The sequence below is a fragment of the Camelus bactrianus genome, chromosome 10 (genome assembly GCF_048773025.1).
Source record: "Camelus bactrianus isolate YW-2024 breed Bactrian camel chromosome 10, ASM4877302v1, whole genome shotgun sequence".
NCBI classification, from domain to species: Eukaryota; Metazoa; Chordata; class Mammalia; order Artiodactyla; family Camelidae; genus Camelus; species Camelus bactrianus.
The window spans coordinates 9,750,037-9,877,497 of NC_133548.1; the positions used below are offsets into that span (position 1 = coordinate 9,750,037).

The 127,461-nt window shown below is 49.5% G+C and overlaps 3 protein-coding genes and 1 long non-coding RNA gene across 10 annotated transcripts in view; 2 read left to right on the plus strand and 2 right to left on the minus strand.

Annotated features, from left to right (window-relative positions):
* The window catches only part of LOC105070097 (pregnancy-associated glycoprotein-like), an 8,140-nt gene extending 8,008 nt beyond the window's left edge, over nt 1-132 (minus strand). The window contains exon 1 of the mRNA XM_010956381.3: nt 48-132. Within this exon, the coding sequence (XP_010954683.3) occupies nt 48-100 (53 nt within the window). The 5' untranslated portion in view covers nt 101-132. The remainder of the gene's footprint in view (nt 1-47) is intronic.
* Nucleotides 133-9,005: 8,873 nt separating this feature from the next.
* VPS37C (VPS37C subunit of ESCRT-I) lies at nt 9,006-43,947 on the plus strand. 7 transcript variants are annotated; one of them, XM_074371949.1, is made up of 6 exons: nt 17,928-18,232; nt 19,535-19,629; nt 37,400-37,498; nt 40,878-41,049; nt 41,812-41,894; nt 42,612-43,947. In XM_074371949.1, the coding sequence occupies exons 3-6, from the start codon at nt 37,406-37,408 to the stop codon at nt 43,353-43,355; spliced, it is 1,092 nt and encodes a 363-aa protein (XP_074228050.1). In that variant the 5' UTR covers nt 17,928-18,232; nt 19,535-19,629; nt 37,400-37,405; the 3' UTR covers nt 43,356-43,947. The 7 variants fall into 7 exon arrangements, with proteins under 7 accessions (XP_074228053.1, XP_074228050.1, XP_074228052.1 ...); XM_074371952.1 differs by lacking the exons at nt 17,928-18,232; nt 19,535-19,629 and adding an exon at nt 9,006-9,107; XM_074371951.1 differs by lacking the exon at nt 19,535-19,629 and having other exon boundaries at nt 17,928-18,236.
* Nucleotides 43,948-49,443: 5,496 nt separating this feature from the next.
* Nucleotides 49,444-68,927, minus strand: CD5 (CD5 molecule). The gene is made up of 11 exons (XM_010956380.3): nt 68,717-68,927; nt 57,989-58,036; nt 56,217-56,531; nt 55,706-55,768; nt 55,121-55,453; nt 53,912-54,208; nt 53,006-53,131; nt 52,230-52,283; nt 51,184-51,303; nt 50,531-50,622; nt 49,444-49,924 (listed from the first exon to the last, which is right to left on the minus strand). The coding sequence occupies exons 1-10, from the start codon at nt 68,766-68,768 to the stop codon at nt 50,534-50,536; spliced, it is 1,497 nt and encodes a 498-aa protein (XP_010954682.1). The 5' UTR covers nt 68,769-68,927; the 3' UTR covers nt 49,444-49,924; nt 50,531-50,533.
* A 1,790-nt stretch (nt 68,928-70,717) lies between these two features.
* Nucleotides 70,718-114,426, plus strand: LOC141578829 (uncharacterized). Its single transcript, XR_012509574.1, has 3 exons — nt 70,718-71,035; nt 71,730-71,764; nt 111,825-114,426. It is a non-coding gene; the product is annotated as an uncharacterized LOC141578829 (long non-coding RNA).
* Nucleotides 114,427-127,461: the final 13,035 nt, after the last annotated feature.

The following is a 127,461-nucleotide window of genomic DNA, read 5'->3' on the forward strand; positions in this document are numbered from 1 at the left end:
AAAAATCCAGAAAGAGAGGTGATGCCATTTCCAGTCCCTGTACTTACACGATCATGCACTCTGAGAGAGCCACCAGCCCAAGGATACCAAGCCACTTCATGCTTCCTTCCTGGGTTCAAGTACTTAGAAAAGAGTGGGTTCTGAGCATGCAATGGTGGCCAAGAGTTCTTGGTTATATATGCTCTAATCTACCCTAAAGGGCCACTAGTGGACCTGATAAGAAATACAAGCCTTTTGATAAGATCTTTTCCTCCATCAGTATCCGTGGGGAGTGCACCTAGAAAATTCTCAGAATGCAGACATTTCTACTATAATTTCTTCCTTGGGGCTTGGCTGAAAAACCAAACCAAGCCGCACGGACTAACAATAGGGAGAATCTTACTACCTTGAAGATGAAACACTGCCCAAAATGTGATAAAGAGAAGTGCTAGGGGCCATGCTTGACATCCGTGATCTCATGCAGTCTTCCTAGCAACACCATGATGTGTGCATCACTGTCCTCAGCTGGGGAGGAGATTGCTAGGAGGAAGAGTGGTCAACTGGCAAAGTGAAGACTTTGGAGGCAGCCCACTGATGCAAGAGTGGCTTTAGGTGGTGGGACAGATGGCACAGATCAGGGGCACCTAGGAGGCTGATCTGCCTCAAAGATCTAGGCTAGAGTAACATTACAATTGTACAGTTTTAACATCGGAAGGAAGGTGATGCATGTATCCAAAAGCTATTTTATTCATCCAACAGCCATTTCCGGAGGAAATGTTGGGGTCTGGGTTAGATGCTGGAACGTTAAAGTCAAGTGAGAGACAGACAGTCCTTGTCCTTGGGGAGCTTGCAGTCCAAGGCAGTTCTCACAAACTCATGGCCCAGGAGGCAAGAGAAATGAATGGAGGGGTTAGATGGGTGTCATGGGCATGGGGCAGCCCATGCCCCACCACGGGGGGCTGCCTCTGCTCAACTCCAACCGGCGACTGCCATGCTGGAAAGCAGGCTGGTTGGCCAAGTTTTCAAGAGAAATCAGAAGTCTGGATATTTATGTAAAATCCTCTGATTTTAAATATTAGCAACTAATTTTTTTTTTCGAAAAACATATTGTGAGCCTAACCTCAAGCAACTGTGTGTTGGATTCAGCCTGCAGGCTGTGCAGGTTATTTATTTACTATTATTATTATTATTATTATTATTATTATTACTACTACTACTACTACTACTACTACTACTACTACTACTACTACTACTACTTTTTTTATTGAGTTATAGTCATTTTACAATATTGTGTCAAATTCCTTTGCAGGGTTTTATTTCTGGTCTAGAGGTGGGAGTAGAAAGAAGACAGAGTTGGGGGGAGGTGTTCAATTTGTGTTGGTTAAATGAATAAGAGACTGAATGCATCTTAATTGTGTTAATTTTCCTTCCATGTGTAAAGAAAGACCACCGGGGTCAGATAAACCAATGAACTTAATAATTTCCACTTGCTGAGCATCTGCTATAATTCCCTAATAGGATCCATGCCTTGAAACGTTTTGTCTGCCAAACCAAACATAAAAAGAAATAAATAATTTTTAAGTGTCTTGTTAACCAAGACCAAAAAATAAAACACCATTCAGAGCTTCTGTTCAACCTGAGATGATCAGGCCACCTGTTATACTGTTAATCCAGCCAAAGCAAAGATGATGGAATTTTCCAGAACTCCCGGGACCTGAGTGTTCCTGTGTGAGATCTGTCCAGGCCTGTCCCTTGGGTGGAACAATGGGAAGCTGACCTGGTCACCAGCTTGGGTGATAGATGGAGTAGGGGGGCACTGCGTCTTACTCCTCATTTTTGTATGTTGTCAAAATTCAGTTTTGGTGGTTCAATCCTTATGGAGGGGATTTGACAGCATCTAGCAGATGACACACACATGTGGCCTTTAACTCAGCAATTCGACTTTTAGGAATTTATCCCAAAGATGCAGTGACAGAAATACAAAAAGGAATATGCACAAGCTATTCACTGCAATGTTATTTGTAAAAGCAAAAGATTAGGAACGTACCTGAAGTGACCATCCAGTGGGGGAGTGCTGAATAAGTTATAAGGCATCTGCATAACTGGGTATAATGCGCATGGAGAATGGCGTGGAATGGGTGAGGTCTCCAGGGTACATTGTTTAAAAAAAAAAAAAGAGGGACTAGAATAGTGCTTATAGTCTGTTGCTTTTACATACACATCTATGGATATTTTCAATAAGAAACAGTGGCAGCACAAACCTAAAACGAATAAAAATTGTAATTTATGAAGGAGGGACAGGGATAGAAGTGAGCTTTTTCTTGTTTGATAGTTTGACTTTGCAATCATGTAAAATGTGTTACAGAATCAAAAAATAGATAAACGTATCTGTCAACATTGAGAACAGACTAAGACAAATGAGCCTAATTGTATCAAGTTGGTAAGAACAAAACATGACTTAAGTGGCTTTAAAATACTGAATTCTGACTCTACATTCATAGTGGGATATTTTCTAGGGACAAAAACAATCCCTCCTCCCCCACTAAAAAGAGCCAAAACCAAAAATAAAGGAATAAACAAAGAAATCTGAAACTATGTGCAACCACCTTACTGTTGGTATTACTGTGATTTTGAAAGTATCGTATGTCTGTTATAGATTAAGGCAAGTAAGTAATTATACTAATGTTGTTACGAAGCAAGTCTTTCAGTGGATGGGAGAAAAGCAGTTTAAGAGTAAAATAAAAAAGCTAAAGTAAAACCCCACAATCTTAAAACTTGAATTAGAATTTTGTACTAATTCGTTATTTTCATTTTTCTAAGAAAATCTGTACTTTCTAATTCTGGCCACTGAAAAGCTTAAGAGCGATGGCAACTTGATAAAGAGTGCCTATCCTGAGGCCTGGCTTGTTGCCTCTAAATACCATTTCCCACTAGAGGATCCAGAGATTCTTGAATAGATGGCTGATTTCAGGGCAGTGTCAAGAAATGCACAACATAAGCCTGGGAACCTTGAAGGACCAGAACATTGAGGGCCTTCGAAGACCACTGCTGGCTGGACAAAAAGCTCAGGAATCCATATGAAAGGCTTCTACTGGTCAAAAGTGGGACAATTTGAGCGTCACATCAAATTGACTGAAACAGATTAAATATATAGAAAGCCTTGTGATATTATACAACATCTAATTTGCCGCCATGACAGATTGTTAGGGTACTAACTTATTATTCTCATCACTGAGAGAGAGAAGGAAAAAATCATCAGTATTTATGCAATTTTTTTCTGTATGAAGTATATTTCATGCAGCTACAAATCATCAGTGAAGGGATGTACTTTTTTAATTGAAGAATTCCAGCAGGTAAATTCAGAAGAAATGGTAGAATTAGGAAACCTCTGTTTTGCAACATCCTAATGAAACAATGGATCGGGACAAAGATCATCAACGGATGCTAAAACCGTAAGATGAAAAGTCGAAGGGAAAGTTTATTATGGATGGATGAAGTTGGCTACATCAGGACCCACTGATTGATCTTAGCATCTGTCAAAGGGGAGCAACTAGAAATTCTGTGCCTCTTGTAGTGATGTAATAAAAAATATATGGAACTACATATGAAGTATCCAATAAAATTTTTTTAACTCAAGACTAGCTCTAACTACCAGTTTTCAGGAAATACATAGATAAAATAACAGGGTAGCAATCATCTAAACCCAACACTTGGAACATTCTATAGGAAAAATGATCCCACCCCTCCCACTTTTTGAACAAATAGATGGCATAAAAAGGGAGAGAGACTTATTTATTAAAAGGCTCAAGAGACAGCAACTAAACACAGCATATGTGTACAGTCTGTGGATCCTGATTTGAATAAATAAACTGTTAAAAGGCATTTTTGGAGAAAACTGGGGAAATTTGAACATGGCCTGGATAGTAGATGTTAATTTTGTTTGGAACAAAATGGCATTGTGGTTATATATTTTGTGAAATGATCATCTCTGCCTTAAAATACCCCAGCAAAAATGAATAAATAGTGACAAATCTTAAAATGAGGGTTTAGATTAAAAAAAAATTGTGTAGTTGTTATGGGTTGAATTGTACCCACCCCCAAGTTCATAGGTTGAGTCCCTAACCCCTAATATGATGGTGTTAGGAAGTGGGGCCTTTGGGAGGTAGTTAGGTTGAGGTGGAGTCTTGAGGGTGGGGCTCTCATGATGGGATTGTGATTAGCGCCTTTATTAGAAGAGCCACCAGGGTTCTCTCTGTCTCCTTCCCCATCCCCTCCCCATCACATGTGAGGACAAAGTAAGAAGAGAGCTGTCTGCAAGCTGAGAAGAGGGTCCCTACCAGGAACCCAATTGGCTGGCATCTTGATCTTGGCCTTCTAGCCTCCAGTGTATGACAGCCTGGGCCAACTAAGACAGTAGTGTTGTCATTTTTGATGTGGAGTGATGAAATACAGGGTTCATGATACTATTCTCTTTTACTTTAGTTATGCTTGAAACGTTTTCTCAATAAGAAGTTTTAAAAAAGTCCACTTTGAACTTTCTGTCTTGGGCCCGGAAGGGCCAAGAAAAGCAGACTTGGGCAGGTCCCCACTAGCTGGGTGGTTGAAGTCCCACTTGTTCATTACTCCAGACCTTCTCCTGTGACCAGGCCACCCTTCCTCCCTCCCCAGGGCTGCTCAGTGATCCAGCTGGAGACTTTGATGAGCCACACTAGGGCCTGGAGGTAGAAGGGATGAGGATATTTTCAGAAAAAATAAACTGGGCATCCCCTTCCCTGGTTTTCTCTTCTTTAAGGCAGCTAAGGGATAGGGCCTGGGTAGGGAGGGAGCCAAGGAGTGAGGCTGTGGGGATATTTTGGAGGGAAGGGAGGAGGAATTCACAATTGAGTAACCAAGAGGAGGGCGGCTTGCATGGGACCAGGAGGGACTCCTTCCCAGGAAGGGAGAAGCCCTGGGAAAGGAATGGTACCTTCCAGGGCTCCAGCTCTGGTGAACTGTGCTGGAGGTCACATTCTTCTTGCTGGAATTCCTGCTCCGGACAGGGAGGCAGTGGAGAGACCCGCTGCTAGTGAGCCTCAGGAAAGAGGGCAGCCGTGTTCCGGGGCCCTTTGAGTACACTTTAGCCTTTGGCATCACACCAAGCTGGACAGCAAAAGGTCAGGTCATTCAAAGCATGTTAAACATCATATGGTTTATCTAACCTTCCTGGCCTGTCTCATACCTAGAGTTCCTTTAGGAGAGTTGATACATCAGCGTCCGGATAAACCTGCTGGAGAATCCACACCCTCCTCAGCTGGTAACTTTTGCCCCGTAACTAGCTGATCTCATCTTTCACAGAACCTGAGCGGCAGAATGTGCCAGTGGACAGGGCCCCTGAGGTCCTCCAGCTCACAGACAGCCATTGTGTGGCACCTGGCTTGCCACTCCCCATTCTGAGTCCAGCACCCTGACCACAGCCGCTCGTCCACTAATTCGCATTGGTACTCAGTCTGGAGCAACTGCTGATCTTGAGCAAGTCCAGTCTCCCCACCCCAGAGATGAGGACACCGAGGCCTGGGGGGGGGGGTATGACTTACTAAAAGGCTGCAAGTAAGTTAATGAAGCACTGGGACCCAGGGCCTCTGGTTATCAGGCTGGGAGGAGCTCTGGGAAGGAAAAGGCTAGAGAAAGCTCATTGTGTCCCCTGCTGCTGGCTTCCGGGGGCAGTTCTCAGAGGTCTGCAGGTGCCAGAGAGGAAGCCCTTTCCTCTTCCCCTTCCTCTGGCCCTGCATCTGTTGTCAGACCTGCCTTCTTGCAGGAAAATGATGTTGGGCTTAGCTCTCCTGGGTGCCAGGCGCAGCAGGGGCGGCCCAGCTGGAGTGGGACAGGAGGCAGAAGTGCAGCCAGCCCCTGACGCGTGCCCAGCTCGGCATCCCTGCGGCTCCCTATTCTCGTTCCTATAGGATCCTCGTGAGACTGGGTGGCATCGGCCCGCGTTCACTGCAAGGAACGTTTTCTGTTCAGCCCTTGGCAACTTAGGTACAATGTCTTCCTCTTTCTTCAGGGAACACCTGGCTGAGCAAGGAGGCTTGGAATAGCCTGGACTCAAGGGACTTGTCGCCTCTTAGATGCTCAAGAAAGACCTTGGAGCTTCGAAGGCCGTGATGGGGATGAAACCACGCCAGCTCTATGGGCACTTTGCTATATAAATCTGGTTGGAGAAAAAGGGCAGACCAGGCAGCCCCACAGGGAAAGGCTGGGCATTTCTTGGGTCCCAACTGATTGTGAGTGGAGTTCCAGCCACCAGGCCTCAGAGTCAGGTGTTGACACTGGCCTCCATGGCCACGCTTCCAGAAGGAATGGAGGAAAGGGACTTTGCCCAGAGAGCAGTGTGGGCCGGGGGCTCCCGAATCGCACAGGGGAAGGAGACAAGAGTGTTTGCTTTCCTCCTGACCCTGTCAGTGCCCTGAGGGGTTCCACCCAGGAGGACAGGCGCACTGAGAGGGTCAGAGTCCCTGGTGGTGTCCCTGGGACTTAATGTCCCCGGTGATAACCAGCTTATCCCCACAGCCCCGGGTCCAAGTGGACTCAGCTCTGGGACAGCCCTGATCTCCATTCCTCAGGTTGCAGGCAGCCCCGGGGTTGCCATTCTGGGGAGGAGGGTAACGGCTTTCATGGTGTATGACTTGTGGCCTGGATGTCCCCACACACAGTAGTGTGTCCAGCTGTGGAAAGAAGATTGGAAGTGGGAAAGTAGCCATTTACTGAGCTTAGTTACCTTGGGCCTCTATAATGGCTGTTTCCTCCGTCTGGAATGTTCTTCTCCCAGCTCTTGGCATGGCTGGCTTCTTCTCAAGATTCAGTGTCATCTCAAATGTCTCCCCTTCAAGGAGGGCTTGAGCTGGGCCACTCTGGTCTCCCAGGCACAGAGTCTGACCCATTTGAGGAGCCCATAGACACTGAATGCATTTCCGTGTGTGTGTGTGTGTGTTTTTAAATTGAAGTATAGTTGATTTATAATGTGTTAGTTTCTGGGGTGCAGCATAGTGATTCAGTTTTATGTATCTATATTCTTTTTCATTATAGGTTATTATAAGATATTGAATGTAGTTCCCTGTGCTATACAGTAAGACCTTGTTATTTATCTATTTTATATGCAGTAGTAGCTGCCAATCTCTTAATTTATCCCTTTCCCCGCTTCCCCTTTGACAACCACAAGTTTGTTTTCTGTGTCTGTGAATCTGTCAGAACTTGAGAGTTTCCCAAATTTACAGATGAGGAAACTGAGGTTGAGAGGGGTTAAGTATCTCCCTTGAGGATGCATGTCCTGGGAGTGATAGAGCCAAGGTTTGAATCCAGATCTGATTGCAAATTCCAGCTGCGCCTTAGTCCTGGGCTTGGGGGACCAGGAAACGATGCAGAGTTGATGAGGGGGTGGGGGATGGGGGGGACTGAGAAAGGATCTCATCTACCAGGAAATATTCATTCTTTCAGTGAACATTTCTTCAAGGTGCTCTAAGCCGAGTCCGAAAAATGCCTGTTGCACAGATGGACCCTGGAGGGCAGGGACAGTGTGTGGACTGTGTCCAGAATGCAGGTGCCAGGCTGAGGAGGAAGGTGCTCTGAAGTCTAGTCCATGATCTGTTGCCACAAGCCAGTCGCCTTGGGAGCCAGCTTTTTCTGAATAGGCTAGTAGGGGACTTGTAGTCCAGGAAACAAAAAGTCAGAGAGAAAAATGAGACCAAACTGTAACAGAGACCTGCCCCCGGCATCCTGGGAAGGGGACGCCTAATGCTGCCTTGGGTGGAAAGTTAGGAAGGCTTCCTGGTGGAGGTAGCAACTGAACTGCGTCTCCATGGATAAAAGGACTTTGCTGAGTGGGTGTAGGGGAGGAGGGGATGTCTGTCAAAGAGGGCACCACTGGCATCGTAATGGACTACAGGGATTGTATGTCATCTGGCAAGCTTAGGCGTAAAGGACACATCACATTAGTATGGGCAGTTAACAAGCAACGCCCATTTAAAAAGTAATAACCTTCCTCTCTTGTTCTCTCTGTCCATTACAAGTTGTCTGGGGCTCCGATTGGAGACATCTTCACCCAGGGATGCAGACTGATGGAAGTGTCACCATCTGCAATGTCACTGGTTGCCACAGCAGGGGGAAAGGCACGTGCCCATTCATGCACTAGTTATCAAAGCATTTTCTGGGAGTGACAGGTGTCACTACTTCTTGCATTTCATTGGTCCAAACCAGCCATCTGGCCACACTGAATGCTAAGAGAGTAGGAAGTGTGTTCCAGTCTGAGTGTAGGATGAAGACTTGAAACTCTGGACGACAGCACTAATGATACACAGGAGAACAAAGGCCAGGTCACGGGGCGGGGTGGAGGGGGAGGCTGAATACCACGTTCAAGAGCGTGGAATTTATCACGTGGGCGATGGGGAGCTTTGAGTAGGTGAGTCAGATGTTAGACTGTAGAGAATGGAGGAGAAAAAAGGAAAGTGAGGCTAAAATGTGAGAAGGATGCAAAAGATAAAAGAAGTTAGAGAAAGGAAATACATTTTTTAAAAAATAGGAAAACCCCCCAAAACCTAAAAGCTGAAGAACGAGATTGGGGGAGCGTTTGGACCCTGAGTGCAGGTCACAAGCCCTAGCTTCTAACCCTCCATTTCACCGGGAAGAGGGAGTCGGGACGGATGCTTTGGAGTGTGTTTACTCTGGAGAATCAAGACTTTTGTGGGGTACAAAGACCAACGTCAAATCTCTGGAAGTTTTCCACAAGAACAGAGGACTGGACTTACTCTCTGGTGACTTTTCAGAGCAGAACAGAGACAAAGGTTAAATGGTGGCAAGGCAGATTTAACTTTAATTTGGTAACAACTTTCGTGATTAATTTCCCATTGTTATTCGAACTGTTTGCCTAGCACTTTGCACAGACAGGGGTGTGTGTGTGTGTGTGTGTGTGTGTGTGTGTGTTATGCAGAAATGTTAATTTCCTTCCTGTTCTCACAGCCGTAGGAAATGAAAGGGTAGTATTCTAGGCTAGGAGGCGGGTGGTAGCTAATAGCTCAGCAGTGTTCTAGAACTACTCTGAAGAAAGCTCCCTCCGAAGCGGCGTTTGAAAGGCGAAGTTAACAGGAGGAGGTAGAGGAGTAAGTGCTGGTAAGGGAAGGGAGGGTTGCTCTCTCTGGGCATCCATGCATGACCGAGGCTGGTTCTCTTCTCGTCACATCTGCGGTAAGGGACAGAAGTTCTGGTTGGAGGTGGATGGGTGCTGAGGTCTGATCGCCTAGCACGTGGCCTCGAGAGGAGCTGGTACCATCCCCAAGGACTGATGCTAGCTCCAGCCTGGGCCTTGGGAGGGGCACGTCTGTGACCTGCCCAGAGACAGAGGGCACTAGCATGTCACCAGGTGGGTGGAAGAGCTATGGATATGATGGTGACACCACAGTGGGCATCCCCTCCATTTTTCTTTTGACACCACAATAGTCTAGAAATCTCACAGGATTCCATGGAGGAGGGGGAAGAGCAGGAGATAAATTCTCTCTGGCCTGGAAGGGAAAGAAGACGGAACTATTGAAAAAAAAAAAAGGGTATGTGACATGGCTTAGAAAATGAGAGCAGTGCTGGAGCCGGAGGGCCTGGGTTGAAATCTTAGGTAGGCCACTTGCTAGCTGTGTGACCTGGACAAGTTACTTACCCTCTCTGTGCCTCACACCCCCCATCTTTAAATAAAGGATAGTAACAGAACTGAATGAGTTAATACACGTAGGGTGCTTAAAATCATGGTAAGTGCTATATGAGTTCTTTTTTTGTGTGTGTTCAATCAGCTTTTTATTTTTATTTATTTGTTTTTAATTTAAATTTTTAAATTTGTTATTGAAGTGTAGTTTGCTATATGAGTTTTGTATAAAGTTGTTGACTCAAAAAAAAAAAAAAGCACAATGCGAGAGTTATGAGTTAAATTTTATTTGGGGTAAGATACGGACTATAGCCTGGGAGGCAGCCTCCCAGATAGCTCGGAAGTATTCTGAAGAGGTCAAAGGGGATGCAGAATATCTATGATTTTAGTGAAGGTGATACGTGCAGCCACGCACACATTTTGGCAGAGGCTTGCTGCTAGTCACGAAGAGCAGACGTCTCCATGAATGATTTTAGTGCTTTTTTAGATATAAGAAGATGCAAGAATTTGGGCTCATAAAATCTCCTCCTGAAAATATTCAGCTCTCTGAAGGACTGTTCCACCAGTTTTCCCATCAGTTTCCCCAGAGCACGGAGTGCCTCATTCCTGATCTCAGCCCTGAACTCCTTTCAAGGTGAGCTGAAGTTCAGCGACTACAGTGGCTCGTGACTTCATTCTTTAGTGTCAGACGGCAAGGGACAATTTTTTGTTGGCAAAGTTAATCGTGTATTTTGGACTCAAATTCATACCTGTGACACTTGGTGTATGTGGGAAGCTTGTCTGGGACACAGGGGTTAAGAAGGAGCTGTCTCAGTGTCCTGTAATGCCTTGGGGGACCCTCTAGTTCCATTGCTGGCTTTACAGATGAGGAATTGAGGCTCAGAGGACAGCAGGGACTTGGCCAAGGTTGCTGTAGACCAAGGGAATTTGGTGGCAAAGCAGGGACTGGAGATCAGGAGGAGGGGAGCCGCAAGCTGGAATCCTGAGTCAGCCTCTCGCCAGCTGTGCGATCGCTGTGTAGGGCTGTCCAGCTGTGGGATGAAAGGGCTGCTTTGTGGGCCTCCAGGCCTGAGCGGGAACAAGCAGCGGCTGTCTGACCTCCAGCTGGTCTGGGGACTGCTTCAGGACTGCTGCCTGGAGGAGAGGCCATCCTTTCCTTCCCACTTCCAGCTGGCTGAGGGCTTGGGGAGGTTTGTCTGACTTCTGGAGACTTATCGCAGCCCGTGCCAAGGTCATTGGAAATGAGAGTGTAGGGGAGCTTCAGTGTGACACCGAAGGGGGCCCAAACTAGAGACGGAGCCTGTCCTGTCTTGGCTGAGCACTTTACCAACAATCACACTGGTCCCTGCATCTTGCTTTTAAAAACATTGCCTGCGCATGTATGTGCACATGCACGTGCGCATGGATGTGTATGTATTGCAGGGGCCTGGAGATTTAAATGCAAGGGTGAAATGCTCTCTGCTGGGGTGAAATGCACTGTGTTCCAGCTTCTAGCTCTTCCTGGTTCATCAGAAATGGTTTCCTCTAGAAATGAGGAGGCCTCTTTCCCCTAGTGGGATTCCTGCTATGATGCTGGAGAGAGCAGAGTGGGTCCAGAACACCCTAGTGTCTGAGGTTGCATTTTCCCTGCTTTGGTTGTGGTTTTGCTTCTAGTGGCACCTGTGGCTTGTCTTTGGAGGATCTACTCCAAGAGCCCAGAGACACTGGGTGGCTCTTAGCCGAAGGCTCAGGGGTCAGTGCTTGTGGGAGTGTGAAAGCCCGGGGTTGGGGCACTTTTGAGGCACAACTTATATCCCAGAGTTCCTTGTGGGAGCAGGCAGGAGCCTCCCCCTCCAAGACTTGCATGAAATCACACCCAGGCTCAGCTTCATCCCCTTCCCTGTCCTGCTTCCCTTGCTTCCTCACTGGTTTCTCTGGGAGCAACTTTGAAATAAATCACATATATGAAACCTCTCATCCTGGGCAACTTCTGGGGAGGCTGACCTAAGATGGTCCCTTTCTTCAGGCAACCCACCAAAACCACTGATCTGGGTTTCCCCTGCGAATGTTTGTAGAGCACCTTGAAACTTTCCTTGCCATGCACCTTTGCCCTTGTTTGATTTTCTGAAACTCAGCCTAGACCACATATTCCGGAGGGCAGGGAGCTCACTTAACACAATCATAAGTCCATGTATGTAGATCATGTCTCTGTCCACTATATTCTAATGCTCAAAACAAGGCGAACATCCAGGTTAATTATGTTGCAGGTTCAACAGCTGTAACCAAAGCCTAAATAACAGAGGCTTAAATATAATACAACTTCATTTCTCTTTCATGTAATAATAGTCCAGGTTGCTCCACAGTGATGGGGACCCACATTCTTTCTAGTTGCTTTGCCATCTTCCATGTGTGATAGTCATCTCTCGGTCTAATATGGCTGCTCCAGCTCCTGTCATTACATCTGCTTTCCAGCTAGCAGGACATAGAGAAGGGGAAGCAGGACATGCCCTTTCCTTAAAGGGCATAACCAGAAATTATACAATTACTTCCAGTCACATCTCATTGGCTATAATGAAGTCATAGGTGGCATTTTTAGGTGAAAGAGAGGCTACACTTTAGCTGGGTGGCTTTAGACTAGGGGTTTAATTACCAAAGGAAGAAGGAGACAATGAGCAGTCCCTGTTATATCCTCTTGTTTCAGTGAAGATAAGCTGAGTCATACTGTGGAGACATAAAACCCCCAAATCTCAATGGTTCAACACAACTAAGGTTTATTTCTCATTCACATCTGACATCGGTGGGCAGGGAGACCATCACTGTCACTTGGAGAGGAAAGCTGATGGAGGCCCCTTCCGGATGCAGGGGAAGGGTGTGTGTGGCAAATTGGACTCTGCTTTTTAAAGGCTTCCATTTGGAAGGGATACATCACCTTTACTCGCTTTCCACTGGCCAAAGTAAATTCCATGGTGATGGAACACCTGGGGGTGGTGGGTACATAGAAGGGCAGGGAAAGTGTGATCCTGTTACAGAATATTTATGACAAGTTACAGTGGCCACCAACCTCATTTGTGTGCCTATACTTTGTCCTTTTTTGGTTTGCCCCACCCTGCCCCTCAGCCTCTTTTGGCTTGTAGATACGGATTTGGATGAGATTATATGAGAGGACATATCCTAAGATGTTGATAAGTCGGGAAACAAAGCAAAACAAACAAACAAACAAAAAAAGAAAAAGAAAAGAAAGAAAAGAAAAAAAATCCACAAACTATAAGAAAGCATGTTTACAATCACAATTTTGCATTTATACGAGACTGTATATGTGTGGTTTTACATAACTTTAATAAAGTAATAAAGGAAAGAAAAATTTAAAATATAAATTCATTTACCAAAACCACCAAAATAACAATAATAAAGCTGTACCATACTAACCATAGTAGTACCAGATTTAAGTTTGGAAGCATTTTACACTTACACAAAACCTAAAAGAACCATAACTTTAACAAGATAAAACTTGATTTTTTTTCCTCCAACTTAAAGAAATCTGGAGTTAGGCCATCCAGAGCTTGACTGGTTTCCATCTCCAAGGTCGCCTCAGGGTCCAATACAGCTACAGGAGTTCCAGCCATCACATCAGACATCTAGACAACAGTTGAGAAGAAGGTGGGGAGGGTGAAGAGACTCATCTCCCAACTGAATCAGCTCCTTTAAAGTAGCCTTCCAAGAAATCCCTCTCAATACGTCTGCTTATCTCACAAAGTCACCAAGTCACAACTAACAGTAAAAGAAGTTGGGATATGCAGTCTTTTAGCTACTGAGCACATTGCTATATAACAAAATATATTCCATGTTGAAGGAAAAACGGAATGGATGATTTTATAGGCAGCCACCAGCCCCTTCCTCAGAGACACAAAACCTTTCTGAATCCCTCTATTTTTTGGGTGGAGGGAGGTAATTACATTTATTTATTTACTTATTTTTTAATGAGGTACTGGGAATTGAAGCCAGGACCTCATGCATACTAAGCATGTGCTCTACCACTGAACCATATCCTCCCCCAAAATAAAACCGTTTTTAATGGAGCAGGCTGAACTGCTGGGCACAGTGTGGAAGCGATGAAGAAGGAACAGGAGCGAGAAACCATCCAGACATATCAGACTTGCAGTTCCAGAAAACAAACAAACAAACAAACAAACAAAACACCAAAATCTTCACTGAAGGTCTCCTGGAGACTGAATTGGGGATTATACATACCATATGGCCAAACTTCCTTTAAAAACTGCTTTTCCAACTCAGTTCCTAAATCTCTCTCAATATCTCAGCTTCTTAAATATCTTGCCTTTGTTACCTTACATTCTGACCTACCTGTCCATCCTTCCTTACCTCTGTTAGCATCACTTGTCCATCCAGGCCAGCAGCATCACAAGATCCAGGAGCTAAGGAGCTAAACGAGCAAACACTTTTTAGAAGCGGGTAGAAACATGACTATTTCTACTTTAATGTTTCTTGCTCCTGATCAAGATCACCTAAAGGGCTGAGATGTCTTGGAATTCTAACATCCCAACCAAGGATGTGATTTCCTTGAGGCTGGAGATGATGTGTTCAATTTGTATCCATAGGTCTTAGCAGTACGGGTATTCGGTGAACATATGGGCAATGAATGAACAAGAGAAAAGAGTAAGGAGCTGCCTTTTCTTTCTCTTTCTCTTTTTTTGCATGTATCAGGGACACTCTGAATATGAATGACATTGGGTATAATCAAGGCATGGTATATGGGGACATAGGTGCAAGTGATGGGGGTCCAGGGCCAAAGAGGGCTGGGGCAAGAGCCAGGGGAAGCCGAAAAGAGCCAGAAGTGGAAAACAGAAAGAAACGAGGTAGGAAGAGCACCCTGTTCTAATGCCACCAGCCTCAGATGACTTGAATTTCCTGCCACTTTTTCTCCCTCCCTCCTTTGCCCTGATTCTGTGTCTTTAGTTATTCAGGAGGGCCAGCGCTCACCCCCGCCCTACCATAAGATGATTTGGCAATGACCCAGTTAATTCGGAGAGTATGCAGCAGTTTGTCATTTCCTCTCAACACCCTCAGTGGAATAACCATATCTGTCACATTCACAAGTCATTATTGTCATTGTGTTAGGAGTTTCTAGCATCTGTGTAAAATGGTGTATAATATAGTCTTTGCCTGTCCTTACAGAAATTGCTATCTAGGGGGAGGGAATGGTCTATTACAGAAAAACGTTGTAAATACCAAGAAAGGAAAAAGTGTGGGGTGTTTGACAAATATAAAGGGGGTACTTAACCAGCCTTGGGGATACAAGAGGGACTTTCCAGAATTGGAGTCTAAGACCTAAAGGATGAGTGATAGAAAACCCTAAATAACAGTGGTTTACAAAGGTGGTTTTTTTCCCTCTCCTGTAAAAAATCTGGAGGTGGGCATCCAGCAGGGTCACAGGGCTCCATTGTGTCAGGGATCAAGCTCCTAATTGTGTGGTCAGTATGGCCTCCAGTCTCATGGTTGCCTCATGGTTCAAGATGACTAATCTAGCTCCAGCCATCACACCTACATTCCACATTCCAACACAGTACCAGTAAGTAAAAGGATTGCTGAAGATAAACTCGAGTTAATCTATCAGTGTTTTCTAATTTTTTTTTACCCCCAAAGTAATACATGTACGGTATTAAAAATTACATAGCACAAAAGGGTTTAAGGTCATTTGCCCTGGCCCTCCTCACCCCTTACAAGCAGTTTCAACCCAGCTTTCTGGCAGCTGCTGTCAATGGGAGCCACTTTAACATTATGTTCAAAGGATGTGTTTGCAAAACCAGCCATGGCATCTCTCAAATGAGTTACAGGTGTCTCAAAAGGGTCAGTAGCAGAGACTGACTTCCTCACTGATCCCTTCTGTGCTCTAATGGGTGACTATTCATTGGAGAAAGGTGATCACCTGACCCAATGGAGGCAAAGAAGAGTAAACTCTGCTGGATAGGGGTAACAATGATTATCTTAGCCAATCAGATACATTCTTTCCAAAATTTGAATTAGAAAATTTGAGACTATCTACTGAAAGGAAAGGGTCTTTTTTTGGATATTTTATTTTTTAAGCAATTTTATAGAGTTACAGTCATTTTACAATGTTGTGTCAAATTCCACTGTAGAGCACAATTTTTTAGTTACACATGAACATACATATATTCATTGTCACTTTTTTTTTTCTCTGTGAGCTACCACAAGATCTTGTATGTATTTCCCTGTGCTATACAGTATCATCTTGTCTATCTATTCTACATTTTGAAATCCCAGTCTGTCCCTTCCCGCCCCCCGCCCCCTTGGCAACCACAAGTTGGTATTTTATGTCTATGAGTCTGTTTCTGTTTTGTATTTATGTTTTGTTTTTTTTTTTTTAGATTCCACATATGAGCGATCTCATATGATATTTTTCTTTCTCTTTCTGGCTTACTTCACTTAGAATGACATTCTCCAGGAGCATCCATGTTGCTGCAAATGGCATTATGTTGTCGGTTTTTATGGCTGAGTAGTATCCCATTGTATAAATATACCAAATCTTCTTTATCCGGTCATCTGTTGATGGACATTTAGGCTGTTTCCATGTCTTGGCTATTGTAAATAGTGGTGCTGTGAACATTGGGGCGCAGGTGTCTTTTTTGAAGTAGGATTCCTTCTGGATATATGCCCAGGAGCAGGATTCCTGGGTCATATGGTAAGTCTATTCCTAGTCTTTTGAGGAATCTCCATACTGTTTTCCACAGAGGCTGCACCAAACTGCATTCCCACCAGCAGTGTAGGAGGGTTCCCTTTTCTCCACAGCCTCTCCAGTATTTGTCATTTGTGGACTTTTGAATGATGGCCATTCTGACTGGTGTGAGGTGATACCTGATTGTAGTTTTGATTTGCATTTCTCTGATAATTAGTGATATTGAGCATTTTTTCATGTGCCTATTGATCATTTGTATTTCTTCCTTGGAGAATTGCTTGTTTAGGTCTTCTGCCCATTTTTGGATTTTTTTTTTTTTTTTCTTATTGAGTCGTATGAGCTGCTTATATATTCTGGAGATCAAGCCTTTGTCGGTTTCATTTGCAAAAGTTTTCTCCCATTCCATAGCTTGTCTTTTTGTTTTACTTACGGTTTCCTTTGCTGTGCAGAAGCTTGTAAGTTTAATTAGGTCCCATTTGTTTATTCTTGCTTTTATGTCTATTGCTTGGGTAGACTGCCCTAGGAGAACATTTTTGAGATATACGTGAGATAATGTTTTGCCTATATTTTCTTCTAGGAGGTTTATTGTATCTTGTCTTATGTTTAAGTCTTTGATCCACTTTGAGTTTATTTTTGTGTATAGTGTAAGGGAGTGTTCTAGCTTCATTTGATTTACATGCTTGCTGTCCAGTTTTCCCAACACCATTTGCTGAAGAGACTTTATTCCATTGTATAGAAAGGAACGGGTCTTAACACCAAAGAAAAAGAACAGAATCAAATAGGGAGAACGAGGCCTTGAATATTGCTGTTCCTGGCACTATCAGCACCCCAAGATTTTGCTGTTATGCGGTCCAATAATTTCCATTTTGCAAAAGCTGTTTTGAGTTGGGTTTCTGTAACCAGCAACCAAGGTCTTAACATCTAATAAGGTTTTGAATTTGTGTGGCACGGTTTCCTTGGTCTAAGAAACTCTCCTCCTGGGGTCCTATTTTTACAAAGGTGCAATTATAGACGGTGCTGAGAAATAACACAGGGAATGGGCACCTCCAGGCCTGTTGTTCAGAATGAGCGCCTAAAGAAGAGAGGGCCAGCGAGCATCAAGGTCTTGCTTCACATGGCATCAGCCTCGTGATTCTGGGCAAGTGAGGATATATAAAGCCGTCTGTTATTTTTTAAAACACTACCCACTCAGAATGGACTAAATGTAACCTAGGGCCTGGGAAAACAGGTTACTTTTAGGGGAAGCTACTCAGAGTTGTTTTGAGGAGCCCGCCAATTAGTTCCAGACGGACAGGCACTGCTGTTTGCCACGGTACAATTAAGACTGTGATCACTCCAGTTCTGGCGTCGGGATTCCGCAGTCAGAGCTCAGACCATCTAGGGGGTCCCCTCGGTGCTGGGATTCCATTCATTTCTTTTCGGGTCTCTTTTGGACCGCTTTGAGCAGCCCCCACAAAGCCGAGGCCAAGTTCTGTTAGAATCTCTCGCAGACCAGAGAAACTCCAGATGCCTGCGCAGGCGCACTCGCCCACGGCGGCCTGGGCTCCGCCCAATGGGCGGGGTCCCTCCCGGGGGGCGGGGTCCCTCCCGGGGGGCGGGGTCCCTCCGGGGGCGGGGCCTGGCTGCACCGCACGCGGGAGGGGTCTCGTGGGCCTTCCTATGGGTGAGGTCCCGAGGGACCGCGAATGTGAGTGTTGTGGGGGCGGCGGGGCGGCGTCGTGGTGACTAAGAAGCCCGCGGCGCGCCCAACGTGTGGAGGAACGAGTAGCGTGAGCCCAGCTCCCAGCACCCGGACGTTGGAGGGGGTCACATCCGGCAGGAGGGGGCGGGCCACGCGGGCCCCGGAAGTGTGGGCGCGGCCTGCGATTTAACCCGCGGCGGCGGTGGCAGCGGCGGCGGCAGCCGGGGTAGGTGAGCTGGGCCCAGGGAGGGGCGAGGACGGGGATGGGGGTGGCGCTGCAATCGCTCGCGGCGCGCCCCCTCCTGCCGGCCCCAGATTGGCAGAGGCTGGTGATTGGGCGCGAGAGCCGCGTGACTCCCGCCGAGGGCCGGCGCCCCTGCCCCTCTCAGTGGGAGGGCGGGAGAAGAGAGGGGAAGCGGTAAGCACTGCCTGAACTCCCTGCGCTGGTCGCGCCTCCAGCCCCGCCCCCCCATCCCGCACCGGCCGTCCTCCACCCCGTATTGGACATCATGCTGGTCACACTTCTGGTGACGTTAGAGCCAGTTTGCCCATTGTACAGGTGGGGAAACAGGCCCAAGAGTGGGGTCTGAAGGACACTCTTGTCTTTAACTACCTGAGCTATGCTTTTTTTCCAGGGCAGTGAGGATGGGACTTTCAGCCTTGGGTCTGTTCTTATACTTTATTCTGGACCCGGACTTGGACTGCCCAGCATCACTGACCAGCCCCTAGTCCTGGACCTGCTGTGTACAAAGAGCATTGGGGTGTGTTTGTGTGTGTGAGAGAGAGAGGGAGAGAATTAGTTACTGGCAGAATTGACTCTACACCTCAGGGTTTCAGGCCTTGAGATGAGTCGATGCTTTCTCAGCTACACAATGTCTGGGCTCACTCACCCTGGGAACGTCCACCCTTAGCTCTGGAAACTTAACAAACTCACTTCCCTCCACTTCAGCAGTAGCCCAGTAATACTATTGCTGACTCAGGCTTTTCCACCCTCTTCATTGGCTCCCTGTCTCTTACCCAAGAGTCCCATTTCCTACTGGTGCATCCAAGATGTTACCACCGTCGGCGACTGGCAGACCTACAGCTGAAGGTGGTGGTAACAGTGATTTGGGAAGAAAACGGTTTCTTTGGCTGTTGTCCAAAGCTGCAACCCTGCACAGACCTGAACTCTGGTTCTGGATGGGAGGGCTTGGGGCGAAATACTGGACACTGAAGTGAGAGGTTTTTTTTAATTTTAATTTTATTAGGTTTTTTTGGGGGCGGGGGAGGGAGGTAATTAGGTTTATTTATTTCAATCCCTAGGACCTCATACATGCTAAGCATGCACTCTACCACTTTGAGCTAGACCCTCCCCACTGAAGTGAGTGTCTTTTGTTCTTGTCTATCCCAGTGCTCAGAAAAGCTTTTTCCTAGATTATCTCAGAAATCTGGCTTGGTGCCTTGTCATTTCCATTAAGTAGAAACTTTTCTTTGCAGACTTCATCTGGGCAGCTGCCGGTAGCTTTTTTTTTTTTTTTTTCAATTTTAGGTAGCAGTAGCTCTGATTTCTTTCTTGGCTGCCATGTGCCGTTGGCTCTGTTCTAGGGGCTTTATGAACATGCTGGATTCTGAGAACACTTCAAGGTGAGCCCATTTTACAGGTGAAGTGAGTCATAGAGATGTTAAGTAATTAGGGTAGGGTCCTATAGCCAGTAAGTGGCCGAGTAGGGATTTTTAACCTGTTGTTAGTCGCATTTCAAAGCTAGTATATTTGCTGGATGTTAAGAATCATTTGTGATACTTCTTGAAAATACAGTTCACTTCTAGGAAGTCTTGCTTAGACTCTGGAGAGGGACCCAGGAATTTGTATTTTTAACATTTGCCCTAAGTTGGGAAGCACTGCCTTAACAAGTCTGTAGATTTGCTGAGCTTGGCAGTGAAATTGTTTCTAAGGATTCTTGTTATCGTTTTGCTTGTTGCTGTGAAATTTGCTTATCTGCCGTAAATCTGCTGCTACAGCACATTTGGGTAACTGGCCATATGAATCATCTCTGGACACTGTTGGCCAGCCCTAGTAGGGTTTTTCCAGACTGACCTAATAGCTTAGCAAAGACCTGTTTTAATCTGATTGGCTCTCTGTTCAGAAATTATTTCAGTTTCTCCTTGGGGTCTGGAATTTTTAGAAGGTTCCAGTTCATTCCAGGATAATTGGCCAATGACAGAGACATCTCTGTGAAGGCCCAGTCTCTGAGGTTTAGGGAGCTTTAAATGCATGTGTTCCTCCACTGCACATCTCCCCTTTCTGTGGTTTATGTGAAATACTTGCGCAAATACCAGACAGGTTTGTCGTGATTTAACTGGGGCTGACAAGTGGTGTCTTAAGCTTAGGATGGGCCAGAGAAGAGAGGAGAGGAGAGAATGAGCCGTGAATGTCAGATACCCCAGGTCAGGTATGCCTAGGACTGAAGACATGTATGTATTTTAAGTCATGCTGCTGATTTATCTGCTCCCTCCTGCGTAGAATTACAAGTTGTATAAGAGGGAAAGTCAGCATTATGCTATTACTTTATTCTTCTGTCCAGTAAACATTGGTTTCTAATTTAATTTCTTTATAAACAGAGGATGTGCTTTGTATGTTTTGGATTGTTTTAATTTACTGAGACTTGTGTTATAGCCTAGCATATGGTCTGCCTTGGTAAATGCCCTGTGAGCACTTGAGAAGAATATGTTTACTGCTGCTGTTGAGTGGAGTGGTCCATAAATGTCAGTTAAGTTGGTTGGTGGATCTGTTCCAGTCTTCTGTGTCCTTACTGCTCTCCTGTCTACTTGTTCTATCAGTCATTGAAAGAGGGGCATTGAAACTTCTGGCTGTAATTGTGAATTTGTCCATTTCTCCTTATAGTTTTGTTAGTTTCTGCTTCATGTGTTTTGAAGCTCTGTCCTGTACATGAACATTTTGGGATGTTATGTTCGTTTGATGAATTGACCTCTCTTATCATGAAATGACTCTTTTAATCCCTGGTTATATTCTCTGCTCTGAAACCTACTTTGTCTCATATTAATATAGCCAGTCCAACTTAAAAACAAATTAGTGCTAGTGGATTGATATCCAGAATAAAGAACTCCTACATCCCAACAATGAAAAAACAAAACAGCCTGATTAAAATGGGCAAAGGACTTTAGAAGACATTTGTCTAAAGAAGATATACAGATGGCTAATAAGCACATGGCAGTACTCAACATCACTAGTCAGTAGGGAAATCTGAGTCAAAATGACAATGAGATACCACTTTATGCTCATGAGAATAACTATTAAAAAAATAAGTATTGGCAAAGATGTGGAGAAATTGGAACCTTATTTATGCTGCTGGTGGGAATGTAAAATGTGCAGCTGCTGTGGAATACAGTTTGGTAATTCCTTAAAAAATTAAAGATAACATTACTATACGATCTAGCAATTCCATTTCTGGGTATATACCCTGAAGAAGTATAAGCAGAGACTCAAACAGACATCTGTACACCAGTGTTTATGGCAGCATTACTCACAATAACCAAAAGGTAGAAGGAACCCAAGTGTCCAATAACAGATGAATGGATAAATAACATGTGGTACATGCATACAATAGAATATTATCCAGCTTTAAAAAAGAAGGAAAATTTGACACATGCTACAACATGGATAAAACTTGAAGAAATAATGCTAAGTGAAACAAGTCAGTCACAAGAGGACAAATGTTGCATGATTCCTCTTATGTATTGGAGTTTACAAAATGCAAAATCCATCAATATGCTGCCTACAAGAAACCTGCTTTAAATATAAAGACAAATTGTTCAAAAGTAAAAGGATATAAAGAGATACACCATCTCCTCTAGGTTCCTAGAGTAGTTAAATTCATAGAGACAGAAAGAAGAATGGTACAAGGGCTGGGGGAAGGGGAGAATGGGACGTTAATGTTTAATGGATACGAGTTTCAGTTTGGGATAATGAAAAGTTCTGGAGGGAGGTGGTGGTGATGGTTGTACAACAGTGTGAGTGTATGGAATGTCACAAAATTGTATACTTAAAAATGGTTAATTTTATGAATATTTTAGCACAATTTAAAAATGGATAGGGATTAAAAAAATTAGTATGAGTGTGATATATCTTTTTATACTCTTTTACTTTTGAATTATTTGTACCTTTATATTTAAAGTGGGTTTCTTATAGGCAGCATATAATTTTGCTTTTTGTTAAATCCAGTCTTAGAATTTCTGCTTTTAATTGGGATGTTTAGACCGTTTACATCGAATGTGATTATTCGTGTAGTTGGGTTAACTCTGTCATCTTGCTATTTCTTTTCAGTCTGTTCCATGTTCTTTCCTCCGATTTCCCTTTTTTTCCTAATCTCTTTAGGACTGGAGTAATTTTTATGATTCCTTTTTCTTTCCTTTTAGCTATAACTCTTGTAGCTATTAGCTATAGTCTACTAGCTATAACTTTAAAAATTTATTTTTATAACTCTTTTTAAAAAGTGGTTACTTTAAGGTTATAGTGTGCATCTTTAACTTGTCACAGCCCATCATCAAGTGATACTATACTACTTTACATGTAGTTTAAGAACCTTACGATAGTATACTCTCATTTCCTCCCTCCTGGCCTTTGTGCTCTTGTCACACTGTTCACTTCTATATATGTTATAAGTCCCACACAACACTGTCATTATTATATTTACAATTGCTATATCTTCTTCTTGGATCAACCCCTTGAGAATTTTGTAGTGTCCTTCTTTGTCTCTTGTAACAGTCTTTATTTTAAAATCTATTTTGTCTAATGTAAATATTGCTACTCCAGCTTTCTTTCGATTTCTATTTGCATGGACTATCTTCTTTCATCCCCTCACTTCCAGCCTGCATGTTTCTCTAACTCTGAAGTGGGTCTCGTGTAGACAGCATATGTATGGGTCTTGTTTTTGTATCCATTCAGCCAGTCTATGTCTTTTGGTTGGAGCATTTAATTCATTTACATGTAAGGTAATTACCAATACATATGTTCTTATTGCCATTGTTAATTGTTTTGGATTTATTTTTGTAGTTCTCTTTTTTTTCTCTTCTTCTTATTCTCTTCTCTTGTGGTTTGATGACTCTAGAGTTACATTTGGATTCTTCTTTCTTTTTTGCATGTATATCTATTATAGATTTTTAGTTTGCGGTTACCATGGAGTTTTGGTGTAGAAATCTGTATATACACATGATTGTTTTAAGTTGCTGATCACTTAATTTCAAATGCATTTTAGGTACCCTGTATTCATACCCTCCTCCCCTCATGATTACTTTTCTTGTTTCTAATTGTGGCCTTTTCTTTTTTACCTAGAGAAGTTCCTTTAACATTTGTTGTAGAGCTGGTTTGGTGGTGCTGAATTCTTTTTGCCTTTGCGTATCTGTGAAGCTTTCGATTTCTCCATCACATCTGAATGAGAGCCTTGCTGAGTAAAGTATTCTTGGGTGTAGGCTTTTCCCCTTCATCACTTTTAACATATCGTGCCACTCCCTTCTGGCCTGAAGAGTTTCTGCTGCAAAACCAGCTGATAACATTATGCAAGTTCCCTTGCATTTTATTTGTTGCTTTTCTCTTGCTGATTTTAATATTTTCTCCTTATCCTTAATTTTTGTCAATTTGAATACTGTGTGCCTTGGTGTGTTCCTCTTTGGGTTAATCCTGTGTGGGATTCTCCGTACTTCCTGGACTTGAGCGACTGTTTCCTTTCCCAAGTTAGGGAAGTTTTCGGCTATTATCTCTTCAAATATTTTCTCAGATCCTTTCTCTCTCTTTCTGGGATCCCTATAATATGAATATTAGTGTACTTCATGTTGTCACAGAGTTCTCTTAAACTATGCTCATTTCTTTCCATTCTTTTTTCTTTTTTTTTCTTTTCTGCAGTAGTGATTTCCACTAATCTGTCTTCTAGCTCACCAATCTGTTCTTCTGGTTCATTTAGTCTATTCTTGGTGCCTTCTAGTGTATTATTCATTTCAGTAATTGTATTCAACTGTTTGGGTATTCTTTATATTTTCTAACTCTTTGCTCAACACTTTGCTCTGTGTATCTATTTGCCTCCCAAGTTCTCTGATCATCTTCACAATCATTACTCTAAACTCTTTCTTGGGTAGATTGCCTATCTCCTCATGACTTATTTCTTCTTCTGGGATTTTATCTTGTGCCTTTGCCTGGAATGTATTCCTCTGCTGCCTCATTTTGTCTAAATTTCTGTTTGTATTATTATGTAGGTTAGTTACATTTCCTGGCGTTGGAGAGGTGGCCCTCTGTATGAGATGTCCTCTGTGTCCCAGCAATGCACTCCCCCTTGTTACCCAAAGCTAGGGTCCAGCTGGTTCCAGGGTGGAGTCTGGCTTTTGTTTGGAGACTCATTCTGCAGGCTGTGGGACTGTTGTTTTCTTACTTCTGGTGTCTGCCCCCTGATGGGTGCAGCTGGACTAGAGGCTTGTGTGGGTTTCCTGACAGGAAGGGTCGGTGCCTGCCCACTGCTGGGTGGAGCTAGGTCCTAGTCCTCTGGTGAGTAAGGCCATGTCTAGGGGCTTGTCTAGAGGCAGCTGTGGGCTCAGGAAGTCTGCTGGTGGGTAGGGCTGCATTTGCATCCAGTAGATTGTTTGGCCTCTGGCTTCCCAGCACTTAAGCCTACAGGCTGTTGGGTGCGGCTAGGTCTTGGTGACCCAAGCAAGATGTCAGCCTCCAGGAAAGCTCTTGTAGATGAACACTCCCTGAATGTCTGCCACCAGCTTTTATGTCTCCAGGGTGAGCCACGGCCACTCCCCACCTCCCCAGGAGAACTTTCAAAACCAGCATTCCGGTCTGGCCCAGGTTCCTATGAAATCACTGCTTCTGCTCTTGGTCCCGGCTCACACAAGATTCTGTGTGCACTTCTCAAGAGAGTGACGTCTCTGTTTCCCCCAGTCCTGTGAAACTCCTGCAATTAAGCCACCTGGCCTTCAGAACCAGATGTTCTGGGGTCTCCTCCTAATGCCAGAACCCCAGGCTGGGAAGCCTGACGTCGGGCTTAGAACTCTCACTCCTGTGAGATAGTCTCTGCAATTTAATTATTCTCTGTCTTGGAGGTTGCCCATCTTAGGGGTATGAGGCCTGATTGTATTGTGAGCATACCTTCCCTCTACTGTCCTGCTTTGGTTCCCTTTTTATGTTTCCAGTTGAAGATCTTTTTTGCTAGGTTCTGGTCTTTTTTTTTTCAATGGTTCTTTAGCAGCCATTTGTGGTTTTGTTGTAGTGAGAGGAGGCAAGCTGGTGGTCCTACTACTCCACCATCTTGACCGAAAATCTCTTATCTCTGTTTTTGAAAGGTATTTTCCCTGGGTATAGAATTTTATGGCAATTGTTTTTCTTTCAGCTTTTGACGATGTGATTCCAGTGTTCTCTGGCTTGGGTGATTTCATATAAATAATCTGCTGTCATTCATATTTTTGTTCTGTTCTTATGTGTCTTTTTTTCTTCTGGCTACTTTTCTTTTATTACTGTTTTTAAACAATTTAATTATGATGTTCCTTGGTGTAGTTTTCATGTTTCTTGTGCTTGGGTCAGTTGAGGTTTTGGATCTGTGGGTTTAAAGCTTTCATCAAATTTGGAATTTTCTTCAGCTACTAATTCTTTAGATATTTTCTGTACTCTCTCTCTTTTCTTTGAGGAAACCAGTTACATGTATATTAGGATATTTCAGGTTGTTCCTCAGCTCTCCGATGCTCAGTTCGTTTTCTCCACAGTCTTTTTTGTTGTTATTGTTGTTTGTTTTGCATAGTTTTATTGCCATTTCTTCAAGTTAACTGGTCTTTTCTTCTGTAGTATCTAACCTTCTGTTATTTTCATCTAATACACCTTTTATCTCAGACATTTGTAGTTTCCATCTCTGGCAGTTTAATTTAGGCCTTTTTTGTATTTTCCATGACTCTACTTAACATGCTCAGTCTTTCCTTTAGCTTTTTGAATATATGGCGTACGGTTGTAGCAACCATTTTAGTGTCCTTGTCTGCTAATTCTGTTATCTATATTTTTGAGCCTGTTTCTGTTGATTGATTTTTCCCTCATCATGGATCATATTTGCTTGTTTCTTCATATGTCTGGTAATTTTTGACTGGATGTCACATGTTAAAAATTTACCCTATTAGGTATTGGATTTTGTTGTTGTTGATATTTTTGCATGTCTATAAATATTCTTGGCATTGTTTGGGGGCACTATTAAGTTACTTGGAAATAGTTTGATCCTTCAAAGTCTTGCTGTTAAACTTTGTTAGCTGGGACTGGAACAACCTCTAGACCAGGATTAACCTTCCCCAGTACCAAGGCAATACCTTCCTTAGTACCCTGCTGATGTCCTGTGAGTTAGGAGGCATTTCCACTCTGGCAAGTGGAGACACAAATTAGTCTTGGCTCATTCTGACGTCTAAGGATTGTTCCCTGACCATCAGCACTCAGCTGAAAACTAGAGTGGGGCCCACTGGAGATTTCCAGAGTTCTCTCTGTGTAGCTCTCTCCTCTCTGGTATTTGACCCTGTGAACTCCGGCTACCTTGATCTCCCTAGAGCCCCAGCCCTCTCTTCCCAACTTGGGGAGACTGTTGGGCCCGTGCCATGGCCTGGAAGCTCTCTCTAGACAGTAGATTGGGGCAGTTATAGGGCTCACCTTGTTTGCTCCCCATTCTTGGGAGTTCGTCCTTCACTGCCTGATGTCCCACGTCTGAAGACTGTTGTTTCATTAATTTTGTCTGTAGTTGTTTGAGGCAGGAGAGTAAATCTGGTCCCTTCCTTGTAAGCTTGCTGACAAGTGGCGGTCCGTGTGCAGTCAGCGCTCACTGAGTGCCTCGCGTGTGCGAGGCACTGACCTAGGTGCTGGGACACGGAGATGAGTGAGTCGGGTGCTGTGCCCTTGGGGAGCTCGCAGTCTTGCTGCAGAAACATACTGATTCCTACATGGAAGTGCTACGTGGTACTTACGGAGCACCGTGGGAGCACAGGACAAAGTTTTTCGGAGAAGGAACAAGCCACGCTTCCTGGACAGCTAACAGGGAAGGATTGGCAGGCATTTTGAAGCTGGAGAGGGTGTAGGGAAGAATTCCCAGGCAGAGGGAACAGCAAGAGCAAAGGTGGAGCATCAGATCTGGGAACTCCCAGAGGGCACGATCCCTGTTGTATTGATCTCTATGGATGCAGAGTATTTATCAGGTGATCGGAAGCATGTTCTTTGTTCTGGGAATAGTAGGTAGAACCGAGTGTTGATGGAGTACACGGTCCGTGGAGTGGAGGGAGAGCTACCTGGAAGGGGAGGCTTGGGGTCAGCTGGTGCACGGCCTTGTATGCCAAGACAAGGAGCACAAGATTTTGAATGTGGGACCAAACACTGAGTTTTTTAAAAAAATATTTTAAGCAGAGTGTGAGAGCTCTGATTGACTGTGTTCTTTGGAGATTACTGAGGGATGTGGAAGGGGGCTGCAGAGGCCTGAGTCTGTTAAAACCCGGCAGGTGGCTGCTGGAGAAGCCAGCTGGGGGTTGACATTCTGCACAAGGATGGAGATGAGTCCTGAGCTCAGTGTGGCTGCTGGTATGGCATTGCCACCTCTCTCCTGTTTGATGATGATCTTTGTAGATCTCTGCCTGACTCAAGAGTAGCTTTGAGGAGGCTCTGGCCTGCTTTCTCTTTTTCTGTGGCTACACAGTTGCCACACCTTCCTGCCTCTACTGGACCCAGAATTTCGCAGGGTCAGACAGCACTGGCAAGGGTAGGGTGTGTAGCCTGGGGCAGCCCCAAATAGCGACAAGAACGAACCTCATCATGTTGGCCTTTGAACAGACACACTTGAGTGACCCCATACAGACTCCTGGTTATTTATCCTGAGTAGGCCTTTGGCATGACCTTAATCTTGTCTTTCAAATTAAGGAATGGTTGAACCTGTTTGCTCAGCTTGATCTGTGGGTGAGAAGGTGCAGGATTGGGTGGAGGACTAACAACTACAGAGCGAACTCCTTTCTGAGTCACCTCAACAGCTGGGAGAGAGGGGAAACACAAGGAAGTTTGTGTGAAGTTGCTTAGAATGGTTTTCTTTTCCATTTCAGAGCTGGGACCCAGAGAAGAAAGGGGCTTCTCTAAGTGGCTGGGTTGTGTTTTACTGTCAGGAAGCTTCAGGAACAGGCTCCTTATTAAATGACCTATGTTTTGGCCAGCACGTTGATGGAAGCCGAATGCAATTGTCCTGAGTTCCATCCAGCATGAGAGTTCTGTCGCTGTGTTGACTGACGTGGTTTCTGGAGGAGTCCATGTGGGAAGGGCTTGAGGTGCAGGGGTAGGAGTGGGCCAAGCGTGCGTGCTCAGCCGTGGTGCTGAGAATCGTGGCCCTTTTTTGAGCCGGGCCTGAGAGCTGGGCGTTAGGCCTCCCAGGCACTAACTCATTTCATCCTTATGAACGTCCTGTGTTACAGGAGAGACTGAGGTATGGAGAGATTAAGTGAGCTGCCTCTGCCTTTCCTTGCTCCCTTTCCCAAAGACTTGTCCTGTCTTCCCACGTGCTCTGTGAGTACCACATAGCGTTACTACGCAGAGCCCTCCCTCCCTCCTTCTGTGCCCTGCTGCTGAGGCATCACAGCTGGAGGGCGGGAGCTCGGCAGAGGGCGGGGCAGGGAGGGTTGCCATCAACAGAGGTGAGGGCTTCGGGCAATGGTTTTCCAGCTGCCTTCTGGGAAGATGCCTCAGGCGTCCCCCTGGAGGTCAAGGGGGAGACTGAGTTGGGAGAGTAGGGTTCTCCCTTACCCCTTCACCCAGAGAAGGGCCTCTGTGATCTGTTCTGTGACGACCATTTCCTTCAGAAAGCCTGGGGGGGTTCTGGTAATGTTTTGTTTGGAAAAAATACAAAGCCCCAAAATGTTCTTTTAAAAAAGAAGTTGAAAAAGTTTAGGAAGACAAAAAGAGTGGGCACACCAGCCAAGTGGGAAAAGAGGATGGAGGTGGCGTGTCCTGACAGCGTATCAGGCTGTGCTTAGACTGCTCCCGGCCGGGGAGCGGGTGGGGGCTGTGGAGTGGTGGTGGATGGCGAAAAGCCGGGGGAGGAGGGAAGAGGTAGCCAGATTCAGGGAATGTTGGGGGCTGGAAGCAGTGTTTTTAAAAAAAAATTAATCCAGAGGTGCCTGGCAGGATGGTTGTGAGGAAGAGGCACTAAAGATGGAAGATGGGGATGGATGCACCTAAAAGACACTGGAACCCTGACTATATAAAATCTGGTGATGGACATAGAGGTGAGGGAGATGGCCTGGAGGCTTCGAAGTGAGGGTGAGACTGATGGAGGTGGAGGCTGTGACGGGAATCTAGTTTGGTAGAGGTAAAAAAGGTGATGAGAGTGCCCCCAGCCCTTGACACAGTCAATAGCTCATCAGTCCTGCATCTTCTCACTTGGGGGCCTACCGCTGGGAAGCGAAGGGTCAGATGGAGTTATTCAGTGGACCTGAGGAGCATTCCATCGTTAAGTAAATATTTATGTAAAGATGACCATTTTCTTCAGAAAGCCTTGTCTTGAGAGAGTGTCCATCCCCCCATGGGTGTCTGGGCCCCCTTATATTTGTGGACCTTTGTTCACATTGATTTGTTGCCTGGTTCGAAGCCACACCTTTTGCTTCCCTCTGGGACCTGTTCTTTCAGAGTCCTCCCCCAAGCGCCTTGGCTGGGTGTCTGGCAAGGTTGTCAGGCAGTATTTTACAACAGCAGTTTAGAAAAGGTGTGAGAGTGGATGTGTTAATGGTGCCTGGCACTTGCTGGGCGAGACCTTCCTAGCACCTCCAGACGTTTTCTTGTTTATTTCTCTGTGAATCCTTACAGCCACCCCATGATAGTGGTAGAGTTAGTCACATTTTTCCAATGAGAAACAGAATAAGAAAGCGGAATAATTTGCGCAAAGTCATGTAGCTAGTAAAAGGTCGAGCTGGGGTTTAAATCCAGAATGTTGGGCTCCCAAGCCCTGAATTCTTTCCACTATCTTTCACGCTGTGTTAACTATTTAGCATTGAGGGTGGGGAGGGCTCTCCAGCCTCGATCCAACCCCAGAAATTCCTTAGACTGAAAGCTGAAAAAGTCTCCCTTCTGAGGCTTACATGCCAAGTTTTCACATTGTTGGAGCAGGTCAGTTGGATGGCGTTCGGGGCCAGGTGAGAAATTGGTTTGCTTTTATGACCTCCTTTGGGAAGTTAGGTGACTGGACAGTCTGGCTGCTTGGTTGCACGGCTGGAATCACTCTGGGAAAAGAAAACTAGATCAGGTCAACGTGTATTTCCTCATTAAGCAGCAAGCTTAGGAAGGTTTCTAAGGCAACCACAGGTGTTTTTGACGTGAGGAGCGGGATGGGGCCAATTCCGTGTCGCACGCGCAGATTGGTGCAGGTTGCCGTGGTAACGGCTTCTTGTGCTGCCATAGGTAGGCGTGGGAAATTTACAAGAAACCAAAGGCCTTTACGACTCTCCTTGCAGTGTGATTTCAGGCTTGAAGTAGCTGGCAAGAAAATGTTGGCTGGGAACGGTGAGGAGGGGAGTGATTGCAGCCAGTCCTTTAGCTCCACCAGGAAAACAGAAGTGCCTGGCTCAGTCAGTTCCGTGTTATGGCTGACTAGTAGCAGTCATTTAGTTTGACTCAATATTGAGCCCCAGAGGGGTCAGGAATTACCTCTAATCATCAGATTCCACCCCCCTCCCCAAGGAGGCAGAACAAGTAATATTTGTTCGGTGCTTAGGAGCTTGCAAAGCCCTGTCAGGGCTGTTTGCTCATCCGAGGTGCACACACAGTCCCCAAGGTGGGGTTATCATCATGGAGCCCGTTTTCCAGGTAAGGACACTGAGGCTGTGGGACTTACTCAAGCTCACACAGGTAAAGAGCTGTGGAGCCAAAGCGCAAACCCAGGGCATCTGTCTCCCAGTTCTATGCATTTCTCCTCTGCACCTGGTGTGGGGAGAGCACTGACTGTTTAGGCAGAAGCGAGGGGTGCGGGGCGCCTTTAGGATTGGCACACGTTACTCTGATATAAGCTCTTTCACGCTTAGAAAGTGCCACGGTTTGCTTTCGGTCTTTACTGTATCCCCCCTACCCAGTTTATCCTTGCAAAGGATCTGGTATCAGTTGAAACTATATGTTGTTGACTTGAACAGTCCTGGGAAAAAGATCCTCATCGATCAAGAGACATCAATACCTTGCCTTTTTGCCCCTGTTGAGGCCTGATCTGGAAGGCTGCCCTGAGGTGAGCTCCCCCAGAAGTCCCTCTGACTGAGGTTCTCAGCCTCCCCCTCCGGGTGTGGTGAGAAAAAGCACTGCCCTGGCCCTGGTCCACCAGGTGAAGTGTAGTTGCCTCTGGGCCACACTATCTTCTGCTAGATCGTGTTCCTTGTGTCCGAGGTATGTGAGATCGATTTCGTTGAGATAGAAAGTAATGGAAAGAAGTTGAGGCCAAGAGGTGCAAGGAGTGGGGGCCAGCGGCCAGAGAGGTTGTGTCCCCTCACCATGGCCTGTGGATTAGCACAGCCCAGCAGCCGTTCTGGAAACTGCTTCCTTGTTCCTGGTTGGCGCTGCTCCAGCTTTGTCGGCCCCCCACACTCAGTGCTTTTTGATAGAAGGTGGGCTCCAGGACACCCTGAGAAATGTCTGTCACTTCGCCCCTCCACGCACACCCCGCCCCATGGAATCTGTCCTCCGCGCATGCGTCTCTCATGGAGGGTCTGGTGTTGATTTCAATTGACAGACCATAGCCCGCCCCAGGTTTGTTACAACTTTGGCTCCTGCAATTGAAAAATGGGGAGATGCCACAGGACCTGGATTTCCAGCCTCCTTGGAGACCTGACAGGTCTGGCAGCGCCAGGCCCGCCCTCCTACCTGCAGGAGGCACCCGAGCCAGGCTGGGCCCCGTGCTTTCAGGGGACACAGCCTCTGACATGCCTTCCTGGCTTGTTTTAGCATCTGGGTTTGTGACCTCTGGTGGAGGTGGAAACTGCAGAGGAGGTGAAAAAAAGAAGGAAAGAATAGAAAAGAAAACTTCTCTTTCTCAGAGGCTGTGAGGAAGTGGTGAGACATTGTCTCTTCTCAGTGGAGGGAACGCAGGCTGGCGCCTGCTCATTTCCCAGCTCTGTCTCAGTCTCATCTCCTGAGAGCTGATGGTGTTGCCCTCGAAGAGGTGTTGTCTCTCTGTACCTGTGACTGCTGTGTAGCTGCCTCCCCACCTTCCCAGCCTCCCCCAGTCCATCTCCCAGCCATGCAGATCTACGGTGGTTCCCACGATGGCCCCGCTGTCACCTGCCCCTGACCCTCTGACTCCGGTCCCGGCGAGCAGCACCTGCAGCAAGGCCTTGCGGGCTCCTCACACCCCCCCCCCAACTCCTTACTCCACTGCTCCCTCCATCTCAGCTGTACTCACCAGGATGTGCTGTGAAGTGTTTCAGTTTTTTCAAACCAAACTGAGTTCCTAGAGAGTTTTTACATATGTTAAGGCTGTGTCTGGTGCACAGTAAGAAGTCAGTAAATGTTTATTTCCATCCCTCTGCCCCCATTTGTCCTTCCTCCTTTTGGGGCCTTGCACAGTTCTTGGCATGTAGTAACGGCTCATTAAAGGTCTATTCAGTGAAGCATGGAGAAATGAATGCAGGCTGAAAAAGTAGAAGCAGCCCTGTCCTCATATCCCCAAGTCCTGCGTGCCTTGCCCTCCAGCTGATGGCCTCTTTCCCTCCCTTCCTCCTTCTGTTTTTCTGCAAGCATCACCCTGAGCTGTCCATGTGCCAGCCTCTGCCGGGTCCTGGGAGTGCAGAGGTGAACAGGAAATCTTGCCTTCATGGGTCTTGTCTCCTCACCTCAACTCTCCTCTGCTGTCCCTTCCCCGGGGCAGACTCCGGGCACTGCTCAGGAAGCGGCCAGCATTCTCCTGCGCGCTTGGTAAGCGGCAGGGGGTCCAGGTCGGGGCCCAGGTGGCGAGGTCATTGGACACGTCAGATCCTCCAGAAGCGAAAGCCTCTGGACTCTGCGTCCCCAAATAGCTTCTCACCCCCAACCCCTCACCCCCAGTTCTCCACTTTGTGGAGGTTGGTCGGTGGTTTTGGCCATTTTGAGGAGCACTGGTTTGGATTTTTCTGCCACATTGGATGATCCGGAGGCAGAACGCTGGCGGTGGCAGGTGCCCAGACTTCAGGGGCACCTGTGTTGTGGGCCTCGGGTAGAATGTTGTCCTGCTGTTTTTTCAAATTGTGGACCCAGGGAAATGCATGCTATTTTCAACCTCACTGGGTGACTCAGGATCAGGTGATTTCCGTGAACTTCAGAAGGAAAGGCACCAGTGACTTCCAGGGGTAGGTGATGCCACAATAAATCTCGTAAAATGGAACTTGCCTGCCTGCTCCTCTGGCCTGAGATGTTGTCAGCGGCGCAGATGTGAGCCACCTCTAGCTGGGAGGCAGGGACCGTGGTGGGGAGGCAGATAAGCTGTGGCTTGCATGGGCCTGTAATCTCTGCATTTTGGATGATCTTATAACTAAACTCTGGCCTCATCACTACCCGGTATCGTTTGTTAAAATACCAGAGTTGGGAAGAAGCTCTGGCCTCTGGTCGTTTGACCCCAGCAGTTTATAGTACCTCGGGCAATTCCCTTATGATTTCTCTCTGGCCTTCATTTCATCTCTGAAATAGGGGTATTAAACCCTGTGTTCCCTTTCCTCACTAGAGTGATTATATACATTAAAGGGAGAGTTTGCAAAGGGTTTGGATCTCAGAAGAAAGGAGCTGTGGGACCATCAAGTATGGAAAATTGAGTGTGGCACATGTGGGCATGGGATCTTGAGCGCACCTGTTCCAGAAGGAGCAGGAACGTGTGGCGCTCACACGTGCCAGCAGCGCCTAGTGAGGCCGTGTGAGAGGAGGGCGGGGGGCAAAGCCTGGTGGAAGGAACAGCAGGCTGTGTCAGGGTTCCCAGGTCTGGTGTCCCCACTCTTGTCACCACAGGCAAGTTACATGCCACTCTACCCCTTGTGAAACAGGCATGGTAGAATTGAGGGGGATGTTGAGTTAGAAACCAGAGAAGGTGGAATGAGAAGAAAGGCACCACAGCCCGCATTCCGCGGTAGCTGGTTACATTTCAACTGAAAACTTGCTGTCTGGAAAGGGGTCTGTTTCCAGTAGTATCGAGGTCATCGGGTATGCAGGCTGACCTTGAGAGTCCATTCTAATTTGTGTTGACCTGTGTGAAAGGGACGTATTTCGTACTTGAACTTCTTGAGGTAGCTCAGATACGGAAGTCTTCGATGAAAGGGAATTGACACAGGGGAGAGGTGATTTATGGCCCCTGGGCTGATCTGGCCTTTTTTCTGCATTTCTGGGGTCATCTTTCCCCATCAGGGAGCGGTAGAGATGGTCATCACAGACAGGTGATGAAAGTCCGGGTTCGGGCCTCTGGTTCATACCAGCACCTGAGATCACATTCCGTACGCAGAGTGGACTCCTGGAGAGCTGTATGTTTCATTCCTTGCCCACTTTGGGGTGACTTCTTGATGTCTAAAGACACGGGACTATCCAGATCACCAGGCAGATTGATGTTACAGGGATTTTTGCCACAAGGAGTTTAAAGCCATCAGACAGAGCTAGGTGTGGGGCTTCAGATGGCAGAGCAAGGTTATTATTTGGGATGGCGGTTAGAGGGGAAGGTATCTCGGGGGGGCCAGGTGTCGTGGTACCATGGGGTGCACACTTCAGAGCATTCTAGAATCACCCAGGGTGCTCCCTTCCTTCTTCATTCCTTGATTGGCCACTGTTCTTTACTGAACACAGAGAAGTCTCCTTTCTTGCTAAATATCTTTGGTGACTTGTTACCAAACCTTTATGACAGGTTACATCTTTGCTGCCGCCCCGTCCCTTGTGGAAGCAGCAGCATCACGCAGCTCTTAGCAGCATCAGGTCCCCTTTGTGTGACCTGGGACTTTCAAGCCCAGTGGGAGGGCTTGGCAACTTTGCTTTCACAGCCTCCTCCACAGGGGCCCGCGGAAGGATGGACGTGCACTCGAGCCGCCGGGCATCAGCCCTGCCTTTTGCCAGCCCCCTAGGAAGACAATTCAGAATGTTGTAAAATATTTGAAGGTTCTAGAAAGATTTTGTTTTGGTAACTTGTCTAATCAAAATATTTCCCCTTTTTTAGGGGAAAAAGTAGCTGGGAAAGGCAAGCTGGTCAGGGAAGCCAGGCCCCTGGGGCGGCTGCAGGGTGGGTCCTACGTCAGCACCTCCTGCTCAGTTGGATGAGCTCCTCCGGGGCCCAGTGCAGGCCCCCTCGGCCTCTCCTGGCTCGGCCTGCACGCGGTGTGGGTCTCCTGACCTGCTGGAAGCCTGACGTGGCGGGCATGCTCATTGCAGGGCTCTCCCCCTGCATTTGGCCAGAGTGTGGGCTCACCTCTCCAGGGCTGTCGACCCCACATTCCGCTGGTTGACCTTGACACTGTGGTGGCCACTGCCAACACTGCCTCACTCGATGGTGCTTGATGTCACAGGGCCGCATATCTGGAGTTCAAATCCTGGAGTGGAAGACCTGGGTCCCACCATACCTACGCAAGCCAGGCCATTGATACCTAGAGGGAAGTGCATTTGGGGTCCTGGTGGAGACGCCATAGAAACAACATGGGGTGAACCCTGATTCTCATCCTGCTTGTGCAGGGACTCGTGGACAAAGCCCTTCCTCTCTCGGGGTCTTTGCTTTTCTCCTGTCCCATGAGGCTAGTCCCCCTGAGTCCCCTCAGAGCTGGAGGGAGTGGAAAGACGGGAGATGCCAAGCTAGCTTGATCCAGGTAGCTTAGGCAAAACCTTAAACATCATTACAAATTTAATTAGTTAAGTTAAATTATTATGCTAAGTGAAATAAGCCGGACAGAGAAAGACAAAGGTCGTGTGATTTCACTTATCTGTGGAATCTAAAAAAACAAAACAAACGAACAAACATAACGAAACAGAAACAGAGTCATAGATACCAGAACTAACAGGTGGTTATCAGAGGCGGGGGTCGGGTCAGGGGAGGAGGGAAATAGGTGAGGGGGCTCAGAGGTACAGACTTCCAGCCACAAAATAAATGAGTCACGGGTATAAAACGCAGTTTGGGGAATATAATCGATAACTAGTATCTTTGCATGGTGACTTATCATAACCCGACTTAACCCTGGTGGTCATTTTGAAATGCATGGAAAAAAGTCACTATGTGTGTAATGGGAACGAACAGTCTTATAGGTCAGTGGTACCTCAGAAACAAACACACAAATGTAGTTTCTCCTTAGTCTTCTGCTGGTGCTGGGAGGAGCCCACCCTTCCTGGTACAGATGAGGAAGCAGACCTGGAGGTGGCCTCTGGCCGCACAACAGTGACCCTGGGCCTGCTGCCCCGCTGCCGCCTGGGCCCAGGCGTCAGGGCTGGCTCACTCGCGCCGGGCGCTGGTGTGGGGGTTGGGGGCTCTGGGTTTCTGCAGTGCTGGGATCTTTGGAAAACTTCCATAGCCTTTGTAGTGAGAAAAACCCACTTCAGGGCTATAAAATGCATGTCTAGAAAAGATTGAGAACAGATGAAAATAGAGGATCCTGTCAGCAGAAGGGGAATCCTGGGTACATTTGTGCTTCCTCTTCTCTGTCCCTGGGGTTCCGTTCTGGGGTCTGACTGTGACCCCTGTGTCACAGACACTGGTCGATGTCCCTCTGGGCAGAGTGATGGAGGGAGAGGACCGCTGAAACCGGCTGTCCGGTCAAAGCAGACGTCCTATTCAGGTCGGTCGATTTCCTTTTCTTTTGGTTGCCGGAGGGGCCAATTTGGTGGCTATTTTTTGTTCTTCTCTGATGAGGACACGCATGTGACAGTCCATTTTTGTGGCACATGGAGAGGGCTGCCGCCGCAGAGAATCCTCGAGGGAAACCCAAGGCACTGAATAGAACAGGCAGGGGGCAGCTGAGCCTGTGACAACGAGGCCGGGAAAGTCTCAGTGTGTGGAGGGTGCGTGTATTTCGGGCCCAGACAGAAATAGACACCTCCCAGAGGGCGTGCAGGTGGCCCGGGGCCAAGTTAGTCTCTGTCTCTGGCTGTCTCTCTCCCTCCTCCCGCCTGTTCCTTGGGGAGCTTCATCTGGCACTGCCAAGAATCATGGTTTAGCCTCTGGCTTCCTAGTGCATCCACGTATCCTGCTGTTGATGGTGTGGGTGGAGGAGCAGTCCTTGGTCTCCCTGGGTACAGGGGATGGGCAGGGTGGCTGAAGTGTGCCCCTCCTTGAGCCTGCATATGGACTCAAAGCGTCATTGGAAAACTGCAATTTGTCTTTGACAGGTAATATATAGGCTTGGGGGTCCCTTCTACCTGAGCTGTCCCCTCCCTCACTTCAGCATCATTCTGTGTTCACAGGGAAAGATGGAGACACTGAAAGACAAGACCCTGGAGCAGCTGGAGGAGATGCAGAATGACCCGGAGGCCATTGACCGGCTGGCCCAGGAGTCCCCTGAGGTAGAGGAAGGCTGTCATGGGGCCAAAGACAGCAGATGGGAATGGGGCCCTTCTTAAGGGCACTGGCTGGTTGGGAGGTTGGGTCAAGTTCATCTCCTCTTTCTATGGCCTTGCCCTTGATGTGGACCCAGCCAGAGGAGCCCCTGAGGTCTCAATCCAGTTCCTGGGCCCTCTGGGAGTTCCAGGACGGGCAGTGCTAGAGGGTCCAGGGCCCCCGCACAAAGCCGGGCTCCTGGTGCCTTCAAGGACCTGTGTGCCCTAGGAGCCCCCACCCTGTTGTTCCAGCCTGAATTTGGAGGCAGCTTCTAGAAGCACTGGTGCTGTTTTGTAGCTGTCTTTCCCCAGCTGCCTTGTCTGGCCCTGCAGCTCCCAGAGGAGGAAGAGCTGGAGGAGCCGTGCTGGGGCTGGGATTAGGCTCACCTCCTAATCCTGTTAACCCTTTCCTTCTCAGAACAAGCACCTAACTGTTGACTCAGCTCCTAATCACGGTCCCGATGGGAATGAAACATCCCTTCTGAACGTACAGAGCTTTGCCCTTTATAAAAGGCTTTCCCGGCCTCCCCGTCTCCTTGTCCCTGTGACTCCCCTGTGAGGTCGGAGAGGTCAGGTGGCTGGATGTGGCTGTGGCCGCAGGGCTGGACATGCCCATAGTCACACCTGGAGGTGGCAACACTGCAAGCTGCTGCCTCCTGCCCCTAGCGTGCGGGAGACACGGACACAAATAGTGCCAGGCTCATTGATTCGCATTTGGAGTGTGTTTTTAATCTTTACTGGTGAACAGAAGTGGTATGTCTCTTGTGTGAATTCACAATATCTGACCCCAGAAAAGGAAGCCTCGCCATCCAGCTTCTCTCCTTCTGCCTCTGCAGCCCACTTCCCTCTCCGTAACAGGATGCGCAGCCGGACGTGCTCTCCCATTCTCCCGTGCTGTGTGCTTGCTGCCCCGCTGTCCCTCTACCCACAGGAGCAATCTCTGCAGGGGCCGGAGGGCACGGAGGACGGGGCAGGGTGTGAGCAGAGCCACGGGGGCTGGATGTGGTGTGTCCTGCCACCCTGAGCTGAACCTGAGCCAGCAAGAGCTCGTTCAGCAGGGACGTTAGCAAAAGTTGTCCTGGTCCAGCTGTGAGGCTGGCTCCAGGGGCTGGTGAGGCCCAGAGCCCTGCCGGGTCCAGTCCGAGCCAGCTCGGTGCCAGCCTTCACGCCTTCGCCTTCCCCATGTTAAGCACCAAGTGCTTCTTGAATCTGGCACGAGCACTGTGCTTTGGGGATCCCAAGGCCTGCTCTAAAGCACACAGAACCGTGTAGAAACAAGCCTGATTACATCATTATGATTAGTTGACTTCCAAGCTGGGCAGGCTGGTGGAAATGGCGGCGGCGAAGCGCGGAATCACGGAAAACAGGCAGAAACACCAGCTTGGGCAAAAGGCATGTTGAATTTTGTGGTGCGCAGCTGTGTCTTGATGGATGGATTTGAATTCTCTGATGGGAGAGACACTCGGGATCAAGGGGAGATGAAGGCGGGAGAGCTCCATAGACTGTCCAGACCCCTTGGGCTAGCTTTCTACCATGGGCTGGAAAATGACACCTGAGTTGCAGTGGGCTGTGAGGAGAGACGGGAGCTCATTTAGTTTGGGGCGGGGACATTGCTTGGAGAAAAGAGCAGGACCTCTCCACGTGGACGAGTGTGAACGGCGGGGTCGAGGCAGGGTGGGCGAGCTCTTCTGGGTGGGGTGCTAGACTATCTTACTGACCTGTTCTAATGTCTGGCGGAGGGCTTTGTAGCGAACCCCAGATGGGGAAAAATTGGGGGAGTTTCCGAGGAGTGGGGCAGAAATGGGGAGGGCGGGTGTAGGGGAGAGTGATACTTTGCTGGTTGTAGACTTACTGGTTGAGGTCCAGGGAAAAGGCGGTGAAGGTATACAGAGGATGCGCTGAGGATCTGGGGCCCCCTGTTGGGCAGCTGAGCAGGGGGCTTCAGGCCTCCCACTCCGTGTCAGTCACTCAAGGGAAAAAAGCTCTCACGGCTGGTGACAGTGAGTCTGGAACTACGTGGTGCAGGTGTCCCTGAGTCAGTGTGCTTGCTGAGTGGCTCCAGAGGGTGTTTGTGGCAGCAAATCAGACAGCCCAGATATGGGTGCAGACCTGAGAGACCATGGCTGGGCCCCACGATCTCTGGTGGCCGTGGCATCCTTCTTTCCAGTCTGGAGCTCCAGGCCTGCTCCAGAGTGCATGGCTCCAGGCCCCGTGGTCAGGGATCAGCAGGGGGCCGGCCCTTCTGAAACCCCCTCCTCCAGGATGCCCCCAGCCTTCCTGCATCTGGTTGGGGACGAGCCAGTCAGGCTTGGTGGCCTGGTCACCAAGGGCCGACCACAGTGGAAAAGCTGCCCGACGGCTCCTGCATGGAAGCTGGTCTCGCCGAGCTGCACCCTGAGCCCGGCTTTGGGTGCCGTGTCCTTTCTTCTGTGTCATGTGGTGCTGCTGGTGTGTTGTCCCCGCTCCCGCAGGGGTGTGGGTGTGACCTCCGCCCTCCTTTCAGTGAAGAGGACTCCCTGGCAAATGGATGGGGCTTCAGGTATGAGCAGATCTGGGAAGGGTTCCTGGGGCTGCCACCTCAGCAGCTGGTGACAACAGAGGACCTGGCTGATGGGCCAAAGTTCTGCTCAGCCTGGGGACGTGCTTTCAGTGGGGCACATATGGGCAGTCCAGGCACTAAGGTTGGCAGCAGGGCCTCAGGTGCCACAGGTCACCTGTGTGGGTAGGAGTCCTCTGCTGGCCTGGGGACTCCCTTCCAGTTCTTGGAGACCCCTCTGTTAGCTCATCTGCATGGCTTCTCTGCAGGATATGCCTGTGAAGGAGGCAGGGACAGGTCTCCCCGGCATCGGTGTCATGGTCTGGCCCTGGCTTCCTCCCTCCTCAGACTAACCTTCTTTGGGGGCCTCATTCTGTGTCTGGCCTGTCATCTGGCCAGGCCACCTTCATGCATATCAGAGTAGGGCTCTTATCTCCGAATCCTGGTGATACGTGGTTGGGACTTTTGGTCCCTTCCCTCCTAGAAAGCCTCTGACTTTCTCCACCCGCTCCCCGGAGCTCTGCGTAGCCCGTGGTGGGTCTCCTCCTGCTCATCTCATGACCCTTCAGTGCCAGTTTCCCGCGTGTATCCACCACATAGGCTGCTGGGTTAAGGATGCAGTGAGGTATCTGGGTCGGACTACTTTGCTCAGAGTTTGTACCTGGGTCTGTCTGACTCTCCTTGAGGGCTGAGTGTTGCCTGGCTCCCCCACGGTCAGTGATGAGTCCCAGAAGCCCTGGGTGCCGCCCACCGCGAGCCGCGTGCTGGTGGTGGCAGTGGGTCTTACGGTCAAGCGCCCTGCTCTTTCAGGTCCAGGACCTGCAGCTGGAACGGGAGATGGCACTGGCCACCAACCGGAGCCTGGCCGAGCAGAACCTGGAGCTCCAGGGTCCCCTGGAGCTCGGCCGCTCGAACCTCTCGGACAAGTACCAGGAGCTCCAGAAGCTGGTGGAGCGGTGCCAGGAGCAGAAGGCGAAGCTGGGTAGGCGGCTGGCCCCGCGACGGTGCACTTGGGCGCCTCTGGTAACAGGAGGGCCCTGTTCCTGGCTGGGTTGGGAGCTGCTGCAGTCACGTGGAAGGACAGATTCCATCTCCCTCCCCAGGACAGGAAGGGGCCAGCGGTTACTGAGGGTCACCACGTCCCCAGCCCTGTGCTGTGCTTTAACAGCCATCTCAGGGTAGGCACTGCTGTCCCCCTCATGTCCTAGATGAGAGGAGTGAGGCGCAGAGAGAGTCAGGAACGTGGCTGGGGCTCTGCGGCTCCACAGAGGTGGGACTGGAACCCAGAGAGCCTGCAGCCTGCACCGGCCACTCAGCCAGCCCTGCTCTGGCGCTTTGCAGAGCTGGTTGGGCTCTCTGTGTCCCAGCCTGCCGTCTGTGAAGGTGAGGGGCTGTCCTGGTTTTGAAGGTAGAGGACTGGACACCCAGGCAGGTGAAGAAACTCCCTGGGAGACAGAACAGGATTGGGGTTGGTGGGTGTGCCCCGAAGCCCAGGGCTTCTTGCTTCCCAGGCTGGCATGGGGAGGCAGGGGAGTAGGGTCTGGGCTGGGCTTGGGCGAGCTCCTCTCTGCTCAGGAAGGTGACCTGAGGGAACCGAACCGAAAGGTGTTCTGCAGCAGGGCCCAGGGCGGCGGCTGGGCCCCAGCATGCAGGGAACCCTCAGAGAGCCTTGTGGAAACCGTGGCCTCCGATACTGAATCAGGAGGCACTTCTGAAATGTCAACCTTTCTGCCCTCCCTTTCAGAGAAATTCTCTGCAGCCCTGCAGCTAGGGACCTTGTTGGACCTTCTGCAGATAGAGAGCATGAAGATTGAAGAGGAGTCCGAGGTGAGATGGCCAGTGACACCCCTGCTCCCTTGAAGAGTCGGCCCCTGGAGCGGGAGGCCTTGTCCCGAGCCCCGAGGTCTGCGGGCCTGTGGGGGGCCGTGGGACCGGGGCGTTAGTAGATGGTCAAGGTGGATGACATTTCCTCCTGTCTCTCTGTGGGGCCCCTTTTGGATGCAGAGAACAGGAGCCCAGCCTCACTGGCTGAAGCGGAAATCCGGAAATCCGGCCACAGGGCAGCTGGCAGTCCTGGGGGATGGGCAGTGCAGCAGGACCTGAAGCCGGGCCCCCAGCCACTCCCCTTTCCTGGGGCTGCCTGGCCTCTCTTCTCCCTCCCTCTGGGCCTCTCTTTGGTCTCCACGTCTCCACGCTCTGGGTGGAGGACGCTGCGGGGTCCCACAGCCCCTGGGCTGGCTGGGCTGGCGATGGGGAGATCTCATCGTCCTGTCAGTCAACAATACATGCAGCAGCTGCTGTGAGCCTGGCACAATACGGGGGTGGGGACAGCAGTGGCCATGGCACGTTTCTGGCGAGGAAGATGGACTAATAGCCATGTGCTTGTATGACATATCCGCAGTGATAAGGGCCATAGAGAGAACTTCTCAAATGTAGGCCAGAGGAGGCAGGCAGCTCCCGGGCCCAGCTGACCCCGACCTGGGGGTATTTGGGTGGCCTCCATCCCGACAGACCCCTGTTGCCACTGGAGTTTATGTCTTCCAGGCCATGGCTGAGAAGTTCCTGGAGGGCGAGGTGCCCTTGGAAACGTTTCTGGAGAACTTTTCCTCCATGAGGATGCTGTCCCATCTGCGCCGGGTTCGGGTGGAGAAGCTCCAGGATGTGATGAGGAAGCCCAGAGCCTCCCTGGAGCCGGCTGGTGATGCTCCACCTCCCCGCCCACCTCCCCCACCTCGCCCCACCCCCCAGGTGCCGCCCCCTGTGGCTGAGGATCTGCAGTCACAGCCACCGCCAACGCTACCGCCACCATCAGCGGCCCCTCCCTTTCCTCTGCCCTACAGCCCCTCTCCAGGCCTTCCCGCGGGCCCCATTGCCCAAGGTGCGCTCCAGCCGGCCCCCTTCCCTGTGGTGTCCCAGCCCTCCTTTTCCTACAGTGGGCCTTTGGGGCCCCCGTACTCATCAGCCCAGTCGGGGCCTAGGGCTGCTGCAGGCTACTCCTGGTCCCCACAGAGAAGCATGCCACCCCGGCCAGGCTATCCTGTGGCCCCCACTGGTGCCTCTGGCCCTGGGTACCCCGTGATGGGGGGCCAGGGCCCCAGTCCTGGTTATCCTCAACAGCCCCCCTACCCCTCAACAGGAGGAAAACCTCCCTACCCGACGCAGCCCCAGCTCCCGAGCTTCCCAGGCCAGCTACAGCCCCCAGGCCCCCTTCAGCCTCCCTATCCCCCCGGGCCCGCCCCTCCCTATGGGTTTCCACCGCCTCAGGGGCCTGCCTGGCCGGGCTATTAGACATGGTCCTGGCCCTTGGCCTTCCCTACTTCTACCTGGCGCACAACCTTTGGCCCACCCACTGCTGAGATTCGAGGTTAAACTGGAAGTGGAGTTGACTCCCCCATGGTGTTGTGTCCCACACGGGGGGCCTGGGGGCACCGGGCTGGGAGTGCACAGGCCTGGAAAGGCGCCAGCCGGTCCCAGCACTGGCTGCCCTCCCGGGGGAAGGGGGCGCCTCGTTTCTGTGACTGGCTTTAGCTTTTCTGGTGCTCACCAGGCTGGGAGCTCAGTCCTCACCGAGGGTGCCCGGGAGGGAGCAGATGCTCGCGTTTGTGGACCTCTGCTTGTGCCTGCACTCGCTCCTGGACGTCTGAACCCCATGCGGAGTTCTCTCGATGACAGGGTGGCCGGGTCTCTGTCTCCTGCTCACCCCCTCCCTCTCCTCTGGGATTTGGCATGTTCAGCTGAGGGCTACAGCTCTTTGTGTCTCTCAGGTCCATTCAAGAATGGCCTGCCCTGCACGCCATGTCAGGGTTGGATCAGGGGAGAGAACAGAGTTATTAGGAAAAATACTTCATGGTTTTTAAGTCACACAAAGCCATAATTGAACTCTCATAGACTGGTGTCAGATAATCTTGTTCTGTATGCTAGTTTGAATGATGGCAGTGGAGCCAACGCAGTGAGGAGGCTGGGGATTGTGAGGTGGACCCCAGACCTCGCTTGCCCTGGTTAGAGGATCCAGGGGGCTACCTTGGACCCTTTGGCTGGAGGAGAGGGAGCAGCTCTGGCCCAGGAGATCATGATCACATAGGGGGCTCATTTAGGAGCGGAGGGCCGGGTCACCTCCCCAGCCCCCCCTCTTTTCCGGTGCCCTCCACTTCTGGCTGACCTCTGAGGCCCACCCCGTCCATCCACTCCTTCAGTGCCTTGAGTCTCACTTGCAGCAGCCCCCTCCCTTCATCCCCTTCCTTTGGCTCCTGGATGTAACTCACTTCCCCCACTCCCAAAATCCCTCCTAAGACAGACATCAGAAGATACCCTGACAGTTACTTCCCAAATGGTGCTTTGTAAAACACCATCACTACATCAGAATCCGTTTCTTTACATCTCTCATCTTCAGAATGTAAGGGGCAGGGATTGTGACTCCATGCCACATGCAGCCCCCACCCAGCACACTGGGGGTTTTCAGCACGGTTAGTAAGAGACATGACAACAGACCAAAGGGAGGGTGTGATGAGCAAAGCATTAATGTGGTTGTTAATGTGGTTGTTCCCGACGTGAACCAGGTCTCAAGGGCAGACTCTGGAGCTGCTATCAGTTAGGAAGTCATATGTGCCTTGAAATGTCCACTACTCGAGTACCCAGCATCTGGTGGGCCTGGGTGGCTGGGGGCCAACGGGGAAACTCGACCTCTGGAGCCTGCCCCGCTCCCGGCCTGCGTGCCATTGGTGGGTGCATGCGATCGGATGCTTGACTGGCGATGTCGGTCTCTTACCAGTTGTGCTTGCTTCTCAGAAGTTATTTATACAGAGAAATCACTAATGGACTCTTCCAGTTCGAGCGCTTATGGACTGGGTGAATAGTTGCTGGGATGTTTGTGTAATTAATTGCCATAATAAACTTTGATGAGTTACAGGTAGGTTTGTGGCTCCGGTGAATTTAAGAACGGAAGATGTGGCTGCCTGTGAGGCATTGATTTTGTCGACTGAAAGGAAGATGGGAAACATGAGAGTTGGGGATTTCAGTTTTATTCAGAGGCCTTACTAAGAATTATATCTCGGTGGCTCTGAGAAACTGCTCCACAGAGGTAGGGGGAGAAGCCAGTATGCGTATGATTTTGGCCAGGGTGTACGTGCAGTCAGGCACCTCTAGGTGTCACCCTAGAATCGTTTCAGCTCCTCTGTGTGTCTCAGTTTCTCCTGACAGGCTAAACCCTCCCTGGGCGCTCAAAGCACTGGATGGCCCGTCTCTACGTGTGGCTCCCTGGATGAGCTAGTTTTTCAGATTAATGAGCGGGTTTCCCTGTGGGACTGCTGCATGTTAGGAGGATTCGCCTCCTCCATTCCCGGAAATTTCTCAGTAAATTTCTCAGTTGTCCGAGAAAACCGTACCTGGCCAGGTGGAGCTGGGGCCCTTTGGAGCTGAAAGGTCTCATATGGTATCTTCACTTTCGTACTGGCAAACCCTGTAAAATGGCCAGTTTGAGGAAGGATGTCAGGCCAGCCTCCTACCTAATCTCCCAGTCCGAACCTTCCAAGTATCTTTCAACTGAACAATTTTCTCAGTATCTTTCAACTGAGAAGTCAGGTACTTTTAAAACTAACACTGAATGGACTGTCAACCAAGATGGAAGATATGAGACTCAGGAGAGACTCACCCAATCGTCTGGGCTCACCGAGGAGGCAGATGGGCACAAGGGGCCCTTGCTGGTACCAAGGCTCCAGATCCTTGGAGAATTCAGGCGTGGAGGGAAGCTGCTCTGGGTCCCTTTGTGGTCACCAAAACTGTCAACTGAAAGAAAAACACGACGTAAGAGCTATTGGTTTCAGTTTTATTCGGGGACCTTGCTATAGGACAGTTGCCCAGGAAACAGCCTCTCAGTAGCTCTGAGAAGCCAGTGTATATATGATTTTGTCTGAGGAATGTGTGCGGTCAAGCACCCATCTTGGTAAAAATTACTGTTAGTAGTGAGGATGTCACAAACCAGCTATCTCCTTTAATGATCTGTTCTCTGTATGGGAAGGTGCAAGAACCTGGGTTCATTAACATTTTTTTCCCTAAGGTATCTATTTAAGGAGCCTGTTTTTCCAAAGCACGGAGTGCCTTATCCCGTTTTTCACCCCACAGCCTTCCAGGGTGCACTGTCGGTCAGCGACTGCAGTGGCTAATGATTTGATTCCCCGTAGAACTGGATGATGGGCAGCATTCTTTGCTTTGCGTTTTCTCCCGCAGCCTTCAGGATCCTGCCCTGCTGAAAGGCCTCTTTGATTCCTCTTCACAAAGCCCCATCTTTCTAGATATTGTCTCTTGAGCTGCTGCCCTCCCCTGCTCCTGCACCCCCCGGGCCTGGTTCTTAAAGCATTTCCCTTTCCGTTCCTACGCCGGCCGTCTCCTCATCTGAGGCATTTTCACGCTGGCGCGGGCACGTTTCCCTGGTCCTGGGGGAGAGCTTGGGCGGTGCCAGGCCACAGAGCCCCACTAGGGGGCGTGCCGGCCTCAGCGGAGCACAGGCCGCCGCAGTGCTGCCACCTGCTGGGCTGGCCAGGCCCCGCAGCTGGGGTCAGAGTCTCATCCCATTTCTAAACTGGGATAGAGGGGCAGCAGGCCGCTGAACTGGCTGTGGAACCACGCAGTCTTCTGCCTCCCTCTCTAGCTCGCCCTGAGCTCAGATGGTCATCGTGAGACCTGAAAGAGTGCCTTCTGCTTTCAGGAGGAAGTGCAGCTTCAGGGAGTCAGGAGGCCAGGTTTCTAGGCCAAGTTTCTAACGGACCCTCAACTCAGCCCTCTGCTTTTCCTTCCCTGCAAGGTGACAAGGGCAGGCGGCCTGAGGATAAGGCCTGGAGGTGCCGAGAATCTCCAGTATTGAATACTCAGTGGGCTGCACCGTGTATTAACCTTCTATGGGCATTTTCTTGTGGGGTCCTCATAGTGGCCCTTTGACTCCCAAGTTTAAACAACAGGAGGAGACTGCAGGGTGGGTGGTTCAGTGACCGGGCCACACAGCCTGGGGGGATGGTGTGGAGACCAGATTTGCAGACTTGATCTGGCTTCAGGGGCTCCTCTGAGATGCCTTTGTGGCCCCAGAAGTTGTCAGGCTTCGAGAGGCCACCATCTGGAGAAAAGCCTGGGGAATCTAAGCCCACAGGTGAATCTGTCTGAGGTTGGGTCAGAGGGTTACTGCCCTTTGCTGCCTCCTGAACTCCTGCCTTGCAAGTGTGTCCGGGGCTGAGGATGCAGGACAGCAGGGAGAGCTAGGAGGCTTTGTAGGAAGAAGCTGAAAAGCTCACAGGGTTGGGGAGGGGGGCATCAAGTCACCTGCTCCGAGTTGGTCCCAGGGTGGTGGCAGGGTGTACCCAGGTTCGAATGAATAGAGGAAACGCCACTTTCTAAGCCACTCGGTGGAGAGCTGCTTCCTCTGGTCACTCAGTGCATGTCACCCGAGCTGCTCTCTGCTGTCCCTTCTCCCCAGGCCCTCCCCACCTTCACTTTGGCCTACGAGTCCTCCCCACGCCCTCCCTCTCTGCATTCGCTGCATGAAATCACTGGGCATCCTCTGCCAGACCGCAGTGGGCCTCTCGCTGCAGTGTGGGCTGCTCGGGGACAAGCTCTAAGTGCCAAGTTCAGAGCCTCACAGAGATTCCTAGCTCGGTGAGAAGGACACTTTGCTGTGTTCGCTTGGTGAGGCCATTTGAAGTGCCCTTTCAGCCATCAGATTGTTCCACTCAGTCCTCCCAGACCCAAGAGGCCTGACATGTTTGAAGTTAGACCCGGTACTTGGTGATCCGAGCGAGCTTTCCTTCTGGAGTCCCCAGTTTCCTTGACTTAACGTGAGGAGAATGTGCTAGACTCAGGTTGCCCGTGAGGGTCAGGTGGGCAGCATGATGTAGGGGAGGGGGCTAGGCTGTGGGGCTATACTGGTGAGCCGCCCCCTCTGGTGGAGGCGGAGGGTGTACCTGCTCTGCTCTGGCTGGCGGGCTGCAGGCTGGAATGTGGACCCAGGTGGGCCCAGGTCCCAGCTGGGCACCTTCTCCAGCCGAGGGAGACGTCGTGAGTTGCTCACCAGAGGAGCAGCGCTGACCAGCGGCCCGCGGGCTGTGTCTCCCCACCAAGACTGGTCCGTGACAAAGGGGCCTCCATGGCTGAGATGATTCTAATTCAGCTGCTTAACCAAACAGATCTTTCTGGAAATACATTGCCCAAGCCAGCCACTACTAGGAAAACAGTCTTGTAAAGAGATCTTCTGCTCAATGCATCTCTTTTGGGGGGTGGTTTGTTTTCCAATTAGGCCATGGTGGCCAAGCTAGAGATTAAAGAGCTTTTTTCCAGAAAGGTGCAGTAAGAGGTCCTTAGAGCCCCTTCCTGACAGCAGCCTCCCAGTTCCCTTTGGAGGAGCCCCTCCAGTATAGGAGCCCCTGCCACATACAGGAAGGTGACTGGGTGGCCCCATTTCCGGATTCCCGGCAGGGTCAGGGCAGAGCCACGCCCCGGGCTCTCACGGGAACGGGGGTGGGCGGGAGGGCTGGTAGGAGGATGTTGGTGGAGCAGAGTGCTGGCCAGGCTCTTCAGGCGTGCAGGTGTCCCTCCAGCTCCCCGATTCTATGAGCACACCCCCACCCTCGCCATACCCTTCTAGTAACTTCTTTTTGCTCTTCCAGAGTTAGCTTCTGTGGTTCGGACCATCGGTATCTGTTGCTCCCAGCAGATACAGGGCCAAATCACGTGGGGAAAGGCCCCAGCCCCAAGACCTCTTCTCGGGGAACTGTCAGCTGCCCCGGGCTCGGTGAGGCCAGGCACACTCTCCCTTTACTGGGCCCTTAAGTTCCTAGTCAGAGGTCCTCGTCCCACTGTAGTTAAGGAAACCTGGCCACTGCAGGGTTAGGTATGTGTCTGTTTCTCCAGGGAGTAAGGAGATTATTTTAGTTAAGGGAGTGATTTAACCCACAGGAATGTTCAGCCCGGTTCTCTGACCCTCAGGTTAGAAGGTTCATTGACCCAAACCCCCAGTCGGCTAGGATTTACTAGGTACCATTTTTGTGCAGGGCCCTGAGGTGGGGGTGCTGGTTTGGGCTTGACAGCCAGCGGTCCCTGCTCTCGGTCGAGTGAGGGGCTGCGAGGTGGGTAGGGGGCAGGGAACAGATGACAGGCTGTTGGTGGGCTGGTGACCAGGCTCCAAGTCAGGCAGCCACACACAGCCCGGGCACGCACGCACGTGCTGGCTGGCAGCGGCCGCGATGTGCTCGGCAGTCCTGTGTCAGGTCCGCAGCCCTCTGACCATGAGGCTGCAGAGCCCTCTGCCTGCCCGGTACATCCCCTTCCCACTGGCAGCCCCAGAGGGATCCACAGGGTGGACCCTGGACTGAGGAGGGCAGGCAAGCAAGTTCTCAGGAAGCAGAAAAAACATTATTTACAAAGAACATATTAAAAATACATGAGAGAAATCAGCCCGCCCCCATCCCCCAGGTGTGACTTCCTTGTGGGCCCCATGGGGTCAAAGTCTGAGAAGAGAACCGATCCTGCACAGCATCCCGTGGACGAGGGTGGGGGGCTGCCCAGGTCCGGACCCCGAGTGTCTCTGCTGGGGAGGGTTGCTTGTTTCAGGGCTCCGCCCTTTCACAGCTTCCACACTTGGAGGGGCCAGCTGAGCTGTGTTGGGGGTCTTCACCTGGGTGGGGCTCAGTGGGGAGATGTCAGAGCTGGCCTGCCTCTGCAGGGCAGTAGGACGTGTTGGAGAGTCATGTCCATGTCCCTGCTGGGCAGGAACCGGGCAGGAACCGGGCAGGAACCGGGACATCGTTTCCAAGCAGTGACTGCAGAGAGTTCTCAGGACAAAAGTCCTGGCTCTCGACGTTTGTTCCAGATTCCTGGTTCTGTGGGGTGACGAAATGTGTCTGAGGAGATGGTGCAGGGAGGTGGGGGACGGGCCCCCAAAGCTCCCGTTCAGTATCAGGGACAGTGGTTTCGCCTTCTTGCTGGTGCAAGTCCATTTGGACACTCTTAGGGGTGCTTTTTAAAAAATTGAGGGGTCATTGATTTACAACATTGTATTAGTTTCAGGTGCACAGCATGGTGATTCAAAATGTTTATAGATTACACTCCATTTGTAGTTATAGAATATTGGCCATATTCCCTGTGCTGTACAATATATCCTTGTAGCTTATTTATTTTATACATAGTGGTTTGTATCTCTTAATCTTTCCCCTATTTTTAGGAGCTCTTTTGTGTGGTCTTCTGAGATGGAGTTTAAGGTGGTGTTTAAGGTCCACGATCCCTCTGCTCAAATTGCCAAATCAGCTGCCTTCTCCTGAACTGCTGATGCTTGTTCTTTCCAAGAGCCAAGATGCTCAGCCAGCCCCTCCCCGCCCCCACCTCCCCCGGGTCATGGATGGGCAGGGTGAGCAGGAGGTGAGGAACGGGGTGGCTGGTGCTTGTCTCCAGGGCTGTGCAGGGGTCCCGGGGCCGAGGGCCGGGCTCACCTTTTACAGCCTCTGAGCCCCATGCAGATCATAGTCACTGTCGGAGGAGTTATCAGGCTGGGTGGAGATCCGATGCAGGGCCCCTTCCAGAGCTGCGGAAAGAAAGGAGGCTACTTGCAGCCGGGTTATCCCTCCAGGCTACACAGAGAGAGTCCTTAGAGCCAAGAGCCCCGCAGGGGTCGGAAGATCACAGAGGCTTTCTGAGCTGGTGGCTCAACAGCCCTGGATCTGTTGTGATGGAATCAGCTAGTGTCCACTAATGATGCTGAACTCCGGGCTGCCTGGGGCTTAATTGTCAGCGCCAATCAGAGGGTATTCGATACAGGGCTCTGCGGGCCACTGATGGATGGTTCTGTTCTGCCTCAAAGGAATTCAAGGGGCCTCATTTATTGCGAAACAGGCCCTTTCAGTCACAGCAGTGCTGAGGTTAATGGCATCCCGGCACGTCCTTCTCTCTAGCTGAGCGGCCTGTTAAGCTGTATCCCTTCCGTAACCTGCCGTGACTGGCTGTCAAAGGGGCAGTTTGATCCCCTCCACACCCCCACTGTTCCCAACACCACCATCCCTCTGCAGCCTCCCTTCTCTCTCCGAGCAATCATGTGGCCCTCTGCTCTGCCCTGCCTTCATTCCTAGGAGTGCCAGCCAGTGCTTACCTGGATAGGCTGAGATTTGGGAGTTCCTCGGAGGCTGACTATATTCATTCTCCACGTGGGAGGCCGAGGGGTTCTCCACCTGGGACCGGACGGTCACCGTGTGGTTGCGATGGAAAGACACTGAGCAGGAGACGGGAGTGTCATTAGACTTGCTGCTCTGTCCTCCTCTTCCTCCTCCCCAACAGGGGCCCAGGACTCAAAATTCCTCTTCCCACCATGTAATGGGGGTGGGGTGGGAAACAAGGGCCCTGGAGATCTTTCAATGCATTTCTTTTTCCATTTCTTCCTGGGGAGTCTCATTCTAGCAGGGCTCAGAGTTTTAGAGCAGCTTTGGATTGGCTGGCAAGCTGATTGGCTGGTGGGCCTTCAGTCAGTTGGTCAGTCAGTCAGTCATCAAACATTTATCAAGCAAGGGATTGGAACACAAGTGATAGGACAGATATGGTCCCTGCCCTCCTGGAGCTGAGGGTCTTTATATTGTAAGAAAGACTTCACAACATACAGCCTTCCTGAAGGATCTGGCCCTTGACATGTGAAGCAGGGGAGAATGTGGACTGGAGGCAGGGGGAGGGCTGTGGCCAGAAGGAGAGGGGGGTGGAGAACATGGGTGGGGGTTGGGCTGGCTGCATCAAAAGGTTTTAAAACTGACTTCTTAAAGTTGCTCCATGATAAAGATGTTCCATGATAAATCTAGCTCGAACAACCTGTTAAGAAACGTATGCCCACTCCAGAGATGAACAGTGCAAAAATGCCAATGAAGGTTCTGATAAGTCCTGAAGTAAAGAACCATGTCTGGCTTGCTGAACTCATTGATTCCCACACCCTTTGGATCATGGAGTCCCCTTTTCCCAGTGCCACCTGTTCACACCTGTGGCCAGAAGCACAACATTAGACAAGCATGGTGGAGATCAGAGGCTTCAAGCAGCCACTGCACTGGCTCCATCTGTGGTCAGCGGTGACTCATGACCCTGCTCCACGGCCTCCTTCCTCAGCCTGGGGGACACTGGCTGGGGCCAAGGAAGGACCCTGCCTCTGGGGATACTTACTGTTCTGATTCATTCCCGTTGGGCCAATCCACTGACGCTGCTTCTTCTGGCGGACTGGGCGACAGACAGTAAAGACACATCAGGATGGGGGTTAGGGAGAGGGGTCGAGTGAGGGAGGGGTGGGGCGGGGTGGGGGGAGTCAGAGAAGGAGGGAGGAGGCAGCAGGTGCATGCTGAGGGGCTGGTTCTCCTGGAGAGAATTCTAGAACCAGAATTAAGACCTGAGAGGGCGCCAGGGACCCCCGCCAACCCTGCCCACCTCTGGGCTTTCTCCTTCCAGCCTCTCCCGCCTCACTTTCTTGTCTCTGAATGATTTTCTCCTGAGTTCTGCCAGGCCAGGGGAATACCCTCTACATTCACAAGGTCCCCCATCGCCCAGTTGTTGCTGGAGGAAATCAGCTCAGAGAGGAAGTGGTTCAATCTGCTGGTAGGTGGTGGGGCCTGGCCTGGGACTTGTGTCTTCTGAGATCAGAGTGGGGGCTGATGACCCCCTGGACCCACCCAGGTCTAAAGGATGGCCACGCCCTCCCTTCAGCCTGGAGTGGGTCCCAGCCGGGCTCCAGATGTGGGCTCATCAGGGATTTTCCTGACTTTCTGTTTGTTCCTCTGAGCAGAGAAGGGCCTGGGAGGGAGCGGGGACAGGAGAGGGGCAGGACTGGCTGGTGAGCAGGGGTGCTGGCAGCTGGCTCTTGGAGGTGGGACCCCTCCGAGTGCAGCCCGCCCAGTCTCCCCACGCGGGGCCTTGAGAGGAATGTGATCTGGGGCACGGACACCTACATTTCTTCACCAGCTTCTTGTAGGCGAGAGGGCCACACACGACCAGCAGCACTGCCAGCAGCACAAGGGCCAGGATGATGCTCATCACGGTGCCGGCGCCCAGGCCTGCTGGGCTCGAGCTCTGGCCTGGGGGAGGCGGAGGGGTTAGGTCATTCCGGCCTGGGAGCTCTGGAAACTGTCCATCAGCAGGAAGCTGCGGGCTGGCCGGCTTCCCCAGTAATTCACCAGCGAGTGCGGTATCTGGTTCTCTCTCCACCCATCTCTGGAATTCTCTGCCGCACAGTCATTTATCCATGATTTACTATCTAACAATTGATCATCCGGATGGCTATCGTTTGCCACTCCTGTTTTCAACTCTGTAACTTTCTACCATTAGCCAGTTGCTTATAAGTGATCACCTTGCCATCACATACCAGTATAAGACTGTATACCAGTAGCCAGCCAGCCATTTCTCTCTCTCTCTCTCTTTTTTTAATGGAGGTACTGGTGATTGAACCCAGGGCCTCATACATGTTAGGCATGTGCTCTACCACTGAGCTGTTACCCCCGCCCCTCGTTTCTCTCTCTCCTGTGCTATTCAGGTACCACTAGTGCAGCGAATGAGCAGCACCGCTCCCTTGCTTTTCTGTCTCCCATCTGGAGGATAGAGAACGGAATGAGAGTTGTGTCATTCATTAGCTGCCTAACAGTTACGGCCAGTCTCCCCTTTATGGTTCATGCTCATTGCTGTCTCAGCACTCCTGTCCCCTCCCCACCCCTATTTGTCATTTCCCCACACTTTCCTAGGTCTCCGGGGCTCTCTGTTTAGTGCCCCGGGCCTGCTCTTCAGAAAAGGGCTCATTGACTGAGTCCTAGAAGGAAAATCCAGAACCGCCCTCCAACCACCATGGCCTGTAGCCAACTCACATGTGACAAACACCCTCTTGCAGTGGGATTTTCTCTCTAGAAGCTGGTAGCACTGGGACAGCTTCCCTGGGGGACAGAAGAGCCCCTGGGAGGTCTTCTCGGTGGCATCCAGCACCTGGTAGGAGCTGACGTTGCCGCACTGCTGCTCCTGGCACACCTCCTCCCACCGCGCTGCCGAGCCCTTGGCCGAGGAGCTGTCGCACAGGGGATCCCACTGCTTGCCGTGGCGCACCTCCACAGTGCCTTCACATGAGCTGCTGCCCCCAACCAGGCGACTCTGCACCTTGGGCTGGAAATCTGGGGGGATAGCAAGGGGAGGTGAGGTAGCGGGCTGGGCGGGAGTTCCCTGGGCCCTGTGGCACTGGCAAAGTGGGGGCCCTGGCAGGGCCCAGCTCTCGGGGGTGGGGGCGGCAGGGCACCTTGTGAGACCACCTTCCTTTCTGCCTTTTCCTTCTTCTGACATCCTTTCCTGCATTTCCCCCATCAAGCTCTGTCCCTGGACCCCCTGCACAGCTGCAACAGCTCTGGCACTTTCCGTGAAGGGGCCGGCAGGTGGCAGTGCCCTTCGGCAGCCACCAGCAGGGAGTCAGCCTCTGCCCAGGGGCAGGAAAAGATGAGCTGTGAGGAATCGGCTCCACCTGGATCCACTTTTCTCCTGGGAACATCCTCTCATTCTCTTGCTCCCACCTCAGGAGGAGGAAGGGCTTTTCAGAAAGGGGAAACGGAGGCCTGGGGTGGGAAGTACCTCCTGCTCTGAGTCCTGGTGACTCACGGATGGGACAGAACCCAGGGATCCAACTGCCCAGGCCTCGAGCCTTGAAGGACAGGCTTTCATAAAAGGGCCTGGCCCAATGGAGACTGAATTCATTTCTGCTTGACAGGGTTGGTCCTGGAGGCCCACACGTGCTCAGGTTAGAGTGAGTTGTGATCTCACCAGCTTTGGCCAATTTCTATAGCAACATGCATCTTCAAAGCCCTAGTAAATCTCCTATTTAGGAAAAAAAAAAAAATCAAAGGCAAGACCTCTGGGTTTGGTTTTGCAGGTTAGAGCCTGCAGAGGCCTCCTAGCAGAAGGGTGGGTGGGCCTGAGAGCCAGCCAGGTTTTCCTCTCCTCAGGCCAAGAGACCCTCAGGGGCTGCTTCTGCCTGGAGACCGTGTGGTGACTGACTATCTGGGGATACCCATGGGTCTTGGCCGGGCCCCACTCACCAGTACAGATGAGGCCAAGAGCTTGGCCGCCTGCCTGGGGCTGGACTTTTCGGAGGCACTGTTCTAGGGAGGCACAGCTTGTGTTCTGGATTTTCCATCGGATTGGCAAGGGTCTTCTCTCTCCAGCCTCTAGTGCCCTGGTGGCCTCGGTCTCCGGCAGATGCTTCAGGAAAGAGCCACACTGGAGGGCTGCACAGATGTGGTTCCCCAGGTCCTGGGTCCCATCCTGGGACTCGATGCTGATGGTGCCACCCAGGCTGCCTCTGTAGAACTCCACCACACCGGCACAGCGCAGGCCCCCGGGACCTGCCACCAGCTGCAGCCTGGGAGGAGCTGGGGGAAGAGAGGCATGGGGCAGAGTGGAGCTGAGCACTGATGACCAGCCCTGGGGCCGTCCTTGCTCAGTGGCTCTAACACATGGACTAGCCGACAGCCCAGGGGTATGGTAAGGTCCCAAATATTGTGTAGAACATACTTACACTAAAACTTTTCATTCTTATCTGAAATTCCAATGTAACTGCACATCCTGTGTTTTTACTTGCTAAATCCAACCCCCGACCCCCAAGGCCCTCAGAATCTTTTTACCTGTTGGCTCTGGCGTGGTTGTGGGCGGGGGGCTCGTGGGAGGAGGCGTCGTCTTCCGTGGCTCTACAAATAGACACTCTGGTTAGAGAGGAGCTGGGGACCCTGGGAGGGACGAGGGAAGAGATGGGGGTGTGCGGAGAGCTGGGGGCAACCGGCAGTGTTGAGAAAGACCCAGAACTCAGGATGCAAGTCCCCTCGGCCCGCACGCTGTCTCTAAGCCTCCTGTGAGGCGGGGAGTACCAGCTCGTTTTACAGTTGGGAAAATAGAGGTTGAGAGAAGTTAGCAGTTGGCAGAACCAGGTCCTCAACTTTTTCCATCTTACCAGACAGGTGCCGGCACCCCCTCAGCGCGCCCCCTCCAGTTCCCCACCAGTGTATGTTTCTGAGGGGGTGGTTGTAAATCTGGGACCCTTTCCACCTGCCTGCTCAGGCTCCAGGTCACAGGCCCTGGGCTGTCTCCTTGAGGCTGGCACCAAGCCCAGGGAACCCCCGTGGCCAGCTAGTTACTCACCTAAGCAGATCAGGGCCAGAGGTTCTGCCCGGTTTGTCCTGCTGGAGCTCAAGCTACAATTGGAGAAGGACCCCACTTGTCCATGGCAAGTGATCTGTTTCAGGAATAGCTTCCCTGTGAGGGGATGGGAGTGGGCGAGGAACAAGGGCTCCCCGCATTGCAGCTGCCGGCAGAGCTTCGAGGCCCCGGCGGAGTCCTGGCGGAACGGACTCAGGCCCCAGCTCTGGCTGTGCACTATGTACCACGTGTCCTTGGCGTTGACCTCCAGCCGGCCCTGGCACCACGAGCCGGAACCACTGAGTCTCACACTGAACCCTAGGGGGTCAAAGAGGTGAGGGTGGGGGTCAGGTGGGAAAGGGCCTTCCACGAGGTCCCCTCGCTGCACCCTCCCCGCCTGGCGCCCACACCCAGGGAGGCTCCCTCTGCCCACGCGCTGCCTGCTTGGCTTCTCCTGTGAGCTTCCCCTGGGGCCCTGCAGGGACTTCCCAGAGACTCGGGCTGGTGCTGCTCCTGCCCCAGGTGGTCTCTTGAAACCAGGCCTAGGAGGATGGGGCTGGAGACCCCAGAGCCCAGGGGAACTTGGAGCAGTGAGCGAGGGGTTCTCGGCACCCACTGTCCAGCAGAATCGCCCCACTCCTGGAAATTCTGTTTCAATAGATCCCGGATAGGGCCCGGTTCCTAATTGGGTTTTTACCCTTTAACTTGTAAATTCAATGTTATTGAGTACTATTTACATGCAGGGAAAGGCACTCATCTTAAGGGCACTTGTTCAGTGGAAGATGACAAACATATACATGCCTGTGGCCACTGCCACCCTCTAGACAGAGAACGTCCCCATCGCCCAGAAAGTTCCCTCACACCCTTTCGTAGTCAATTTCCCTGAATCCGGCCTCAGGAACCACTGATCTGCTTTCTGTCACTTGAGATGAGTTTTGCCCGTTCTCACATGTTACAGAAGTGGGCTCGTACAGCAGGTGCAGTCTTGCTAGAGCTGGGAGCTAGGTTGCCATCACAGGGTTCCAGGTCCTGGCTCAGGGCCCATCAAGGCCCCTTTGCACCGTGGCTTCATGGGACCCTCCCGCCGCATTAATCCTCAAATACATTCAGCATGATGTTATCTCAGGAAATGTAAAAAAGAGAGGTCTGTGGTCAAATGAGTCTGGGAACCGCTGAATTTGAAAATGCTTAACAGAGTTCCTCGCTGGAGGACTTCTCAGCTGCTTCTACCTGGCCTGTGCACCCCAACAGTCTGCAGGGGGTGAGGTAGTGTTGCCTAACGTGGGTCCAACGAGTTCCGTGGAACCCTGTCTGGGAAACACTAGCCTCTAGGCTGAGTCCACCCTCAAAGGCAAGACATTTAACACACTTTACAGTCTGGTGCAGCCTCTCTCTGCAGCCTCAGCTGCAAATGTCTTTGACCAGGGAGCATCTGGCAGGACTGGGTAGGAAGCAAGACTTTGCAAGGTGCATTTACGGGCCAGTCTGTTTTCTGTGCCTGGTGAGTGGGTGGTAATAATAATTATCAGGAGAGCTAGCATTTGTGTGGTGCTTTATGGCCATCGAGGGCATCGACCTGAAATGGGCCTCTTAAGTGGGCGTGCATGCGTGTGCATGTGCACGTGTGTGTGTATGTGTGTCGGAGCCCTCTCTCTCTCTCTCTCCCCAACTCCTCAGGGTGGATTCACTCTGACAGAGGGATGGCAGGTCCCCCTACAGCCTGGTGGCATCACAGCCCTGCTCCACGCCCCCCTCTCTGTGTGGCTCTTCCTTACCTGACTCCTCCAAGTTGAGCCCTCGGAGGCCTCCGAGGCAGGAAGTGACTGCGGAAAGGAGAGAGGACGTCAGGAAATGAAGTCTGTCCCCCACTCCCTTCTCCACCCGCCCCCCCCCCCCCCCCCCCCGCCTCTCCACTACCCACAGCCTGATCAATGGCCTTTTCCGCCTCCGGCCGCCATCACCCACCACAGGGTTCAGGGGCAGGGATTTTCATCCTACAAGTTGGAACACCTAGGGGGTCAGGAAATCAATTTAATGCAAGGCAACCATCACTTCTCTTTCTTGTTTTAAAACTTTACTTTTTAAACAAACATGCAGTAAAATTGATTTTCCCTTAATGCACAATTCTATGAATATTAACACACATATAGATCTGTGTAATCACCATAACAAACGAGGCGTACGACAGCCCATCACCCCCCAGATTTCCTCATGCTGTCCCTCTGCAGGAACATGCAGCATTGCAACCATCAATTTTTAAAAATTATATGATAATGCAACCATCCATTTTTTAAAAAATGAAATGGGGTAGAATAGAGAATGTCAGAATGCATCATGTCTTGTGAGGGTAAGGCTCACTTTTTGTGCATTGGTGGTGGTATAAAAATCTCCTGAGTGTTGTTTTCAGTCAAAAAAAGCTTGGATGTCATGATTCTAGAGAGCTGAGAAATGAGCCAGAATGGGAATCCAGGACAGCATTGGTGCTTTCTAGAATTCCCAAGGCTGGATAAGAATGATAGCAATTTCCCTTTAACAGCTCCCAGTTCTAGACGAGGAAATCGGAGCTCAAAGAGGCAAAGGGACTTGCCCACGATAACGTGGCCAGTTGGTGAAGGAGCCCAGTGAACGTGGGTCTGGGGGGTAACTGGCCTCCCCTCTGGCCTGGCTCCTGCCTGTGCCTCTTTGATAGGAATGGGGGCCATGTAGGACGCTCCGCCTCCTCCCAGCCCCTCTGTGCAGCGGGGGCCCAGTGGCTCCTTGCCGGGCTCTTGGCCGAGCAGCCTGTGGCCAGCTCATGTGTGGCAAAGGCAGAAGTTTGATTTGGATGGGGATGCGGTGGGGTGGCAGGCTTGCATGGCCTCAGAGCCCACCCCCCTCCCCAAATTTGCTGCCTGGCTTTCTCGGTCATGGAGCGGGTGTTTTGGTTTCCATCTGCCCCCTGGGCTGGCTTCTCACCCTGGGATCAGGGTGACCACTTTATACAGTAAACGGCTGTGTTTAAGTTGCTTTTGAGAAATTGTTGCTGGGTGTAAAAAAGCCCATTTTTCCCTGTGTGTTCTGAAGCTGATGGTAGAATTTTAAGGGGAGAGCTGAACCAGCCAAACTGCCGTCTCCCCACAACCAAGGCGCCTTATAATGAAGCTGTGGCCTGTGGTAAGTTTTGTCCATCTTGGCAAGAGCCCACTGTGGTGGCCCGGGGAGTCCTGGGCCTCGGAAGGAGAAGGCTTTTCCTACGCAGAGGGAGTGTGGGACTTAGAGCAGAGGCAGAGCTCTGGCCTGGGTTGGGAGGGGGCTGGCCAACTGTCAATCATCTGCTCTATTGCAGCCTTGGAGGACATGGTGGAGATGCCCGGCTAGCTTGGTGAGAGAGAAGGCAGGAGGCTTTGTCTCTCCCTCAACTCTCACCCCTGACTTCTCATTCCCACTTCCCTCTGGTCCCACATCCCCATTGTGAATGGTACTGTCTGTCTACCTTTAGTGATTCATTTATTTGGCTAAGCCCTGAGGGCTGAGGCAGCTTGAAGTGGCCAAAGATCCACCCTTTGGCGCTGTGTGACGCAGGGCAGCTTTTCGGACACTGATGCCTTTCGCTGGATCTGAGTACCAGCTCTGCCACTTCCTACCTGAGGGCCCTGGGGTACAGTCTCTTAGCCCCCCTGAGCCTCAGTTTCCTCATCTGCAGCATGGGAGCAAGAAAGGGACCAACTTGACAGCAATGTCATGAGGATGAGATGAAATAATCTATGTAGAGGACTTAGCCCTGTGCCTTCCTGGCCCGTGTTCAGTGCTCAGAGCTGGTGTTACTGGCTGGGCCCCGGGGCAGGGGTGGTGGGGCTGCAGGCCTGCTCAGGAGTTTCCCCAGCAGGAGCGATCCCTGTCTGTACCATTGCAGAGCCAGGTCACAGGGCTCACCACTTCCCTTTCCCACTAGGACCTGCATATTCCCAAAGTCACCACAGTCAACATTCATTAACGGCAGCTACCAATTATTGACCACCTACTGTGTACTCAGCCTCCTGGGGGAGGGGTCATTACAAATATCATTGTTCATCTTCCACACGGCCCCCCAACACGAGCTGAATATGTTCACGGTGTAGATGTTGGTAGAGGGCGAGTGCCCTGTCCAGGGTGACAATGCCAGCCACTGGCAAGGCCTGGAGTTGAACCACGATTCTGCCTTCCAAACCCATGCTCTCTGCTCTCTGCCACCCAGTGGGGCCTCCAAAGTCCCAAGTTTGGGAATGCAGAAATGAAAATGACCTAGACCCTGACCCTGTGGTTCTGGAACTCCCAGACCCTGACGCCCTCAGGGCACGGACTGGGCCTGACCAGCCTAGCAGATCTCACCCAGAACAGCCAGGCTCTGCTCAGAGAATGTTCTCAGGAAAAGACTGCACAGCCCGGGAACTGAGAAAAATTCTGGAGAAGAAAATGCTCTGTGGAGAAAAGGCATCTATGCATTCCAGGGCTTTGCCTCCCTCTGGGAGCTTGACTGGTCTCAGGTCGGCAGCACCAACACCGTCACTGTCACCGTCACCATCACCAACATTGTCACCGTCACCAGCGCCATCTCCATCACCATCACCATCATTAACACTTATAGTTTGCACTCTTCCCCTGGCATTTTTGCACATTAACTCTCTTAGACTTCACTACTTAGACTTCACACTGTTATTGTGATCACCGTTTTATAGAAAAGGAAACAGAGTAAGTAACTTGCTAAGCAACTGGTGAGTGCTGGGGCCAGGACTCTGAGCCAGGCCATGTGGCCCAGAGTCTGTGCTTTTGACTGATGGGCCCAGCTGCCGCCCTTTCTTTCAGAGGGACGGCTGCGACCGCCTGCCCTGTGTGCCACCAGTTCCTGCGTGCTCCTGGCGTGCACGCCTGCTGAAAGGGGGTGAACTTGGGATTCCGTTCAGTCAGTGAAACATGCTGTGGGAAGACGTTTCCAGGAATCTGCTGTGAGATCTTGGCAAGCCACTCAACCTGTCTGGGTTTGGTCTCTTTGTCTATAAAGTTAGATTCCACCATCCCTCACCTTCCTTTCAACTCAAACTTCCAGGGTCTATAGTCTTAGTTCCTGATGCATCTCAGCAGCTGGCAGGCGTGGGCAGGTGAGATGTGTAACTGACTGGGAGGCTTCCTGGGTGCTGCGTCTTCCTGTCTGTCCAGGGATCCGTTCAGGTTTTGATTGCCCACGACTTATTTCCATTCTTTCAGCTGCTTCTTATGGGGCTCAGACCAACATCCTCCTTCCCCTGAGCCCTGCAGCCTGTGCTTGGGGTCCCTCTGACCACCCCCTCCCTGGCTACAACTTAGCCCAGCCCCTGCATGGAGTCCAAGGCCCAGGGATCTGCTGCTGCAGAATCTGCAAACGGAAGCCTGGGGACCCTCGAGACCATGAGGGACACGAGGCACGGAAGCATCGTGCCATTTCCCAATCCATCATCAGCAACTATACCTGGAGCAGTAGGGGGCCGGCCCCCATCCCTGCCCTGCCAAACTCTCCTGGGAGGCCCCGCTACTTAGGGCTTAGACCAACCAAGCCAGCGAAAGCTCAGGGCCAAAAACGCCAGAGAGTTAGAAAGCTTTTTAATTCTCCGTGAGACCCTCTCCACATCTCTACCTTTGCAGAGATTTAAATGTTGACCCTGCCTGCCCTGATGAAGTCTCAGCGAGGAGTAAATGAATTCCTGAAAGCAGCTCTGAGACATTTGCATACACATTCCCTCCCTCCCCTCTCCTCTTGCGCCCCCCCCACATTCCAGATGGTTCTAACTTTGGATCTCTGGACAGCGACCCTGCTGGCCCCATCAGGCCACGGATGAGTTTTATTTGCTCTGCACAGTGTTTACATCTTTTTTTGAGTCCATTGTTTTTAAAGCTTTCTTTTGGTTCTGTTTTGCTTTAAAAAAAACCCAAAGATCCAGATGTTTTTGAAAAACACTATGCTTTGGCCACATGGGGCTGCACTGCCGTGAGCTCCAAGGTTTCGGCCTGTTTTGTCCTGGCTTGCCAGCACCCTCGGGACCCCATCCCCCCATCACCCTGTGTCTGGAGAGCCTCATCTTCAAACACATGATGGTTTCTGCAGTGGAACGTGAGGAATTTTCACACGGAGTGGGATGCGCCAAGATTATAAATAGTCTCCTACTCATTCAGGTCGGAATTTTGCACTGTATGCAGTTTGCCCGAAATTTGCAAACGGGTTTTGGGTTTCGGAATTGCAGATGAATGTTGGTGGACTTGTATTATGGATCCCATTTTACAGCAGAGCCAGAATTTGGCCCAGGCTGCAGGCTTCAGAGCCTGTATCCTTGATGCTCGACTCTGACTCACTCCGGGGTCTGCCTGGACCAGTGAGGATCTGAGCCCGCAGCTCCCACACACTGGGAAGTGGAGGCAAGAGCGTGGCCTGCTGAGGGCCCAGCGGGCATCGAGATCCCACTGTCACAGGGCTGGGACATTCATTGAGTCTTACTCTGTGCAGACCCCCTGGGCGAGGCTATTTTACGGGAGACCCCACTTCTTCCTGACAGGCTCAATCAGAGAGGCTGTCATCATTCTGTTTTCCAGATAAGGAAACTGACAGACTGATTTAATGCGGTTTGGAAGTCAGACGAATCATTGTTTCCATTAACAGTGATTCCCTCTAATGGTCCATAAGATTCTCATCGATTTACCACAAACACGATATGCTGACTGTCTTTTGGGGGCATTCTGGACTGCCCTTCCCTCATCCTCTGATGAGATGCTGACTCGAAAGTCCAGGAACCCTGCTTCTCCGAAACGACACTCATCAGTGGAGCCGTGTTAACCCGATTCTGTATCAGGGCCTCAGGGAAACGAAGATCATAAAGGGCCAAAATTCTGTTTCTTGGGTCGAGTACCAGATGCAGCGGTTGCTTTTTGATCAGGGGCCTTTTTATGTGCAAAACATGCAAAGAATCAAGCTGAGCTCATGCCAAGAGAAGCCTGGGGGCTGGAGTTGGCAGAAAGAACAGCAGATTCGGGTCTCTAATCTCACCGACCCAGGCCCTGTGCCAACGAGTGATAGCAAGACTATGGGCAGAATGGCCTTCACTATCTAAATTGCGATGCCACGCTCTCCTTGGTGGCCTGGTGCGTCTGATTGAATCTGCATGAGTTTCATGGTGCAGTGTGTGCCTCCACTGTCACAGGGACAAACCCTTCCTTCTGTTCAGAGTGGCACAGATCCCAAAGCCTTTTCACACCCAGGGAACTGTCCTTTCCACCCACAGCCCTGTGATGAAGGGACCATGTTTACCTCCATTTTCAGATCAAGAAACTGAGGTTCAGAGAGGCTGAGTGACTTGCCCAAGGTCACACAGCTCACTGGTGGTAGAGTCAGGGCAGAAACCCCATCACCACTGAAAGAATAGAAAACTAACAAGATGGCTACCGTGCTGTTCAGGCCTGAACTCGTGACTAAACTGATCTTTTGACTAACACGCTCCCCTCCCTGTGCGTTCTTTTCTTAGAATAACTTACCCTTTTACCCTAGAGGTCTTGAAAGGTCATGGACTGAACCTTGAGAAAATGGGCAGACCCTCAATTCCTCCATAACAGCAGTAAGTTCTTGCCAAGATGAAAGGAATGTAGACTCTGCTCACACCTGATTGTTACCACCCTCCCTGCTCCCATTTTTCTATAAAACCCCAGGACCCTTACCCCAAGATGGACTCTCAGTCTTAAAGGCATTAGCCTGCTGACTCCGTTTACCAGGCAAAGCAATAAAGCTGTTCTTTCCTCTCCTCTCAAAACTGCCTCCGACTCTCAGTTCGGCTATCGGGGTTCAGAGGCTGGTTTCTTGGCAACACCATCACTTAACAGGGTGCCCTGGGGGTTTACCAGTGGGAGACCCCAGAGCCTGCTTGCCTCTTGGTACAGACAGGGGAAACTGAGGCCAGGGAGAGGGAGAGGCTCACTCCAAGGGGGCATCTGTGGCAGCGCATGGGATCCAAGTCACTTCTGCCAACTGCCACCAATTTCGTACCCTGTTCCCACTACATCTCTCCCAGCCGCGCCCCCAGGGAGAAGGGAGTATCAGGGTCCTTAGTGGAAACCTGAGAGTCGAGCACCCTAAGGATACATGATAATGACAGAGGTAATCGTGGTGACAGTAGTGGCTTTAGAGGAAGTGATACAGGGTCCCATCTGCCACTGTAATTCCAAGTCCAAAACCAAAAGGCTTTTCTGATGCATTTGGTGGGAAGATATTTGTGCCTTTAGTGTGTGAATTCAGTTTCACTGCAGAACTGGGGATGTGTTTGATTACGAGGTATTGCCCGGACCTTGTTGGCGTGTCATGAGCACATAGCACATAAACAATATTACCTGCAACCTGAAAAATTCCGGGTTCCCAAACGCACCTGGTCTGAGGCTCAAGATGGGACTTGTGCACCTGGAGAGGTGAGAGTTACCCTTTCTCTCCAGGATACTCAGCACCCTGTTTCCTCTGCTGGGCACGTGGGCAGCTTGAGTTCATTGGAGAAAATGTCCTGTCCTCACGGAGGCCTCCATGGCTGCCTCTGCCTCGCCACCAGCCTGTGTGTGACAGCCCCTCTGCCTGGAGCGGTCCTCCCCAGGCCCACAGGGCACGGTGCACCCACTATCTCCTGTGCATAGTTGCTCAAATATTATCTTCTTGTGAGAACACTGCACCCTCCCAGGTCCAGCACGGCCCCCTGGAGCACCCAGTCCCCAACCCTACATCATTCATAACCTCCTAACATCCATATAGTCATTGACTTAGCTCATCTCTTGCCTGCCTCCCCATCGCACCCCAACTACAAAGTCAGGTCCACCTGGGCAGGAATTTGGATAGTTCCTCATGTGTCCTCAGCGGTTAGGACAGTACTGGGCACACAGTAGGTGCTCGCTAAACGCGTGCTGTCTGACTGACTGAATGAACCAGATCTCAAGATTGCCATGACCCTCTGAAGTTACCCCCAGCTTACAGCTGAGAAGGCTGAGTCTCAGAGGGTGTTCTTACCATCTGTGAGTGGCCAAGCAGAAATCCAACCCAGACTGATTGCTCCCAAGCCCCACAGGCCTTCACGCTTGTGTGTACACACATACACACACACATAGCAGGCGGGCACACAGCATACACACACTTGCTATCCAGGCACCTGTATGCATGCCCATAGGACAGGTGTTCAATCGATGTTGTTGGGTGGAGTTGGAGTCCTTCCCTGGTTCCCTGGTTGCTGTGGAAAAACCCCTCTGAATGGTTGGAGCTGGCCAGAGTGACCGGAGGGGTCAGTGCCAGCCCTCGAGACCCCAGGTCCCGCTGCTCCCCGCTGGGGGTGGGGCGCTCGGGGCTGCAGCTCTGCAGCCTGGGACAGCTTGCAGTTGGCTCCCCCCTCTCCCCTCCTCTACTGTGGACACCCAGTCCCTGTCTGCCTGTCCTGCCCTTGCCTTCGCCCTCGATGTCTCATCTGCCTGGGACACTCCTGCCTCTTTCCTCTGCCTGACTGGCTCCTTCCATCATCTGGGTCTCGCCGCTTCCTCACAGGGGAACCCCTTGGACCGGGAGCCCCTTTGAAAGTGAACTCGGCCACTGCATCTCAGCCCTGCTGTTTCCTTCATTGCCCCGATCACGATATTTAGAAATTTGTGAATATTTCGGCTGCTCCCTCCATGAGGGGAGGGACTCCTGTCTCCTTCACTGATGTAGCCCCAGTGCTTTACACAGAGCTGGACACGTAGCGGATGCTCCGTAAATATTTGTAGGTGGATAAATGAATGGATGCCGAGCCTGTGCGGGAGGATTGGGGAAGAGAGAGGCTGATGGCCTGGCTCTCATCTGGCAAGACTTTCCTCCCCACCAGGTCCTACTTCACCTTGTCTCTTGCTGAGGCTGATAGTAATAATAATAATTTTATATAATAAGTAATAAATTGATATGCCGAATTGTATAATAAATAACAATTAATAAATTCATACAATAATTTTATGTATTAATAAATTTATTTCTATGATAAATTAATTTACGATGGTGGTTAATGCTAACTGAGCACTTACTATGCTCCGTGCTGATGTTCCTACTACGGCTCCACATTCTTTGATTCCTTTAATCCTCATCAATCTCTATGAAGCAGGTCCTATTATTATACCCATTTTGCAGAGGAGGAAACTGAAGCTCATAGAATGGGTCCATGGTCACCCAGCTGATAAGCGACAGAAGAGAATTCAAACTGCAGAGTCCATGACTTTCCCACGCCCGAGTGCTGGCTTCTGGAGTCCCGGTGGCTGGGCCTGACCAGCTGGGTGGTGATCAGGGTGGCCTCTATGCCCCACCCCCGGCAGGTGAGCCCCAGGCAGGCTGGGGCTAAGGGCAGCTGCGGAGGGAAGCAGGCCACGGGCATCTTCATGTATCAAAGGTCGCCAAGCCATGGCACAACCTTGATGGCCAGCCAGGAGGCCGCAGTATCCCCAAGGCTCTGGCGATGCCTCTACTTGGAATGGCTCGAAGGGTGCCTGTGTTGTTTGCCCCCAGCCCCAGCCCTAGGCATCCTTAGCCCTTGGTGGCTGCATGGCGGTTGTGTCCCATGGCCATTTTCCTACTCGGAGGAGTGGCTTTGGTGCATTTTGCTGTTAGCTCGGGGTGCAGAGGGGCCTCTGTGAGAGCAGGAGCACCAGGCTGGGGTGGGCTCTGTAGCTCACTAGATGCTCCCCAGGGACCTCAGTTTCCCCTACTGTAAAATGGGGGCAATGGGATCACCTCCTTCCTGTTTTGAAGCTTACAGAAAAAAATGGTTTTAAAAGTATTTCTTAAGCTGTGACCTACTGAACAATGGGAATGTTTGTTACCCACCAGTTCACACACACAGATGCACACACACACCAGGAACCATGTGCTCCTGGGCTTCCAGATGGTTCCTATACTCCAGTGAAGACACTGCCTCCAACGCTTCCTGACTCTGGGCTCTGTTGGGCCTGGTCTTGCCGTGAGCCTCGGCCCTGATGGAATTTGGGAGGAGGCCCATAGATCAAGACTCCCTCCCCTGCTCCTGGCTGGGAGCTTGGCCAGCCTCTCTGCCCTGGTGGGGTCAGAGGCCACAGGGGAGGGGTAGGTAGCGGGGCTTAGGGGCCTGGTCCTTGGAATCTCCAGGGCTAAGGAGGACTCAGAAGCTCCTCGGAGGGTCCCAGAGGGCAGCAGGGGTCTACCTCTCAGCCTCCGCCCTGGGGACGGGAGGCCCTTTGTACCTTCTGCAGTTCCATGTAAGAACAGCCATGAGAACATGTGTGTGCACGTCCACTGTCACACACACGGCGGGAAGGCAAGCCTACACTTGGAGGCCATGTTTTGCCCATGAACACACACACACACACACACACACACACAAACACACCTGCCTGCCCCCTTCTCTGGGAAGGACTGAGGCTTCCTGCTCAGGTAGGCAATGTCCCCTGAGTCCTTTCCCTCCAAACTGGGAAGCCGCAAGCTCCCGCTTGTTCCTGTCCTGAGTCAATCACCTCTCACCCTGCCACACCTTCCAGACCCTTGAGAAGCAGACAGATCTCATCCAGATCACCCCCTGGCATTTTATAAATGGGGAAGTGGAGGCCCAGAGAGGCTCAGGGACATATCTGAGGTCATACACAGCTAGGCTTAGATGCTAGGGCTTAGGCCACAAAGTACACTGCCCTTCCCCACCCCACGTTTGCTCCAGATCCTCCCCACTACCAGTGTCGTGAGTGCCCTAGCAGCAGGACTCCGGTCCCCAGCTAGTGTCCCAAGGTCTCAAGGGATGGAGGACTGCCAGGTCCACCATCTCCCCTCCAGCAAATAGGATGCCTCAGACCTCACCCAGCCCTAACCTTATCCCCAGCCAGCTTCTCCAGAGACCCCAGGTCATTTCCACCATGGCCCTGGGGAAGAGTTCTGGAAGCCCGTCCTCCAGGCCTGGAGTGAGAACAGACCCAGAGAGTGCTTACGCTTGGCTGGCAGGCCTGGGTAAGGCCCCTCTGGGATGAACTTCGGTGTGTCTTTGACCTTTGTCCCACTGTAATCCAGAGGTGGTCCCTACCCTGCTTAGGTCTGCTCTGTCCAGAGCATCGTCAGAACTGCCCAGGAGATGCTGAGTTTCCTGTCCCCGGAGGCATCCAAGTAACGGCCTGGACACTCATGGGGTGGAGAGTAGCTGCACAGGGAAGCTTGCATGGAATGGGGACCGCACAACTTGATCTCTAGGCTGAGTCTTATCTTGGCATGAATTCCGCTTGGAAGGGCACAGTAAGGTCCCCAACAGTGCAAGAGAGAAGCAGAGGTGGGACCCTGGGGGTGAGACAAGCAGGGTTGAGAGCTGAGCTGGGGCTGGAGGAGAAGACAGGAGTCCTGGTGGCCCCAACCCTCCATGATGCTCCAGAGAGGTGACATGCAAGCCTGAGTCAGACCGAGGAAAGAACTGACATCTTCACCCTGGCACCTTGAGACCAGGTACCTTGACAGACGCCCCAGAGCGGGTACTCACCCAGCAGCCCCAGCAGGTACCGGGCGGCGAGCGGCGAATGCTGAGACCCCATGGGCGCGGCCTCGTCCTGCCTCAGTCTCGGTGAGCTCGGCACCCGTGGGTGAGTGCGTCTGGCCCTGTGTGTCCCTCTCTGGGAGGAGGGGGCAGGGCGGGCAGGCTCAGGCAGGGGTGGGACAGGGAAGCAGACAGTGTGGGGCCTGCGTCACCCGTGTTTGAAGTTGAAACTGTCAACTTCCTCCTTGGTAAAACCATCTGCCCCAATTCGAATGGCGGGCCTGGTCTCTGCCAGCTTCCTGCCCGAGGTGCCTAGGGCTGGGGCAGGGAAAGGGCTGCGGCCTGCGGGGGCCCTAAGCCTGGCTGAGGGGATTGAGGGGGACAGGGGCCACATCCCACCAAGCAGGCTCTGAGCGGTGCTGGGGTGAGGAGTGAGTGGGAAGTGGGGACCCCGCCCCAGTCCTTGCTCAGAGATGAAAAGCCAAATGAAACCCTCCATCTCCCCTGCTGGGATGAGGGGTGAGTTGGAGGTGACTCCCCACCGGAGGCATTTTACTAGCAAACACTGGATGGAGAGGGCTCCGCTGTGGGCGCCGGGTCTGCGTCGCTGTGTGTATGTGTGACATCTTTGTGTTGATGCATGTTGTTCCCAGAGGGGCTGAAAGAAATCCCTGGCTATTGAGGGTGAGGGGAGGTGGCCGGCATTCTGTGAAGCAGGTGGGGGAGGCATGTGGCTGGGAAAAGGTTCAGGTCCCTCATTCCAGGAAGGGCAGATGGAGGCAGACCTCGGTTCCTTGGGGCTTCTCGAAATCCTGGCCACACCAGGCAGGGGCGAAGTGGTTCCGACATGACAGTAATGTGAAATGTTGGAGGCTAAGAGGCTGAGTGGGCCTCCCAGCTGCACCCGATCCCCATCCCCGCCCTCTCTGCAGCTGGCGGTCCTCCAGCGCTGGGGCGGGGCTCTCCCTCCCAGGGCCTGATGAGGTTGTCTCAGCGGCTGCCAGATAGCATCCGCTTAGCTCCCGCATCCAACACTCCCCAGTCTCCTCTCAGTGAGGCTGGGAGGATTTGGGGATACTGGAATTGGTTCCCCAGAGGGCAGGGTCGAGGCCCAGGATCAGGGGCTGAGGACTCCCATCACACGTGCAATTGGGGGGCACACCCACCACCTCACACAGGATTCGGAGCTGTCTCCTCCCCTCCCCAGAGGTGACACCCAAGGTCTCAGCCAGCCCTTCCTGGCACCACCACCCCCCCGCCCCAAAACATCCATCCTTCCCCTGTGACTCTAGAAATTCCAGACTTTTCAATCCTTCCACCGTTTGTTTGATCATACAACAAATCTCTGCCCCACACTAAGCACCAGGGGTGCAGACACACGGTCCCCACCCTGCTTACACTCCAAGGACCTTCTGGATAACTTTTTTCTTAAAGACTCGGTGTTTAGGAAGCTTTTACTTGTCACACTAGGGGTGTTTATGAAGTGGCCCTTCATGGCCCTTGTCACCACGCTCGGTTTACGTAACCGCAGCGGGAGCCGGGGAAGGGGGTTTTTAGTGGGCACCTACCCAAGCCAGGGGGCGTGGCCTCCTTTAATCTTCCTAACCACCATAGGAAGTGGGTGCAGTTTTCCATTTCTCAGTCGAGGAAACTGAGGCTCAGAAAGAAACGTCTTTGGCCTCGGGAGGTTAAAACTAAGATTTGAACCCACATATCTCTCACTTTACAACCCTTGCCACCACCCTCCACCCCACCCTCCCCACCCCCGCTCGCCAAAAGCAAAGAAAACAAGCAAAAATACTGGCTTTTTATTTGATCTCGGGGGGGGTCTTCATTACAGACAAGGGTATAGTTTCTACTCTTTTCTGTTAATTTTTGGAAAATTGAAAGCAGTCCAGGACCTCAGGCGGCTGCCTGCCCCCATCCCAGTGGGAGGGATCCTGACCCTCCCTCCAACCCCCAAGCGTCCACCCCCTCCCCAGCCGCTGTCCTATAGGCGCCCACCCTCCTCTGTCTCCCCAAGCCCCTCCTCCCTGCCGCCCACCCTCCGCGAGTTAGCCTTCCTTCTACCCCTCCCAGGCCTCCAGCCCACTGTCCCCGCTCAGACCCCAGATCCCTGGCGGGAGTTTCCTGTGCCCAGCACCCGCACTTTCCATGACACAAGAGGAAGTCGGCTGAGCCGGGGTTGGGTTTTCCAGGCCGCCCGGCCGGGGTGGAGGCCGAAGGTGGGGGTGGGGAGGGGGTTAGCACCCCCCAGGGCCGTGTCAGTACCTCCTCGGCCTCCGCGGGAGAGGCGCCTGCCTGCGCTGCCCGGGCCCACACCAGGTAACCACGGGGGCTGCGTGTGTCTGTCACTCGGTCATCCAGCGATGTCTCAGCCCCTCCGGGCTCCCTGACTCCCCGGAGCCCCCGGGATTTGCCCTCTTCGCCCGGGGTCAAGGGGCCACAGGGAACGCATGGGCAGGGGAGGAGCTGAGGGCTGGGACCGAGGGAGGGGCCGCGGGAGGAGAGGAAAGAGGCTGAGAAATGTGACTGGTGCGTAGTAGGACCTCAGCATTTGTTAAATGAGTGGATGTATCTCTGGGATGGTTCCAAAAGACCGCGGGATGGCCCGGTGGCCAGAGGCGGTACCTCTGCTCTGAGATGAGTGTGAAGAGCCCTGCCCCTATTTGTTTGTTGAATGACTCAGTGACCGGAATCCTTGAAAACTTGTACTTGGCAGAGGGGAGGGGGGGTTGCCCTAAGAAGAGCAGGATTGGCAGCATCCTTCCCCTGCTCCACACCTCAGGAAGTGCACCCCCTCCCCCACTTTTGCTCCAGCTGGATCAGATTATTAGTGAGAGGTGGGGAGAGGGGAGAAGGAGGGACATAACATTTGGCTCTGGATCTGGGTGGACAGCTGAGATGTGCAGATGTGGTGGAGGGGTCCCACCTCTGCCCCAGGTGGCCACTCAGGGCTTCAGCTGACTTATCTGCAAACTGGGATTGTATGATCCTGAGACTGGTTTTCTTGTTCTAGGACCCACGTCCCAGGCTGCACCATCAGAGTTGGAGGTAGGGGATTTGTATGCTCTGGAACCTGGAGGGTTTGATTCTTTCTGTTGGGTGAGAGGGTGTCAAATGCCAGGGCTTTGGGCGAAGGACAGAGTGTGAATTGGAGGTTGTCCTGGATAGGGGCATGCTGGCTCTGTACGGTGGCTCAGTGTGTACACTTTCCTGGAATCTTAGGTGGGAGTGGGGCTGCCCTCGAGGGCTTTGCAGTCTGGAGGGACAGGTCGAAGTCCCCTACCCCCAGCTGTCCCATCCCTTCTGGGAGTCAGGTTTTGCTATCTGATGACTCTGGCTTCACATCCTTGTGGTGAAATCTTGAGTCAAGGACCCAAGCAAATTATCTAAAAATCCTCATCTGTCCGATGTGATAGTTCGAAGATGAAGTAGAATAACCCACATAAAGAGTGAAGCACACTGGTAATGAGAGCTATTATGATGATAATTTCAGGGCTGGGGGGTGTGTATAGGGCCTACGGGCCTGGAAACTAGCTTTACTCTGACTAGATGGGTGACCTTGGGCTAGTCATTTCCCCTTTCTGAAACTGATCATCTTCCTCTATAAGATGTGGGTAGGGAAGGAGCCCTGCGTTGCAGGGCTTCTGGAAGGTTCTATTATAATGACATGAAGGGTTTGTAAACCCTAGTGCACTCCCCTGAGTGAGTGTGAAGACTGGTCAGCTCAGGCCTCTTCCACCCCCACCCCCTCCAGGGCCTATTCACATTTCTTCCCGGGCTGTTTGCCTGGAGGCCCAGCAGATGCCCTGGTGTGTACTGACCTGCCCTTTTCACTCCCACCCCCACCGGGGCTGCTTCAGGCCTCCCCATGGTGGGTATGCAAGGAACACATCCCACAGCCCATGGCCTGTGTGTGCATCTGAGGACTTAGTGTGTACGGTTTCTCTTCTGTTGCTCCTGTGAGTAGGATTGGACTTGTTCGACCACAGGGCATGAGTTTTGATAGAGAAAATGAGGCCCCTAGTAGATAGAGTAGGACAAGTGTTAACCAAGCCCGTTGTTCAGATGAAGTAACAGCATCAGAGAGGTTAGGTGAATTTCCCAAGACGCACAGCTAACAGTGAGGTTTGGACTGAACTCCCAAGTCTTCTGGTCTGTGGGCGACCCTTTCTCAGCACAGCCTCTCTCTTATCTCAGGCTGATGCTTCTCTGCCCTTTGACGGGTTTGAACCTGGACATATGAAACAGACTGATAAGCACTGCCCTCCTCCCCACCAACCCTGAGTCTAGTGGGGACACCACCCAACAGGCAACTGGGACAGTCCATGGCTAAGCCTTCAGGAAGAGGTGTGTCCAATTCAACCTCTGGGGAAGTCAAAGAAGGCTTCCTGGAAGGGGTGACATCCAAGCTGAGACCCGGAGTGAGCAGGAGTTTGCCACTTTGGTAGGCTGGTTTTCCAGGCTGAGGGCAAAGGCTGTTGAGTCCTGTTAGTGCAATAACCATGTTGCTACAGGTGAGAAGGGTCTAGAAGTTGGAGGAGCTGGGTATCAGTCCTGACTCAGCCCTTTTTCGCCTCTGTACCTTGGGTTGAATATCTCCCCTCACCCAGCCCGAGATGGTCCCTGAGATTCCTCAATCTGGGAGTTGAGGCTTGGGATCTTATTTAAGGAATACATTCACAGGAATCTGAAAACTCCATACAACCTTTTTTTGAAGGCAAAATGGCAAAAGTTACATTTTTTTAAAAAAGCGCCTACACAGTGTTACTTTTAGAGATCGCTCTTATATTTCCCAGGGTGCAAGTCAGTATACTTAAGGGTGTTTAGGAAGCCACCAAGGGATAATAAAAAATGGAAAGACAAGGCAAAGGGCAAATCAGTTTCATCCTAACCCCACTCTGGAATACGATACAGTGAAGAGAGAGGACATAGATCACAAGGTACTGACTCGAAGGGATAGCTGTTCTGAAAAAAACTACATTTCAGAACAGTTTGTATATTGCAATTTTATTTTCATAAAATAAAAATATGAGTGAACTGAATAGTTAGATAAAATGTTTCTACAATCACAGAGAAAGGTTTTGCAGAATATTCATCAAAATAATGATAACATGAGTTATGGGCGATAGGGTTTGGTAGCGATGGAAGAGCGAGGTTGGGTTGAGCTTTTCTTTTTATTTTATGCACCTCTTTATTGTTGAGCTTTTCTTTCAAAGACTGTATATTATGATTTTATGATACATTTAAAAATAACATAAAAGGGATCTGCAGGAAAATTTTTAAAGATGAAAGTCCCAGGTATTTATGGTATCATTATATATGACATATAACATTTTTATTATATGATTTTCCTTAATAATAAAAATAATGCATGCTTATTAAAAAAAATCAAGTACAGAAAAAATAAAACTACCCAGAATTTTATCATCTAGTATGACCCCTGTTAACATATCAGGGCATGTATTTTTATTCATTTTCAATTTTCATTTATAATTATAAAGATTTTACTTCCTTTCAAAATTAGCATCATATATGATATATATGTCTTTATATACATAAAAGATATATATATGTGTTTATATATAAGATATATGCTTACATTTGTAACCTGCTTTTTCTCTTACAATATATGTTGAGTGTCTTCCCACATCATAGACTTACATAACATGGCTTTTAAATGGTTGTACAATGGTTTAAAAGATGTCCTGCTGATACATAAAAGTCCTGATGTTTGTTTAACTACTTCCTATTACTGGACATTTGTATTGTTTACTCTCTCTCTTTTTTGTTATTAAAAATAACTCTGTGATAAGTATTTTTACACAAACATCTTTTTTCATATCTTTATTTCCTTTAAGTAGAATTATTTGAATCAATGGTTATGGTCATTTGAAACACCAAAAGCCCTTTTAGAAAGTGCAGTTCGTTCTAGTAACTCTGAATGCTGAGTGGCTGAGTTTACATAAAAAGGAGCACAACCCAAGTGGGTTTTTTTTTTTAATTCTGTGAGCATTTCAGGCCCTCTTTCCCCCGACAGTCAGTGTGGGAAGGGTTCAGGCACATCTCGGAGGGCAAATCTGAGATAACGTGAAGACACAATTTTGATGATTTACTGAGTGTTGAGGGCTCTCCTATGATGACTTCTGTTTGTCTAGTGATCTGGACCCAGTGTGGGGTTCTGAAGAGCCGAGGCTGCTGGCCCTGTTTCAGAGACGAGGAGACTGAAGTTCTGAGAGATGTAGGGCTAGGCCTGGGTGTGGTCAGCCTTGGCCTGGAGGAAGAGGCAGGTTGACAGAGGCATCCAGAGAGAGATCAGCTCTGGTCCGGTGTGGAGGGCGGGAGGGGCAACCCAGAGCCGCCACCCAGTCCAGCCCGCAGGGAGCCCTCACCTAGCTGTGCACCCCAGCAAGCCCTGAAACTTCAGGATGGGTTCCATGTCCTTAATTCTGCTGAGGGCAGGGCCATGTTGGGCTGATCCTGTGAGATGGTCTGGAAGCATGTATTTATTGGCTCTGTATCTGGTGGCAATGGTAATGATGATGGTGATGAGGATGGTGAAGATGATGGTGGTGATGATGTCAGTAATAATGACAAAGATGCTGATGAGGATGTGAATGTTTACCACTTACTAAGGGCCTGCCCGGTGCTAGGGGCTCTGAGTTTGTCTTAATTTAGTATACCAGACAATAAATTACTAGCACACCAAAGCCATGACTTATGAGAGTGATATAAAATGTTATTTTTAGATTATTTAGCTAAAACTGCTGAGCTGATCTAAGGGGAAAACCTGAATGACTACTTGGCACTTGGGTAAGGTAAATATCATGAAGGTGGAATTTAAATACTTGGCATTTGGGACCATTAGGGACAGATACCATTATTACCCCGACTTTGCAGAGGAGCGAGTGGAGGCTGAGAGTTTCATTAGCCTGAGATCATCCAATATGCATGGGGCAGAGTTGGGACTGGAACTCAGATGCCTAATTTACAAAACGTTCTCTTGAAATATAAAGTACACCCAGAAAAGTGCGTATATCACACATGCATAGCTACAGTGACTTCACAAACTGAACTCACCCATGTAACCAGCACCCAGATCAAGAAACAGCCTGATCAGCCCCCGGAGGCCCTCCCTCGTCCTGTGCTCCCTCCCCACCCAGGTATCCGCTATCCTGACTTCTATCAGCATAGATTGGTTTTGCTGGTTCTTGAGCTTTATCTACATGGTATCACACAGTTTATACTTTTTTCACTCAGCGGCATGCTCACGAGAGCCATCCACGTTACTGTGTGCGGCAGGAGTTTGTTCTTTGTTGGGTATAGGATTCCACTGTGTGATGATACCACACTCTATTCATCCATTCTACTGTGATGGGCATCTAGGTCGTACAGAGTCCACTTTTTTTTTTTTTTAACTTTGAAGCTCTGCTGCCACCCACAGATGCCTGCACAGAAAAGAGTAGTCAGGACTTTCTCTAAAGAGCTAGAGACCAAGGAGGGGTGTGAAATACACAAACCCACAATTACAGAGGCAGGTGCTTTTCTAATCGCAGAGCGGCCTTGAGGTGGCCTGGGTGGTAAGTGGTTTGGACAATCTTACTGCTTCCCTTGTGGCATTGCATTTAAAGCTCTTTCCCCCCCACTCCCCGGCCCGCAGCATCTCACAGCCCCAGGGGGCATGGCTGGGGTAGGGGTGTCTTGTCCCCACGCTATCGACGAGGAAACTGAGGCTAAGGGAAGTGACTTCAACACTGCCGGGCGAAAAGGCAGCAGAACCAGGATCTGAACTCGGGACTGCTGATATGAAGTCCTTGGCTGTTTCTGTTTGTACCTTCTTCCAGCTGCCTGGTAAATCCAGGGGGCCGGCCAGCCTGTGGAGACCCTCATAGCCTGGGGAATCCAGCCGCCTTCTGAGAAAGAGTTAAAACCAAAACAAGTCGCGGGCTTTTTGGAGTGGGAAGCTGTCTCTTTTCTTTCTTTCTTTCTTTTTTTTTTTAATGGGGAAGGTAATTAGGTTTATTTATTTATTTTAATGGCAGGACTGGGGATTGAACCCAGGACCTCGTGCGTGCCTAAGCATAACACTCTACCGCTGAGTTATACCCTCCTACTCCTCCAAGCCACTTTAAATTTCATTTGCAAAAGGGCCTTGCCACCCTCCAGGGGAGGACTGTGATCACCTTGATCAGTAAAAGCCTCTGACTGTCAGTTCTCACTGAGCCCTGAACTTTCATGTTCACGTTGTAGCCGAGATCTCATAACCACCCCGGGAGGAAGGCAGCACGGATAACAAATATTTGCCCCATGTTTCAGAGACGGGAAGTGACTCACCCACAGTCCCTTGGCGGGTTAAGGAACCAATCGGGACAGGGGCTCCTGATTCTCAACCCAAGAGGATACCCGCCTCCTTGCTACACTGGGCCGTGTCCACTAGGGGAGGCCTGCTTGTAAGGCACAGCCCACAATGGGGCCTTGGGGCCTGAACACAGGAACATGGAGGCCCAAAGATGCTAGGGGGCTTCCAACAAGAGAGGTCAGGCCGGGTGGGACCCACGGCTCCTGCACCCACTGTCTGCAGGATGGGCCTCGGTGGGGAGCCTGGGGGATGAGGGTCACAGAGAACCTCAAGATAGACTGGTTCTAGGGCAGCCTCTCTGGTGGGGACACAGTGGGGACAGGAACCTCTTTTTAACATCTGGAAAGCTCTGCCACTCACCAGCTGAGCAACCTCTGTCAAATGGGAATGATAATAGCTCCTACTTCATTGGAGTGAGGATTAAATTAGGCAAAGCAGGTAAATCTGGGAGGAGACACCCCCCCCAGCCCCCAAACTCTGCTAGTGGGGGTGGTGTGGTGCAGGTCGGGCGTGCGGTGGCCCCGGGGAAAGGTGAACCGAGATACTCCCCCACCCCAGTATTCCAGAGAGGAAGGTGCTGTGACTGTGAGAAACATGATCCAACTCACAAGCAGATGGAACCAGCACTTAAACTGGGATCATCAGGGTTGTTCCCTTGATTTTGTGAAAAGGCCGCTCTGCTAGGTTTTCACAGGCCAGAAGGTAAAATGTGTCCCCATGGCCTGTAAGCCACACCTGCTGGTGGGCTTGCATGGGGGTTGGGGCGCACTGGGAAGCCCCTGGCCTGGGTTGTGTGTGTGTCTAGGGGCCAGGGCCTGCCTTGAGGGGGGTCGCTCTCAGGGCCTGTCCTTGGCACCCCTGTGAGGCTGGTCTGCTCAACATGCAGGGTGGGCCTGGCCCTGATGACACAAACACTGGGGAGGAAGGCGCTGGCTTGATGTTGGGGCAACGTGCCCAGGGTGAGGGCTGGGTGGGGCATGGGAAGGACTGTGGGGGGGGCGGAAGGAAGCTGGAGCTGGTGCTGCCCCCGCTCTCACCCTCAGTCAGGCCCTGGCCCAAGGCTTCCTCCCCCAGGAAGCCCTCCTTGGTTTCCACCCTGCAGTGAGGTATGGGCTGCCCCATCTCCCTCCATCTTTTCTCCTCTATGCTCCCTTCTGACTTCCCTTCTCTGACATGGGGGTTGAACAGAAAAGCTGAAGTCGAAAATTCAGTAATCCTGAGAGCTCATGCCTCTGCAGGCTCTGCTAAAGGTATAGCCATTGTGGCCACAGGTTGTACTGAGAGGTTCCAGGTCAAATCCGGGTAATAGATCTATGGAGAGAATAGGAGATTTAAAACACGAATGAGGATTTCTCATGAGGCGTCCTCTGCTAGACTAGGTGTCCTGGATCTCTGAAGAGGGAGGCTGGGGCTGGGGACTGATGCTGGGTTGGGGGTGTCAGGGAGCAGAGGGGCTTTCCCTGCCTTTTTGAGGTCCAGGTAAGGACGCAGAGCCATTGCCTCTGCTGGTGGGGTCTTTCAGCCTGTAGACACTGCAGAGCACTTAAGAGAGCTGCTTTTGGGGGGTCCTATTACCCACTGGCCCCAAGTTGGGAGTGAATCTAAAAGGAGGGGCCTTTGGGGCCCAGCTGAGGACCTCCCTTTGTTCTGCCCAGGGTTTGGGGGGCCCTGGGAGAGGAGATGAGGCATCTCAGGGGCAGCCAAAATGACACCAATAAGGTTGGGTGGTCCAGCCACAGAGCTTGGGATGGAACTCCAGGCCCAGCAAATCTCGGAGGCTGCTGGGCCTCCAGCCTGGTTTCTGCTAACTTGGGCTGCCCATGACCAGGCCGATTCTAGGTGTACCCTGAGCCCAGGGTGGGGCCTGTCCTGACCTCGGGGTCCAGTTTGCTCTTCAGGGTTCCATGAGCTGCCTGCTGTCATGCGTGTGCATTTGTGCATTTTTCTGGGGAGAAGGCACATACTTTCAGTCCAGGTCTCCGTGCCCCTGGTGCAGGGCGAGGCCGAGCAGCGTGGAAGCATGGTTTCGTGTTTTGTTGGTCTGCTGGGCTTTGCTGCAGAGAATGCACCTTCTCTTCACGGCGGAAACTGCTGCCTGGGGACCCGGACTTTGTGCTTTTGGTCTGGGCTCTGCGTGCAATTGATTATTCTGCCAGAGATTACAGCTTGCCTGCATTTCCGTGGCTCCCAACTCCTGTGATGAAGAGCCTCTGGCATGGTGCTGGCTGCCAGGGCTGGAGGTGACAGGGACCCCATTGTACAGAGAAGGGGACTGGGGACCGGCACAGGTCACAAGGCCAATGTGGAACCATGTCTGGGACTCTGGGTTCTGGGTCCCAGACCCTTTCATGCCATTATCCCCGAAGCTCGTAGGCTTTCCCTGTTGCCATGACAACAGCAGAACAGGCGCTGGATGAGTTAATATTTACTAGTCCTTTCCCTGCGTCAAATCCGTCAGCTGTTTCATCAACTGCTTGCCACAACCCTGCAAGCCTGGGCTCTCGTCCCCATGCTGTGGCCGCTGCCCAATGTGGACGGATGACCAGGTCAAGGTCCTGTTGTCGGATCCCAAAGCCCCTGCATTTTCACGGCCTCTTTCTGCATCACCTCCGGCTTCTCACACGCCAGTCAACAACCCACTCATTTCAAGCAAAACTAAATCCAGCGCCTCAGAAGTGTGCCGGGCTAAGCAGATCTGACACCGGGTCTCAGCGGTCCTCTCCCTTTGGTTGACAAAGAGCCCTCTCAGGCTTTGTCTGAGGCCCTGGGGGATTTGGGGAGCTTGGAGATCAGGAGAGGGACTGAGACATAACAGGGCTGAGAAATGGCCCAACCTCACGCTGGAAGAGGGTGTTACGTCCTGGCCCTTTTCGATGGTAAATGTTTCTTTTTTGTTCCCCAGGTGTGTGGCCTGGACCTGTGGGTTTGAGAGCACTTGGAATGATGAGGCCATGCTTTGGGGGAACTTATGCAAGCAGGGTGGGGACAGCCACTGCCAGGTTCTCAGAGGAAAAAATAAATCTCTAAGTGACAGAAATGTGATAGATCTGTTATCAGCTATGTGAACTGTGAAACGCAAGTTCCTCTCCTGTTTGCTCTGACAATGAAAAAACTCACAGACATTTTATAGGAAATTTAGAAAACCAAAAGGGACCGCTTCCCCTGCCAGGTAACCTGTCGCCATTACCCTGGTGTATTTGCAGCTGTGCTGGGCCTGAGTTCCCCGGTGGGCAAGGGGAAAGGGAGCCTTTTCCATCCCATCCAGCCCGTACCCGCAAGCCCAGCAGGGCAGGCCCCTCTCGGGGCAGCCATGGTCCCCATGCTGCCCTCTTCCTAACCCTCCATCCCCAAGGTCAGGGAGCCTAGTTTTCTTTTCTTAACTACGTTTTTTTTTCTGATTAGAAAAAAAATAATTCTCATTCCCTACTCATTGTACAAAAATTGGAAGATACATAAAATATATAGAAAAAATTGAAATCACCCCCAGAAGCCCATCACTCAAAGACCAGCACCCTGCTAATGCCTTCACTTATGTGTCCCTGAGTGCCCGGATTTAACCTGACTGACCTCTTTAGCACAGCCAATCAAACATGCTTATTTATTTCAGCTGTGCTTTTTTGTTTTTCAAGCATTTTTATGATTATAAAGGTTGCAGGCTCCCTGGAGAAAATTTGGAAAGCACAGAAAGGTATTTTCTTGCTTCTTTAAACAAAGAAAGAAAACTCATGTATCCCGCCTCCCCAAGGTGACCACTGTTAGTTTGGAAAAGCACCTTCCTGTCTTTTGGGACTTTTAAAAAAGCTCATGTTTAAAGCGTATATTTCCCCAGTCAAGAGTACTTTCAGTAGAAGATGCTGGGTCTTGGTCTCACCTGCAATAGTATGAATAAACATTTCCCATGTTAATAAAAGCCGTGACTCTAGTGTACGGTCTGTCTGTGCTCAGACTGCCCACCTCTGTGCAGGCAACGTCTCGCTTAATTTTCTCACCACCTTAGGAGGCAGGGCTGGTGTTAATTTCACAGGTGAGGACACTGAGGTGACCTTGACTGAGGTGGGAGAGCTGGCTCGCTTTGGCTCTGAGGTCCCGTGCTCTAATCACAAGGTTATGTCTCTTTCTCCGAGTTTTTAATAACCTTTCTAATTCTTTGTAAAAGCAGCAAATGACCACTGTTAACAATTCAGAAATTGCTGAACAGCATAAAAGAATATTAAGAATCCCATCACCCTGTGATATTTATTTCTGACATTTGACAGCATTTTGTGCATATGTTGCTCCCATATTTTTATAGTTGATGTCATTCTCACTGGTCAGTTTTGAATGATTTTAAAAAAAGTCTAATCTTACATCATAGGTATTTTTCAAGTAGACTCTCTTGGAAAAACATAAGTTTTATTGACAGTTTATCAGAGTGAGTGAGTGTAACCACTTCCCAGAGGCTGGGCTCTCTTTCTGAAGGTATCAATCACTCGGGGATAGAGGAACTTTCTACATAAAACTGTTTCTGTATTTCTGATCATTTCTTTAGGTTCTGTTCCCAGAAACTGGATTACGGGGCTGAGGGTTTTTACAGCTCTTAATTCCTACTGCCGGATTATGTTACAGAGGGTCGGTCACTCACTCCGTATTCTTACATTAGTAGCATCCCCTTCACTTCGAACTAGATGAATATGAAATACTACTTTGGTTTAATTTGCATTCCTTTTATCCCTAGTGAAGCTGAATTTTTTTTTTAACATTTTTTATTGAGTCATAGTCATTTTACAATGTTGTGTCAAATTCCAGTGTAGAGCAGAATTTTTCAGTTATACATGAACATACATATACTCATCGTTACATTTTTTCTCGCTGTGAGCTACCACAAGATCTTGTATGTATTTCCCGAAGTTGAATTTTTAAAAAAAGTGTTTCTTAGTCACTTGTACGTCTTCTTTTGGAAATGATCTAAGCGCTTTCCAGTCAAACTTTCTTTGATGATAGAAATGGTCTGTATCTGCACTATTTAATAGCATAGGATAGGATGTTAAATAAAAGTGTGGCCAAGGAGCCCTGGAAATGTGATTAGTTTGATGGAGAAACAGAATTTTTAGCTTTAAATTTAATTAATTTATTTAGGACTTCAAATCTAAATTAATTCAGATCTAAATTTAAATAGCCACATGTGGCTGGTGGCTAGCATGTTGGAGAGCCCAGAGCCTTTCCTCAATTATGTGTTGGCGTCTCAGTGGGTGTTTTGTATTGATTTGTATAAGCTCTTTATATATTACGGCTATAATCTTTTGTCATATTGGTTGCAGCTATTTTCCCCAGGTTGCAACTTGACCTTTACTTTTTTGGTTTTCATTGTTTATAGAGTATCAAAATGTTAGCTAGCCAGATCTCGTGATCTTTTCTTTTGTGGTTTCTCCCATAGCTTTAGGCTTAGAAAGTCCTCCCCCTCACAGAGGTTTGATAAATACTCTCATCAACTTTATTCGAGTATTTCTGTGATTTTTTTTTCTTTAGCCCTTTAATCCACCCAGAATTAATTCTGCTGTGTGGTATGAGGTGCGGCATATCTTAGTCATCTCTGTGCCTGGCGTAGAATATGCACTGAGTATATTTTATCTCAGATGGGACACTTCGGTGCCTGCAGATTAGGTGGGTGGGTGGGGGGAGTGGATAAGCAAGGTGAAATTAGATAGAGGATAAAATACTGCTGCTTCAAACATTAACGTGTTTTTAAATTGTGATGTTTATAAAGATTTTAATGACATTAGAAAATGACTCTGATACAGCGTTATTTTTTAAGGAAAAATACAAAATCATTCCTTGAGTGTAATATCGACTACATTTTAAAATGCAGTGAAAAAATACAGTGAAAATATTGGAAGAAATATTCTAAAACATTAATGGTAATTGTCTTTGGGTGGTTGGTATTTTTTTTTCCTGCTTCTTAACATTCCTGTATTTCTCCAGTTGACTACGGTCCTTTGATGATCAGAAATGTTAAATATAGCACTTGGAGAGACAATGCATGATCTCTTGATAGCTCTAATGTCCATGGCCGCCATCTGCCAAGTCAGCAATTCACATGGCCAAGCTCTGGGTGTAGGGTGAGTGGGTTGTGGTGGGGTAGGGTCCTAGCTGGCTTTTGGTTCAGGTAAACTGGGATTAGACTCCCTTCTCAGCTTATAGCATGTGATAGTCTCAGGCAAGAGAAAACCTGGTGTGGTTTTCCCATCTCTAAAATAAAAATAAGGGGGCAGGGTATAGCTCGGTGGTAGAGTGCATGCTTAGCACACACAGCATGGAGGAGGTCCTGGGTTCAATCCCTAGTACCTCCTCTAAAAATAAATAAATAAGCCTAATTACCTTCTTCCCCACCAAAACACAAAAAAATAAATTAAATAAAAATAAAAATGATAATGACTTTGTGTGGGGGCCTGTGGGGGTATATTGTTTTGTTGTTAATTACACACACACACACATATACACAGTATATATGTGCAAAATTCTGTGTACCATTGAAACATATTCAAAGAACACCAACATAAACTTTTTAAAAAGCAGCATTTCTTCATCTCTATTATTCTCCACCAAGCCTACCCTGCAGATGTAACCACAGCTAAAAGTTTGCTTTGGATTTTTATTTACTTGTTTATTTACAAAATGGGACATTATATTTACACACATATGTACTATATCATTGCTTCCTTTTTTTTCACCTCCCAATAAACTATAAGTGACTTTCCATGGCAGAATATGTGGATGATCTTCTCTTTAATGTCTGCACGGCTGTCCAAAATATGAGTGTGCTATGATTTATTTTATCCTTTTCTTTGTCAGCATTTAGTCTGTTTACAAGGAGAGCTCAGCAAGCATGTCTTTAGGCACATGTGTTTCGTATCTTTTAGGATGGACTTCCGGTTGTCGTGTCGCTTTCTGTGTATGAGCATTTAAAATTTTGAAAGATAATGCTGATGCCAAAGAGGTTCTTTTAAGAAAGATCAACCAGTGGACGTGATTACTGTCATGGTAGGAACGCTTTGATTGTCCCCCATCTCCTCAATGCTGGATGTAACCCATAGTTTTAACTTCTATCAGTATGATAGCTATAAAACATCCAGTTGTGTTTCAAATTTTTATTTCTTTAATTTTCAGGGAAATTGACAATTTTTATCATATGTTTTGTGGACATTTGTGTTTCTTCATTGGGTAATTATCTGTTCATATTCTTTGCCTATTTTTCTTTTGGGTTGTCTGTCTCTTCCTGGTTGACTTATAGAAACTCTTTACATATGATGGACATTAATTTGTTTATTACATGTGTTGCTGATATTTTGCCTCAGTCTGCCATTTTGTAATGATTTTTTTTATGGTGTCTTTCACTATTCCTAAGTTTAACATTTTTATGTGGTCAAAATCCTTTTTCTTTCTCTTTATGGCTTCTAGTTTTAGATCATACTTAAAAAGACCTTTTCCACATCGAAGTTACAGAAATTTTCCCCTGCATTTTCTTCTAGTCTTTTTGTTGTTTTGTTTTATAATACAGACATCTTTAATCTCCCTGTACTTTTTTGAGTATGGTGTGAGATGTGCTTTGTTTCAGTTATTTAAAATCATTTTTGAAGTTTTTATTTTTTAACTTCTTGCTCCAAAAGGAGAGCAGTTGCTTCCACACCACTATTTGAAAACTCCACATTCCCCCCACGGATTAGAAACACCACCACTTTATTGAATTGCCTTAAAATCTCGGTCTTTTTCTGGATTCTCTCTTCTGCTGATGAATCTATTCCCAGTTTTAATTTCTGTAAATCTGCAGAACTATCCTCTCAAAATGTGGAAGGACATTATTCTTCTTTCTCCAATATTTCTTGTTTATTCTCATTTTGAAATAAATTTGTCAAATCTCCCAAACCCTGAAAAACTCTTTTAAATTTCAATTTTAATGAATGTATGGACTGATTTGAAGTAGAATTAACAAGATTCCCTAAGTGTAAAGAGAGGAGGTTGGATTCAATGTGAAGTTCCCGTCAGGCTCTTTAATTGAAAATTTACAACAACAACAGTAATAGTCATTATAGGGTCTAAAGCACCGTGCTAGACGCTAGGGCACAAAAGTACAGCACCCGAAGCCCCCATCCACCAGGAGCTTTTCATCTCGGGGAAGGTTTAGCTCGTGCAAGGCATTATGGCCAAAATGCCCAGTTAAATGTTCCCGATTCGTGGGCAAAAGTAGATAAAAGAGAAAATAAACAGATGGAGGCAGCCGCAGCTATCACCCGGCCAGCAATCGTATTTGGGATGCTTTGCAGGTGGCACAAATGTTCGCTTTCTTTTAGTGAAATTTCAAGTGAAAAAGAATGACCACTGGTCCTTGTATCTAAATTCCTAGATCACACGCCATTTGGGTGAGGGGGAGACCTTTCCGGTTTTAGTAACCAGCTCATTCATGTCGGGTTGAGTCTCTCTGACACAGTAAGACTGAATCCAGGCTTGGACGTTCACAGCTTCTTAGGGTCCGATGGAACCTCAGAGACCAGGAGGATGAACCCCAGAGAAGGGAAGGGATTTAACCAGAGTTACTTGTCCAAAGCACACTGGAGCCAGGAAAACTCCAGAAGGCTCTGAGGGTGTCTTGTGGTTTATCCGGAGGGAAAACTCTCCTCAGTTAAGTGTCCTGGCCCCCAGCTCCAGGCTAAGAAGTCTGAGGGTCTGCCGGCCAAGTGGATGAGTGAGCTGGGAAGGGTAGGGGGTGGGGGTTGCCCCCCATGGGGCGAGCTGATACCACATCCTGCTGATTCAGGCCTCTTGGGAAGCCCTGACTTTTGTCTAGAAAATTCCCCCGGGTGCAGCACTTGTGGAGTCTGGGGCCCTGGCTTCTGGTCCCGGACTGGATTCTGACTTGAGCAAATGTCCCCTCCCTCTGGGCCTGCAGAAAGAGTGGGCAGATGGTGTCTAAGTCTCCCACTGGGATGGGAACCGCCAGAGCTGGCTTTTCTGGGTTCTCTAGCATCTTGGCTACAGTTACGGTCCATAGTTCTGTGTGTCTGTCCTGCTGGCCTGAGTGTGGCCACAGTCAGGGTGTGTGTGCGGGGGTGTGACGGTGGGCAGCGGCAGAATTAGGCCCCAGCTCGGCTGCATCTTATCAGGGTGTGGAAGCTTGTAACAGCTTCTCAGCTCCCAGGGAAGCCGCATTGATTCACCGAGTGTCCTCTCTCCCTCCGAACACCACGCTCTCTGGAATCTGCCTCTCTGATTCCCGATGCAGGGCAAAACCAGCTGAGGGCAATTCATGTCCCCTTTGGCCCCAGGCAAATGTCACAGCTTGAACACCCCCCGAGTCACTCAGTCTAATCAGAGGAGCCCCGACTCGTGTCTTCATCTGGTAGGTGGACGCCTCCGGAGAAGGAGACTTGGGCGTAATTATCCTGAAGCCGTGTGGCCTGGCTCTCACCCTCTGAAGGCAGGAAACTGAGGCCCGGCCCTGTCACTGTCACCTCCCTCCTCTGGGACTGCCCCAGGTGAGGCCCCACTTCTTCCCAGAAGCCAACTCCCCCTCCTCCGGGGCCTGTGGGTGGGGTGGGTAGGGTGGGGTCCTCTGGCCCATTCCTGTAACTGGGCCCGAGCTCTCCAGGTCTGCCTGCCTCCTCCTTCTCTTTCTTTAAAAACAGCTTCTCTCTTCAGGTTATAGATGCCCTTCCAGCTCCTGAGATGGTCATTTTCGAAGCAGTGATGTGGGTCGTCTTTGTGGACGGTTCGCTCGTTTGTTCATTCATTCATTCCTTCATTCCTTGATTAAATACGCATTAAGCCCCTTGTCTGTGCTGGGCACCTCGCATACCAAGACGGATAGAACACAGTCATATTCAGATCCTGATCTTACCTGGACGACCGGTGGCAGTGGGGAGTTGGGTGAACATCCCCCGTCTGCTGGGGGCAAGCCCACATGTTCCTTGGAGAGGGATGGGGTCCCCTCAGACATGCTGCTATGGGGTGGCTCTGGAGACCAGCTGAGGATTCCATTATCTGTGGCCTTGTGCTTGTTCTGGCTTCAGACCAGACCATGCTCCCTAAAGCAGTGCAGGTCTCAGTGTCCGCATAGGCTGCAGACAGCCGCTGGGCACCGCCCCGCCCCAGGACCTGGTCGGCCGGTGGTCGACAGAGGCCGCAATGAGGGCCCCAGTGGTCTGAGAATCAGGGCGGCCCCTGAGCTGCATTCAGCCTTCTCACCTCTGGTGGGCGACTCTCCTCCCCCAAAGCTGCCACCACCACCAGCTCTGCAGGAAGTGGGTTTTTTTTCTCTTTGTTTCCCCCTCTTCAGTTGCACACAGACGTTTGATGCCACGAGAGGAGAGGCCCGGCGGGAGGGCCGGAGTCTCAGCTTAGACAGCTCTGAATGGGCGATGCCAAGGTCTGGCTGCAGAGACGGCCTAGCAGGCTGGGCTCTCGGGGCAGCCTTTGGAATATTTCGTGCAATTTTTTCTAAAATGGATGAACCCTTCCGATTTAGTAACAAAGAATACTGATGTACGCTATTTGGCAAATGATTTGTAGGATACAAAAAAGAATAGGAGAGTAGTTTGCCCCTCGGCTCACCAAGCAGAGACTAGCCCTTTTGATATTCCTGATATGCATCTTTCTAGACACTTGCCTGTGCAAACAGACACACCGTTTTGAAAAACAAAAATGGGCTCGTGCAACACCTTCTTTGGCGCTCAGCATCACGGCTGTCTCTCCGAGTTAGGAAACGCAGCCCGGGTTCACTGTTCTCAAGGAGGTCATGATTTATGACCGCATCCCCCTCTGGTGGCCAGGCCGACGGCTTCCGCTGTTGTCCTGCCAGCAGTGCTCTGATGGACATCCCTGTACAGTCACCGTGGACACGCCTTCCATGATCGCCTTGCGATGAATCTCTAGGAGGAGGGTTATGGGGTCACAGGGATGTACGTTCAAACACCAAGGGTATTGCTTCCTGTGTTTTGATCAGTACCTGCTTTAGGTTGAGTGAAAAAAATAAAAAAAGCCATTTTCTGGTGGCTTTGCAGGTCCATCTGAGCTCCCTAATCCCTTCTGCATTCTCCTCTGAGCCCCAGTCTCCTGGTTTCCGGCTGACCCACTTTCTCCTGCGGCAAGAGCCTTGCTGGTTTGTCGGTCCTCTGTCCGGCACAGCCACTGTCGTCGCTGCGCTGCTCTGGGGAAATCAGGTGGTAGAAACATGGTGAAGCTGAGCGCGGGCCAAGACTCGTGTCAGGATGGGGGTCCTCCTCCCTGTCTGTTGTGTGTCATTGGGCCTTAGTCCGGGGGACAGGGGTGCTGAAACTTTGCTCGGGGCTTACGTGAGGGCTCAGCTGAGACCGTGATGGCAAAACTCTTCGTAAGTTGTAAAAGGCAGGTCAGGTGTGTGGGGGACAAGGAGGCCAGGGGCATCTTGGAGGCTGAGTAGGGGGCAGTGGGGAAAGCCATGTGACCTGAGGAGGAGTCCCTTGTCCCCATCTCTGAGGGGATGTGGGGACCTGCTGGGATACACTGCACACCTGTGATCCTGCCCTGAGTGTGGTCGCTGAGGGGCCAGGAGGAAGCAGAGTGCTTTGCTGCTGAGGCTGTGACCCAGAGGGAGGTGGCTGGGCCTGGATGCATTCATTTATTCAGCAACTGATTAAGTGCCTACTATGCACTAGACACTGTTCTTGGTGTCGAGAATACAGCCGTGAACAAAACAGAAGAGTCTTATCCTCATGCTTCTAACATTCTAACTTGGGGAGATAGACAATAAACCAAATAAATGAGTTTAAAAAAATATGTGTCAGATGGTGAGAGAGGCTACACAGAAATAAAACAGGGGAGGAGTGGCAATTTTAAATAGGATTGTCAGGGAGGGTGAGGAAGGGAGCCATGTAGATTCCCGGGGGAGAAGAGCTTTCGGGCAGTGCAAAGGCCCTGAGGCAGGAGCTCTGTGCACGGTGTTTGATGGCAGGAAGGCCAATGTGGTGGACACAGGGCAAGCAGGATATGAAACTGGAGCGGTTCCAGGGCAGGGGATGCACTGGAGGGAGCAAGGCACAAAGTCAGGAGGTGAGAAATGATGGCTCAGACCAGGCGGTTGCCATGGAGGTGGTGGAAGTGGTCAGTCTGGCTACATGTGGAGCAGCAGGGTTTCTGGGTGGATTTCATGTGGGACGAGAGAGAAAGAGGTGTCAGGGAGTTTTGGCCAGAGCACCTGGAAGGCTGGAGGGTCCCTGTCCGAGATGGGGCCGATCAGCTGTTTGCTTTTGGCCATGTAACACTTGAGATGCCACTGAACATCCCAGTAGGGGTGCTGAGGGGGCAGTGCGCAGTGGGAGATATGAGTCTGGGGACATACTGGCGTCACCACTGTGGACGTGGGTGGCCGGTGGCAGCGGAGTCCTGTGAAGTCACTGCCCTGCCTTTCTCTGCCCCTTGGCTGTGACTCAGAGAAGAGAGATGGTTCCACCCGGAGCCCACCCCCCTTCACCTGTCAGCCATTCTCCTCCCCACCCCTCCCGCCTTCCTTTTCCAGCCACCTGTTGTCTCTGTGTGGGTGGCAAGAGGGGGGTTGCTATTTTGGGCTCCCTCCATCCCACACTGAGCAGAGGAAGGAGCTTCGGAGGCATCAGTGCTGGCTCGCTTGAAACTGGGTCACCCTGGAGCCCGGGGCCTCCACACCTGCGGCCTCCACGCCCGGCTCTGGTCTGTCATTGATCTGTGACTCGTGTGTCCCTGCTCCCAGTGGGCACCATCTGGGCCCCACGCGGCTCCGGTCACCCCACTGGTCCTCTGTTCAAGCTCAGAATGTGAAACTGATGACTTCTTTGTTGGTTCCAAGTACTGGCCAGCGGAAGGGTCATTTTCACCAACACTGTTCTCCAGACTGACCGGGAGAGCTTCCCACTTGATCTCTAGGAAATACAAATGGGTTTGCAGAGTCCCGAATCTCGTATTTCATGGGAAAGATTCAGGCTCAGGCAAAACTGCCTTTGGGCCTTTTCAGAGGTTAGCTGTGAAACGGATGTGTAAACAGACACTGTTAATGACTTTTAAAAAACTCGAACTTTCATTGGATTATAACACACACACACACACACACGCATGCATGCACACACACAAAACCACTGCCCACCTCAAGATATAGAACATTTCTGTCCCCTCAGAAGGCTTCCTAGTGTCCCTAACCTTCCAGCTCCCTTCCCACCACAAGCTGAACCCTGTTCTGACTCCATCAGTTTGTTTCACCTCTTCCTGAGCTTCGTATAAAGGGAATCACAGAGAATGTGCCCTCTGACACATTCTGGTTTCTTTCACTCAACGTTATGCCTGTGAAATTCATTTGTGTTTTTGAGGGTAGCAGTGGTTTGTGCTTTTTAAGTGGTGTATTTAATGTGTACCCTGTTGTATGACTACTGCCTTGATTTAGTATTAATGGTTTTATTCTAAGTTACGTGAAGATCTAAATGCTGTGTCTTTTTCAGCCTTGGATCCACAGAGCCTGGCAGGAGCCTGTCACATAATTTGTTCAATAAATGAATGAATCATTGTTCTTCCCTCTGGTGGATATTAGCCTGGGTTGGATTCCAGCCAGTGTGTGGTCACCATGTTTGTGGACTCCCTGTCATTCATGTTGGAATTGTTTATCAAGGACCAGGTAGTTGCTCGTGAAAATCTCTGGGGAGGACCTGAAGTCCTCAGTCCTCGCCTCTCTCCCCTGCTCTGTGGAGAGTGTGTTCCCTCCTCCACCAGGCCCATAGCAGACTACCACCTCGTTACTATCTTGGTCTGGGGTTGCTTGAGTCCCTGATGTCCCCCGGTCCCCACCAGGGAAATGAGTGGCAACATTGGTACATCAAGTAGCCTGAAGCAGTGCCCAAGCCAGAGTGAGGAGACTAGATGCTAGAGCCTTGCTGTGTGACCAAGGCCATACCACCACCCTCTCTGGGCCTTGCTTCCCTCATCTGTACAGATAGTCTGGCTTTAATCTCATTTTGATTTCTCTTAGGGCTCTGTCCACTGTTACCACAGTTGGCTGCAGGATGGGACAAGTGGGGGATATTTTAGGATGTCCCTCCTCTGTTGGCTGCTGGGATGGGCTGCTGGGGTTCAGAGCTGCCATCCCAGAATCGCTTCTCCAGGTGGAAAGCTGTTGCTCCGCCAGGTACGTTGTTGATAAGATTGCTCCCCTAGCCCTGTGTGGCCCTTGTCTTTGATGGTGAAATGTGAAATCAGGAAGCGGCTAGCTCTTGAGTGAAGTTGTATCGAAATGAATCCATCAAGGCAAATGGGATCTTGATTTTTTTTCTGTTCAGTGGTTGCTGTTTCCTGAGTGGAAACATAAAAGATGACAGGGTGCTTTCAATAGAAAATAAAGTGAGAGGGTTGATGGAGGACACAGGAGGTGGGAATGTTAAAATCAGTCTCCTTGTTGGAGGGAAGGGCTCCTCCATTAGGCCCTGGGTCTTCTGCCTTGATACACTGGGGCTGGGTCTACACAGACTAAACATCTGCCTGAACCCAAATGAAAAGACGCTAGCTATTTTATCTACACTGGTGGCAAATGTATGACACACATATAACCATTCCATTCCTGTGCCCTTAACAGACATCACTAATCAATTACAGCACTCCCTTCTGCCTCATTCAAATGCAGCATAGACTCATTCTTAGCATAAACAGTTTTCCATACCATTAGATCTGGTGTGTGAATTGAAATCTGTTCACCCTGGTCTGTATGTAGCCAAGCAGTATAAAAACTTGGAACCTTTTGCATGTTGGCTGAGGGTTTTTTTGCTTTCCTCCAGGTCTTTGGCTTGACTTAATCTAGATGCTTGCTAGGTAGAATCTGAGAGCTCTAGAAAGGGCCACCTGAAACACCACTGTTACAGAGGCATTCCTTGAGGTCCCCTTTAAAGGTAGGAACTGGGAAGATCTTTCTGAATCTTTAGTGTGGATCCTGGGATAGCATCAGAGCTGGGCAACTTTGGGAAAGGAGAAAAGGAAAGATGGCGCGCTTGACCTTCTTGGCTGAGTTTTCTATGTGGGTTCAAAACGGGACAAGAAACAATGATGACAATGTTACACAACAGCCACGTGTCTCTCGCATCCGTAGGTCATGTTGCCATTTACAATGTGCTCTCCCAGAGAGAACCATCCCAACCCTGATGGTCATCATAGAAGAATGCGGCTCCGTGTTCCAGATCCCAGTTTTTCAGCACAACCTGGATAGTCTGGGTTTTTGTATGAAATCTCCCAATTTTCAAATGTTGGTTTATATTTTTTGAAAAGCACCACGTGGGTCACCAACAAAGCATCTCCCACAACAAAACATGCCCATGTGTTATAACCTTTACCCTGTGCTCTATGCTCCGGAGAGGCTGGCAGTTCTCTGTAAATGCCATGTTCTTTGGTCTCCGTGGCTTCCCACGTCCTGATCCCTGTGCTGTCTCCTGAGGTCAGCTTGTCCTCGTGTTGTGCTTATACCAGCTGTGTGGCTCTGGGCCAGATGAGGGAACATATTGGTGACTCAGTTGCCTCCTCCATAAGGTGAAATGAATAATGTTACCTACGTCAAAGAGCAATGGGGATGTAAGGTGTTAGAAAGCGCTTGGCCCATCGTAGGTGCTAAGCCAGGGTGAGCGAACATCCTCTTTGTCATTCTTATCATCCTTCTGCTCTGGGTTGTCACCTCCTCTGAGAAGCCTTCCTAGACTCCTTAAGGACAGACCATGTGCTCTCCCTGCTTGATCCAGTAGCACACGTGCACCCCCATCCCGGCACCCAACCATGGTATTTGACTGTTCGTTCACGTCTCGGTCTCCCTCTGACTGTGAGCACCTTGAGAGGAGGAACTATGCCTTTCTTTCCATATGCGACTCCTAACAACTCCCGTCCCGGAAGAGGCCTCTGTAGAGGCCGGCTGTACAGACGGCCCACGAATGAATGGGGGGCTGGCGGCCTGGTCGACTGGGTCAGGGCTAGGCTGCTTCTGGAGGCACAGCAGTTGGGCTTGCCTGACCCCACCGCGGTGTGACACCCGTCCCTCCCGGCGGCTCCACTGGCTGATGGAAGCAAGGAAGCAGGAAGTGTAATTGGCAGACACTGACCAGCCCCCTTTCACTTCAGGTGTGAATGAAAGAAACTGAGCCCCTTGCGAGCTGGGCGGGGGTGGTGGTGCGTGAGTCACGGTGTGTCAGAGAGATTATTTTGGATGCATCTTTCAGTTTCAAAAGCATGAAACACTCTTAACTATGGCTTGAGAATCTGCAGTGCCAGATGCCTGTGATGACTCTGTCCCAAACAGGACGCTGCTGTCTGTGTCTGGTAAAGTACCTGGGAGTTTTTTTTTTGTTTTTCTTTTTTCGCTCCAACCAAGGGTGGTGGCTGAGCTGTGGGGCCTTACAGTGATGTTATGGTCCCATACAGTAGAGTTCCTGAACCTCTGAGCCCTGACTAATGCTTCTGTCCTGGAGCTGGTGTTAAAAAAAAAAAAAGAACAAAAAAACCCTCTGTGGTCACGACCAAGATGTGATTGATGATAGACTTTGAGCCCCGAGAGTCTCACCAGCCTACTCTGGCACGTTTTGGGGATGCTGTGAAACTTGACAGAGCTGCCTGTCATCATAAGAGAACCAAGCGAGTGGGGGTAAGAAATTCAGATCAGCACGAGTGATGCGTCTCGCTGGCTGTACAAACAGGCGCCTGCCGGAAGCTGCCTCAGTGGGAGCGAGGTGGAGCTTCGCGAGGGCGCAGTCAGGTCTTTGCTGGGAATGTTGAGGTTTTTTCCATTTTCTCATTTTCCATGACTCGAATACAGTTATGACCCGGGACTTTTTGTGGGGGGGGTCCCGGCTGAATGTTTGTGATTTTCGGGAGTTCTGGTGGGAGTCGGGTGCAGCACTGATGGGGTGAATCTGAATCTTACCCCAAATTTGTGTTCCATTCATCATTACCAACTACCCACATCGTGTGGGTCATGTGTGTTGAAGAGATGCCTGGTGTGGCTGAAAGAATATAGGATTTGGAGTGAGCGGGGTCTGCTCCTTCCCAGATAGTTTGGGGGAACAAGTTCCTCTACCTCTCTGACCCCCGAGTCCTCACCTTTAATAATGCATTTCTGATATAGGATCAGTGGGAAGGAATTCAAGGGACAATGTGCGGATGGGTCCTGGCACAGAGTGGGTGAAACATGGCTGCTATCATTGGTGCCCCCTGTGCCTATCCCCACGCTCTGGACAGATTGACCTTGAAGCTGAACAAGGTCAACCTCAGGGCCACTCACTTGCATGGATCCTTCCATGGTCCTTTATCTAATTTTATTTGTGTACTATTGGATTCTTTTTAAAGAGGGCCCACCAAATTGTATAAGCTTCAGGCCCCCCAAAGCCAGATCCATCTCTGATCATGTATCACAAATAATTAAGAGCTGGCTCTGTTGGCTAAGTGTCGGCATCTTGGCTTCATCTAGGATCCAGCTACTGGCAGATTTGTTCATCTCGTTTGCAGTTGTTATGAAAGGGGCTTATTTACTACCCTGGGTAAGAATCATACCCTTGCAAGTGGGGAGGGTATAGCTCAGTGGTAGAGTGCGGGCTTAGCGTGCATGAGGTCCTGGGTTCCATCCCCAATACCTCCATTTGAAAAATAAATGAAACTTATTATCTCCCTCCCGCCATAAATAATTTTTAAAGAAGAAAATTTGGTATAAAAATAATTTAAAAAAGAAAAATTTGTAGCCTCATAGCCTTGGGACTAGTCCACCTGTGTGGATAATCACTGTGGCTAAGGGCCAATGTGGTACACATTTGCATCAGCTTCCATGGCAGAGAGAGCAGTGAGCGTGAAGGGCTTGGTCCTCTCGAAGAGTTTCTTAGCTTACAGTGACAGCACACACGTGGTCCTCCACAAGATCTCACAGGTAGGGTTCTAACAAGCTGACGACCACCTGTGGGCAGGACAGGGGTCATTGTTAACCCTTTAGCAGGTACACAGACAGACCCAAATTGGTCAAGGAGCTCATTAAGGTCTGCCACTCAGAGGCACAGCTAGAATTCAAATCCAAGTTGCTGAAATTCCAAAGTCAGTGCTTTTCCAACTGCCGCCATGTTTCTCCGAGAGGCTGCCCTCCAAGAAGGACCAGGGTGGATCTGCTGACTAGTATCTACTCATTACAGAGAGTGACCCCACCTGAACTCTACCTGGGTGGGTCAGCGAGAGTAAAAGTGACTGGGGATGGGGTGGTGTGTGTGCTGGGCTGTGTGCTCAGCGGAGTCACCAAGCCTCTTAGTCCGGCCAGGTGCATGCTACCCTCTGGGGTTTGCAGGAGAGGAGACTGGGGCTCACTCAGAAGGTAGAGGCTCCCCCTCCCCAACCCCTTCTCCTTATGATCAGGTTCAAGATTAAGCTGAAGAGGTTGGTAGTGGTTTGCTTGATGAAGAACCAAAATGCCCACTTAAGATGTGATGACCCTTTGATTTTGTGACTCTGTTTTCCCCCTCTTGACCTAAACATTGGGTATGGCGTGAAGGGAGATTTTCTTGTATTTTGGTTGATGCTAAACATTACTGATCTAATGTTAACACTGGACATTAGCTGCAGCCAACCTACATGTATAGCTTCAGCTGGGGTACACATCAGTGTTAGGGACCCAGCCTATGAGGACCCTAGGATGTGCAGGACTGGAAGGGACTTCTGGATGTGCCTAGTCCTATGGTTGCAAATTCAGATGCCCAAGGGGCCGGGCGGGTGACCATGCCATGTGAATCAAGCCAGGGAGGAGCCAAGCGGGAGTGGCAGGGCTGTGACATTCCAAGTCAAAAACATCAAAACTCTGTGCTGACCAAACAAGATTTGTCATTCTGGGCAAATTTGGCCCCATACTGTCACTTTGCCGCCCACATGCGCTCAAAGATTCACTACACCGGCAGGAGAACCAAGGTCCTGGGTGGGAGAGGCTTTCCAACGTCCAGCTAGACCATGAATTAATTCATAAGGCCGAGTTGTGTGTCCTTGTAAATTTTTTTCAAAGCCCTTCATTTGCATATAAGGTTTCAGAGTTTATTAAGTGTGTGGTCACACAAACTGTTTTAGTGGGTCCTCATTATAGCCTCACCTTAAATATGAGGAGATTGAGGATCAGAGAATTTAGCCAGCTTCAACTCTGTGTTGGGTGACTGTAAATCCTGCTTGTCTGGGACAGTCCCGACTGACACGGAGTGTCCCACCGTCGGTACTAACGGCTCCCTTTGAGTTGGGGATTGGCTGATGCAAACTACTATGTACAGAATAGGTCAACAACAGGGTCCTATTGTACAGCACAGAGGACTATCTTCAACAGCTTAATAGTAAGCTGTAATGAAAAAGAATATGAAACAGAATATGTATAATATATGTATCTATATAACTGAGTTATTATTCAGTACACCAGAAACTAATACAACATTGTAAAAAACCAAAACACTACATGAAAAAAAAAGCCCCCTTTGCTGCCCAGAGTGCCCCGGCTCGGGGGACAAATCACAGCCACGCCAGCCAGGAGGTCCCTGCAGGGTCTGGACTTGGCCCTTTTCCCTGACCCCGAGCCAGCACAGCTCATGCGTGGCCGAGCAGCTCTGGTCCCTGAGCTGGTGCGCTTCCCTCTGCTGTCTCCCCGTGAGGACAGCGACAAGGATGCTTAAGTGACCCCTGGGAGAGGCTGGGCAGTGTGGCTGTTAGGAGGAGCCCAGGCTCTGGTGTCTGTCTGACCCCAGTTCCAATCCAGACCCTGCCACCTACCCACCTAAGCTACTAACCTCTCTGAGCCTCAGTTTCCGTATCTGTAAAATGAAGGTAATCACAGCAGTGACCGCACAGCCTAGCTTGAGGATTAACTGAGAGGATGCGGGGAAAGCGCTCAGCACACAGCTCACACTGACCTTGGTAATTACCATGGGGCTGATGGGGAGTGTTTGGAATTGGTTAACCTTGGTCCCTGTGGGGAAAGTGTCACCGTCTAAGACACTGGAGGCAATTCGAAGCCCAAATCACTAGCCGGTGGTGGGTAATGGCCTGACCTGTTTCGGAGCATGAAGTCCTGGGCTGACCTACGTGCTTGGGAGAGCTGGGGCCACGTGGGAGCTTGGTGGGGTGGGACGGGGTGGGGCTGGGGCTGGGCCCGCTGCAGTCTTTGTGACTCTGCACTTGTCTCACAGAGGAGGTGGGTTTGGAGTTGAGTTGCTGGAGTGGGAGGTGGCAGGTTGGCTGGGGTGCACTTTGGGATTCAGCTAAGATGTGTTTTCCCAGAACTGTGCTGTCAGGGTGTAGATGGTCCTAGAGGCAAGGAAAGGAAACCTTGAACAGGTGAACTTGGCGGGGCCACAGGGCCCTTGGAACATGCGGGTTTGAAGGCATCGTCTAGGCAATCCAGGGAAAACACCCAGAACCCAGCCACGCCGTGATTTAGAGATGCGGGGGCCTGAAATCCAGCCCATCTCCCTTAAGGGCCTAACGACTCTCCGCCTTGGCCTGGCCATGCTTTAGAATCCCTTGGGGAGCTTAAAAAATCCTTCCGTCCAGGCTGCACCACCCCCAACCAACTGAGTCAGGATTCCTGGGGTGGCCACAGACATCAGGTACGCTCTGAGCTCAGCCCTCATTCTGCAAATTACGATCAGACCCACTTGTGACTGAGTACTAATTCTTCTTGTGAGCAAATGGGGGATAATTATTGCTGGAAAGCACTTTGTAAACCATCAGGGGGCCATGCAGGCGTAAGGTCATAACCATCAATCCATCCAACAGTACCGCATCCCGCTGACAAATGCGATTCGTCAGGCGCCCCCACCTTGGTATTTACCCTTTGGATCGTTCGTGCCCCACGTCTGGTCACACGTGGGTGCAATGGAGCAGGGACGAGAAGAGGGAGAGCACCCTCGGGGTCTTCACAATGCTGACCTGGGGTCTGCACTGCCCGGAGCTTGCAGGCAGCAGTGCGGTGACTGGCTCTGGGTTGGCGGGCCAGCTCTGTCACCGCCGGCCACATGACTTCCTCTCTCCAGGCCTCAGTTTCCTCCTTTGTACATGGGGCTCTATGTGCCTGCTCTCACAGGGTGCCGTGAGAAGCCAGTGCAAGGCTTCTGCTCGACCGTGCACTCTGCAGCGTCAGAGCCCTGCACCTCTGAAGCCCTGGTGTCAGGCTGGGGGCTCCTCTTTTTTTTTTTTTTTTTTTTTTTTTAACTTTGGCACAGCAAACTAATGAGCTACTCTGATATCTCAGTCTTTCTCTATTTGCATTTCTACTTCCCTGCATTATTGGGGGCTAAAGGTTCTCAAATTTCTTGAGAATTACCTGGTGTGCTTTTTAAAATGCAAGTTTCTGGTTTCAGTTGGTCTGAGGGGCAGGTGAAACCTAGAATCTGCATTTTCTTTTTTTTTTAAAGATAGCTATTGAATTTTAATTATTTTTATTGTTTTTTGGGGGAAGTAATTAGGTTTGTTTGTTTGTTTGTTTGTTTTAATGGAGGTACTGGGAATTGAACCGAGGACTTTGTGCATGCTAAGCATTCACTCTACCACTGAGCTATATCCTCGCTCCAAAATCCACATTTTCACAAGTGTCATCAGGGAGAGTGTTGCCTGGATGATTTCTATAGTTCAGAGCTGTTCCTTCCCTCTTTTGTTTATCCTGACCCTGTCCCTTAACGCATCTCCTCTGGGCACCTGCTCTTGAGCTTTGGAGGAAATAGACCAGGTTTGACCTCTGCCCTGTCTCTAATGCTGTGAGACACAGGACAAGGTGTCCTTCCCTCTGAGCCACAGTGTCCTTGACTGCAAAGGAGGGCGACAATGCAGGGCTCGGGTACATCAGCTGGGGTTGCATTTTTCTGTGCCTGCCTGGGTTCTGGGCCGCACAGCCTGAGGCTTCCCCGGTCCTGGAGCTGGCCCCTGGCCCCTCACCCTGTCTCAGAACCCCCACCCATCCTTGAGTGGGCTTTCAGGCTGACCCTACATCCTGGCTGGTACTTGGGGAATGGGGAGCAGCCCTGTGATGGGCAGAGCCGACTCTGGGCTGATGTGGTGGATGTGTGGAAGTTCAAGATGAACGACAAAGTCTAATCCTACACCCAGGCAGCGCTGACAAATGGCTGTGAGCCAGAGGGGACACTGACGAACAGGAGTGTCTCCAGCCCTGTTCTTGGTCTGGGGGCTCTGCTCTGAGCTCCTGGGATAGTAATAGCGAAGATGAGGATGCTAAGAGTTGTGGTTACCGAGCACATGGCCACTTGCAAGGCGAGTCCTAAGCACCTTGCGTGTTTAGCTCGGTTAATCTTCACCTCAGCCTGTGAGGCTGTTATGACCTCCATTCTAGAGATGAGGGAGCAGGGGCCCCGGTTGTGAGGACGAGAGTTGATTCCGGGTCTGTTGGTGTGGTTACACCCACTCTCTGCTGTCGCCTTAGTAACGATTGGGACTGGCAGTGTCATAGCACATCACAGTTTTCCAAACACTTTGTATCCAGAGTATCTGAATTGATCCTTAGAAGAGACACTCTTCACTGGGTACTTTAAAAAAAAAACAACTTTATTGGAGTATCATTAAGTAGCATAAAAGTCACTTGTTTTAATTGTACAATTTAATACTCTTCAGTACGTTTACAAAGTGTGCAGCCATCACCACAATCCAGTTTTATGATGTTCGCATCTTCCCAGAAGAACCTCTGGGCCCACGTGCAGTCACTGTCCCTTTCAACCCCAGCTCCAGGCAACTGCCAATCTGCTTTCTGTCGCGATAGATTTGCCTTTCCTGCAAGTTTCATATAAATGGAGTCAGATGCTTTGTAGTCTTTGACGCCTGGCTTCTTTTTAATGTTTTTGAGATTCATCCGTGCTGTCGCAGGTGTCAGTATTTCATTCTTTCTTACTGCGGGGCAGTGTTCCATTGTACGCATATACCCCTTTTGTGTATCCATTCACCCGCTGACGGATGTTTGGTTTGTTTTCAGTCTTGCCACCGCGTTCTTGTACCATGACTTATGCCATCTCATAGCTGAAGACACCGAGTGCTGAGAGTTGTCAGTGTCCTTATGTTACAGCTGAAAAGTCTTGCTAGTTAACCTGCTAGGAAGCGTCGGAGGCAGACTCAAACCCCATCAACCCAATTCCAGGTGCACTCCATGGTCCTCTAAACTCTGGCTTCAGCTACTAGCCTGTGCAGCTGCTTTCCCATTTGCCTTTGCAAGTCCCTCCTCCTTCTCCAGCGTTCCCTGGGGAAGGGCAGCCACCTCCCGCCAGTCCAGAGGGAAGAACTTCCCGAGGCTGCTGGGCCTGGAAATCAATTTCCAGCGAGCAGTGGCTCACTCTCTCCTAAGAGATGGGGGCTGGTTTCCTGCAGCGGGAAGGAGGGCAGTGATGTGTGGTTTGGGTTTGAGCTGGCTCCCCCAGGTAGGAGAGCTGGGGGTACACTGAAACACCGCAGTGACTCTTAATTTAAAAAATTAGAGTCACAGTGTGACGCTAAGCTCTCAGGTGCTGAGCAACTAGCTCCAGAAACAAGCTGCTCCAGGGCACACAGATGGCATTTTCTGGTCTCTGTTTCTCTTTCCACGGAGTTCGGGAAACAGTGCTGGCCATTCTCGGGACTGACTGCTCATAGCACCTTTGCTGGAACATCACCTACCCAGGTCTCCGGACCCCGGGGCAGGACCCCTCCAAAGTCCAAGGGTCAGGCCACAGCTGGGGAGGTCGGGGCAAGGCAGGGTCCCCATCTATGGGTCCACCACCCAGCCCTGCTCCCTGTGGTCGTGGCGGGGGGCAAAGACTGGGCTCCCTTTGTCTTTAGAAGGTTTAGAAGGCTTGCTCCAGGGAGGCAAGGTTGGATAGAAATAAGTGCCTGCCCGGAGCCATCCCTAGACCATATGGGTCCAGCATGGGGTTCAGGTTCACATATATGAGTGGGCCCTTCAGCCCCATGGGGGAACCCTGGCCAGGAATGGAAGTGTGAGTGTGATGGGGGTTCCCATACCCCTGACCTCTGCACATCGGCTGTGCTGAGCTCCTGTCTCTGAGCTGCTCTCTTGGGAGGACACTCATCTCTTCTGAGGGACAAAGGGGTGGGAGGAGAGTGCGGACAGGGACTCAGCCAGACCTGGTGAGATCCCGGCTCTGTCACCATCCCTGTGACCCTGGCCCAGGTACTTCACTTTTCTGAACGTCAGTGTCCACACCTGGGGAACGGGGGCAGCCCCTGGCTTCTCATTTGTCTGGCTCCTTCCCAGTCCCCAGGAAACCACAACTGTGGGTGCCCCAGGCCCCGAGGGGGAGAGAAATAGTTCTGTCCAAGCACCTGGGGTTGAAATGCTTGCTCTTGAATTTCCTCCAGAGATGATTTATTCATTTCGGCTGGTGATTATCCATCACAGGATCAAATGCACAGAAAGCCACTTTTATAGAGATCTGAATGAAGCCGAGGGGAGCCAGGGTGGAAAAATGGACTCTTTAATAAAGCTAATTACCCACCCACCCCCCCCCCCAAAAAAAAAAAAAGAAAGAAAATGGACTTTTGGGGGGCTGGAATGAGGAATCACAAGGATTCTCCTAGCCTGGCTGTGCCTTTCTGGCATTGAGATGAGCAGTTCTGTTAAATTGAAAGGCGCTGCGGAGTGAGTCCTAGGCAGCCATGAAAGCCCACATAACAGTTTGTAACGATGGGAAACACTGTCCATAGGATGTGAAGTGACACTCAAGCTAGACACTTGCATTTACGGTGCCGTCACAGCTACAGCATATATTTGAAGTTGTAATTTATTACTTTGTGTTTTTAACTTATAAAATACTAAATATATAATGTAGACATATAATTTAAAAAATATTTGTTGCTAATATTTATTTGCTCAAATGAACGTCTGTTGTTAACTCGTTCCCACTCAGCGGGCACTCACCGTGTCCTGGGGGCTGCCGACAACACTTGCTGGTTTCGCCTTCCTGCATCCTCACAACCACCTTGTGAGGCAGATGCTCCTCTCCTCCCCATTTCACAGAGGAGGAAATGAGGCTGAGGAAGGTTAGATGACATGGCCAAGGTGGCATGGAGAGGGGGTGAAGTGGCCAGGACAGAACCAGTCTCTGTATCTCTGGCTCCCCTCCTCTTTACGTTGTTTTTAGTGACACATGCTTCCCTGTTCTCTAGATATACACCTCGTATGTGTCAATGCAGAAAGGGGATGGGAAGACTCGGAAAAAATGATGCATAAATGGGAGCACTGATTTTTTTGAGTGGAGTGGTTGCCTATGGACAGATTAAAAAAATTTTTTTTAATGTTTGTGCATTTTCTAAAATGTCAACATAGCACTATGTAGGGGAGGTAAAAAACCAAAAAACAAACTTTTCCTTTATCCTCTTAGGTTCAGTGCTTGGGGCCTGCGAATCAAACTGATAAAAGACATTAACAGGAGAAAAGGTTTATTTCACATATATTTCTTCACAGGAAAGAAGTGAAAACCCAAAGAAGGGGTTAGACTTGGGAACTTATATACTATTTTAACAGTGGGTGATAAATTGTGGAGAACAAACCAGACAAAGGAAGGGAGGGGGTTGAGCTTCTAAGGCTCCTGAGGTACATGGTGGGAAGGTAAGTATATGAGGGAAACTAATGGAAGATAAAGGTTATTTAGTAAGTTTATTATGCAGACTCAAGTTGGTGCCTTCTCCACTAATAAGAGTTATCGCCAATGATTAGAATCATCCTCCTCTTCCTGGAAAGAGAGACGCCTGTACAAATGGGAATTTATGTGATCTTTACAAAGGGAAATGTGTGTCCTGCTTTTGGGTAGAAAAGAGGAGGGCAGAGGGCTAACTGCTTTCATCTCAAAACAATCCTTATACCAAAGTGGCCTATTTTGGTGTGCTTCAATCTCCTTCAAATGTATATTAAATTTAAATCAAGAAAAATGTGAATATATTTCTTATTTTATTAAAGATACTAACTTTGAGAACATGATTTAAAGGAGAAAGATCTGTGTGTCAAAATGTCCTCTGTGGACTTATCTGTTGGGTAGGAAACTGATGGGACACTTAAGATGTGACTAAGGGAAGGACCCCAAAGCCCCTCAGATGAAGCAGCCATTAGGCAGCCGTCCAGACCGATAGGTCTGGAGTTGGTAGAGCTGCCCAGGACAGTCCTGGAATGTGACATGAGGTGACACCAGGCAGAACCCGGTGAGGCCACGTGGGGAAGAGTCACATGGAGCAGGACCAGGGGGAGCCATGCTCAGGGCCCAGTGGTCTGTGGGGGACACAGAGGGGGGCAGCCAGTGGGTGTCTCATTTGTGCCGTTTTAAAACTTAGAAGAATCCAGGAAAAAAAGATCAGTCAATTCGTTTAAAAAAAGAAAACAAAGAAAGTCAAACTAAACTAATGATTTTTCCATCACAAAGCATTGTGTCATTACAATATAAAAAAAAAAAAAAGACTAGAAAAGGTCTTCTTCCCACAGTGATGAAACTGCGGTGATGGGTTTTTACAAAGAAAACAGAATTCAGCCGAACGTGCTGTGAGAGTATGTGAAAAATAGATGTCAAGGGCTTTGAAAGAAGCAGTGATAACCACAGAGCATGAACAGCTAAGATTTACTGAGCACTTACTGTATGCCAGGCACTGAGCCGGGGGTACCCACAGAGATCACCATGTGGTCACAAGACTGATGGGGACCACGATGATAACTGGGTCGTTTTTAGTGGCAGGCCTTTGCAGTATGCAAGGACTGTTCTAAGCACCTTCCAGGCCGTAGCTCACTTTGAATCACAACAGCCCGGGGAGATGAGGAAACATGCAGGGAGGGGGAGTAAACAGTTACTTTGTGGCGTGAGGTGGGCACCGTGGTTATCCATCTCACCAGGTAAGAAATGAGAGGCCGAGGCAGGCGAAGTAACTAACGCCGGGTCAGAGGTACCAGAGGTACGCGCGCCGTAAATGTCGGTGGCGTGAGGAAATGTATGTTGCTGTACACGTGGTATTTAGGAGTGTCGCTTTAGAAGCCTGGTTTTGCGATGCTAGGCTGGGCATTGGGGTTCATCTTCATTGGAACCGCACAGACACTGTGGCGTGGAGAATTTACCATCCCTCTGCCAAGGCCAGGTCTTAATGACAGTTTGGGCTGAAACTTAAAGAGGAGAGGGTGTGTGCAGACAAGCAGGTAGCTTTCTGTGAAGTCACTTGAAACCAGGTTAGCGGCTGAAGAGCAGGCGGCTCGCTCTGTTCCAGCTGAGGCCCGGCCTGCTGGTCGAGGGGACGGTGGCAGGGAGACTGGACGCAATTACCTGCTGAACTGTGCTGAGCTTGCAATAGGTGGAGATGCAGTGGAGGAAAGACAGGGGGCCCAGGGCCTGGCTGGGTCAGGAAAGCTTCATGGGGGTGGGGTGGGGAGGCTGGGGAGGGCTTCCTGGGCCTTACGTGGGGGCTGGGGAGGCGCACCAGGTGGAGAGACAGGGAGCACAAGTGCTGAATGACCGGAAGGAAGGTGATGTTTCTGCAGCAGATGCAGATGTGCACCTGTGGTGAATTTCCAGCTCCTGCCTGTGCGGGAGCCTGGGGGCTGTGAGTGGGGGAGGGGTTTGTTTCTTTTGTTTTGTTTTTTGTCTCCATCACCTTGGAGTCTGGTAGGCCACTTGTTCAGAGTTCTGATCCACAGAAGATGGCCTTTCAAGGGTAATTTTACTTTGTTTTGTTTTGTTCTGTTTATTTATTTTTAGGTGCTTCACTTTTTTTAAATTGAAGTATAATTGATTTACAAGATTGTGTTAGTGTCAGGTATACAGCAAAGTGATTTGGTTACATACATATATTTTCAGATTATTTTTCACTATCGATTATTACAAGATATTGAGTATTGTTCCCTGTGTTACACAGTACATCCTTGTTGCTCATCTATTTCATGCATAGTAGTGTGTATCTGCTAATCCCATACTCTTAATTTGTCCCTCCCCTGCCTCCCTCTCCCCTTAGTAACCATAAATTTGTTTTCTATGTCTGTGAGTCTGTCTCTGTTTTGTATATAGATCCATTCTATCCATATAGATAAATATATATATATTTCACATTTTCTTTATCCAGTCATCTGTTGGACACTTAGATTGCTTTCATAACTTGGCTATTGTAAATAATGCTGCTATGAACATTGGGGTGCGTGTATCTTTCTAAATTAGAGTTTTTGTTCAAGGGCAATTTTAATTTACTGACGTTGTCACCTTTACCTGGGGAGCAGGGAGTACAGATCTGCTTTGATGGTTGGAAGTGGTGGAAAGGGCCAATGATGTCTTTTGTTCTGAAGTTGCAGGGACGGGGGCAACTCAGATCAGCTCCTCAAGGTGACTTTCCTCCTCTGGTGACCCAGTCATCAAATGTGGGGAAGGGGCTGGGAGTCAGGGGGCAAGTCCTTTGTCCTGTCTCTAACTTCCACCGTTTATTTATACCTCTTTTCATTCCACCAAGAATATGAGGCAGCAGTGCATGAAAAGGAAGAGGATTAAAAAATAATACGAAAAAATCTGTATGATAGGAAAATAATAATAGGAAATAAGGTGAATTTGGTAGGAAAGTTGTCCACATCATATGAAAAAGTCTGTCCATTTAGTAGGTGGTGGGGCATTGGTTTGCTTCTGAGCTTCCTGGTGGCCAAAGCAAAGAAGAAAGTAAACCCAACGGCCTGAGGATCCTCTCTATTGTCTTGAAAGGCATTCTCAGCATCCATATGAACAATACACAGCAAGCTTCATGAGGCTGTTCCTTGTGAAATCCCTTAAGGCCTGAAGTTCTGCCCAAAGCACAGTTCAGTAAAAGCAATTCTGCAGGGACCAAAGCAATTAGCGCCTGTGAAAGGTATTTATAAGCGCCTGTGAAAGGTATTTATAAATGCTAGATGTAATTATTGTCACAGCAGGGATTTATGTGTCAGATGGAGAACTAGGCCTTGCTAAGCCTGGTTTCTAGATTCAGAGACACTGTTTAAACTGGGTTTCTTGGTGTGGGTTTTCCCTAACTGCCTTCAGGAACTGCCCAGTGCTCTGAAATGAAGCGATGCATGAAAGGTGCTTAGAACAGTGCCTGGCACATGGGAGGTGCTCAGTTAAGTTTGCTTTTGCTGCCGTTTGGTTGGGGCTCGTATGACGCCCAGTTGAAGCCCACTTGCTACCCAACATCAAAAGCTCTTTGCTAACAAGAGGCCCATTTTAGGAGCCTTTGTGGAAGGCAGGATGTTGCCAGCAGGTGTATTGAGAGATTTGCTATAGAGCAAATGGAACCCAAGACATCCTAATGGGTTTGAGGTTCAAGGAAAGACACGGGAAAGAAAAAAGCAGGACTCTGAGAGCAGTGCATAGAAAAAGAGAACTAGATACTGAGTGAAAGAACGTTAACTGCAAAGTTGTACTTCTTCCAGGAACGCTGGCCTGGCTGAGGACAGAGCTGCATTCCAGTGTGTTTACAGCCTGAGGTGACATTGGAAGTCACCCTCCAGGCTGGGAAATAGGTGCCGTTTAAGCCTGGTGGGTATTTGAGGGCTTTCACGATAGCATCTGAGGGAAGAACGCTAGTCTTAGCTGTGCCATTCATTCTAAATTACACCAAACACTTCCTATTCTAAACTGGCTGCCACCTCAAGAAATCAGGGAAGGCAGCAGCTGGAGGCTTCCCCAGGGTTCTCCTGGTGTCCCCCACGTTCTCATCTTACAAAGGGGGATAGTGAATTCACAGTAGATATGACAACTAGCCTGGAGGCTGACTCCCGGTCCAGCACACTGACGGATGGGTTAATTACTAAGTGAAATTTGCAAACCATCTTGGTGTGCATCAGTGGGGGATTGGTTAAATAAATAATGGTACATCCATACAGCCAGATGTATGGATGGAAATATTTTAATGCAGACCATTAAAATAGAATGAGGTAGATGGACATTTATTGATATGTAAGGATGTCCGTGACATATTGATGAGTGAAAGAAGCCACTCATCAATGCAAGATAGCGTTGAGTGTGTGTCTGTGTGTGTATTTGTATTATTGAACAACGAAGTGTAAGAGGTGATTATCTCCAGGTGGTAGGATTTTAGATTATTTTTACTTTCTTTTATAAGTTTTGTGCAGCATTTAGTGTTTCTTTTTTCAATGAGTGTGGATTTGTTATAATAAAAAGATATACTAATTTTGAAAACTGCTAATTGCTCTTTTAAAACAAGTTTTAAAAATGATCAAGGAAATACATGTTCACAGTAGAAAACCTGGAAAATGATTTTTAGAACTAGAAAGAAGAAAAAAAAAAATCTCATCCACTCCTACCATCCAGAGTATCACAGGCAATTGTTTATTTGCTGTATATGTTGCTGGGATTTATGAAAAGAATCACTTCTGAAAACTGCATAAAATTCCATCTGGTCTGCATACCAGAATTTATGAATTGGTTTTCCCAGCTATTGGACATCTAGTTCATTTTTTCCTCATAACATGTGGTAAAGGACATCCTTGTGCATGTATATTTGTCCACACTATATTCTTAGCAGTTCCTAAATGTGGCTCTCCTGATCAAAAAAAGCACAGGCATTGGGACAGCCTCAGTACATATTTCCCCCAAAAACAATCTTTCAATTTACATTCCAACCAAAAGTATGGGAGAGTGCCTGTTTGACCTTAATCTTATCAGTGCGGTGACTGTCTTTTAAAAATATTTACTAAGCTAAGTAATCATCTTAGAGCTATTAGAGGTCTTTCAGGCTAAAAATTAGGAAGTCAGTGCAAAGCTCTGGGATGCCGTGGGCATGATGGAAATTTGACTTCACAACCTGTTGCAACCCTTCCAACTCAAGCCAACAAACATCCAAGGGACATGAAGGGAGATTCGGTGCAAAGGCAGCCCCAAGTACTGGGCAGAAAACCGAGTGTTGTAACTTCAAGGTTAAAGGCAATTCTCCCTAAACCCATATGGTATTGGTGTGTGGTGGAGGAAGGGAGGGTGGATTTAAATAATTTTAAAATTCACTTAAAGGGTAAACTAGTGAAAATTACCAAGAACTTTTTGAAAAATAGGAGTAGTGAAAGAAAGCTTGCCCTTCCAGATAGTAAACTCTCAGTGCTTCGTAAAAATAGAGCTAGGAGATAATATAGGCCAGTGTTTATCTGTTTAAGGATGAAAGAAAAACTTACTAAACACAAAATAATGAGGGGAAGCTACAAAAGGAAAGTAGAAGTAGATTTCCGTAAACCAAAAAGCATCATGAGCAAAAATTTGAGCTGTTATATTTGCAGCACCTAGGAAGAGGGGTTAATACCCCTATTTATTCATTTTGCATTTATTGAGTGCTTTCATTGATTGGGGCACTGCTATAAATGCTAGGAATTCATAAATATATTAAGTACTTTTATGTTTCCGTTAAAAAAAAAATTAAGACCCTAGTGGAAAAATAGGTGAAAACAGAAGCAATTTACAAAAGAAAAGAAATAGCCAATAAGCATATTAAAAACCTACCTCCCTAATAATCATGAGCAGGCAGATTAATTTGACAATGAGAAATAATTTTTCAAGCATTTCACTCTCACGTAAACATTTTAGAACAGTGCAGCTGAGTTTTGATCCACTGAAGGGTAAGTTGGTTAAAACATTTTGGAGATAATTTGATAGTAGTTTTCTTAATGATTAAAAAAGAGTGTAATTCGATCTAGAAATTCTGGCTCTAGGACTTTATCCTAAGCAGTGAATCAGAGATGTAGCCGAGGTTAAACTGACAAGGATATTTATCACAACAACATCACACACACATACACGAACAGACTTAAAGTGTTGAACATTCGAGCAATACTTTAATAACTTAAGGTGCATTATTTATACATGGACCATTACATAGACATCAGAAACCTTGTTTTCTAAGAATATTTAATGACATATTACTAGGTTAGAAAGTAGGTTGTAAAAGCCAGTGATTGTTTAAATTATATGTGTTTATAGACATAGAAGACAAACATGGTTAAAGGAGGAAAGAGGAGGGGAAGAGGTCAGTTGGGAGTTTGAGATTTGCAGATACTAACTACTATATATACAATAGATAAACAGCACATTCATACTGTCTAGCACAGGGAACTATATTCAATATCTTGTAGTAACCTATAATGAAAAATGTGAAAATGAATATACATATGTGTATATATGACTGAAACACTATGCTGTGCACCAGAAATTGATGCAACATTGTAAACTGACAACATTGTAAACTTCAATTAAAAAAAATCCATAAAATACACAAGATTTAAAGAACTAAATAATATTGGAATATAAGATTCACTGGGAAAAAATATCCATGAGGAAACCTGTAGTCTAGATCATTGATTTTCATTGTCTTAAATATTCCATTGAATTAATAATCTATATTCATGAGTCCACTTTCAAGTTAATTAGCAGCTAGGTGGTTTCTAATTGTTTGCAGCTCTAACTAGTGCTACTGTTGCTATCCTTGTATGTCTCTTTATTTACCTAAGGGAGAAATTCTCCAGAAGTTTGCCTGTTTAATTTGTGAAACAGAATAGCAAGAAACAAAAGTTAAAAAACACTCTCCAACTTTATTAGAAAAAATATTATACGTATTTAAAGAGCCCACAACGGTTCTATACATGTATATATTTAAAGGACTGAACAGATGTGAAACAAGTTCAGAAAGACGAACAGCATGTTGTTGACTTTGTGGAGGAGCCTCTTCTTTCATTTTTACCACCAATATTTTATTTGTAAATTTTTGCTATGAAGAAGTAACGCTTTTGTAAATAAGGAGCTGTTTTAGGAAGTTAACATAAGATGAAAAGTACAGTTAACATCATCAACACGCACGACCACCTAGCAAAACTCTTAGGAGGGAATACTTAATAGCATTACAGGGATTCAGGTTTTGAACTATATTTTTATTCTTGTTTGTATTTTCTAAATTTTCTACAACAAATAAGTGTAGCTTTTTTTTTGGCCAGGAAGTAAACCACAACCATTAGTATAAAACGCTTGAAATGTTTAGGTGACTCCTCTAGTCATTTTTGCTTTGGGGTGTCCCCAAACTCAGGAAACAGGCTAAACTTATTTTAAACCATTGTGAGTTACATTTCCAGTCTGTTCTCTTCAACCTCTAGACATTTTTTTCTGCATAAAATACCTCTAAATCTGAAGCAATAGATCTAATTGTTAATCTGGAAAAAAGTGCAATAAATAATCACAATTTCATGAGTGTTTCCAGACGTTTGGGACACTCTGTAATGTATTTGCTGCCCTGGGGGTTGAAGAGAAACGTGTGGAGCCTAGTATTTGAAATTTTAACATGTTTGAAAATAAGTTTAACTGGTAGGAACGTAAGCACAGCACAACCACTTTGGAAAACGGTTTGACAATTTCCTATCCAGGTAAACATGCATCTACCATACACGATGAGAATTTCACTTCTACGTGTTCACCCCAGAGAAATGAAAGCATATGTCCAGGCACAGCTTGTGAGCAAAACTTCACAGCAGCACCGCTCATAAAAGCCCCCAGCTGGAAACGACCCAAATGTCCATCAACAGGTAGAGACAGACGGAGTGTGTCCATATGTCACAATAATAGAAAAGGACCATCAGCCAGTAATATGGCAACACGATGAACCTCCAAATATGGCACCGAGAGGAGAAGGCAGAAACACAAGTGCATGCAACACAATTCCGTTTGTATAGAATTCTGGAAATGACAGTAAGCTACAGCATCGCAAAGCCCATCGGTGCTTGCCTGGGGCTGGAGGAGGGGCATGCAGGTGGGAACTTTCTGGGGTGCTGGAGACGTTCTGTATCTTGGTTCTGGTGGTGGTTACATGACAAATGGTGGTTACGTTTGTCAAAACTCAACTGAACCACTTAAAATGGGTACATTTTGCTGTATGAAAATATTTTCTCTGCAAAAATTTTTTAATTGAGTTTATTCTGTGCACGGGGCCCTTCTGAGTGTGGGGTCCTGCCCGGGTCCTATACCCATGACACTGGCCCTGATTCTGTTACCTAACTTTCCAGATATCTTTGGATACTCATGTGGGAGGTGTGTGTGTGATATAGTACATACATGAGATCTTCTTGCAAACGCTTTCCTAAAAATTTTCTAAAAATTCATTTTGTAATTTGATAATATGCTGAGGTCATCTTTCCAGACCAGTAAATCTAGCTACACCTCGTTGTCCAGCGAGCTCTCCACGGTGGGCTCTGTTGTGGCTGATGAAGCAATTTCTGTTTGATAGCATTTTAGACTGTTTTTCCTTTCTCACAAGTATCATCACACAAAATCCTGCGGCTATTTCCCGGCAGCCCGGGCCCCTCCCCACATAGGACACCATCTCTGATGTGCCTAAAGGTGTTTCCCTCTTTCTTTTTCTCTTGAGCTTTCAATAGAGTGGGTAGGTATCTGTAACCAGCTTTCTTCAGCTCAGAAGCTTCTGCTACCACTCCCCCTCCAGGGCCCGTGGGACCCGATCCCTTGCACCCAAATTATGCCTTGTTGCTCCAGAGGCCTTGAAGGAAATCCACAGGCTAGAAACCGAGGCTGCTGCTGGGGTCCCTGGGGTCAGGCAGTCCGTGTCCCTGCTCGGCAGGACTGTCACTGAACATTTGCTGCATTTCCTGCAGCCCTGGGAAGGGTTCCCAGCCTCAGAATTTCTGAAATCTACCACAAGGCAGCCTTGTATCTTCACTGGGGAAGGATAGTCACATTTCAGAAGAAGAGAAGTCTTAATTTGAATTTTTCCCACATACAGGGTGATGCTGGCTTCCCACACCTGCTCACAACGGTCTCTTGGGCCTCCCGCCACCGGCTCTGAGGATCTGGTGAGGTAAACTGATGTCTGCAATGTGAGGGATGCGGGCTTACCCTCCGTCAGTGAGGCAAAATTTATGGGGCCACGCAGCACCATTTATGACTGTCAGGGCTGTTTGAATGGAAGTAAATGATGGGCTCTGCTAGCTCCCTGGCCTCAGGGAAGTCACCTGATCCCCTCGGCTTCCACCTTTGCTGTCCAATGAGATCCCCACACTAGATGATCTTTAAGGGTCTCTAAGGCTTGGTCCAGGTCCCAAAATGTCAGGGTCCTGTCTCTCCCCCTCCAGAACCGGAGACACTTTCCTCAGCCTAGAAGGACTTCAGTCTGTCCTACTGGGAGGAGGAGGGTGCTCCCAGGAAAGGGGGCTCTCATGGGAGCTGTGGTGATGACCAGTGAAACCCACAGTCTGATCTGGGCTGGATGGGCAGGGCACAACGTCCAGGGTCAGCAAGTGCCCTGAGCACCCCAGAGAAGTGATCTCAGGTCCCGTCTGGACTCAGGTCCCTCGAAGAATAATTGATCGGTGTTGATCGCTGTAGCTGATCAGTGGTTCTGCGGGGGAGGGTGTAAGTACACTATTAACTGTTAACAAAGCCGGGCACTGGTGGTGATACTGACAGATTGTATTTGGTGGTAACTCCTGCATTAAGGAGGATGGTCCAGTGTTGACTGAGGTCACCTTGGATTTGCACAAGGATGACTGGGGTGATTCAATGAGAGAATGAGGGAGCTCGGAGGGGCTCAGGGAGGGCCTGGGAAGTGAAAAATTACCCACGGCGGGTAAGAGGGTCGGTCAGTGTCAGTGTGACTAGGCTGGCTGTGCCTGCTAACTGGCAGCTGTGGAAGTTGGGTTTCTGCCCTCCCAGAGAGAGAGGAGTTTCCATAAGGAGTGAAGATCCAAAGAAATGATGGAACTTATATGCTTTTATAATAGTTTGAACAAAGAGAGGTAATTGTGGAAAAGTAATAAACTATATGGCAGACTGAAGGAAGGAAAGAATTATTTTAACAAGGTCTCTTCGTCTAGGATTCTCTTGGGTTCTAAACAACAAGGTCCTACTGTAGAGCACAGGGAACTATATTCAATAACTTGTAATAACCTATAATGAAAAAGTATATATAACATGTATAACTGAATCACTGTGCTGTACACCAGAAACTAACACAATGTTGTAAATCAACTACATTTCAATTAAAAAAAAAAAAAAGAATTCTCTTGGTCTCAGCTTCTTGTCCTTGATGTGGTAAGAATGTTACTTTCCTTCTGGAACAAGGAATACATCTTTCATGTGAAAATTTCATCTCCTGCTTTGAAGAAGAAGGGAGATCACAGTGTTTTCCTTATATTTGCTGTTTTTCAAGTGCCTTCAACTCAGAAGAATTCTTACGCTAAAGCAGCATGTTTGGGGGTGGCATATTCTGCCACCCTTCAACCCCCATTATCACAGCAACATTATCTCAATAACAAAAATGTAGAAGCAATCCGTTGATGGCTATGAGCAGATATGCAGAACGTGGTCTGTCCATATGATAGAATACTATCCAACTTTTAAAAGGAAGGAGAGCGGGGAGGGTATAGCTCAGTGGTAGGGTGCCTACTTAGCATGCACGAGGTCCTGGGCTCAATCCCCACTGCCTCCATTAACTAACAAACAAACAAATAAATAAACCTAATTACCACCTGCCCCCCACCCCCAAAAAGGAAGGAGATTCTGACGCATGCTATGACACAGTTGAACCTTGAGGACATTCTGCTGAGTGAAATAAGCCAGACACAAAAAGATAAATGCTGTATGATGCCACTTATATGAGATGTTTAGAGCAGTTAAAATAGAGCCAGAAAGTACAGTGGTGGTTTCCAGAGCCTGTGGGGAGAGGGATGGGGAATTGTCATTTAATGGGTATAGAGTTTCAGTTTTACAAGATGAAAAGAACTAAGGAGACGGATGGCAGTGATGGTGGCATGGCGTTTTGAACATACTTAATACCACTGAACTGTACACTTAATGGCTAAGACGGTAAATTTTATGTTGTATGTATGTTACCACAATTAAAAAATTGAAAAAAAAAAGGATAATGGTGGATATCAAAGTCCTTTTCCACTAGGTTCATTTAAAAGGACACTGTAACAGTTTTCTTTTAAAATGTCAGTATTTATTTAGAACGTGACATTGAATATGAAATATGAATCACATCCTGCTTCATCAGACTTTGGGCGAAATATTTTAGAAAATAACTTTAAAACTTGTAAGGGGCTGTGCTGCAGCTCTGTTGAAAGCACTCCTGTGGTCTGGGATCGGGGTGAGCAGACTCCCACCCTTGGGCTAAATCTGGCCTGGCGCTTTTTTTTTGTATGACCTGCGCACTAAGAATGGTTTTTACATTTTTTAAGGGATTGAAAAAATAGTAAAACGAAGACTATTTCGTGATACGTTAAAAGTTACATGAAATTCACATTTTTTAGCGTCTATAAATAGAATCTAATGGGAACACAACCACACATGTTCATCTACGGCTTGTCTGTGGCTGCGCTCCCGCCCCTCGGCAGAGTGGAGTAGTTGTGGCAGAAACCGTGTGGCCAGCAAACTCTGAAAAATTTACTGTCTGACCATTTACAGAAAAAGTTTGCCAACCACTACCCTAGATCACGGGCTCAGGAAAGCCTCACGGTGACTCCAGCTCAGCTCCTAACTGTGGATAAATTATTTCACCTCTTCAAGCCTGAGGCTTCTCATCTGAAACAAACAAAATGTGCTGCTTGAACAAAGTGGTGTCTGAGTTCTCTCCCAGCTCTAAAAATTCAAGAGTCTGAAAGAGCAATTCATACTCAAGTGTTAATGGCTGATACCTCCCAGGGGTGAGTGCCTTTACAAATGATACCTGAAGAGGCCTCAAACCAAAGAGATAAAATGCCAAGGCAGTGGCCATGGGTTGATGGTGGTAATGTTGATGAAAGGGTTTTTAAAGCACGCTGGGATTTCAGTGTTTGCGGTGAACAGACGAAGGTTTGTCCAAATCAATTTGTCCAAACACCCACCCCCTTCCCTAGAGGCCAATCTTGGTCCATTCCAAGCCCACAAACTCCCCAGACCCTGTAGAAGCCTCTGGGAAGGCCAGGCCCAGAACAGACTCGAAACAACACTGAGCTCAAGCCAGCCCCTCCTCTGGTGCCAGGCTGGGCGGCAGGACGGGCTCTGTCTCTCTCTGTGGGAAGTTCCCCTCTGGAGTAGGGCTTTCAGGGAGCCATGGGAGCAGAGCAGCAAACAGGCCACGCCAGGCAGGCCCTGCTGCTCCAGGTCCCCAGGAAGGATGCTGTGCTAACCCCCACCCACCCCAGTGAGCTGTTGCCCGGGGTCTCAAGGTGCAAAAACAGAAGGAGGGGAGGGCTGGGCATTCAGGGAGCCCTCTGCCTTCTCCCCGCTTCCTTTGGCCGGGGCACCAACCACGCTCTCCTTCCCCGCATGTCAAATGTGGCCATGCAGCTTTTGTGGAGGGAGGGGCAGTGAGGGGTGAGGGTGGGGGTGGTGCGCTCAGTGCCAACAGGGTCCCAGCCTGGGTGGCAGCACCCTGCCCCATCTCAGAGGGCCACCTCTCATGCCCTAGCCCCAGCTGACTGTAGCCGGCTGTTGAAATTCCAGGCCTGGTGTGGCCGGAGTTTCCAATTTTTCAAAAGAAATCAGAAATCTGGAATTCTACGTGAAATTTCCTGATTTTCAAATGTTGGCCACTTATTTCCAAAAAATTAAAAATACCAAGCTGGCCTCAAAAAGCACATCTGTAGGTCCAATTAGGGCTCCAAATGGTTGCTGGTTTGAGAATTTAAGAGGGGAAAACCTAAATTTTGGACTTGGGATCTGGGTCTCCTGCCTCAGCCCTGGCGCTGATGGTGCCGCCTGTGGGTGCATCACTGGAGCGTCGACTTCCTCATCTCCAAAGTGGGAGGATGGTCGCATGTGTGGGGAAGTCCTTATGACTGTCCCTCCTTTCCTGACTTGGAAACAGTGTTTCCTGATGACCAGAGAGGTGAAGTTGGGGCCGGTGATCTGGCGGGTTTGAGCCTCTGCACACTGCTCTGTTTCTCGTTGCTTCTGCAAGAGGGGACTAGACTGACCTGGGCAAGGTGCTGACTGGCCATCTCATTTTGCCCTTGCAGGTATTGCCAGAGGCCCGTCTGGCAGCCCTCTCCCTCCCCCCACCTAAGGAAGCCTCTCAGACGGAGATGCTCTGGTCCCACCGATGGGGACCCCGGGGAGGGGGCGGCTGCTGAGATGGTGTCGATAACCTGGTTGCATGACACACAAGACTGCTTTCCGGTCTTCGTGTGGGCGTTTCCCCCTTACAGGAGAATTCGATGTCCTTGAATCGATGTGTGAGGCGGTTCCATCCTCTCTCCCTGCTGTGGGTGCCGTGACCCGCGTGAGGCCGTCCCCTGGAAAGGGCTGCAGCCGCTGGTGGGGGACCTGGTTCCGGGAGCCCAAGTTGTCAGTGGGGCAAAGCAAGGCCTTGGACCCCACGATCGGGTTTGAATTCGTTCTGCTGCTAGTCATGGGTCGTTCCCAGGCTTTTATTTTCCATCCGTAGAAACGAGGCATTAACGGTAGCTGCCACATAGGGCAGTTAGGATTAAGTGCAATCTGGCAGGTAAAGTACACGGAGCCACACGCAGAAGGATGGCCCTTGGAGCAGGAGCAGGATAAAGATTTGCAGACGGAATGAAAACGAAACAAATGAATGCAGAGGAACATTCGTTCTACACCCTGCATAGTACAAGAATGATTTCCCTCTGCTCTCGAAATATGTTACAATTCCCACCACCGTGCCCCGCAGACTTGCTTTCTAACTGTGCTTCATTTTTTTGTCTTGCTTAATTAAGTGGTAATAGTGGAGGGAGGGCATAGCTGAGTGGTAGAGTGCATGCTTAGGATGCACGAGGTCCTGGGTTCAATCCCCAGTACCTCCTTGAAAAAAAAAAAAGAAGTAATATGCTGAGGGACTTGGTGTTCAGGGAGGTTGCTGACACCCCACACAGGGCTCCGAGCCTGAGCGAGGGGTCTCCTCATCCCTCGGGTGGGACCAGGCAACCTGGGTCAGGGCTGGGACCCTCAGAAGACCTAGGCGACTCTGACAGTAGTGGGGGTCACAGTGTGATGGGGGGTTGTGCTGGGGTATTGGGAGCAGGAGTCCTCTCCCTGTTCTAAATTGGGGCAGAAATGAATGATGACGGTGACACCCATTTACAACTTTTAAAAGACGTTTTGAGGACACAAATGTTCAGGTTGTTGCACAACTTATTTCTAGAAACACATGTCAGGGGAACGAGCAAGACTTCTCAAACAGAGAGATAGATGGTGAACCAAAGACCTTCTGATGCTGCGTGAAGGCTGCTGGGTTGATTTCTGCAAGGGCCAAAGGCCGGGCAGGACATCTTCATTCCATCCCTTCCCTGCGATGGGGAAAAAACACGCCACAGTAGCCAAGGGGGTGGCTCAGGACACCTTTCAGGGGTCTTCCCAGAGCAAGGGGCCCAGATGGTTTTCCACTTGGCCTCAACTGTCTTAGATTAGTGAGACCCGCTCTTCTCTCACTACAACTAGCCTGTCTGTGTTTTCATTTTCCATTCATCTTGACAGAATAACACTTTATAAAGTGTCAAAAGAATGACGCAGGCCCACACAGCTAGGAAGCTGGGTGGCAGGCGGTGGTAGCTTGAAAGCTCTTTCGCCCACTGATGGGAGTGACTCAGGCTCAGCTCCAGAGGGGACGTTTAGAGGTGTCTATGTACCAGGAGCGAAAGTGCGTGGGGCCTGAGAGGCACTCGGACAAAAGTTGAGGGCGGTCCCTCCCTCCCCCAAGCATTTATTGAGCAGCTACTGCATGCCAGAGTCTGTCCTGGGTCCTGGGGATACAGCAGTGAACAAAGTAGGCAAAAATCCTGCCCACATGGAGCTGCCATTCCAGCCTGCCTCTCCTCTCTATGTGGTCTTCTCCTTGGGGTGTGTAAGTCTCATTCATTCCAGGCAGGTGCTAAGATCTTTCATTTACTGTTCAACAAGTATTTATTGGCACTGGAAGCGACTAGAGAGTCAGCACCACATCCTACCCATCTTTGTGTCCCTAGAGATGGGCAGAGAAATGACCTACAGGACATTCATAAAATACTAGTTTATTGTTTTTCATTTGTTTTTGTTTTTGCTCTTTTGGCAGGGGAGGGGAGGTAATTGGGTTTATTTATTTATTTTTTAGTTTTTTTTTTTTTTAATGGAGGCAATGGGGATTGAACCCAGGACCTCGAGCATGCTAAGCACGTGCTATACCACTGAGCTATCCCTCCCTGCTTAGTTTATTGGGTTTTTAAAAGGACATTCCGCTAGGACATTGGTTGCAGGCTGGGGATCAGTGAGGATAGGGGAAAAAAAACTCAGGCCTTGCCCTTGAGGAACTTATAATAAATTTGATGGGGAACAAAATGAAAAATCTAAGAAGGAAACACAATACATAGACTCAAAGAATTAGGTAATTGGATGGTGGATGTTGGGGCCAGACTTCTCCCTATTGGAGTGGGAGGTTGTGGGTAAACACGAGGAGGCTGGGATGACCCATGTGGTACCGGATTCATATGAGCTTAGGTTTACCTCCACACTCATACAGCTGGCTACAAGTGGACGTATTTGTCGGTTTGTATATACAGTTTCGTACACACACACATTTCCTCGCTCTGTCAACTGAGAGGGCGTAGAGACATCTATGCTCCAGCAGCAGCAAGAACATCTAATATCCAGCACGTATCTTGGTTTCTAATGTCACTCTCCAGCAAGAGGAACCACGGCTGCTCGGAGGGATGGCTGATTCTAGGACTGGTGCAGGGATTATACCAGATGAGTCTGGAGCATCTTTGAGTGCCAGAAAGTGAGGGTGTGCTCAACAGACAAAGAACCCATGGTGGGGTCGGTGAAGTGGTCCCCGAGCCAATGGAGAGAGCTGACAATGAGATACAGCAGTGTTGCATTAGAGCCCAAAGTAAAAACCCAAGAACCCACGTGGGTATAAAGAAATGATTGAATAAATAGAAGAAAACAGATAAATTTCCCTTGCAGAAAAACCCCACATAGTTTACATAGGTACTTCATCTTCAAGTGGGTGGAGCATGACTCCCTACTCTTTAAGTGTGGGTGTGCGGGGAGACTTCCTTACAAAGAGTACAGTGTGGAAAGGTGGGGAGAGAAGAAGTCCTCATGGAGAAACCTGGCAAGCCCTGCCTCAGCCTCGTGATCAAGGTCAACATCAGCCGTGATCAAAGTCACGATGACCACTGATGGGATGGGAGGCAAAGGGCCCTTTGCCTCTGTGGTCTTCTTCCCCCAAACCCATAACCCCAGTCCAAGTATGAGAAAGACAACAAACCACAACTGAGGGTCATTTTATGAAGTTCCTGACCAGTAGTCTCAACAATGGCATCGTTATCAAAAACAAACCTGGGCAGAGGACATTCTAATTTGGAAAGATGCATGCACCCCAATGTACATGGCAGCAATATTTACAGTAGCCAAGACATGGAAAGCACCTAAATGTCCATTGACAGATGACTGGATAAAGAAGTTGTGGTATATTTATGCAATGGAATACTGCTCATCCATGAGAAAGGATGAAATAATGCCATTTACAGCAACGTGGATGGACCTAGAGATTGTCATACAAAGTGAAATAATCCAGAAAGAGAAAGAAAAATATTATATCACTTATATGTGGAATCTAAAAAAAAAAAAAATGAGACAAATGAACTTATTTGCAGAAGAGTGACAGACTCACAGACACAGAGAACAAACTTGTGGTTACCAGTGGGTAAAGGTGGGTGGTGGAGGGATAAACTGGGAGTCTGAGACTTGCAGATACTAACTACTATATATAAAATGGATAAACAACAAGGTCTTCTGTATAGCATGGGGAACTATATTCAATACCTTGTAATGGCCTATAATGAAAAAGAACATGAAAAGGAATATATATATGTGTAACTGAATCACTATGCTATACACCAGAAACTAACACAACACTGTAAACTGACTATACTTCATTAATAATAATAATTTTAAAAGTCTGGGAACCTGTGATGGCTAAGAGGAGTCTAAGGAAACATGATGATTACATGTAATGTGGTATCCTGGAACAGACAAAGGACATTAGGTAACAAACAAACCTGAACAGCATGCAGATCTTCATTAATAATAATATCGTGTCAACGTCGGCTCACTGATTGTGATACCTTTGTCCTGCGAATATAAGGTGTTAATGAGAAGGGAAGCTGAGTGTGGGATACAGAGTTCTGTACTATTGATGCAATTTTTCTGTAAATCTAAACTATTCTAAAATAAAAAGTTAATTTAAAAAAATGAAATATGCCATAAGAAAAATGGGGAGACACCTCGCTTGTAATTGGATCAGGGAGCAGGCCGTGCATGGGGACCAAGAGGAATGAGAGCAGACTCTGCTAGGGGCTGAGTTGACTGCGTCTTCCTGGGTGTGATGGACTGTGGGCTGGGTCCTGCCACCTTCCTTCTCACACCCTGATGAGGCTCTCCTGTTTTCACCAGCCCTGAGCCATCCCTGCCACATGTCTGCTTCCAGCGGGGCACCCGATAGCCAGCCCCAGGTCGCCACCTCTGGACTCCTGGGAGCCCAGGAATGTTAGGAATCCAAGACAGGAGCTCTGCTTGGTCACACTTCCATCCCAGCCCCCTTGTAACTGTCTCTGCCCAGCTTGTGAGCCTCCAGAGGGCAGGGACCCGGGCCTTTCTAAGTGCCAGGGCTCCAGAACGGTCCTGGCCCCCAGGGTGTCCGTTAAAATGTCATGAAATGAACGTCCCCGAGTTCACAGCCATGGGGCAGGACTCCAAATACCACACCAGCCCATGGTGAGAAAGCGATGCCCTTCTGAACTCCATGCCAGCCTTTCTCTGATATCAAGCAGAACGTTTCACCTCCCAACCTCGCCCGTCCCCGTGTACGATAACCACGACCAGGCAGGTCTCAGGCTTGGACTCAGCAGATCAATGCATCTGGCAAGAGTAACAGTATTACTTTATTTTAGAATTAGCTCCAATTTGTAGCAAGTGATACTGGTTTCCTGTTTAAAACAGAAACAATAAAGTTTTTTCTTTTCTTTTTTTTTTTTTAATAAAGTTTCTTTTAAGTGTGTTTTAGGGGGACAATATAGCTCAAGTGGTAGAGCATGTGCTTAGCATGTACAAGGTCCTGGGGTCACTCCCCATGTACCTCCTCAGAAAATAAATAAATCTCAGCACCTCCCCACCACACACAAAAAAATGTGTTTAAAATTTTAATCCAATTTCAGACTTAGAGAAAAGTTGCAAGAATCATACAAAGAATTCCTGGATACCTTTCATCCAGATTCCCCTAGTGTTAACGTCTTACTGTCTCTCTCTGTCTCCCCCCTACCTACTCCACCCCCACCCACCCACCCACACACACACACACACACACACACAAGCACATACACAAAATGGATTTTTTTTTCTGAACCATTTAAAAATAGGTTTTGCCTTTGCTCCAAAATACTTTATCACTTCAGTTTGTATTTCCTAAAAGCAAGAATATTTCCTTACATAACTACAGTACACTTAACACTGAAACAATACTGTTATTTAATTTACAGACCTCAACCCCTGTTTCACTGTCTCAATAATGTCCTTTATAGCAAAAGAAACTTCCAGATCATGCCTTGCATTTGGTTGCTGTGTCTCTGTAGCTCCCTTAATCTGAAGTAGTTCTTGAGTCTTTGTATTTAGTGATATTAGCATTTTTAAAAAGCTCAGGCTAGATGTTTTGTAAAAGGGCTAAGATTTCTTGAAAAATAAATTTAAGTTAATAAAACATGAATCCATTTAAAGAAAAACTATGAAGTAAGCAAGAGAACAAATGGTCCATAGCTAAAGCAAAATCCATGTAGACACACAGAAAACTGAAGTCTGAGAAGTGTTGGAGTAAATCAACTTTATTCTGCCCCAGGGCCCTCATCCCACTGGGATGGTCAGGCCTGGCACGCTGGGTGAAGGATGGTGGATAAAGTGTGAGACAAAGGCTGTTCCAGACTCTGGGCGGGAGCCCACCCTTGGGGGAAAGGGATCACTGGGTGCTGGGCTCCCTCCTGGGTGCTGGCGAGCGGCTGGGAGAAAGGACTGCCGTGTGGGTCCACGGTGCATGCCAATCGCAGCTGTGTGGGTCAGGAGAGAGCAGGCCGTCAAGTCAGGAATGGAGAAGAGAGCCCCACAAGGCAGCTGGAAGACTCATGTGTGGCAGGAGAGGAGGTGAGTTTCCTGGAACTGGAGGTGGGGAATCTCAGGACCTTTACTGGGCAGGGCCCCAGGTTGATGCAGCGGGCCATCACCCCACACCCGGGGGGGATCCCCGCAGCCAGAGATGCAAGGTGACTGGGCTGTCTCTGGCCCTACCCGCCGGGTAGGCAACCTGGGAACAGAAGGCCAGGACTCTACAAGGGCCTTCTCAAGGGATAGGTTGTTCTGGCCAGAGGGTGAGTGCGGCCACGAGCCGGGTGGTCCTGCGGAGGGGGCTGGACCTAAGTCTTGGGGGGGCTGTGGGCGTCTAGTGCACACTGACTCCCTCCTGCTAACCGCAGGGTGCACCCAGCCACTCCTCACATTCCCGAGAACATGAAGCAATGAGGGTGAGAGCCAGAAACCGCAAACTGCAGGAAGTCGGGGCACCAAGAGGGTGACGTCACAGTCACATGTCACAGGGTGTCTCCGAGTCCAGGTTGTGCAGAAGAGTTGGTGGGGGGCGCTCCTGACCCCCAGGTGTTTTAGCATCTCTTCCTCAGATGAGAACCACCTCCACTGGCCTTGGTGCTGGGCTGGGGAGTCTGAGGGAGGCCCAGGGGAGGGATGGCCGCACCCCGGAGAGGAGGCCACAGAAGGAATTGGACCCTGATTGCTGAATGCTTGGCTATTCTGGAGGGAGGGAGAGCAGTGTGCCTCCTGGGGGGCCGTGGGGGAGAATGTGTTCGTGAGTGGGGTCGTGGGTGATCTTTCTCTCCCCGTTGTGAGAGTGTAGTGGAAGGGCTGGCTCTACTCGGTGTGGCAGGGAGGGCAGGAGACCCCACAGGCAGAGAGGGTGCTTGAGAACTGGTCGCCCAGAAGGAAAGTGAATCCCAGGCAGAGCCAGGGCCCAGGGGGGCGACTTTCCCTCCTTCTGCATTTGAAGGGTGAGTGTGGTGAGCTGGCATGGGGATGGAGCCAGGAAGGGGCATCTGCCTTCAGCCAGGATGGGCTTCCGTCCTCTTGGGGGACAACCCTTCCCCAAGAAATGATGCGTCTTCATCCTCTCTCGGCTCCATCCTACCCTCCCTGTTCTCTCTCCAGCCTCTACCTTCCCATTTTCTTCCCTGTTCCTCTTCCTGCCTGTGATGGGCTCAGAGTCTGGCTCCTGGGTCCCAGCTGGGTGACCTTGAATTAGTTCCATGACTCCTCTGGGCTTCACTTTTCTTACCTGGAAATCAGTGGAAACTAGGATATCTCACTGCCCTGGGAGGGTGTCAGGATTAAGTGGGGCCACACACGTGAGGGATGCAGGACAGCACCTGGCTCGGAGGAAGCACAGACAAAGGATGATGGCAGCGTGGTTGGGCTTTGCTGTCTGTTCCATTGTCTGCTCAGAACGGCGTTGCCTCCTCTTATCCTCCTGTGTCTCATGACACGCTCTCTCTCCTCTCCCTTTGTCTCTCTCTTCTTTGTCTTCCTCTGTTGCTATTTTGGTCCTTCCTCGATGCTGGTGCTGCGGGGTGAGCCTCTTTTCATGTCAGGATGCAGAACCCCGTCAAACTGGTAAACAGCTGAAGGATGTGGTGGGAGATGAACTTTCCACTGAGGCTGCTTTGAACTCATCCCTTCCTTGATGGGTCTCCCCGGCTCCTCCCCACTTTGGAGACTCCATCCCATCTTCATGGAGTCGAGACGGGGGCCTGGGCCCTCAGCCAAGAGGCATCCACGCCAAGGAGCCACACAGAACTCCGGCCCCCTCTGCCTGTCTCCAGAACCACCAAGAGGGTCTCAGGAAGGGGCGGAAGTGGAAACCACAGATGGGGTGATAGGGAGGGATGGGGAGCTGAGTGGCGGCTTGGCAGATGTGCCTCGGAGGTGAGGTTTCCAGTGGAAAAGGTTGGGTACCAGCCGGTGATGCCTGGCCAGGGCTGGGAAGCCTGAGTCTGTGCCCCTGAGAGTGGTCTCAGTGCCTTGGAGCCACGCTGATGCAGCCCAGAGAGCAGACCAGAGCTGGGGACCTCTGGTGGGAAAATCCCACCCAGGCCTCTTCCTGGCCTCATCCCTGGGCTGTCCCAGGTGTCTGGAGGATGCAAATCAACTTTGGGGCCAGAAGAATGGTATGCTGCTTGGCCAGGCATTCTGATCCATAAGCACAGAAATGAGCCTTTAGTGTGGATTTGACCATTTTAGGAGGCCATGTGAAATGGCAGCGGGGCCCGGCCACTCTACGACAAGCTGGCAGCCCTGGGAAAACTCAGAATCATCCTGAGCTTCAGTTTTTTCAACCATAAGATGAGATTAATACTAAGATCTCACGGGCTGTGTTGAGTCCGTACTTACAATGTGCCCAGAACGGTGCTCGACTCATAGTAAGTTCTCCGGGGTGGAAGCTGTTATTTATGTCACTGTTTACCATTGTGGCTGGAGGTTGCCGTGTTGGGAATCACCTCCCATGGATGCAATCACTCTCCAAATCTTAGAATCCTTCACCTTCCCCTGGTCCTGGCCACCAAAGCTCGGTGGCCACCTCCCAACTCAAACCCACCTCCGCCTCACAGCAGTGATCTTCCTAGAGCATCCAGCTCATCAGATCATTCCTTGCCTTAAAAATTCCTCATGACCCCCCAGTGCTACTAGGACAATGACCAAACTCCTGGACAAGTTACAGAGACTGTCTGAGATGCTCCTCAGTGGCCTTTCCCCTGTGCCCTCCCTGCTCCCCAAGCCTCAGCCAGTATGCACCACACACACACATGTTGCCGCTGGGAATGTCCTTCACTCTCTTCTCCGTCCAGCAAACTCCTGTACATCCTTCAATAGCCTAATCATTTGCTCCTTCTTTGTCATGCTTTCCCCAACCACCCCTGGCAGGGTTGGTGGCTTCTTCCCCTCTGCCCACACAGCCCTGTGTGAGGATGTGCTGGAATCTGAATGAGGCACAGGTTATGTGCTTGGGTAGCACACGGGCCGGATATGCTCAATATTCCTTTTGAAAATCCCTTGAGGAGTGAAAAGAAGCAAGTTGCCTAGGAGTGTGGATAGAATGCCCCTTTTTTTGGTACAAGAAGGGGCAGGGGAAGCAAGAGGTATTCCTATTTGCTGGTGTTTTCATTGGAGAAATGACAGTGTTTACTTGGGGAGGGGGAAGGGAGGGGCGATAGTAGATGGGTGGGTAACAAGATTTTAATGATATGCATAGAGTTTTGAATCACATGAATATATTTACTATTTAAAAGAAGGAAGGAAGGGTGGAAGGAAGGAAGGGTGGAAGGAAGGAAGGGAGGGAGAGAAAATGCAAAATCCCTTAGGGAGTCTCTTGTATTTGAGTCTGTCCTGTGCTGCTTCCAACCTAGAATCTTCTCCCTCCAACGTCAGATCAACCAGATCTGGTCCAGAAGCAATGGACTTGTGTTTCAGACCATCACATATGAAAAAATGTGACTCATTAATAACTAACATCCCATCCAGCGTGGTAAGACGCCCACTCCATGAATGGTTCTCAGGGTCTGGGGGAACAGGGGGTCCCAGCTCCCACCTCTCTCGTCCCCCCCGGGTGTTGTTCACCGAGGAGGACAGTGGGCTCAGTTGTTCTTTTTCTTTCTCTCTTGCTGCTGAGTAGATGCGCTTAAGCTCGCGTGGTTTAAATATGCCTGTGATGCTCCCCCACCGTGCAGTGCGGTGGTTTCACACTGGGGCTTTGGAGATACATAGAAAATTTTTTTCTACTGTCTGCCAAGCTGTGTGACCTCTGGCTAGTCACTTAACCTCTTTGGGCCTCAGTTTCCTTATTTATAAATTAGGGAGGATAGCTCTTCTTGGAGAGCTTTTATGAGGATTATAAGCAATAATAGACTCCTGGCAGATAGTAAATGCCACCCACTGTCATCGTCATCACCACCACCACCACACCCATGGGATATACTGGCAGTTACTGGTCTTTGTGTCTGTCTCTCTCAAGGAAGGGCCAAGTTTCATTCCTCTCTGTGCCCTGGGGCCAGGGTACAGCCTCGCCGCATACGGGTGCCCGGCAGAGAGTTATTCCATCCCTGAGTTTAGCATCCCAGCAGCCAGCAGGTGCAGACAGGCTGGTGCCTCCAGATCTCAGAGCTCTGTACCCAGCAGTGTAGCTCCAGTGTGCACAGGGACAGGAAATGGTTTCCACCTGAAGTGCTATGGCTAACACTCAAGATGCTGAAGCCGGATGGCACATACCAAAAACCTAGTGCAGCTGCTTTTTAGCTGTGTGACTTGGGCATCTTAGTTAACCTCTCTGGGCCCCAGTTTTCTCACCTGTGAAATAGAGTTGGTGTGAGAATGGGCTGTCCTCAGCCTCTTCTCTTCTCAGGATGGGCCACCCTTTACCTCGAAAGCCACCTGGTTTCTTGTTTTCTCTTTGTTTATGCTTTTCCTTTGACTTGGAATGCTCATCCCTCTCCACTCCTATAGCTAACTCCTACCTATCCTTTACCACTCAGCTTGGGCATCACCTCCCCAGGAACCCTTCCAGGATGGCCTCCCTCCAGCAGGGTCAGCGGCTCTCCTGGGCCCCATACGTTCCCTGTACATCATTCACTGCCCCTGCAGAGCCAGAAAATTCCTGGAGCACCTCCGCTTCAGATATAGCCCCTCCCCCATCAGTGTTTCTGAAATTGGGATTCAGCTGCCACATTCATTTCACATCATTGTGTTTCCTCTCCCAGATTCTTGAGGCGTACATAATGCAAGCTCTCTAAAGAGTGGCAGATAAGCACACCTGTTTATGATTGTGACTTCCCTGTTAGGCTCCCTGCCCCTTCAGGTCAAAGCGGGGTGTCACTCATCTCAGCCTTTCCAGTCCCAGCACAGATGTGGCTCTGTAAGGAACGGTCTGAGTGCCCTAGAGGCGTAGAGATGGGGGAAGGTCTTCCCTGGGAGTAACTCCCATCAGCCAGCCCAGGAAGACGGCTCTGGCAGGAGGCACTGTGTTTCTGGACACCAGTCCTCAGGTCTCCTGCCATTTGTGACCCTGGTGCCCCCAGGCTGGTCCGGGCTGGGAGGGACCAAGGGAGATGTGTCTCAGAGTTTCCCCAATTTCTCTCCCACTGGTGTGTGTGTGAGAGAAGGAGGCAGCCAGGGATGGGGAGGTGGCTCTGGTGTGAAATGAGGGAGAACTCAGAGGGTATCACCATCTCCCTGAGCCCTGGGTGGCCGGGTGGGGTTGGGTAGGGCCAGATTGTGACTTGGCTACTAACTCCTTGGGTGACCTTGGACAAGTCCTTTCCCCTGCCAGGCCTCAGTGTCCC

What these genes read in the sequence shown, in the direction of transcription:
- VPS37C (XM_074371952.1), top strand. Translation starts at nt 37,406, where the DNA reads ATGGAGACACTGAAAGACAAGACCCTGGAGCAGCTGGAGGAGATGCAG. An exon ending in TGGCCCAGGAGTCCCCTGAG is followed by an intron (nt 37,499 to 40,877) that starts GTAGAGGAAGGC and finishes CTGCTCTTTCAG; the next exon opens with GTCCAGGACCTGCAGCTGGA. An exon ending in GGAGCAGAAGGCGAAGCTGG is followed by an intron (nt 41,050 to 41,811) that starts GTAGGCGGCTGG and finishes CCTCCCTTTCAG; the next exon opens with AGAAATTCTCTGCAGCCCTG.
- CD5 (XM_010956380.3), bottom strand. Translation starts at nt 68,768, where the DNA reads ATGGGGTCTCAGCATTCGCCGCTCGCCGCCCGGTACCTGCTGGGGCTG. An exon ending in TCTGGCCCTGATCTGCTTAG is followed by an intron (nt 55,769 to 56,216) that starts GTGAGTAACTAG and finishes GTCTATTTGTAG; the next exon opens with AGCCACGGAAGACGACGCCT. An exon ending in CCAAATCTCAGCCTATCCAG is followed by an intron (nt 50,623 to 51,183) that starts GTAAGCACTGGC and finishes TTCTTTCCGCAG; the next exon opens with CTCTGGAAGGGGCCCTGCAT.